A 144,179-nucleotide genomic window follows, 5' to 3' on the forward strand; every position below is an offset into this window, starting at 1 on the left:
GTTTGAGCATTGGCCTGCTAAACCCAGAGCTGTGAGCTCAATCCTTGAGGGGGTTGTCATAACTTAGTCCCAGTTTTGGACCTTAGCGTCCAAAATATGGGGGTTAGCATGAAAACCTCCAAGCTTAGTTACCAGCTTGGACCTGGTACGGCTGCCACCACCCAAAAAATTAGAGTGTTTTGGGGCACTCTGGTCCCCACAACAACCTTCCCTGGGGACCCCAAGACCCAAATCCCTTGAGTCTCACAACAAAGGGAAATAAATCTTTTCCCTTCCCCCCTCCAGGTGTTCCTGGAGAGATACACAGAAGCAACCTCCGTGAATCCAAGCAGAGGGAGTCCACCCTCTGTAATTCCAGTCCTGGAAACAAAAGCACTTTCCTCTTCACTCAGAGGGAATGCAAAATCAGGCTAGCAAATCCAACACACACAGATCTCCCCCTGATTTCTTCCTCCCACCAATTCCCTGGTGAGCTGCAGACCCAATTCCCTGAAGTTCCCCACTAAAGAAAAACTCCAACAGGTCTTAAAAGAAAGCTTTATATAAAAAGAAAGAAAAATACATACAAATGGTCTCTCTGTATTAAGGTGACAAATACAGGGTCAATTGCTTAAAAGAATATTGAATAAACAGCCTTATTCAAAAAGAATACAAATCAAAGCACTCCAGCAACTATAGACATGTAAATACAAAAACAACAAAACCATGTTTGCTACTCACACTTGGAAACAGAAGATTAGAAAACAGAAATCACTTCTCAAAGCTGAGAGAAAAGCAGGCAGACAGACAAAGACTCAGACACAAACTTCCCTCCACCCAGAGTTGACAAAATCCGGTTTCCTGATTGGTCCTCTGGTCAGGTGCTTCAGGTTACTTTTTTTTCAGGTGAAAGAGACATTAACCCTTAGCTGTCTGTTTATGACAGGGGTCATTTAGAGAACTAGGGTAAAAATCTGTCTGGGGATTGGTCCTGCTTTGAGCAGGGGGTTGGACTAGATACCTCCTGAGGTCCCTTCCAGCCCTGAGATTCTATGTGAGCAAACTCAGCCTCTCACCCCAAATGTAGTCAAGGGAATGATTTGGCAAGTCATAGCAGAACAAGTTCCCATGGAGGCAGTCAGCCTAATTTGGCCCCATGTAATGGAGGAAGAGTTAGTCCTCCAGCCCTGGTAGAGACTAGATAATGCTTTGTACAAACGCTCCAGCAAAGCTGGCAGTTATTCCTGATAACTGTGGCAGGCAAAGAAATTAGAGTGTCCCACTAGGTTTACAGATTAATGAGACTCAGTAATGTACTCCAGAGATCCTAACATTTGGGGCTGGCAGAAAGATAATGTGTGGAACACAGTCAATGTAAAGGGTGTAAGAGAAAAGGCGGCTTGGGCTGTATCTGTGAAGACCAAGCATTGGAGGAACATGATGAATGCTTCTTCCCACGACCTGGGGATAAGTCTCTCTGTTCCTTCGATGTTACCCAGGAAGAGGGGTCTGCTATTGTCTATGTTGGTAAAGCAGGTGTGTGTGTGTGTGTGTGTGTGTGTGTGAGGACAGGACCAGTTCAAGTTTCATGGAGTGGTGAGACCCCATCTCTCTCTCTGTGTTTTCTTCTGTACCTCAGCTATATCTTTTTACCCCTGACTTCTTTGATCAGTTTTTGCAATCTTTAATAATGTAGCTCTTATGTCTATTTAGGCTCCTTTTGTGGGTATCACTATAATTCAATAAATAACTTTTATGGTTAAGCTGGTTGCTTCCCTCTCACTCTCTCACTCTGAACTTTACTCTTTTGTATTTTGGCTTCCCTGTTTACTCTGCAGCAACACTCCTCTTACCTAACCTAAAGATCCTTGTAGCACCCCAAAATCCTGTGGGGTTTGCTCATCAGTTGGGTTACTGCCAGAACAACTGCAACGTGACAGTGGTGCTAGGGATCTGCTGAACCTGGGACATAAGAGTGTGGCAGCTTGGAAGTGCTGCTTGGCCCAGCCTGTTGAGTCCAGGGATATATAAGCGGTCAGCTTCAGAGCGCTGATTGACCCGGGCCACTCAGACTTTGTGTGTGTGTTTGTGTCCATTCAGTTCTGGGGCTGGAGGAACCCAGCCCTGGGGAACCCAGGTTCTGCAGGGTAGCTCCATTCGGAGGGGACTTGCAAAAGGGAGAAGCAGAGCTCCATATAGAAACACACCTGACACAAGCAGCACACTGATAGAATTACAGACCCCCCAGAAGAATAACCCTAATAAATGAGTGTACCCCAATGTAATGCACATCTGGAAACACACTGGTAGCTATGAAGCACCTACAAGGGATCAATATTTTTAAATCAGCATTCCCCAACATCTCACATCCAAGGAGTTCTAAAGGAGTTGTTTGAGGAGATCTGTGTCCCACGGAAGTACATTTTAATAACTATTGGAATTAAAGGGTGGGACTACAATTCATGCTTTTTCAGGCAGTAACAAATTTAGACCATTGCAAGCTGGTTCTACAGCCACTTTCCTGCCAAGTTTCCCTGGGTCACTTCCTACCTGACTCTCCACAGTTTGCCAGCTCTGAGTTTCTGTTCTCTATGGCATCTCAGGCATCTATATAGAGCTTTGTCTCTGGCTGGCTGGTCTCCGGGTCCTGGGGTGCAGGCAGTCCTCTCCAGGAGTCAGTGGCTTGCATCCTTCCTCATAGGTAGTCAGCCCAAACTGAGATGCTCTGCTTCCCTCTATAACTCATCTCCAGTAGGAGAATGCCCAGCAAAGCCAAGGGGATATGGCCTCTTTGGCCAAGAAAGGAGTAACTCCTGCTGCACCTCTAAAAGGTTGATACATCCTGTCAAACACCCTTCCCCCTTAAGATGGTGGCTGGTGACTGTCTTCATTGCCTTTCCTCTCTTCCTGCATGGGAGAATAAAGTGCATAGAAAGCTGGCTAGATAGTCGGGATCAATGGGTAGTGATCAAAGGCTCGATGTCTAGAGGGCAGCTGGTATCAAGTGGCGTGCACAAGGGGTCGGTCCTGGGGTCAGTTTTGTTCAACATCTTTATTCTGATCTGAATGATGAGATGGATTGCACCCTCAGCAAGTTTCCAGAGGACACTAAACTGGGAGGAGGAATAGATACGCTAGAGAGTAGGGATAGGATACAGAGGGACCTAGACAAATTGGAGGTTTGGGCCAAAAGAAATCTGATGAGGTTCAACAAGGACAAGTGCAGAGTCCTGCACTTAGGACGGAAGAATCCCATGCACTAACACAGGCTGGGGACCGACTGGCTAAACAGCAGTTCTACAGAAAGGACCTATGAGTCAGCAGTGTGAGCTTGTTGCCAAGAAGGCCATTGGCATATTGGGCTGCATTAGTAGAAGCATTGCTAGCAGATTGATGGAAGTGATCATTCCCCTCTATCCGGCACTAGTGAGGCCTCACCTGGAGTACTGTGTCCAGTTTTGGGTCCCACACTACAAGAAGGATTTGGAAAAATTGGAAAGAATCCAGCAGAGGGCAACAAAAATGATTAGGGGACTGGAGCACATGACTTATGAGGAGAGGCTGAGTGAAGTGGGATTGTTTAGTCTGCAGAAGAGAAGAATGAGGGGAGATTTGATAGCAGCCTTCAACTACCTGAAGGCGGGTTCCAAAGAGGATGGAGCTCGGCTGTTCTAAGTGATGGTAGATGACAGAACAAGAAGCAATGATCAGACCTAGAGCCTGTGTCACACATTGCATAAGTTAACTTAACATCTGAGATGTCTCTTTGTTTTGTAATGAAATAATCAATCATGTGCCAATGCTTAGACTGAGAGTGCAGCCAAGTCGCTTTGTATTTGTTTGCTTGTTGGAAGAAAGGATGCATTTGAGTTCTCACTTCCAGTACCATGATGTCCAAGCACCTTGTGCCATGTGGTGAAGTCTTGACCAACTCTTGCATTACAATTGCCCAGTACATATAGCCTGGAATTAAAAGGTACTGAAGAGATCACTGAATTCAGGCTTTTGTAGAAAACCTCCTTTTCATTGTCTACAGAAGGCAGTATGGGTGCGCATGCACAAACTAGTACACGGCACAGTCCATGCTTCAGTCTAAGCTTTGCAGTCAGGAGGTGAGGACTGAAGGTGTGTGGCTGGAACTCACGCTGGGGGACCAGTGGTTTGAAATCAGAGTTTTCCTTCTCCTGTACTGTCAGTCCGCAGTGCCTCATTCTGTATTATTCGGCACAACCCCTCGGGATCACTCCACAAAGAGCCTCTTCAATCTGCCACCCTGAGGATGCGCCTCAATGCCATATTACCCCAGCTTGAGGAAAGTCTAGGTTGACCATATCTACCACTTCCCCCCGATCCACAAGGCTTGATACCCTGTCAAAGAAAGCTGTCAGGTTGGTTTGACATGATTTGTTCTTGAAAAATCCATGCAGATTTTTCCTTATCACCTTATTATCTTCTAGATGTTCGCAAATTGATTCCTTAATTATTTGCTCCATTATCTTTGTCCTTATTTCCCTTTCTATAGATAGGCACTACATGTGCCTTTTTCCAGTGCTCTTGAATCTCTCCTGGTTTCCAATGCTTTTCAAAGATAATAGCTAATGGCTCAGATATCTCCTCAGGCAGCTCCTTGAGTATTCTAGGATGCATTTCATCAGGCCCTTCTGACTTGAAGACATCCAACTTGTCCAAGTAATTTTTAACTTGTAAGATCAGAGACTAAAATAGCAAAAGAACTTCACTTTCATTGGCATTCACTATGTTAGGCATCCAATAGCGATCAACCTTCTTGGTGAAAACCAAAACAAAGAAGTCATTAAGAACTTCTGCTATTTTCACATTTTCTGTTATTGTTTTTTCCCTCTTCATTTAGTAATGGGCCTGTCATAAACAGATGGTTAAGGGTTAATGCCTCTTTTACCTGTAAAGGGTTAAGAAGTTCACCCAGCCTAGCTGACACCTGACCAGAGGAACCAATGGGGGAACAAGATGTTTCAAAAGGAAGGAGAGAGGTTTCCTTCATTTAGAGTCAGTTTCAGTTTTGGCCAGAGTGGAAAAGATCAAGGAACCAGCCTCTTATCAGAGTAGTGAGTAAGAAGGAAGGAAATAAATAGGTTTATGTTTATTTTCTTTTTTAACTTGTCTTGGCATTAGGGGAATAATCAAATTGGGAATTCTTTTCTGTACTAAGTTTGCCCAGGGGAACATCCTCTGTGTTTTGAATCTGTTGTCTGTGAGATCAGCTTGTATGCTGTCTCCCAGAGGTTTTTCTTTTTCTTTTACCTTTCTTTTCTTTAATTAAAAGCCTTCTTTTTTTTTAAGAACCTGATTGATTTTTTCCTTGTTTTTAGATCCAAGGGGATTGGATCTGAACTCACCAGGGATAGGTGGGGGGAAAAAGGAGGGGAGGGAAAGAGTAATTCTTTCTTGTGTTAAGATACAAGGAGTTTGGATCGGTGTTCACCAGGGACTTGGTGGAGGAGTCTCTCAAGGCTACCCAGGGAGGGGAAGGTTTTGGAGGAGAAGACAGAGTTTTCCAAATGACTCAAATATGTGGATGGTAGCAGCATATTGATCTAAGCTGGTAATTAAGCTTAGGGCTTCTCATGCAGATCTCCATATCTGTACCTTAAAGTTCAGAGTAGGGTGAAACCTATGACAAGGCCTACCCTGTCCTTGGTCTTCCTCTTGCTTCTAATGTATTTGTGGAATGTTTCCTTGTTGCCCTCTATGTCTCTAGCTAATTTGAGCTCGTTTGGTGCCTTGGTCTTTCTAATTTTTCCCCTATAGACTTGTTTGATTTGCTTATATACAACTGTTGTCATTTGACCTAGTTTCCACTTTTCATAGGACTCTTTTTTATTTTTTTTTTAGATCATTCAACATCTCCTGGTTCAGCCAGGGTGGTCTCTTGCCATACGTCCTATCTTTCCTACACAGTGCACTAGTTTGGTCTTCTTCCCTTAATAGTGTATTTTTGAAAAATGCCAACTGTCTTCAATTGTTTTTATTCCTAGACTTGCTTCCCATGGGATCTTATCTACCAACTCCCTGAGTTTGCTAAAGTCTGCTTCTTGGAAATCCATTATCTTTATTTTGCTGTTTTCCCTCCTACTATTCTCTAGAATCGTGAACTGTACCATTTCATGATCACTTTCCCTGAAAACTGCTTTCCGCTTTCAAATTCTCAACCAGTTCCTCCTTATTTGTCAAAATCAAGTCTAGAACAGCCTCTCCCCTAGTAGCTTCCTCCACCTTTTGAATAAAAAATTGTCTCCAATACATTCCAAGAACTTGTTGGATACTCTGTGCCCTAGTGTGTTATTTTCCTGACAGGTGTCTGGGTACTTGGAGTCCCCCATCACCATCAAGTCCTGTGCTTTGGATGATTTTGTTAGTTGTTTAAAAAAAGCCTCATCCACCTCTTCTTCCTGTAGTAGACCCTTACCATGACATCACTCTTGGTTTTTTAACCCCTGTCATCCTTACCCAGAGCTTTCAACAAATCTGTCTCCTATTTCCATCTCAACCTCAGCCCAAGTGTATATATTTTTAATATATAAGGCAACACTTCCTCCCTTTTCCCCCTGCCTGTGCTTTCTGAGCAAGCTGTAGCCTTTTAAGGAAAATAATGGAGGTATCCTGTCTCCCAGAACTGGAAGGGACCCTGAAAAGTCATTGAGTCCAGCCCCCTGCTTTCATTAGTAGGACCAAGTACTGATTTTGCCCCAGCTCCCTAAGTTGTCCCCTCAAGGATTGAACTCATAACTCTGGGTTTAGCAGGCCAAGGCTTAAACCACTGAGCTATTCCTCCCTCTTCTATAGCAATATTCCAGTCATGCCTATTATCCCACCAAGTCTCTGTCATGGCAACTTTGTCATAGTTGTGTTCATTTACTAGCACTACGAGTTCTTCCTGCTTATTCGCCATACTTCTCCTGGTAGCCTGCAGCCATCTAAGATACTGATTTGATTCCCCCAAGTTCTGTCTTCTCTCTCATTGATCCCTGCTATTACAGCCCATGCTCCCTTCAATTTCTGACTTTTCTCCCAGGGCTCCATGAGTTTGACTTACCTGTGGGCTTTAGTCACCTGCCCCCTTCAAACCTAGTTTAAAGCCCTCCTCACTTTGTTAGTCAGTCCATATCCAAATATGCTCTTACCCTTCCTCAATAGGTGGACCCCATCTCTGCTTAGGAGTCCTTCTTCCTGGAACAGGATCAAGCAAGCCAAAACTCTCTTGGTGACACCATCTTTGAGGCCAGGCATTCACCCCCAACATGCATCTGTCTCTGCCTGGGCCGCTGCCTTTGACTGGAAGGACTGAAGAGAACACCATGTGCGCTCTGAACTCCTTCACCCTTATTCCCAGAGCCTTGGGAGTCACTTCTGATCTGCTGAGAGTCATTCCTCGTAGTAGTGCCCACATGGATGAGTAGCAGAGGGTAGTAATCAGAGGACCGGATGATCCTTGACAATCCCTCCATAACATCTCTAATACAGGCCCCTGGCAGGGAACATATATCCCAGGATGCCATGTCAGGGCCACAGATGGGTGCCTTTGTCCCCCTCAGAAGAGTATGTCCAACCACCACTACCCTATGTTTCCTCCTGGGAAATGGTGGCTGAAGACCTCCCAGCCTTGGGGGTACATGGCTTCTCCTCCTGTACCTTAGGGAGTGATTCTTCATTTCTCGTTGCCAGGGCAGCGTAACGGTTCCCCATCACCACAGTGGATGGGTTGGGTGTAGGGGTGCATCACTGTTGCTGCCTGGAGTAACCAGCTGCCAGAGTTCTCCCTCTGACAGAGCCATATCCTCCTCCCCCAGTGATGTTCCAGCAGTTCTCTGTAGCTGGATAGCTTCCCCTGCCTTGGACATCTCCACATCAATACTCTCAAGGAATTCCTCATTGGCATGGATGCTCCTCAGACTCGACACCTCCTGGAGCTCTGCCACCTGCTTCCTGAGAGATTCCACCAGCGGGAACCTCTCACACTGGAGGCCTTCCACCCCCAGCCTGCTTTTCTGAGAGTGGGAAATGCAGGCCACAGTCTCTGGCAAGCCACACCAGGATCTGGGTAGAGGCGTCCATGGTCCTTCCTAACCATAGTGACTATTGCAGGACTCCCTCTTATAAACTCTGCTGTTTGCAGTCCCCTGTTCACTAGCTCTCCTTGGTTGCTTAGCCTCTGGGTTTAAGGCCTTCTCTCCTCAGTCAGCCCTGCCCCCTTGTGATGGATTTGGTCCCAGAGACTCCATTGAGACTGTCACTTGATGTGCTGGGATACCACCTTATACAGGTTAAATTCATATAATGTCCGCCCTCTATATCATTGATAGAGAGATATGCATGGCTGTTTGCCCCTTCCCCCCAAAGGCATTAATCACTTACTCTGGTTTTATTAATAAACAAAAGTGATTTTATTAAGTGTAAAAAGTAGGATTTAAAGGATTTTCAAGTAATAACAGACAGAACAAAGTAAGTCACAATGCACAAAGAAACTGATTATAGGTAATATCTCACCCTCAAAAATGTTCCAATAAGCTTCTTTCACAGACTAGTCTCCTTCCTAGTCTGTGCCCAATCCTTTCCCCTGGTACAGCCTTTGTTAGTTTCAGCAGACATCTCAGGCAGTAAGCAGGGGTTTCCTCATGATTGCCACCCCCTTTATCCTGCTCCATCCCCTTTTATAGCTTTGGCATCAGGTGGGGATATTTTGTCTGTGCCTGGCCCAAATCCCTCTTTCTAAATGGAAAGTACAAGATTTTCAATGGATTTCAGTGTCAGGTGACATGGTCACATGTCCCTGTGAGACCCCATTCTTCATTGCCCACAGGCTGGCCCACAGGTACACAGGAAATATAGGTAAATAAACCCATTCACAGGTCATTGATTTTGAAGCACCCTTAATGGCTTCCACTTAATATGTTTACATCAGGAATACAAGTTTATATCTTATTCTCCTAACTGCAGACATTGAAGTAATACTGCAAACCTACACAGAGTAGATTACAAGCTTTCTAATGACATATTACAAGAGACCTTTGCATAAAGCACACTCCAGTCATGTCATTTTCATGAGCATGTTTCCATAAAGCACATGGAGTGCAACGTCACACCTCTTATTAGTCACACAGGGGGAGGGTGATCACAATCTGATGGCAGCTGATGAAAAATTATCAAGGGAACAAAGGGTCAAACAGTTCTAGACACACAAACCCAGCTGCCCCAGTGACTGAAATAACCTGAAAGAGAGAGAAAAACCCAGACCCACAGTCAAACCAACACACTCACCCCAAGGTTAGTCCAGACGCCTTGTTCGTTCAGCAGGGGAGTCTGTTTGCAATTCCCTGGTTTCTTAGCCTCTGGCTTCCCCTTGATTTATTTTTGTTGTAGTTTGCATTGAACAGAGCTCGCTCCTGTTTTACTTTTCATTTTTTTGTTTTGTTTTTTGGTCTCTGATGCCGCCTGATTGCGTATTTCCCTTTCCTAATGAGGTGTGTGGTTGCCTGGTGAGTTCATAACTCTGGTGTTTGTAATGCTGAGTTCTGCTGTGTCCCTTTCTGAACGATGCCCGACTTTCTGTTTGCTTCTTTGACTGCCGCTGGAGAACTCTCCATAATGATCTAAGATCTCTTTCTGGAGTGGTAACAGCTCATTCAGGGTCCCAGGGATCCCTCTATGCTATGTGGCCGCCCAAGAGTCAATCAAGTGCCGGGCATTTCATTAGTAGAGCCGCAAACTTCTGGAAACGTGTGTTTAGATGCCCCTCCCCCCGCTGAGCCACCCTGCTCCAGCCCTCTACCTTGAAGCCCCTGGCCAGCTGCTCCTGGGACCCTCCTGCTTGCTGTGTGGAGGGAGGGAGGGGGTGCTGATGCCAGGGGGTCTCCCTCCTTCCCCCATCCATGTACCCCATCTCCACAGAGTGGGGGTGAGGGGCAGAGCTCAGGAGGGGGATGGAGGTGCTGGCAGCTGCTGTGGTCTGGAGGAGCCGCCAGACAGGTGGATGCCGCAGTGCTTAAAGGGACAGAGCATGGTCCTCATACCCTCCCCACTGCCAGCATGCACCCACTGCCTCAGTCTCACACACACAGTCTGTGTGTGTGTGTGTGTGTCTCTCTTTCTCTCTCACACACATACACACTGTCTCAGTCTCACATGCACACACATTCTCTCCTTTTCACAGTAATTTCCCAATACATACATGTGTTGTTGTTATTGTTACTTCACACTCCCTGCAGTGCACATCTACGCTCTGTATTTCTATTATTCCCAAGTGCCATTATTTTACAGGTTTGACTGGTCTGTGCATTTCCAACTTTTCTCTCTTATGCTTAAATTTAATTCTTTGAGTAGTGAGTAAGTTTAAAATACCTAACCTGTCCTGGCTGGAATAATTAGCCTGATGGTAATAGATATAGATATAGATATATAGATATTAGTTTTTTGTTTCTACTGGTGGCACACATCTGCACATGTCCTTGATATTGGTGCAAATAACAAAATTCATTCTGCAAATGGATAGGAAAAAAATAAGATGAAACATTGATTTTGTAGTCTTTTGGTTTATTTAAAGTAAATTTTGTAATGTGGTGTTACAGCATCGTGGCTTCAGCTCTGTTAGCTACAGTTTCTGTCTTAACAGAGTGAAAGTCATCTCTGCTGCTTGCTTCAAATTTAGAGTCTCTAGGAACACGTAAAGACCAAAGGTAATGACCACACATACATTCATCCGTACAAAGCCTGGTCTACTTGGTAAGTTTTATTAAAGTTACAATTACCCAAGCCTATAGAAATTCTATACACACCTCTGCACCAGTTACAAATCTAGTTCTAGTCCCATCCTTAACAATAGTGTTAGGGTCTGATGGGTCACTCAGAGCTCGATCATCAGTAGATGGGTGGTTCCTGCTGGAGTCTGAATTTCCCATTCTGGGCATCTCATTTTTATAATGGGATTCTGTCTATACCTACATTCTGCGCATGTCCATAAAAGTGTCCACCCTCTTTTCTCTTATTGGTCTGTGCCCCCTGGAAACTTAAGGGACCCCCAATCTTCTACAGTTTGGATAAGTTCCCGTTATTCTCATTACAATTGAAGCACAACCCGTAGCCTGTGATTAAGACACGTCTGAGACAGGCATGCTTTTTCAGTGTTTTTATGATCTTATATTAAATTTCTGGGTAATTTTGTGCAATATTATCACTTAGTGCCTCTTTTGCCATAATTTTAGGGCATCGGGTTATTTTCCAGTCACTTACCTCATCATTTCTTGTCCCCAAAGCCTACAATAGCTAAACTAAAGTCTCCCAGGCCTCAGCCTATAGGCTCTTGCATTCCAGGTTGTCTTATTCATGTCTAGTACTTGGTTCCTCTAAATACTGATCAGTCTCACACTTCTATAATTCCACAACTTAACCCTAATTAATATACAGTGAAAATATATTAAAACTGTGACGAAGTGGGAATGTTCTTAATGTTTTCTCTAAGCGCTGTGTGGGTGCATCAGTTTCCCCTATGCATTTCGTGAGTGTCTAGGAGTGTGTGATTGTTGCAGAGCCCTAGGGGGCCAGTGTGATGCTGTCTGCACAGAGAATGGTCGACACCCTGTCTGCTGGCAACTGATAGCCAGGGCCCCTCCCCTGCAAAGGTGCCAGCTGAAGGTGCAGGAGAACAAAGGGATCAGGTGACCTCCTGGCCCTGGAAAGAGACAAAGGGAGAAGTGGGGCTCTAGTGTTTCAGTTTGGGGCTGGCTGGGAAAATGGAGGGGAGCCCAGATGGGGCTCTGGCCTCCCTGGGACCCCCAAAGATGGACCTGACTGAGAGGTCCTGTTGTCTGTACCTGCAAGACCTGTCTTGGACTGTGTTCCTTTCATCTAATAAACCTTCTGTTTTACTGGCTGGCTGAGAGTCCTGGTGAATCGCAGGAAGCTGGGGGTGCAGGACCAAGTCTTCCCCAAACTCCATAACAATAACATAGACTCATAGACTCTAGGACTGGAAGGGACCTCGAGAGGTCATCGAGTCCAGTCCCCTGCCCTCATGGCAGGACCAAATACTGTCTAGACCATCCCTAATAGACATTTATCTAACCTACTCTTAAATATCTCCAGAGATGAAGATTCACAACTTCCCGAGGCAATCTATTCCAGTGTTTAACTACCCTGACAGTTAGGAACTTTTTCCTAATGTCCAACCTAAATCTCCCTTGCTGCAGTTTAAGCCCATTGCTTCTTGTTCTATCATTGGAGGCTAAGGTGAACAAGTTTTCTCCCTCCTCCTGATGATACCCTTTTAGATACCTGAAAACTGCTATCATGTCCCCTCTCAGTCTTCTCTTTTCCAAACTAAACAAACCCAATTCCTTCAGCCTTCCTTCATAGGTCATGTTCTCAAGACCTTTAATCATTCTTGTTTCTCTTCTCTAGACCCTCTCCAGTTTCTCCACATCTTTCTTGAAATGCGGTGCCCAGAACTGGACACAATACTCCAGTTGAGACCTTACCAGCGCAGAGTAGAGCGGAAGAATGACTTCTCATGTCTTGTTTACAACATACCTGTTAATCCATCCCAGAATCACGTTTGCTTTTTTTGCAACAGTATCACACTGTTCACTCATATTAAGCTTGTGGTCCACTATGACCCCTAGATCTCTTTCTGCCATACTCCTTCCTAGACAGTCTCTTCCCATTCTGTATGTGTGAAACTGATTGTTCCTTCCTAAGTGGAGCACTTTGCATTTCTCTCTATTGAACTTCATCCTGTTTACCTCAGACCATTTCTCCAATTTGTAGAACATACTTGGTTCCTCTAAATTCTGATCAGTCCCACATTTCTATAATTCTACAAATTAACCCTTATTAACATACAGTGAAAATATAGTATAACATATTGATTAATGATAACATCACAAAATAAATGAATAATGGACTAAAATTATTGGCTACAATTTAGACCCCATCATTTTATATGTCTGGTTGGGATGATGTTTTCCAGTATGTATTACTTTGTCCACATTATCTTGGATCATCTTTGGGATTGGTCAGAGCCTTCCAGTGTGTTCAGGGGCCTGGAACTCCTGGCTTCTCATCCAGCTGGAACCTGTCGCTGCTGCAGCCGAAGCCCTGAAACCAAAGAGTCTCCTCTGATGCCCTGGTGCCTCTCTCCTGCCCCAGCTTCTTTTGGCTCATCCAGTCTCTGTGTTTTTGAAGGGCTGGACCAACACTTCCTCTCTCTGTTCCCTCTTCTGGGGAGGTTCCATTCCTTCCACGCCCACCCCTCTGCAGAGAAGCTGGAGAAAACTGTTTTATCTAGAATTCAGTTACTCCCTCCTTCTACTGTAAAAGCAGCAAAGAATCCTGTAGCACCTTATAGATTAATAGATGTCTGTTAGTCTATAAGGTGCCACAGGATTCTTTGCTGCTTTTACAGATCCAGACTAACACAGCTACCCCTCTGATATGCCTTCTACTGTGCGAGCTCTCACTGGAGCTAAGGGTATGTCTATACTACCCGCCGGATCGGCGGGCAGCGATTGTCTAGCAGGGAGTCGATTTATCGCGTTTAGTCTAGACATGAAAAATAGTCCCCCAAGCGCTCTGCCCTTGACTCCTATACTCCACTGGCACGAGAGGTGCAGGCAGAGTCAACAGGAAGCAGCAACAGTTGACTCACCGCAGTGAAAACACCGCAGTGAGTAGGTCAATGTAAGTCAACTTCAGCTACGTTATTCATGTAGCTGAATTTGCATAACTTAGATTGATTCCCCCCCATTGTAGACCAAGGCTAAGAGTCTTTAATTTTATAGAGAGATGCCTCTGCCTCAGCCTTCTGCCCCTTCATACAAGGTGGGTGAGAGCAGAGTACAGGAAAAGCCCAAAGACATAGGGGATACAGACGGTTTCTATAACAAAAGGTGAGTTAATGGGGTTTCCACCCATCTAGGTTTTACCCAGACACTTCATTTTTTGGCTTCTCTGTCTGGGTGCCATGCAGAGTTCTCAGGTGCCTGGTTTTGAATTAGAAAGTACAGCCAAGAAAGGGATCTGGCTGCGTCTGGTTCCTGCAGGGCAGGGGGGGAGGCATTGGGTCATTAACACACGCCTGCCCCTGCTCAGCCAGGGCCACATCATACCAACAGGCGGGGTCCTTGTTAGGCTTCAGCAGCTCCAACAAGTCCTAGAGATGAGAGAGCCCAGCTGTGGCAGAGATAGAGGTGGAGAAGATCCAGAGAGTGATGGGAGGAGAGGAGTAGAGAAGTCAGGGACAAGGGTAGGGCAATGGTGGAAGAAATGGAGAATGGGTCTGGGTCTCAATGGACTAAGTAGGGCATGGGAAGGGTCCCAGGGGAAATCTGTGGGGCAGAGGTCAGGGTCTTCAGGGAATGGGGGTCAGAGGGTAAAGTCACGGGGTCCAGTTACCAGCAGTTAGAAAGGTGGCAACCCAATGAGTTAATGAGTTCTACACAGTCTGATTCTCCAGTTTCTCACACTGACACAGCACAGTAAGGTGAGGGAAGGGTCTAATGTCTCTCTGGCTGCCCAGTGAGTGATTCAGAGAAGGGGACCTAGCACCATGTCACCAGCCAGCTCTGCACAGAGCTTGGTCTGAGAGTCAGAGCACCAGGAGAAAACGTTAGGTCCCTTTATGTGTAAAGAGCCAGAGAAGCCTGTCCCTGATCTGCCTGGTCATCACCCCATAAATGATGGGGTTCAGCATGTGGGGCAGCAAGAGGAACATGTTGGCAATGAGAACATGGAAATGTACGGCCACATTCTGCCCAAACCGGTACATGACAGAGGAGGAGAGATGTGGGATGTAAAAGGCTAAGATGACACAGAGGTGGGAGCTGCAGGTCCCCAAAGTCTTGAGCCGGGTGTCCTTTGTGGGGAGGCTGAAGATGGCCCTGAGGATCTGGGTATAGGACACGGTGATAAAAATCACATCCAGACCGGTCACACAGAATAGCACAAAGAGGCCATAGTAACTACTGATGCTGGTGTCGGTGCAAGCCAGCTTCAGCACAGCTATATGCATGCAGTGCGGCTTGGGAATGATGTTGGTTCTGCAATATGGCCACCACCTCGCCAGCAAGGGAAAGGGCAATATGACCATGGTGCCACGCAGCACCATGGCCAGGCCAATCTTGGCCACCACAGGGTTTGTCAGGATGGTGGAATGTCTCAGGGGGTCGCAGATGGCCACATAGCGATCCAAAGCCATGGCCGCCAAGGTCCCAGACTCTATCGAAGAGATGCAGTGAATGAAATACATCTGGGTGAGGCAGGCACTGACATTGATCTCCCTAGAACTGAACCAGAAGATGCTCAGCATTTTCGGCACAATGGACGTAGAAACAGCTAGGTCACTGACAGCCAGCATGCAGAGAAAATAGTACATGGGCCCATGGAGGCTCGGCTCCCTTTTCACGATGAAAAGGATGGTGAGGTTCCCCAAGATGGCTATGGCGTACATGGTGCAGAAGGGGATGGAGATCCAGACATGGGCCATCTCCAGGCCAGGAATGCCCAGCAGGATGAAGGTGGAGGGATTGGTGAAGTCGGTTTTGTTGGAATCTGACATGGAGTAGGGGAGAAGGTGTCCAACTCTGAGGCAGAACGGTCTCTCCTGCATGTACCGTATGTTCCCCTGACTTCCTGTATGTGCCCAGGGTCTAGGGTGATTGGTCACAATACAAATGCCTGGATGGAGAGACAATGTTAACATGAGACACTACACTAAAGAACAAATCGTGTCAAACTAATCTGATAACGTTCTTTGATAGGATAACGAGCCTTGTGGATAAGGGAGAAGCAGTGGATGTGATATACCTAGACTTTAGTAAGGCATTTGATACCGTTTCGCATGATATTCTTATAGATAAGCTAGGAAAGTACAATTTAGATGGGGCTACTATAAGGTGGGTGCATAACTGGCTGGATAACCGTACTCAGAGAGTAGTTGTTAATGGCTCCCAATCCTGCTGGAAAGGTATAACAAGTGGGGTTCCGCAGGGGTCTGTTTTGGGACCGGTTCTGTTCAATATCTTCATCAACGATTTAAATGTTGGCATAGAAAGTACGCTTATTAAGTTTGCGGACGATACCAAACTGGGAGGGATTGCAACTGCTCTGGAGGACAGGGTCAAAATTCAAAATGATCTGGACAAATTGGAGAAATGGTCTGAGGTAAACAGGATGAAGTTCAATAAAGAGAAATGCAAAGTGCTCCACTTAGGAAGGAACAATCAGTTTCACACATACAGAATGGGAAGAGACTGTCTAGGAAGGAGTATGGCAGAAAGAGATCTAGGGGTCATAGTGGACCACAAGCTTAATATGAGTGAACAGTGTGATACTGTTGCAAAAAAAGCAAACATGATTCTGGGATGCATTAACAGGTGTGTTGTAAACAAGACACGAGAAGTCATTCCTCCGCTTTACTCTGCGCTGGTTAGGCCTCAACTGGAGTATTGTGTCCAGTTCTGGGCACCACATTTCAAGAAAGATGTGGAGAAATTGGAGAGGGTCCAGAGAAAAGCAACAAGAATGATTAAAGGTCTTGAGAACATGACCTATGAAGGAAGGCTGAAGGAATTGGGTTTGTTTAGTTTGGAAAAGAGAAGACTGAGAGGGGACATGATAGCAGTTTTCAGGTATCTAAAAGGGTGTCATCAGGAGGAGGGAGAAAACTTGTTCACCTTAGCCTCCAATGACAGAACAAGAAGCAATGGGCTTAAACTGCAGCAAGGGAGATTTAGATTGGACATTAGGAAAAAGTTCCTAACTGTCAGGGTAGTTAAACACTGGAATAGATTGCCTAGGGAAGTTGTGGAATCTCCATTGCTGGAGATATTTAAGAGTAGGTTAGATAAATGTCTATCAGGGATGGTCTAGACAGTATTTGGTCCTGCCATGAGGGCAGGGGTCTGGACTCGATGACCTCTCGAGGTCCCTTCCAGTCCTAGAGTCTATGAGTCTATGCACTACTGGACGCTGTTCTCAGGGGTGAAGCAGATCGGTTGCTCTTCACATGCTGAAAAATTTTCGTTATTCAGATAAATGAATAATGAACAGCTGGCCCTACTAATGCCAATTCCATATTTGATGGTGCTCCATAAGTCAATAATTCTACATGTTGTGGTGTGGGAAACCTTACTAGCCACCAGAAGGAAACGCGAGTGTGAATATTGGTTATCCATCATTGTTTCTCAAAGCAATGAAATCCAGGATAGAGAGTCCATGCTGAAGGGAGTTCCCCTTCACCCAATTGCTCAAAATCTGAGAATTTAAAACAAACAAACAAACAAACAAAACTTTGCCAAGACTTGTACCAGGGATAAACATCCCAGCTAGAACACACCTCAGGAAAAAGACCTGGGAGTCATTGATAGCAGGTCAACAAAACACCTGCTCATTCACAGTAGTGGCCAAATCAAAGACAATGTTTGGATGCCTAAGAAATGGGTATGTGCTCAGTTTTGATCATCCAGTCTCTAAAACGGGTATAGCATTATAAAAGGGATTTCTGAGCCAGGATCTGTGAATCGGGAAGGCTCCCATATGCGGAAAAACTGAAAAGTCTGGGACTCTTTCATTTAGAGGAGAGACAAAGAAGAAGCCAGATGATAGAGGAAAGGAATCAGGAAGGCCAAATCACACCTGGAGTTGCAGCTAGCAAGAGATGTTAAGAGTAACAAGAAGGGTTTCTTCAGAGATGTTAGCAACAAGAAGAAAGTCAAGGAAAGTGTGAGCCCCTTATTGAATGAAGGAGGCAACCTAGTGACAGAAGATGTTGAAAAAGTTCAAGTACTCAATGCTTTTTTGCCTCCGTCTTCACGAACGAGGTCAGCAACCAGACTGCTGCACTGGGCAGCACAGCATGGGGAGGAGGTGACCAGCCCTCTGTGGAGAAAGAAGTGGTTCAGGACTATTTAAAAAAGCTGGATGAGCACAAGTCCATGGGGCCGGATGTGCTGCTTCCGAGGCTGCTAAAGGAATTGGCGGATGTGATTGCAGAGCCATTGGCCGTTATCTTTGAAAACTCATGGTGATCAAGGGAGGTCCCAGATGACTGGAAAAAGGCTACTGTATTGCCCATCTTTAAAAAAGGGAAGAAGGAGGATCCGCGGAACTACAGGCCAGTCAGCTTCACCTCAGTCCCTGGATAAATCATGGAGCAGGTGCTCTAGGAATCAATTTTGAAGCACTTAGAGGAGAGGAAAGTGATCAGGAACAGTTAGCATGGATTCACGAAGGGCAAGTCATGCCTGACTAACCTAATTCCTTTCTACGAGGAGATCACTAGCTGTGTGGATGAGGGGAAAGCAGTGGATGTGTTATTCCTTGACTTTAGCAAAGCTTTTGATAAGGTCTCCCACAGTACTCTTGCCAGCAAGTTAAAGTAATATGGGCTGGATGAATGAACTATAAGGTGGATAGAAAGCTGGCTAGATCATCGGGCTTAATGGGTAGTGATCAATGGCTCCATGTCTAGTTGGCAGCTGGTTTCAAGAAGAGTGTCCCAAGGGTCGGTCCTGGGGCCAGTTTTGTTCAATATCTTCATTAATGATCTGGAGGATGGCGTGGACTGCACTCTCGGCAAATTTGCAGATGACACTAAACTGGGAAGAGTGGTAGATACGCTGGAGGGTAGGGATAGGATAAAGAAGGACGTAGACAAATTAGAGAATTGGGCCAAGAGAAACCTGATGAGGTTCAACCAGGGCAAGTTGAAGAGTCCTGCATTTAGGACGAAAGAATCCCATTCACTGTTACAGACTAAGGATCGAATGGCTAGGCAGCAGTTCTGCAGAAAAGGACCTAGGGGTTACAGTGGACGAGAAGCTGGATATGAGTCAACAGTGTGCCCTTGTTGCCAAGAAGGCTAATGGCATTTTGGGCTGTACAAGTAGGGGCATTGCTAGCAGATTGAGGGATGTGATCATTCTCCTCTATTCGACATTAGTGAGGTTTCATCTGGAGTACTGTGTCCAGTTTTGCGCCCCACAGTACAAGAAGGATGTGGAAAAGTTATAAAGAGTCCAGCGAAGGGCAACAAAAATGATTAGGGGGCTGGAGCACATGACTTATGAGGAGAGGCTGAGGGAAGTGGGGTTGTTTAGTCTGCAGAAGAGAAGAATGAGGGGGAATTTGATAGCTGCTTTCAACTACCTGAAAGGGGGTTCCAGAGAGGATGGATCTAGACTGCTGTCAGTGGTAGCAGATGACAGAACAGGGAGTAATGGTCTCAAGTTGCAGTGGGGGAGGTTTAAGTTGGGTATTAGGAAACACTATTTCACTAGGAGGGTGGTAAAGCACTGGAATGGGTTATCTAGGGAGGTGGTAGAATCTCCTTCCTTAGAGGTTTTTAAGGTCAGGCTTGACAAAGCCTTGGCTGGGATGATTTTGTTGGGGATTGGTCCTGCTTTGACCAGGGAGTTGGACTAGATGATCTCCTGAGGTCCCTTCCAAACCAGATATTCTATGATTCTATGACTCTATAAAGAATAGAACTGACCACATTCAATTGGATAAACAGAGAACAGTTCCCAACCAGTAATACCTATAGATACTTCGTGCTTCAAAAGGGCTTATTCTCCAAAGCTGAAGAAAATATTTTCCTCCCAATCAGTTTTCTTGATAAGACAGGAAAATGGGAATGAAAATTGGAAGTTTATTTAAGAATAGTTTATTTCAGGAGTTCTCAAACTGGGGGTTGGGACCCGTCTGGGGGATGCAAGGTTCTTACATGGGGGGTTGCAATTTATCAGCCTCCATCTCAGACCCCGCTTTGCCTCCAGCATTTATAATGGTGTTATATAGATTTAAAAGCATTTTTAATTGATTGGATGGGGGGGTCTCACTCAGATGCTTGTTATCTGAAAGGGGTCAGCAGTAAAAAAGTTTGAGAATCACTGGTTTATTGGCTAGCTAAAAAAAATCACATTTCCATAGTCAAGACAGCAATTATGTGGGGAAAAGCGATATATACAAATTGGAAAACAGGGAAAATACATAGCAAGCAATAGAATTGGAAGTTATGAAAATTGATAAAGGATGTTAAAGACATCTGGGAAAACTCCATGCTTTACTGGGCAAAGGATAAGAAAAAGAAGGTTATTAAATATATTAAGAACAAAAGAAATCCTAAAAAAAGCTTTAGGCCAATTCCTAGAGGAAGAAAGGAAAATTGCTAAGGTTGCAGAAAATATAGATGTATTGACAAAATAGTTTTCTTCTGCATTTGGAAGGAAGCAGTATGAGGTGCTCCTATCACATGAGGTGATGGAATAGTCTCCAGTCCATTAGCTGCCAAGGAGAATGTTAAACAGCATCTACAGTTTGAGAATTTCCAAGTGGAAGGCAGCTTGGGTGAAAGTGATCATGAAATCATAGAGTTTGCAATTCTAAGGAAGGGTAGAAGGGAGTACAGCAAAATAGAGACAATGGATTTCAGGAAGGCGGATTTTGGTAAGCTCAGAGAGCTGATAGGTAAGGTCCCATGGGAATCAAGACTGAGGGGAAAAACAACTGAGGAAAGTTGGCAGTTTTTCAAAGGGACACTCTTAAGGGCCCAAAAGCAAGCTATTCCGCTGGGTAGGAAAGATAGAAACTGTGGCAAAAGACCAACTTGGCTTAACCACGAGATCTTGCGTGACCTACAAAATAAAAAGGCATTATATAAAAAATGGAAACTATGTCAGATTACAAAGGATGAATATAGGCAAACAACACAGGAATGCAGGGGCAAGATTACAAAGGCAAAGACACAAAATGAGCTCAGACTAGCTATGAGAATAAAGGGAAACAAGAAGACTTTTTATCAATACATTAGAAGCAAGAGGAAAACCAAGGAGAGTGTAGGCCCACTGCTCAGTGAGGAGGGAGAAACAGTAACAGGAAACTTGGAAATGGCAGAGATGCTTAATGACTTCTTTGTTTTGGTCTTCACTGAGAAGTCTGAAGGAATGTCTAACATAGTGAAAGCTAATGGGAAAGGGGTAGGTTGAGAAGATAAAATAAAAAAAGAACAAGTAAAAAATCACTTAGAAAAGTTAGATGCCTGAGAGTCACCAGGGCCTGATGAAATGCATCCTAGAATACTCAAGGAGTTAATAGAGGAGGTATCTGAGCCTCTAGCTATTATCTTTGGAAAATCATGGGAGACGAGAGAGATTCCAGAAGACTGGAAAAGGGCAAATATAGTGCCCATCTATAAAAAGGGAAATAAAAACAACCCAGGAAACTACAGACCAGTTAGTTTAACTTCTGTGCCAGGGAAGATAACGGAGAAAGTAATTTAGGAAATCATCTGCAAACACTTGGAAGATGGTAAGGCGATAGGGAATAGCCAGCATGGATTTGTAAAGAATAAATCATGTCAGATCAATCTGATAGCTTTCTTTGATAGGATAACGAGTCTTGAGGATAAGGGAGAAGTGGTGGATGTGGTATACCTAGACTTTAGTAAGGAATTTGATACGGTCTCACATGACATTCTTATCGATAAACTAGGCAAATACAATTTAGATGGGACTACTATAAGGTGGGTGCATAACTGGCTGGATAACTGTACTCAGAGAGTAGTTATTAATGGTTCCCAATCCTGCTGGAAAGGTATAACAAGTGGGGTTCCACAGGGATCTGTTTTGGGACCGGATCTGTTCAATATCTTCATCAACGACTTAGATGTTGGCATAGAAAGTACGCTTATAAAGTTTGCAGATGATACCAAACTGGGAGGGATTGCAACTGCTTTGGAGGACAGGGTCGTAATTCAAAATGATCTGGACAAATTGGAGAAATGGTCTCAGGTAAACTGGATGAAGTTTAATAAAGATAAATGCAAAGTGCTCCACTTAGGAAGGAACAATCAGTTTCATTCTTATATACAGAATGGGAAGAGACTGTCTGAGAAGGAGTACGCAGAAAGGGATCTAGGGATTACAGTGGACCACAAGCTAAATATGAGTCAACAATGTGATGCTGTTGCAAAAAAAGCAAACGTGATTCTGGGAAGCATTAACAGGAGTGTTGTGAGCAAGACACAAGAAGTCATTCTTCCGCTCTACTCTGCACTGATTAGGCCTCAACTGGAGTATTGTGTCCAGTTCTGGGCACCACATTTCAAGAAAGATGTGGAGAAATTGGAAAAGATCCAGAGAAGAGCAACAAGAACGATTAAAAGTCTTGAGAACATGACCTATGAAGGAAGGCTGAAAGAACTGGGTTTGTTTAGTTTGGAAAAGAGAAGACTGAGAGGGGACATGATAGCATTTTTCAGGTATCTAAAAGGGTGTCATCAGGAGGAGGGAGAAAACTTGTTCACCTTAGTCTCTAATGATAGAACAAGAAGCAATGGGGTTAAACTGCAGCAAAGGAGATTTAGGTTGGACATTAGGAAAAATTCCTAACTGTCAGGTGGGTAAACATTGGAATAAATTGCCTATGGAGGTTGTGGAATCTCCACCTCTGGAGATATTTAAGAGTAGGTTAGATAAATGTCTATTAGGGATGGTCTAGACAGTATTTGGTCCTGCCATGAGGGCAGGGGACTGGACTCAATGACCTCTCGAGGTCCCTTCCAGTCCTAGAGTCTATGAATCTACAGTAGAACCTTAGAGTTACAAATACCAGAGTTGCAAACTGACCTATCAACCATGCATCTCATTCAAAAGTAGAAGTACATATCCTGTCAGCAGCGGAGCCAAAAGAAAAAAGCAGGGTAAATACAGGACAACTCTTTGTTAAGTGAAATGTATTTAAAAATAAATGGAAAATAAAAAAAAAAAGATTTGACAGAGTTGCAAAACAATGGAAAAGCTGGTATTGGGTTAGTTAAAAAAAAAAGTCTAGGAATATAATTAATGCCAGTAAACAGCATGGTTTATGGAAAACAGGTCTTGTCAAATAAAATAAAACTGATTTAATCCTTTAATGCGAGTGAACATTTGGTTGATCAAGGGTACTGTGCAGATGCAATAAACGTCAGTTTCTCTGAGACATTTAATTTAGTAGTGGAAAACATTCAGATAATAAATATACAGTCTACAATACTAGTAGAGCACATGTGAAGTGGATTAAAAACTGGCTAACTGACAGATCTCAGAAAGCTGTTGTCAAGAGCCATTGTCAGTGAATGGAGGTGTTACTAGCAGGGTTTTGCAGGGATCAGTTCTAGGCTCGATGCTATTGAATAATTCCATCAATGATCTGGAAGGAAATAGAAAAACACTGCAGATAAAATTTGCAGATGACCCAAAGATTTGCAGAGTGGTTATACTGAGGAGGCCATGGCAGGCATACCAATTGATGGAATACAAGCTGTCAGGAACAGTATTCCTGATGATGCTACAGCACAACTGGCTGCTGAGCTCTGTGCCTTTATCCTCACACACAACTATTTCAAATTTGATGACAATATATATCTCCAGATCAGTGCAACAGCTATGGGCACCCGCATAGCCCCACAGTATGCCAATATTTTTATGGCCGACCTGGAACAACGCTTCCTCAGCTCTCGTCCACTCACACCCCTTCTCTACCTATGCTGCATTGATGACATCTTCATCATCTGGACCCATGGGAAGGAGTCTCTGGAAAAATTCCACCATGATATCAACAGCTTCCACCCCACCAACAACCTCAGCCTGGACCAATCTACACAGGAGGTCCACTTCCTAGACACCACAGTGCAAATAAGTGATGGTCACATTACCGCCACCCTATACCGAAAACCTACCGACTGCTATGCCTACCTTCATGCCTCCAGCTTCCATCCCGGCCACATCACACGATCCATTGTCTACAGCCAAGCACTGAGGTACAACCGCATCTGCTCTAACCCCTCAGACAGAGACCAACACCTACAAAATCTCCACCAAGCATTCTCAAAACTACAAAACCCACATGAGGAAATAAGGAAACAGATCAACAGAGCCAGACGTGTACCCAGAAGCCTCCTACTGCAAGACAAACCCAAGAAAGAAACCAACAGGACTCCACTGGCCATCACATACAGTCCCCAGCTAAAACCTCTCCAATGCATCATCAGAGACCTACAACCCATCCTGGACAATGATCCCACACTTTCACAGGCCTTGGGTGGCAGGCCAGTCCTCGCCCACAGGCAACCTGCCAACCTGAAACACATTCTCACCAGTAACTGCACACCGCACCATAGTAACTCTAGCTCAGGAACCAATCCATGCAACAAACCTCGATGCCAACTCTGCCCACATATCTACACCAACAACACCATCACAGGACCTAACCAGATCAGCCACACCATCACCGGTTCATTCACCTGCACATCCACCAATGTAATATACGCCATCATATGCCAGCAATGCCCCTCTGCTATGTACATCGGCCAAACTAGACAGTCGCTACGGAAAAGGATAAATGGACACAAATCAGACATTAGGAACGGCAATATACAAAAATCTGTAGGAGAACACTTCAACCTCCCTGGCCACACTATAGCAGACCTTAAGGTGGCCATCCTGCATCAAAAAAACTTCAGGACCAGACTTCAAAGAGAAACTGCTGAGCTTCAGTTCATCTGCAAATTTGACACCATCAGCTCAGGATTAAACAAAGACTGTGAATGGCTTGCCAATTACAAAACCAGTTTCTCCTCCCTTGGTTTTCACACCTCAACTGCTAGAACAGGGCCTCATCCTCCCTGATTGAACTACCTCATTATCTCTAGCTTGCCTGCATATATATACCTGCCCCTGGAAATTTCCACTACATGCATCTGATGAAGTGGGTATTCACCCACGAAAACTCATACTCCAAAACATCTGTTAGTCTATAAGGTACTACAGGACTCTTTGCTGCTTTTTGAGTCTGTCTGACACCTTCAGTTAGGAGACCTGATTTTCAATTGCTTATAAGTTTGCCAAATTTTAAGTGTTTGGACTGAAATTTCCCATGCTGAATGTCTGCTTCTGGCTAAACTGTTTTTTGAAAGTTTCAGGCATAACAGTTTAGCCGACTTCTTGAATGAAGCAAGGAGAGAATATATCTTACCCATGTTGAAAAATCTTTATAATTGTTCCAGTGAGGATCTGTCACAGTATGAGTGTGATATAACATCTCATTGAAAGGTGATGGGACCAGAAAGAGTTAATTAACTCACAGACTGACCTGACCCAGGGCCGAACTTTAGAGACTCGTTAGGAAGATCTGTAAATGAACAGAGCTTTGAAATAGATAGAAGGGTAGATGTTTGCCCAGGTCTTGTGATGGAGGTAAACAAGTCTTATCTATTGCTATAGATTTAATTCAAAGATCAAAAAAGGAGTGTTAATATTTATGATAACACTTGAGTGAAATAGTATTATTGTCTATCTGTTTCTTTGAAGGTTGTGATGAACTCTATATAAACTGCTTAATGGATAAATTGCACTATGCTAATTGCCAGGATGTTTGGGAGACAGAAGATGAAGCTTATTCTCTCAGGACAAAAAGCTGCTGGAAAAACGTATAAAGACCCTGGGACACCAGCCTGATTTATCTCCGATCTTCTTTGGGTTTCAAAAGGGGGAAACCTTAAGCCATAAGGATTGAGATCCCCAGTCACTGACTGGAGTCACCCTGAGTATGGACACTGGACTATAACCTCTGGACTATTTCTAAAAGGACGTTTGGCAACTACAAACTCATCTCTAATGTGTATCAGAACCTAAAGAATTGTGTTCAAGTCTGTCTGTATATTGATCTTTTAACCAACTCTCCCTCTCTGTTTTGTTTTCAAATAAATTTTAGTTTAGTTAACAAAAATTGGCTACAGCGTGTATTTTGGGTAAGATCTAAGTTATGGTTGGACCTGGGTGTGTGGCTGATCCTTTGGGATTGGAAGAACCTTTTCTTTTATATGATGAGGCAAGATTTTCGGTAATTATCATCATCTCTGACGTGTGTGTCTGGATGGAGGCCTGAAGCTGGGCACTTTAAGGGAACTGCGTTGTTCGGACTCTAAGGGTATGTCTATACTACGGGATTATTCCGATTTTACATAAACTGGTTTTGTAAAATAGATTGTATAAAGTCGAGTGCACGCGACCACACTAAGCACCTTAATTCAGTGGTATGTGTCCATGGTCCGAGACTAGCATCGATTTCTGGAGCGTTGCACTGTGGGTAGCTATCCCGAAGCTATCCCATCGTTCCCGCAGTCTCCCACGCCTATTGGAAGTCTGGGTTGAGACCCCAATGCATGATGGTGCAAAAACAGTGTCGCGGGTGATTCTGGGTAAATGTCTTCACTCATTCCTTCCTCCGTGAAAGCAATGGCAGACAATCATTTCGAGCCCTTTTTCCCTGGATTGCCCTGGCAGACACCATAGCATGGCAACCATGGAGCCTGTTATGGCTTTTGTCACTGACACCGTGTGTGTCCTGGATGCTGCTGACAGAGGCGGTACTGCAGCTCTACACAGCAGCATTCATTTGCCATTGCAAGGTAGTAGAGATGGTAACCAGTTGTTCTGTACCATCTGCTGTGCCATTGTAAATTGGTGGTGAGATGACGGTTATCAGTCATTCTGTACCGTCTGCTGCTGTCATGGGTGCCCCTGGCTGAGGTCAGCTTGGGGTGCAAAGACAAAAATGGGAATGACTCTATGGGTCATTCCCTCCTTTATGTTCTATCTAAAAATAGAGTCAGTCCTGTCTAGAATATGGGGCAAGCGTGCTAGAGAATCAATGTACCAGAGAGCACAGCCGCTCTGTGTCAGATCCCACAGAAATGATGAGCTACATGCTATTCTAGGGGGTGCCCCTACAACAACTCCACCTGTTGCTTCCCTGCTCCCCCAACCCTCCTGGGCTACTTTGCAGGGTCCCTCCATTTGTGTGATGAAGTAATAAAGAATGCAGGAATAAGAAACACTGACTTGTTAGTGAGATAAAATGAGGGGGAGGCATCCTCCAGCTGCTATGATAGCCCAGGCAGGACATTAAACAGTCGAGGGAGAGAAGCCCAGCATCCCACTGCTATGATAGTCCAGACAGTATAGAATCTTTTCTTTAGACATGAAAAGGGGGATTGGGGCTGATGGAGCTCAGCCGCCAGTTGCTATGATGAAGACGGTTAACAGCCATTCTGTACCATCTGCTGGAAATGACTGGGAGTCATTCCTATTTTTACCCAGGCGCCCTCGGCCAACGTCACCTGAGGCCAGCCAGGAGCACTCACAGGATGATGACAAGGGGAGGAGAGAGGATACTGCTGTTCACTGCCGCAGCACCGTGTCTACCAGCAGCATGCAGTAGGCATAGGGTGACATAAAAAAGTCAATAAATGATTTTTTTCCCTTTTCTTTCACAGGTGGGGGGCATAAATTGACGAGATATACCCTGAACCACTCCGGACAATGTGTTTGACCCTACAGGCATTGGGAGCTCAGCCATGAATGCAAATGATTTTCGGAGACTGCGGGGACTGTGGGATAGCTGGAGTCCTCGGTACCTCTTCCCTCCCTCCATGAGCGTCCATTTGATTTTTTGGTTTTCCATTACGCTTGCCACACAGCACTGTGCTGTGAACTCTGTATCATAGCCTGAAGATTTTTTTCAAATGCTTTGGCATTTCATCTTCTGTAACCGAGCTCTGATAGAACAGATTTGTCTCCCCATACAGCGATCAGATCCAGTATCTCCCGTATGGTCCATGCTGGAGCTTTTTTTGGATTTGGGACTGCATCGCCACCCATACTGATCAGATCTCCACGCTGGGCAAACAGGAAATTAAATTCAAAAGTTCTGGGGGCTTTTCCTGTCTACCTGGCCACTGTATCCGAATTCAGATTGCTGTCCAGAGTGGTCACAGTGGTGCACTGTGGGATACTGCCCGGAGGCCAATACCGTTGATTTGCAGCCACACTAACCCTAATCTGATATGGTAATACCAATTTCAGAGCTATTCCTCTCGTTGGGGAGGAGTACAGAAACTGGTTTAAAGAGCCGTTTATACCGATATAAAGGGCCTCGTTGTGTGGACGGGTGCAGTATTAAATCAGTTTAACACTAATAACATCGGTTTAAAAGCATAGTGTAGACCAGGCCTAAGTAACCAGTGAGGTCCTACAGAAGTTGTTCTGTGCTGGTTTGGTAAATCTAAGTATTGGAATAACCACCAGCTTCTGGGGTTTGTCTGCCCCATTTTGTTTGTGACCTCAGCTGGCTCCCACGGGCAGCACCATCACAGGAGCCCTAGCAGCTCCATGTTTTCCAGCAGACAAAAGTCAGGTAACAGCCCCCTCCCTCCGAGTTAACAGCCTGAAATGCAAGAGCAGGAGGTGACAATGTCTGTGCATTAACACACAGCTGGCTCCTGAGGTCTTTAATCAGTTTTTACTGCAAAGGGAGTTTTGCATCAGTGGGGCCTGAGCAAACTATGGGCCAGGGCATCAAAATTTGGCCTTGTACTGTCCGTCTACTAACAGCTTTCATCCTGAAGGATCCCCTGTGCCATGAAGTCATCAACCGGGGCGGGCGGGGGTGTACAGAAAACAGACATTCATCACCTCTGGCAAGGGCCCTGGGATGTTTACCGACTGTAGAGATCAGAAAGGACCCCAGAACTATTCTCTATCCCAGCATGCCCACGTTGCCCTGGGTTTGTCGAGCAGGTGAGCTCTGCAGCAAGAGATGGTACCTGTGAATCCTGAGATGGAAGCATCTTCCCTGGGAATCCCCCTCAGGTAGCCATGTCCCACACCTCTCTCACTCCAGCATCTGCAGAAGCATCCCATGCTGAGAGCGACGCAGGGGTGTGCACCATTTATAATATAGCTCTGTGCAATCCCAATGGGGTTCGTTCAGCCTCTAGGGAAGAAGGGGCATCTGGATGTAAACATGCTGGAGACAAACTTGTCTGCCCTTCTGTGCTATTTATCCACCTTTATGAGTAAACAGCAATTAAAAGACCTTCGCAAAGAGAGATGAGAACCCTTGGGCTCTGTGCTGAGTCAGAGAGGAGTTGGCTGCTCTGTGCATTTGTGCTCATTTAAAAATTATAGTCGATTAGGAAGAAAACTAGAGATAATGTCTAAGTCTCCATAGGGTCTGAAACACTGTAAATGCCCAGGAGCGATGGGTAGGTAGCAGACAGACAGATCTGGGGATAGATGACTTTGAGGCGATACAAACACTTTTTGCAGCCGTACTGGCCTGTTGCTAAGGGATCAGAGATCAGTAATTCTCATCAGTAACAAACATCAGACTGTGCAGCACCTTACATTCAAAACACCAAGCAAAGGAAAGTCACCATGAACGTATCCCCATTATATAGATAGGAAGGTGAGGCACAAGGAGATTTGCTTTGGCCAAGGTGTCACAGAGATTGAGTGTCAGGATGACAGACAGAACCTGGTGTGAACTCTGGGACCCCACTTCTGCTCCCACTCAGAAACCTGCTGTCATGGAGTCCCCGGGCGATGCTCTGGAACTGCTCCCCACTAAGCCAGTCAGGACTTTGGGGAGCCTCCTCTCCCTTGGAGCAGACTAAGCTCACACATAGCATTTAGCAGATGCCCCTCTGTGCACTTCTCACATCGAGTCTGCCCAGTCGGGGTTCTGGGGAAGCCAGAGGGCCCTGCACCCCCACTTTGCAGTCAGATGTGACTCTCAGCCAGGCAGTAAGACAGAGGTTTATTTAGACAACAGAAACATGGTCCAAAACAGGTCTTGCCAGTACAGACAACAAGACCCCCCCTTAGTTAGGTCCATCTGGGGCCCAGGGAGGCCACAGCCCCACTGGGAGGCCCGAGCCTCCTCAGGGCACCCCTCCATTTCCCAGCCAGCTTCCAAAAACTCCCCAACTTCCTCCAGCCCCTCCTCTCTGGGCTGTGTCTCTTTCCCGGACCAGGAGGTCACCTGAGCTCTTTGTTCCCCCACATCTTTAGCATCCCCTTGCAGGGGGGCAGGGCCTGGCCATTAGTTGCCAGGTGACAGAGGGTCGGCCAGAGCTGAGGCCCCCCCACAGTATTCAGAGGGAACATTAAAACCAGTCCCACTTTGTCACACCTGCCAACACATCACAATCACTGGGGTCGCTTTGGGGGAACAGACTCAGTAAAACCAACATCACAGGTTGTTCCTTTGGAAAGAGGGCAGCCGGGGCCTGTCCTGATAACAGAGGCTTCACCCGCCGCCAAAGCTGCCTTGGAAGAAGGGGGGGCCTATAGGCAAGATAGAGACTGGATCAGTGTTTGCATTGGATTAGTTCTCTCCCTCTCGGGTCATTTCCTCTCAGTCTCTCCCAGGGGGATTTGAAATCGAATGTTCCAGGCTGAGTCAGACTTTCCAGCACTGCCCCGGCTGGAGGGCACTTCGATTCCCACAGCTGAACTCGCTGCCTGCTCCTCTGGCCAATCGGGGTATTTCTCCAGAGGTGTTTGTTCAGGCTGAACCGGGGCGCCGTGTCCATCTGTACTCCGGTTACTGACACTCTGTATCTGGCCAGCCTTGGTTTGAACTTTGTCTGTAGCTAAAGGCAAAGCGGGGAAGGGCTAGGCCCTGATTTGGCTGGATCACTGTGTCTATCATTTATTGTTATTGTCTGAATTGTGGAAGCCTGCACAGGCCCAGTTCCAGTTCAGAGCCCCTTGTGCTGGGCCCTTCGCAACCCAGAAGCAGAAACAGCCGCTGCCCCAAGGAGCTTAGAAATCAAAATCAGACAAGACCCAGCTACTGTGTGTAACACACCAGAGAGGGGGCAGGCGGGAGATGGGGGAGGAGCAGCACTAAGAACGGGTGGTTCCATAGGCTGCTGGGTGGGTGTGAGACAGCGGAAATGCACAGCCCTGCCCTGGCTGTTGGAAGTGTGTCCTGGGCCGTTAAGAGCAGATCACGTCTTTGGGGAATGAGACTGGGGCGAGCGAGAATCGGCCATTGAATGGCAGCTGTAGCAGACACACACCTGGGAGCGCGTGACTCTCCGTTAGCTTCTGAAACCTGCTTTAGTTCTACTCACGCCTCCCTCCGTCCAGTGCAGTCTGAGCCTCCTTCTCATGAATTCCCAGGACGACCCCCGGTACCGGAGGGCAGACCAGAGGAGAGGGCAGAGGTAACAGGGCTGTGGGGAAAGAACGAAGGAGCCACCCTGGAGATGGAAGAACTGGAAGCCCCAAGGACTTAAAACTCTCGGGCAATGCAGCAGAGTCCGGGAAGAAATTCTGGCAGAGTTTTGAGATATTTCTATTCAAACAGCTGAGTTTGGTGAGAGAGACCAGCAGAAAGACCGACAAAGGCACCGGTGAGGACAGCGCTGTCAGCGGGAGCCATTGGCTGGGGGTGGCGTTAATTCTGCCGGCAGAAGAGCGCTCCTCATGGGCGTAGAGTGGCTACACAAGAGAGCGGCGCAGGGGCAGCAATACAGCTGTGCCACTGTAAGGTGTGTGATGTAGACATGGCCTCAGTCGGGCAGAGGGAGCAGGTTATTGTACGGTTTGCAGAGATTTGAAGAGCCTTGCGTGGTGCAAAAGAACAAAATGTTCCATGGGTGAAAGTTTCCCCTTAGAAGACAAAAGTGAGGGAGCTCTGTGAAGAATTCCTAACAGTCATAAGTGGGGGAACGGCCCCGCTCTTGTGGGGAACTGCCCTGGCTGATACACCACCCCAGTGCAATGGGCTAGCAAAAGGATCTGACTCCTCATTCCCACTCCCTTTACCCAGTGACCTGCCTGACTCAGGGGCTCCCCTTCCACTCCCCTGGGTGGCAGAGTCCTTGTAACTCCGACCACGCTGGGCACAGGATTCCTGAGGGCTCAACCCTCAACCTTGTCATGGTCACTTAGGACAGGGACCGGGGTGTTCCCACTCCGGGGTGCTCTCTCTGCTCCGGGCACTTACCTGACCCACAGATCATCGCACATAGTTCTAAGAAACACAGTTTATTAAACAGCAACAGATTAAAAAAAATAAGGATAAAATGGGAAAAGTTAAAGGAAAACCCGGAAGCCCACCCAATGGCACGGGAGACCCCAAACAGCTGTGGCTGGATGTCAGGGCAGTTCATAGTCTGTTCATCACACGGCCCAGGCCATGCCCAGGTCCGGGCTGTGCCAAGGTCGGACACTCCCTCTGGCAGTGGCCACATGCCCTCGGGCTCTATAGGGCAGGACCCTTCTTCGCAATGTCAGCCTCACATTGGGGTTACGATCCCCCTCCCAGTGCGGCCTGCAAGGCCTTTTGCCTGCCTCTGCCCAGGTGCCCCTCACTCGCCCCAGCTGCTCACTGCACACGGCTGCAGACTGCTCCAGCCCCAGATCCCAGCTCCAACTCCAGCTCCCAGCCCCCGTCCCAGCTCCCAGCCCCACCCCCAGCTCCCAGATCCAGGCCCAGCCCCCAACTTTGTCCCACAGCCCCAGCTCCCAGCTCCAACCCCAGCTCCAGCCCTAGTTCCCAGCCCCACCCCCAGCTCCCAGCCCCCTGCCCCATCTCCCAGCTCCAAGAGCCCTGCCCCAGCCCTAGTTCCCAGCCCCACCCCCAGCTCCCAGATCCAGGCCCAGCCCCCAACTCTGTCCCACAGCCCCAGCTCCCAGCTCCAACCGCAGCTCCAGCCCTAGTTCCCAGCCCCAGCTCCCAGATCCAGGCCCAGCTCCAGCACCAGCTCCCTGGGATGCTTCTCTGCCCCTTCTGGCTCTGACTGCAGCTCTGCTCCCAGCTCAGCCTTGGGCCCCTGCTCCCTTCTTAGCTCAGTCCCTCTGGACCAGGCGTCCGCCGTTCACACGGAGGATGGGACCCCCGGCATCGTCACTCCTTCATTGGCCTGCCTGCCCTCTCAATCAGGCTTAGTGGGAGCTTTGGCCTCTCCTCAGTGCCCCGGGGCCTGTCAGTCCCAGGGTCCTGGCTTCCCAGCTAATGAGCCCAACCTGCAGCTGTCTACAGAGCACTGAAGCCTTCGGTGCTCAGGCTGGTGGGGTCGGAGCAGGAGATGGCGCCCATCCCATTCTTCAGTCACACACCAGAGTTCAGTCCAAATTCAGTGCCCCTGGAATGATAGATACAAAGCACCAGACACACAACGGTTTGGTTTGTGCACTGAAGGACACTGGGAGTGTTATGTAGAGAGACGTAGAGGCGCACAAAGAATCACAAGGAGTCGGTTCATTTCCTATCAGCAGCATTGAGCAGCAAGCACCATTGAGCTTTGAATTTCCTGTGTTCCTTTCACCCTGCCCAGACTCGAAGTATGGCACCCAGGGTGTGACAAGGACCCAGACTGAGTCCCCTCACGCAAATATTGTCCTTGCAGGGGACTCTAGAGAGATTTGTAGATTATGTGGCCAGGAAGGACCTTGTTCTGTCCTCCTGCATTGCACAGACCATAGAACTGCCTTGGATGAATTCCTCTTTGAACTAGAGCAGATCTTTGCGAAAAACATCCCATCTCAAATGAAACATGGCCAGTCATGGAGACACTCCATGATCCTTGCTCAGCTATTCCAATGGTCAATTCCTTTCAGTGTTAAAAATTTCCACTTTGTCACTAGTCTCAGTTTCTTCAACCACCAAGCACTGACTCTTGTTTGACTGTTGATTGCTAGCTTTAAGAGCCTCCTATTATCAAATTTCTGTTCCCAATTATTAGTGCTGATAGAATGCAATCACTTCACTCCATAATCTTCTCCTCGTTAAGAGACTGAGCTCATTGAGTTCCTAGGGCAGCCTTGCTCTGGCCCCCAGAGAAAGTTCTGTCTCCTGCACAGACAAGCTTTACCCCTGCTGTCGAGAGCCCCATTGTGCCAGACAAGTGCTGCTGCTGGAACTTTAGGGTCTGTGAGTCCCCAGGCCATTGAGCACCATGAAGATGAGGACCAAGACCTTCAATTTATCTTTGAAAACTCATGGTGATCAAGGGAGGTCCCAGATGACTGGAAAAAGGCTACTGTATTGCCCATCTTTAAAAAAGGGAAGAAGGAGGATCCGCGGAACTACAGGCCAGTCAGCTTCACCTCAGTCCCTGGAAAAATCATGGAGCAGGTCCTCAAGGAATCAATTCTGAAGCACTTAGAGGAGAGGAAAGTGATCAGGAACAGTCAGCATGGATTCACCAAGGGCAAGTCATGCCTGACCAACCTGATTGCCTTCTATGAGGAGATAACTGGCTCTGTGGATGAGGGGAAAGCAGTGGATGTGTTATTCCTTGACTTTAGCAAAGTTTTTGATACGGTCTGCCACAGTGTTCTTGCCGGCAAGTTAAATAAGTATGGGCTGGATGAATGAACTATAAGGTGGATAGAATGCAATCACTTCACTCGGCGGGAGGGATAGCTCAGTGGTTTGATCATTGGCCTGCTAAGGCCAGAGTTGTGAGTTCAATCTGTCAGGGGATTAGTCCTGCTCTGAGAAGCAGGTTGGACTAGATGACCTCCTGAGGTCCCTTCCAACTCTGTGATTCTATGATAGAAAGCTAGCTTGATCGTCGGGCTCAGCAGGTAGTGATCAATGGCTCCATGTCTAGTTGACAGCCGATTTCAGGTGGCCTGCACTCTCAGCAAGTTTGCATATGACATTGAAGTGGGAGGAGTGGTAGTATATGCTGGTGGGTAGGAATAGGATACAGAGGGACCTAGACAAATTAGAGGATTGGGACAAAAGAAACCTGATGAGGTTCGACAAGTGCAGACTCCTGCATTTAGGATGGAAGAATCTCATGCACTGCTACAGATTAGGTACTGAATAGCTAGGCAGCAGTTCTGCAGAAAAGGACCTAGGGGTTACAGTGAACAAGAAGCTAGATATGAGTCAACAGTGTGCCCTTGTTGCCAAGAAAGCTAATGGTATTTTGGGCTGTATAAGTAGGGGCATTGCCAGCAGATCAAGGAACATGATAATTCCCCTATATTAGACATTGGTGAGGCTTCATCTGGAGTACTATGCCCAGTTTTGGGCCCCACACTACAAGAAGGATGTGGAAAAACTGGAAAGAGTCCAGCGGAGGGCAACAAAAATGATTAGGGGGCTGGAGCACATGACTTATGAGGAGAAGCTGAGGGAACTGGGATTGTTTAGTCTGCAGAAGAGAAGAATGAGGGGGTATTTGACAGCTGCTTTCAACTACCCGAAAGGGAGTTCCAAAGAGGATAGAGCTCGGCTGTTCTCAGTGGTGGCAGATGACAGAACAAGTAGCAATGGTCTCAAGTTGCAGTGGGGGAGGTCTAGGTTGGATATTAGGAAAAACATTTTCACTAGGAGGGTGAAGCACTGGAATGGGTTCCCTAGGGAGGTGGTGGAATCTCCTTCCTTAGAGGTTTTTAAGATCCAGCTTGGCAAAGGCCTGGCTGGGATGATTTAGTTGGGGTTGATCCTGCTTTGAGCAGGGGATTGAACTAGAAGATCTCCTGAAGTCCCTTTTAACCCTGATATTCTATGATTTCAGCAAAACTTATTCTATGTATAAATCACATAGTGAATTACAAAGGAAAGGGAGAGATGAACAGTTTTGCATGACCCGGGGGAGAGAAAGAGAGAGATGGGATGAAACCAACTAGAACAGGGTGTGACTGGTTCCCTCATTAGGACCCCTGTGGGACAGTCACTTAATGCGCTGAGATACCACTGAGCCTGATCCTTCTGCCAGCCTGGGCACCCCTTGCTTCTGTCTTACTGAGCCAGAAACTCCAGGCCTCCTCCAGGCCAGACACACAGACTGGGCCGCACCCCTTTGCAGAACACAGACACTGAGCTTAGCTCAGCTCTGGAAAGGCTCCCAACTGCACAGCCCCAGTGGGACCTGAACCCCAGACAAATCAGCCTTACACCCTAAAATTTTACACAGTATAAGTTCATATTGTTCGCCCTCTTCCTTGAAGTAAAGAGAGAGAGAGATACAATTTGCCCTCCACCTCTAGATAACAATTACTTACACTGGGTTTATTAATAAACAAAAGTGATTTTATGAAGTACAAACGGTCGGATTTAAATGATCAGAAGAGGTAACAGACAGAACAAAGGAAGTTACTAAGCAAAATAAAACAAACATGCAAAGCTAAGCTTAATACACTATGAAACTTATTGAGTGTTATATCTCACTCTCAAAGATGTTCCAATACGCTTCTTTTACAGATTAGACTCATTTCTAGTCCAAGCCAAATCCTTCCTCCCGCTCAGTGTCTGTTAGATCCAGCAGACATCTTGGGTGGTAAAATGGGGTATCGTCCCTTCTTGTCTTGCTTCACACACTTATATAGATTTGACAAAAGCCTGGAATCGTGTGTCTCTTTGTTCAAACTTCCCCCCCCGCCTTGTGAAAAAATACAATGAAACTGTGCTCTAATGTAATGTTTGAGGTCCAAAAAATTGCATTGCAATAAATGAGGGGTTGCGGTATAGCAGGGTTTCAAGCCGGTCAGTTTAAGTCAGTGGTTCCCAATGCAGTGCATTGATGTGCGCCATGTAGTGCCTACACCTCTAGTGCTTCGTGCTCAGCAGGGGAGAGGAGTCACGGCCCTGCGCCTGCTGGGGACAGAGAACTCCAGGGCTGCGGGCACCGGTGCTCTCTGTCCCCATCAAACACAGGACTGGAGCTTCTCTCCCCTGCTGGGCACTAGGAAGGGGCACATCAATGTCCCGGTGCATGCCATGACATTGGGGAACCAACTTATGATCACGTTATAAGCGATTTTCTGTTATGGCGGGGCGTGTTATTGCGAGGTTTGACTGTATCAACTCCAAGATGGATTCCAGTATCAGGTGACACAGACACAGGCCTTCACAGCACCCCTCCTCTTGCACAGGCATCCCACAGACCTACAGGAAAACAAATCCATTCACAGCAATTGTTTCTTGCTTAAGAGTCATCAAGTTCTGAATTACCGTGAATGGTCCTCATATGCTTCATATTCATGATACATGCACATAAATAGGATGAACACATTCAGTAGATTAGAACTTTTCCAATGATATCTTACAAGAGGTATTTTGCACAAAGCATATTCCAGTTATGTCTTATTCATATTTAAAAGCATATTTTCATAAAGCATCAGGGGTGTCTCGCAATACAGTGACTCACTGCCTCTTCTGTTAGGGAGAGCACTTTCCAAGAGAGAGTCAAACCTTCTCCCTGACCCCAAACCAGAGATGCTTGTTCAGGAAACATTTCCTTCAGGGAAGCCTGACTGGGTCACTCCTGGAACAAGTGCACTCAGGGAAACACAGAGGGCAGAAAAGCCAGATTTGGGTGAAGAGAACATCTTGTGGACACCTCCATGCCCAGCTGCACTTACCTTCCACTCATAGTCCCCTAGCTACCTTGCAGCATCCATGTAGCAACTCCAGGTTTCCTGTCATAGTTGGACACTCACTGGGCAGCTGTGTTTGAGTTTCACACACAGGTCCCACGTTCTTTTGAGTCTCAGCACCATTCAGCACCTTTGAAGTTGGGTTTCTAGGCCCACTCTCAGGGTGTAGCTTCTGTTCTAGCACCTCCCTCTGGGAACGGAGAGCTGTGTGCCAAGGCCCAGAGACTAGTTTTGGCCTGGCTCCCCAGATTCTCCCATTGCTTCAGCCGCCCTTCCCAGAACTCCCCTTTGGATGCACTCTCTTTCCAATTTCTCACTATTGGGTCACAAGATTGTTAAAGCAAACAGACCCAGGCCTTGCAAAGGGGTTGTTAAAACAATTCATCTACTTTAGACAGCACAAGAGATACCCAGATCCAGGTAAACACAATATGACACCTGCACACCATTCCCTGCCTCTGTGGCATGTGAATGAAGAGTACGGGAAAATCCCAAAGACATAAAGATAGAGATGTTTCGTACAAGCAAACATGAGTTTATAGAGTTTCCACTCATCTGGGTTTTACCCAGACTGTTCAGTTTTTGGCTTATGTGTCTATGTGTCATTTAGGGTTCCCAGGTAACCAGTTTTCAACCAGAAAGTCAGGTCAAAAATGGAAACTGGCAGTGTCCAGTTACTGCAGGGAGGGGGGAAGTGGCAGATCATTAACTTGTGCCACCTCTACTCATTGGGGGCTGCTTCCTACCAGCAGCCAGACTGTTTGTCAGGGTGCAGCAGCTCTTTTGCCAGCCCCGAAGCAGAGGTGGCACAGCTGGGGTGGAGAGGAAGCTGGAGATGATCTAGAAAGTGACGAGGGAAGGCAGGAGAGGAGTGATCAACAGGAGTATGACCTTGGGGGAAAGGACGCAGAAGTGGGTGGAGTCTAAAGGTGAGATGTGCAGCAAGGGTGGGGATTGGAGGAAGGAGTCAGGCGGCATCTCAGGAGTCCAGTTAACAGAAATTGGAAATGTGGCATCCCTTTGAGTTAATGAATTGTACATAGATCGATTTCCCAGTTTGGCACACAGACACAGCACAATAAAGTCAGGAATGGGCTTAATGTCACTTTCACTCTCCAGATAGTGATTCAGGGAAGAGGGATCAGCCCAGTGTCACCAACCAGCTCTGCATGGAACTCAGTCTGAGAGCCAGGGCACCAGGAGAAAACTTTCATTCCTTTCTGAGTAAATAGCTGGAGCAGCCTGTTCTGGATCTGTCTGGTCCTCACACCGTAGATGATGGGGTTCAGCATGGGGGGCACCAGAAGGTATATGTTGGCTATGAGAATGTGGAAATGCAGGGGCACATTGTGGCCAAACCAGTGTGTGAGGAAGGAGAAGAAAGCTGGGATATAAAAGGCTAAGATAACACAGAGGTGGGAGCTGCAGGTCCCAAAGGTCTTGAGCCTGGCGTCCTTTGTGGGGAGTCTGAAGATGGCCCTGAGGATCTGGATATAGGACAAAGTGATAAAAAGCACATCCAGACCAGTGACCAAGAAGGCCAGAAAAAGGCCGCAGTAACTACTGACACAGATGTCAGCATAGGCCATCTTCAACCCAGTCATGTGCTCACAGTACGACTGGGAGATGATGGCCAATGCCTCGCCAGGAAGGGATAGGGCAGTATGAACATGCCACTGCACAGCACCATGGCAAGGCTGATCTTGGTCACCAAAGGGTTAGTCAGGGTAGTGGAATATCTCAGGGGGTCACAGATGGCCACATAGTGATCAAAAGCCATGGCCACCAAGGTCCCAGACTCCATCGCTGAGAGGGAGTGAACAAAGTAAACCTGGGTGAGGCAGGCACTGAAACTGATCTCCCTGGAATTGAACCAGAAGATGCTCAGCATTTTGGGTAGGGTGGATGTAGACAGGACCAGGTCAGTGACAGCCAGCTTCAAAGGAAATAGTACATGGGCACTTGGAGGTTTGGCTCCATCTTTACGATGAACAGGATAGTAAAGTTCCCCAAGATGTCTATGATGTATATGGCACAGAAGGGAAAGGAGATTCAGACATGGGCCACCTCCAGGCCAGGAATACCCAGCAGGATGAAGGTGGAGGGGTTGGTGAAGTCAGTTGTGTTGGAATCTGACATGGAGTGGGGGAGAAGGTGTCCATCTCTGAGGCAGAACGGTGTCTAGTGCGTGGACTGTATGTTCTGCTGACTTCCTGTATGTGCCCAGGCTCTAGGGTGATGGTTGCAGTACAAGTACCTGGATGGAGAGACAATGTTAATATGAGACACTACATACACAACCGGAGGCTGTTCTCGTGGGTGAAGCAGATTGGTTGCTCTTCACGCACCAAAAAAATGCCATTTTCATTATTCAGATAAATTAATTATGAACAACTGACCCTACTAATGCCAATTCCGTATTGCATGGTGTTCCCCATAACAATAATTCCTACATGTCTTGTTTGGGAAACCTTAACAGGCACCAACAGGAAACACAAGTGTGGATACTGGTTATCCCTCATTGTTACGCAGGTTAGAGAATTCATGCTTTAGGGAGCTCCCCATTAACCCAGTTGTTCAGCATCTGAGTGGAAAAAATCTAAACCTTTCCCAGACATGTGCCAGTGAGAAACATCTCAAGTAGAACAGGCCCCAGGGAAAAGACCTGGGTGTCATTGTTGGCAACTCCATGGAAACACCCGCTCTTTCACAGCAGTCGAAAAACAGTGAGAATGTTAGAATGCCTTAGGAATGGGATGGAGAAGAACCTGCTCTGGACATGCTCTTAGCTTTCGCCACACTGTCTTTATCAATGATATCACCAATAGAAATGGAGTTTCTGAAGCAGTCTGTGAAAATGGAGGAGGCTGCCATATGTGGACAGACTGGAAAGTCTGGGACTGTTTAGTTTAAAGAAAAGAAAAATAGGATGGCATATAAAAGAGGAGATCAAACTAAAGACTGGAAGTGATTCCAATCAAATTAAATAGACAGAGAACAGTACCCAACCAGAGGCATCTGTAGTTCCTTAGTGCTTCAGACGAACTAATTCCCCAAAGCTGAGGCAAACTACCAGAAAAAGTGATTGGGAGGAAAAATTTGGAGAGAAAAATGAAATGGAAAACTGGGAGTTCTTTAAGAAGAATGTATTAGATAGCCAAAAAGCCATAGTTCCACAGTCAAGAAAGTGGACAGTTTTTGCTTAAAACATGATTCAGTGTCAAAGGAAAGACAGCAATTGGGGGAGTGGGGGACGAGGAGGCAATATATAACAAATGGGGAAAAGGTAAAGTTTATACCCAGCATACAAATTAGAAGTTATGAAAATTGATAAGGGATGTTAAAGACATATATTAAGAAGAAAATCGTAGAATAAGTGTAAGCCAATTCCTAGAGGGAGAAAGGAAACTGCTAATGTCACAGAAAAGGTAGATGTGTTCTAGAAACATTTTTTTACTGCATTTGGAAAGAAAAGGTTCACAAAATAGTTTTGTTCTGCATTCCGAAAGAAGCAATATCAGGTACTCATATCACATGTGATGATGAAATACTTTCTGGCCCATTAGCAGTCAAGGAGGACATTAAACAGCACCAACAGGAGAACCTTAGAGTTACGAACACCAATGACAAACTGACCATATCTCACTGGAACCAGAAGCAGGGGCGGCTCCAGGCAGCAGTGCTCCAAGTGCATGCCTGGGGCGGCAAGCCAAGGGGGGCGCTCTGCCGGTCTCTGCTAGGGCAGCAGGCAGGGTGCCTTCGGCGGCATGCCTGCAGAGGGTCCACTGGTCCCAAAGCCATGGGACCAGTGGACCCTCCGTGCTTGGGGTGGCAAAATGTCTAGAGCTGCCCCTGACCAGAAGTACACAATCAGGCAGTAGCCGAACCAAAAAAAACCCAGTATTTATAAAAAAGGGAAAATTTAAAAATAGATTTTACAAACTAGGAAACAATGGAAAAGCTGGAATGGGATTAGTTTAAAAAAAATCTAGGAATATAATTAATGGCAGTCAATAATATGGTTTAGGGAAAACAGATCTTGTCAAATAAAATTGATTTCAGCCTTTAATGAGAATAAACATTTGTCTGAACAAGGGAACCATGGAGATGCAATAGTTTTTGATTTCTTGGAGACATTTGATTTAGTAGGAGAAAACATTCAGATAAAAATATAAACACTCTACAATATCAGTATAGCACACGTAAAATGGACTAAAAACTGACTAACTGACATATCTAAGAAACAAGTATCAGGGTGCTAGCCGTGTTAGTCTGGATCTGTAAAAGCAGCAGAGAGTCCTGTGGCACCTTATAGACTAACAGACGTATTGGAGCATGAGCTTTTGGAGATGATCACTCACTTCGTCGGATGCATGTCATCTGATGAAGTGGGTATTCTCCCACAAAATCTCATGCTCCAATACGTCTGTTATTCTATAAGGTGCCACAGGACTCTTAGCTGCTATATCTAAGAAAGCAGTTGTCAATGGGCCATTGTCAGTGAATGGGGCTGTTCCTAGTTGGGATCTGCAGGGATCAGTTCTAGGTTTGATGCTATTCAATATTTTCATCAGTGATTATAGAATCATAGAGTATCAGGGTTGGAAGGGACCTCAGGATGTCATCTAGTCCAACCTCCTGCTCAAAGCAGGACCAGTCCCCAAGTAAATCATCCCAGCCAGGGCTTTGTCAAGCCTGACTTTAAAAACCTCTAAGGAAGGAGATTCCATCACCTCCCTAGGGAACCCATTCCAGTGCTTCACCAGCCTCCTACTGGAAAAGTTTTTCCTAATATGCAACCTAAACCTCCCCCACTGCAACTTGAGACCATTGTTCCTTGTTCTGTCATCTGGTACCACTGAGAACAGTCTAGATCCATCCTCTTTGGAACCCCCTTTCAGGTAGTTGAAAGCAGCTATCAAATCCCGCCCTCCTTCTTCTCTTCTGAAGACTAAACAATCCCAGTTCCCTCAGCCTCTCCTAATAAGTCATGTGCTCCAGCCCCCTAATCATTTTTGTTGCCCTTCGCTGGACTCTTTCCAGTTTTTCCACATCCTTCTTGTAATGTGGGGCCCAAAACTGGACACACTACTCCAGATGAGGCCTCACCAATGTCTAATATAGGGGAATTATCATGTTCCTTGATCTGCTGGCAATGCCCCTACTTATACAGCCCAAAATGCTATTAGCATTCTTTGCAACAAGCACACACTGTTGACTCACATCTAGCTTCTTGTCCACTGTAACCCCTAGGTCCTTTCTGCAAAACTGCTTCCTAGCCATTCGGTCTCTAGTCTGTAACAGTGCATGGGATTCTTCCATTCTAAGTGCAGTAGTCTGCACTTGTCTTTGTTGAACCTCATCAGGTTTCTTTTGTCCCAATCCTCTAATTTGTCTAGGTCCCTCTGTATCCTATCCCTACCTGCCAGCATATCTACCACTCCTCCCAGTTTAGTGTCCTCTGCAAACTTGCTGAGAGTGCAGTCCACCCATCCTCAAGATCATTAATGAAGATATTGAACAAAACCGGCCCCAGGACCAACCCTTGGAGCACTCCACTTGAAACTGGCTGCCAACTAGGCATGGAGCCATTGATCACTACCCATTGAGCCTGACAATCTAGACAGCTTTCTATCCACCTTATAGTCCATTCATCCAGCCCATACTTCTTTAACTTGCTGGCAAGAACACTGTGGGAGACCGTATCAAAAGCTTTGCTAAAGTCAAGGAACACATCCACTGCTTTCCCCTCATCCACAGAGCCAGTTATCTCCTCATAGAAGGCAATTAGGTTAGTCAGGCATGACTTGCCCTTGGTGAATCCATGCTGACTGTTCCCGATCACTTTCCTGTCCTCCAAGTGGCTCGTAATTGGCCTGTAGTTCCCCGGATTCTCCTCCTTCCCTTTTTAAAATATGAGCACTGCAGTAGCCTTTTTCCAGTCATCCAGATATGGAAGGAAATATAAAATCAGTGCAGATCAAATTTGTGGATGGCCCAAAGACTGGCAAAATGGTTACAATGTAGAGGTCAGGGCACGCATATCGATTGGTCTTGAGCATTTGATGAGCTGGACCCAGGAAAACAAAATGCATCACCTCTGGCAAGGGCCTTGGGTTGTTTAACTGCTGTGCAGATCTGAAAGGACCCCAGACCTATTCTCTGTCCCATCACACCCACGTTGTACAGGGTTTGTAGACCAGGAGAGCTCCTGAGCAAGAGATGGGTACCTGTGAATCCTGAGATGGAAGTGTCTTCCCTGAGAATCCCTCTCAGGTGTCCCACCCCTCTCTCACCCCAGCATCTGCAGCAGCATCCCACACCGAGAGCTGACACAGAGGTGTGCAGCATATATATTATAGTTCTGTGCTGTGCTCTTTATCCAGCTTTAGGAGTAAACAACAATTAAGAGACCTTCCCTAAGGGAGATGAGAACTCTGGGGCTCTGTGCTGAGGCCAAGAGGAATTGGCTGCTCTGTGTATTTGTGTATATTTAAAAATTCTAGTCAATTAGGAAGAAAATTAGGGATAGCGTCTCAGTCTCCATAGGGTCTGAAACCCTATAAATGCCCAGGAGGGATGGGTAGGTAGTAGACAGACAGATCTGGAGACAGATGACTTAGGGAAGATACAAACACTTTCTCCATACTGGACTGTTGCTAAGGGATCAGAGATCAATAATTCTCATCAGTAATGATCATCAAACTGTGCAGCACCATTCTCTGAAGGATCTTCAAAATAACTAACACAGGAAAGTCACTATGAACATATCTCCATTATACAGATACGAAAGTGAGGCACAGCAAGAGGTGACTTGGCCAAGGTATCAGAGAGATTGAGTGGCAGGATGACAGACAGAACCCAGGAGTCCTGACTTCCCTGCCATAACCACGATCTCTCTGTCACACCAAGAAGGAAACGGCTTCCTGCTCTGGCAGGGGCTGTTCATTGCGTGGGACACAGACGAAAGTCTGGCAGGGGGATCCTGAGCCTTCGCCATCCTCTGAAGGTGAATCTGAGGTTTTCAGAACTAGCTGGAATTTGTAAGTTCCCTGCTCCTGTGAGGTGTGAACTCTGGGACTGCACTTCCGCTGCCCCTCAGAAACCTGCCAGCGCATCATAGTCAATGGGGTCACTTCAGGGGAACAGACATAAAACCAACACCAACAGAATGTTCCCATGGATGGAGGGCAGCCGAGGGCCTGTCCTGGGCACAGATGCCTCCCTCTCCACCCCCAAAAATGCTGCTGTGGAACAAAGGGGGGCTCTATGGGAAGGATAGAGACTGGATCAGTGTTTGCACTGGGTTTGTTCTCTCCCTCTTGGTTCATTTCCTCCCAGTCTCTCCCAGGGGAAATTGAAATCGAATGTTCCATGCAGAATAAGACTTTGCAAACCAATCAGGCAAAGTGGGGGAAGGGGCTAGGCCTTGATTTGGCTGGATCACTGTATCTATAATTTATTATTATTGTCTGAATTGTGGAAGCCTGCAGAGGCCCAGTTCCAGTTCAGGGCCCCTTGTGCTGGGCCCTTCACAAACCCGGAAGCAGAAACTGTCCGTGCCCCAATAAGCTAGAAATCAAATTCAGACAAGACCCAGCTACTGTGTGTAACACACCAGAGAGGGGGCAGGTGGGAGATGGGGGAGGAGCAGCACTAAGAACGGGTGGTTCCATAGGCTGCTGGGTGGGTGTGAGACAGCGGAAATGCACAGCCCTGCCCTGGCTGTTGGAAGTGTGTCCTGGGCCATTAAGAGCAGATCACATGATCAGGGAACTAGACTGGGGCGATCGAGAACAGGCCATTGAATGGCAGCTGCAGCAGACACACAACTGGGAGCGCGTGACTCTCCGTTAGTTTTTTAATCTACTTAAGTTCCAATCACACCTCCCTCTGTCGAGTGCAGATTGAGCCTCCTTCTCGTGAATTCCCAGGACAACCCCTGGTACCAGAGGGGAGACCAGAGGAGAGGGCAAAGTTAACAGGGCTGTGGGGAAGGAGTCACCCTGGAGATGGAAGAACTGGAAGCCCCCAGGGAGCTGAAACTCTCAGGCAATGCAGCAGACTCCAGGAAGAGATTGAGGCAGAGTTTTGAGATATATCTATTGAAGAAGCTGGGTTTGCTGAGAAAGGAGACCAGCAGAAAATTGCAATTTTCTTAAACAGTGCAGGGCTTGAGGGAATGGACGTCTTTACTATAATTCAACTCAGGCTTTGTCTTCCTTGTTTTCTTGCCAGCAAGTTAAAAAGGTTTGGGTTGGAGGAATGGACTATAAGGTGGCTAGATTGTCAGGCTCAATGGCTATTAATCAATGGTTAGATGGCTAGTTGGCATCCAGTATCTAGTGGAGTGCCCCAGGGGTCGTTCCTGGAGCTAGCTTTATTCAATATCTTCATTAATGATCTGGATGATGGGATTAATTGCACCCTCAGCAAGTTTGCAGATGACACTAAAATGGGGGGATAGGTCGGTATGCTGGAGGGTAGGGATAGGGTCCAGAGTGACATAGACAAATTGGAGGATTGGGCCAAAAGAAATCTGATGAGGTTCAACAAGGACAAGTGCAGAGTCCTGCACTTTGGACAGAAGAATCACATGCACTGCTACAGGCTAGAGACCAAATGAGTAAACAGCAGTTCTGCAAAAAAGGACCTGGGGATTACAATGGATGAGAAGCTAGATATGAATCAGCAGTGTGCCCTTGTTGCCAAGAAGGCCAATGGCATATTTAGCTGTGTTAGTAGGAGCATTGCCAGCAGATTGAGGGAAGTGATTATTCCCCTCTATTAGACACTAGTGAGAGCATACCTGGAGTATTGCATCCAGTTTTGGTCCCCCGACTACAGAGGGGATGTGGACAAATTGGAGGGAGTCCAGCAGAGGGTAATGAAAATGACCAGGGGGCTGGGACACATGACTTACGAGGAGAGGCTGAGGGAACTGGGGTTATTTAGTCTGCAGAAGAGAAGAGTGAGTTTGGATCTGATAGAAGCCTTCAGCTACCTGAAGAGGATTCCCAAGACGATGGAGCTAGGCTGTTCCGAGTGCTGGCAGATGACAGAACAAGGAGCAATGGTCTCAGGTTGCAGTGGGGGAGGTTTAGGTTGGATATTAGGAAACACTATTTCAGTAGTGGGATGGTGAAGCACTGGAATGGGTTCCCTAGGGGGGTGGTGGAATCTCCTTCCTTAGAGGTTTTTAAGGTCAGGCTTGACAAAACCCTGGCTGGGATGATTTAGTTGGGGATTGGTCCTGCCTTGAGCAGGAGGTTGAACTGGATGACCTCCTAAGGTTTCTTCTAACCCTAATAGTCTATAGTTCTATGATTCTATGTCTGGAGGATAGCTAATGTGACTCTGCTTCTTCCATGAGAACAGCCTCCACTACTGCATTCAATGTCTCATATTAACGTTGTCTCTCCATGCAGGCATTTCTACTGTGACATCACCTGTGATCCTGGGAACACACAGAAAGTCAGGGGAGCATATGCTAAATGCAGAAGGCACCCTTATGCCTCAGAGTTGGACACTTTCTCACCTACTCCATGTCAGATTCCAACACAACCAACTTCACCAACCCCTCCACTTTCATTCTACTTGGCATTCCTGGCCTGGAGGATGCCCATGTCTGGACCTCCATTCCCTTCTGTGCTATGTACACCTTAGCCGTGTTGGGGAACTTCACCATCCTGTTCATTGTGAAGATGGAGCCGAGCCTCCATGGCCCTATGTACTATTTCCTCTGCATGCTGGCTGTCAGCGACCTGGTCCTGTCCACATTCACCCTGTCCAAAACGCTGAGCATCTTCTGCTTCAATTCCAGGGAGATCGATTTCAGTGCCTGCCTCACCCAGATGTACTTCGTTCACTGCTTCTCAGGGAAGGAGTCTGGAATACTCGTGGCCATGGCTTTTGATCGCTACATGGCCATCTGCCATCCCCTGAGACATTCCACCATCCTGACAGACTCTGTTGTGGCCACAATAGGCCTGCCCATGGTGCTGCGCAGTGGCATAATCACAGTACCCTATCCCTTCCTGACGACGTGGTGGCCATATCGCAGAACCAATATCATCCCCCACTTTTGTTGTGGGCACATAGCTGTGATGAAGCTGGCCTGTGCTGACTTCAGCATCAGTAGTTACTATGGCCTGTTTGATCTTCTCTCTGTGATCAGAATGGATATGTTTTTTATCACTGTGTCTTATACTCTGATCCTCCACGTCATCTTCTGCCTTCCCACAAAAGATGCCCAACTCAAGACTTTTGGGACTTACATCTCTCATTTTTGTGCCATCTTAGCTTTGTACATACCAGATTTCTTCTCCTCTCTCACGCACCGGTTTGGCCACAATGTGCCCCGGCACTTCCTCGTTCTCATTGCCAGTGTGTACCTGCTGGTGCCCCCCATGCTACACCCCATCATCTATGGGGTGAGGACCAAACAGATCCAGGACAGGCTGCTTAAACTCTTTACTCATAAAGAGACCTAAATGTTTCCTCCTTGTGCTCTGGCTCTCAGATTGAGCTCCATGCAGAGTTGGCTGGTGCATGATGCTGGGGCCTCTTCCCTGAATCACGTACTGGACAGACAGAGAGATTAAATCCTGTCCTGTCCTAACTGTCCTGTGTCAATGTGATGAACTGGGGAGTCAGATTATGTACATTACACTGGGTTGTGACCTTTCTAATTGCTGTTAGCTGAATGCCTGAAATTACATTCTTGCCCCATCTCTTCTTTCAAGCCTCGACCCTGCTGTGTGTCTTCTCCCCAATGCCCTGCTCTTGTCATTAACTCTGTATAGAAAGAAAGACCCCATCAGGACTCCTGGGATCTATCTCAGCTCTGGGAGGGGGGTGGGGTATAGTGGATCGCAGCAGGAGACAAATACATCTGGGGTCTAATTAAGAAGATCAGAATGGCCACACTGGGTAAAACCAATGGTCCAAGAAGCCCAGTAGCCTTTCTTCTGACAGTGCTCAGTGCCAGGTGCTTCAGAGTGTTAGGCCTAAATAAAAATATAGCAAACAAAACCAGGTATGCCAACCTGACCAAAGTTAGGCTAACAAAGGTTTGTGGGTAATTTTTAAGTGAATAACACTAAAAAGCAGCAGCATGTTTTACAAGCGCTAAAAAAAAGTAAAATAAAAAAAAGCTGCATTTTTTACATAGTACCAAATGTGCTGTGTTCGGGCAGCTCCTTCAAAAAACTAATAAAAGTCCTAGTTTCCCTGCCTCCTTGTTTTTACTCCCTGGTTTTGTTCTTTGTTTGTTTTTAACTCCCCTACATTTCTAACTTTAGGCATGCATGTATAAAAAAGGGGGTGGGTTGCTCCAGTAAATAATTTATAACAAAACAAAACTGTCTATATAGGCTTGTACTAAAATGTAAAGAGCAGGCTGGTTCTCTCGGGAGACGAGCTGCTCTCTATTGATGCGTGCACTTGTCAATAAAGAGCTTTCGATCGGACCTTGCTGGTGTTGCCTGTCTCTCTCGCGGTCAGACAACAAACTTTGCCGTTTGGGTTAAAGGCCCTAACAAGAGGGAATGAACAGAATGTGGGAATCAGCCTGTGATTCGTGTGGAGCAGCTCAGTAGAAGGGGCAGAAGCCCTGAGCCTGGGCTATCTCAGATTTATCTGACAGGAGTTCAAGTTTCCAGCCCCAGTAGGCACTGCTGGGGGAGGGGAAGAGCCCTGGCTTCCTGGGTGGAACGGCAGAAGAAGCCCTCAGTTCAGGCTGCCTTGAGCCCTTGCCGCAGCCACAGAGCAGAGACAGGTGCTGTGGAGGGAAGAAGTCCCTCTCATTTGTGTCCCATATACCTTCCATACTGCTCCCACCCAGGGGTTGTCTCCTTTCCCCTGTCCTTAGATGAACCTTATGTGGTGGGAGTTTTGCCTCCCCTCCTTCACCATTTAGGGGCTGATCTCTTCCTTCCATCTCCCTTTCCGTTTCTAGAGATAGAGATGTGTTGCTCAGCTCCACTAGTATTGTCACTGCAATGCTGGTCTTCTCCCTCTTTGCCCAGGGGATCATCTTAGGTACAGGACACCGCCCCCCACTGTGCTGTGGGATGAGCTTCAGTGTTTTCTGGTGGACACCTGCGATTTCAAGGGTAAAGTGAAGCTCTCTCTCCTGCGTTGGGGAGACTTCTACCTTGTCCTCTTGGTCATGAGGGCTGTTTTGGAGGAGTGGAGAGGAACCAGGAGGTAGGACATCCTGGTCTACCAGCGGTCTCGCAACTTCTGTGACAAGCCTTTCAGGTTGGTCAGTGATTGTTGCAAGGCCGAATGGGGATTCCATGTTCACGAGGATCTTCCTCAGCCCTCAAAGTTATGAAGGTTGAAGAAGCCGAAACCCTTTCCCGTACCATAGCTAAGAGGAATTCTGTTGCCCAGCTGAACGTATGTGATCTCTCACACCAAACCAGCAGGCACCCAATATGAGTCAAAATGCTACCTTGTAGCAAAAGCACATGTGCTATGTAATGTGAATCACTTGATTCAGTGTGAAATTAGTCTTCCCTTTGTTCTCTAAAATGTATCTTTTTAAATACTACTCTTCCTTTTTTTCCTCTGGCAGCTGCAAATGTTTCTACGCTTCCCCTATCCTCTCCGTCCCAGAGGCTAGTGCAGATTAGAAGGCAAAAAAAATGCACGTGTAACGAGGTGTTCTCAGTGCTCACGAAGTGCTCCCACACTGAACGAGCTCTGCAGAATGCGGGGAGGCACACAATGGCCGGCTCCAGGAAAGCGTTAAATGAACGTGATGAGAGGAGGGAGGAGCACGCTGAGAGGAGGCAGGATGCAGCGCTGAGGCTAATGGGGGAGAAAACTGACATGTTTAGGCATCTGGTGGAGCTGCAGGAAAGGCAGCAGGAGCACAGACTGCCACTGCACCCCCTGTGTAACCATCTGACCTCCTCCCCAAGTTCCATAGCCTCCTCACCCAGATGCCCAAGAGCAGGGACGGGGCTGGGGGAGGACGGCTACAGGCACTTAGACACTCTATCCCAGAGGACTCCCAAGCAACAGAGAGCTGGCATTCAGTAAGTTTTAAACTGTAGTGTGGCCTTGTCCTTCTCTCCTCCCCTCATGCACCGCCCCACTCAGTGCTTCCCTGCTCACCCACCCGTCCCTGGCTACCTTGTGAGTTTTCCCCCAATTTGTGTGATGAATTAATAAAAAATGCATAATTTGGAAACAACAATGACTTTATTGCCTCTGAAAGTAGTGATCAAAGGTGGGAGGTCAGTTGGCTTACACAGAAGTATAGTCAACCAAGAGGGCAAGTTTCCATAGACTCATAGACTTTAAGGTCAGAAGGGATCATTATGATCATCTAGTCTGACCTCCTGCACAAAGCAGGCCACAGAATCTCACCCATCCACTCCTGTAACAAACCCCTAATCTATGTCTGAGTTATTGAAGTCCTCAAATTGTGGTTTGAAGACCTCAAGCTGCAGAGAATCCTCCAGCAAGTGTCCCGTGCCCCGCGCTGCAGAGGAAGGCGAAAAACCTCCAGGGCCTCCTCCAATCTTCCCTGGAGGAAAATTCCTTCCCAACCCCAAACATGGCAATCAGTTAAACCTTGAGCATGTGGGCAAGACTCACCAGTCAGCACCCAGGAAAGAATTACCTGTAGTAACTCAGATCCCACCCCATCTAACATCCCATCATAGACCACTGGGCAAACTTACCTGCTAATAATCAAAGATTAGTTGCCAATCATACCATCCCTTCCATAAACTTATCAAGCTTAGTCTTAAAGCCAGATATGTCTTTTGCCCCCACTACTCCCCTTGGAAGGCTGTTCCAGAACTTCACTCCTCTAATCGTTAGAAACCTTTGTCTAATTTCAAGTCTAAACTTCATAGCGTCCAGTTTATATCCATTTGTTCTTGTGTCCATATTGGTACAGAGCTTAAATAATTCCTTTCCCTCCCTGGTATTTATCCCTCTGATATATTTATAAAGAGCAATCATATCCCCCCTCAGCCTTCTTTTGGTTAGGCTAAACAAGCCAAGCTCTTTGACTCTCCTTTCATAAGAAGGTTTTCCATTCCTCGGATCATCCTAGTAGCCCTTCTCTGTACCTGTTCCAGTTTGAATTCATCCTTCTTAAACATGGGAGACCAGAACTGCACACAGTATTCCAGATGAGCTCTCCCCAGTTCCTTGTATAACGGTACTAACACATCTTTATCTTTGCTGGAAATACCTCGCCTGATGCATCTTAAAACAGCATTAGCTTTTTTCACAGTCATATCACATTGGTGGCTCACAGTCATCTTGTGATCAACCAATACTCCGAGGTCCTTCTCCTCCTCTGTTACTTCCAACTGATGTGTCCCCAATTTATAACCAAAATTCTTGTTATTAATCCCTAAACGCATGACCGTGCACTTTTCACAATTAAATTTCATCCTATAACTATTACTCCAGTTTACAAGATCATCCAGATCTTCCTATATGATATCCCGGTCCTTCTCTGTGTTAGCAATACCTCCCAGCTTTGTGTCATTTGCAAACATTCCCACTTTTTGTGCCAAGGTCAGTAATAAAAAGATTAAATAAGATTGGTCCAAAAACCGATCCCTGAGGAACTCCACTAGTAACCTCCTTCCAGCCTGACAGTTCACCTTTCAGTATGACCCGTTGTAGTCTCCCATTTAACCAGTTCCTTATCCACCTTTCAGTTTTCATACTGATCCCCATCTTTTCCAATTTAACTAATAATTCCCTATGTGGAACCGTGTCAAATGCCTTATTGAAATCGAGGTCAATTAGATTCACTGTGTTTCCTTTGTCTAAAAAATCTGTTATCTTCTCAAAGAAGGCGATCAGGTTGGTTTGGCACCACCTGATCTACCTTTTGTAAAACCATGTTGTATTTTGTCCCAATTACCATTGACCTCAATGTCCTTAACTACTTTCTCTTTCAAATTTTTTGTTGTATTTTGTCCCAATTACCATTGACCTCAATGTCCTTAACTACTTTCTCTTTCAAATTTTTTTTTCAAGACCTTACATACTACAGATGTCAAACTAACAGGCTTATAATTACTCGGATCACATTTTTTCTCTTTCTTAAAACTAGGAGCTATGTTAGCAATTCTTCAGTCGTACAGTACAACCCCTGAGTTTACTGATTCATTAAAAATTCTTGCTAATGGGCTTGCAATTTCACGTGCCAGTTCCTTTAATATTCTTGGATGAAGATTATCTGGGCCCTCCGATTTCGTCCCATTAAGTTGTTAGAGTTTGGCTTCTACCTCGGATGTGGTAATATTTACCTCCATATCCTCATTCCCATTTGTCATCCTACCATTATCCCTAAGCTCCTCATTAGCCTCATTAAAGACTGAGGCAAAGTATTTGTTTAGATATTGGGCTATGCCTAGATTATCCTTAAACTCCATCAAGGAGAAACAAAGAGAACTGTCACACCGTAGCCTGGCCAGTCATGAAACTCGTTTTCAAAGCTTCTCTGATGCGCAACATGCTCTGCTGTGCTCTTCAAATTACCCTGGCGTCAGGCTGTGCATAATCAGCCACCAGGCGATTTACTCAACCTCCCACCCTACCATAAACGTCTCTCCCTTACTCTCACAGATATTGTGGCGCACACAGCAAGCAGCAATAACAATGGGAATATTAAAGGAGCAAAGAATCCTGTGGCACCTTATAGACTAACAGACGTTTTGGAGCATGAGCTTTCGTGGGTAAATACCCACTTCGTCAGATAGGAATATTGGTTTCACTGAGGTTTAAACTAGTCAGTTAACTGTGCCAGCGAGATTTTAAACGTCCAAATGCACATTCTACCATCATTTTTCACTTGCTCAGCCTATAGCTGAACTGCTCCTTACAGCTGTCCAGGGTGCCTGTGTACGGCTTCATGAGCCAGGGCATTAAGGGGTAGGCTGAGTCCCCAGGGATAGGCATTTCAACATCCCAACATTAATTTTCTGGTCTGGGAAGTTAGTTCCTTCCTGCAGCTGTTAAAACAGACCAGAGTTCCCGAAGATGCGAGCGTCATGCACCTTTCCTGGCCATCCCACGTTGATGTTGGTGAAACGTCCCTTGTGATCCACCGGTGCTTGCAGCACCATTGAAAAGTACCTCTTGGAGTTTACTTACTGGCTGCCATTGGGACTGCATCTGGCTCCCAGCTGACCCAGTGGTGGAATTCTACACCACCGTTAAGGCTGGGACGCAATGGATTCAGGAAGACCTGCATCCCCCTACCCCTGCCACTGCACCCCTGGAGTGGAAGTCCCCCCTCTCTAGGCTATTGAGCCTGCAATTGTTGACCCTCCAACAGAGATAGAAAGGCCAACCCTCTTTCTGCTCTGCCCAGAGTACAGGCCTGAGCCATAGATTTTTTGCTGTCCACCCTGTCTGAGGACTTGGGGATAATAACTATTTCTTTGCTGCTCAGCCATCCAACCCCTCCCCTCCCGCTCCCTGTCCCCTGATCATCCCTCCCGGAACCCCTGCCCCTAACTGCCCCCCAGGACCCCATCCCCTATATAAGCCTCCCTTCTCCTTGTCCCCAACTGCCCCCTCCTGAGAACCCCCCCAAACTTCCCCCCTAGGATCCTACTACCTACCTGTCCCCTGACAACCCCCTGGGACTCCCATGTCTATCCAACTGCTGCCTGTCCCTTGACTGCCCCCCTGAACCCCTGATCCATCCAACCCCCCCTTCTCCCTGCCCCTGACTGCCCCCCTGAACCCCAAGATCCATCCAACCCCCCCTGCTCCTTGTCCCTTGACTGCCCCCCCCGAACCCGCTACCCCTTCTCCAATCCCCAGCCCCCTTACTGTGCCACTCAGACCAGCGTGTCTGGCTCTGCACAGCTCCAGACACGCTGCTGCATACATGCTGCCATGTTCCCCCACGGAGCCCGCAACCCTCTCCCCCCACCCCCACACCCAGCACCTGCCTTCCAGATTTGAACACCTCAACATTCAGGAGCGCTCAAGCTCCATTTGGGCAGCTGGTTCTTCATTTCTCCCCAATCAAATATACTGATCCAGGGTGCCTGTGTATGGCGAAGGGAAAATTTGAGAGTGGGCAGAAAGAAGGTTACTGCGTGGAGAGACACGGGGCCACAAGTGTCAGCTATCCACCAGTCCTTCGTCGACCCCAAATTCATCAACCCAAAGGCCCAAGTGACAATTTACCCCTTCATGTCTCAAGCTGTAGACTTGCCTACTGCTCAACTGCCTGTCCAGTACAAAGGCTGGTCAGGAATGTGGACTTTTGCAGTCTATGACAATTATTCCATCCCCATGCTACTGGGGGAAGACTTGGCCAACCAGGTGAAGCGCGCCAAGAGAGTGGGAATGGTTACACGCAGCCAAACCAGGCAAGCTTCCAGACCCATTCCTGTCCCTGAGTTGTCCACAGACGCCCGGTCTGTGTTACCAGAGACCCAGACAGAGGTAATGGACCCGGATTCCATGCCTACCACTGAAACAGCCACAGTACCTCCAGTCCCAGGCTCGGAACTGGAACAGCAACCAGCACCAGCAAGTGCAACCACATCTTCAAACTCAATGCCAGAGGGCACCAGCGAGCCAGAACTGGCAGAAGCAACAGACAGCCATACCCAAAAGGCTCAGCCAGAGCCTGAAATACCCTCAGGTGCACCAGCGGAGAGCGGTTCATCAGCAACAGAAACAACCCCATCACCTACATCGCTTCCAGAGGGACCAAGCCCAAGTCCACAGTCTGAGGAAGAACTGGTGACCCCAGCCTCAAGGGAACAGTTCCAGGCTGAGCAGGAAGCAGATGACAGCCTTCAGAAAGCGTGGGCGGCGGCATAGAGCACCCTGTTGATGTTTTCTCCTAGTTAAGGTTCAAGGGAATTGGTGGGGAGAAGGGAAGGATAAATTTTCTCTTTGTGTTATATTCACGCAGCTTGTATTGCCTCTGGGTGAGGGGGAGGGTAACACTCTTCTCGGTGTGGTGATTCAATAAGTTGAATCAGGCGATATCCTAGTGTTCCCAGGGCGGGAAGGAGCTGGAAGGAAGAAGGGAGGGGGAAGGGAATGGTTTATTTCCCTTTGTTGTGAGACTCAAGGAATCTGGGTCTTGGGGTCCCCTGGGAAGATTTTGGGGGGACCAGAGGATATCAGGCCCTAAAAATTCCTGATTTGTGGCAGCGCTACAGAATCTAAGTTGGTAATTAAGTTTATGGGAATTCATTCTAGTACCCATATTTTGGACGCTAAGGTCCAGAATTGGGAATTATACTACGACAAGTGCATAAGCCAGGAAAGTTCCACGAAGAAGCGGGACCATTGATCTGCTTGCATCTGTTAGGAATTCTTGAAAGGACTCACCTTACTTTTCTCTTCTAAGGAGAAGTTGGAATAGGGGCTGAAATGTTGCAGATTCTAGACAGGCATGTGCCAGGGCCTGTCCCATGCCACAAAATGGGCAGGCATCTGGAATAGGGGTGAACTCTGCTACATCCATGCCTGTGCTAGGTGGTACTAGGTCCCGCGACTTGGTATCAGGGTATCAGGAAGTGAAGCATGTTGAGTATGAGCATGTAAAGTTGTTCCCTTGGTGGAATTCAGAAACAAACTGGCTGCAGGGTGTGCACCCAGCTCGGCTTATGAAAGGGAGGGGGCCAAAGGGACTCATGGGGCAGGAATCCAATCAAAAAGTCCAGAGGTCTTGGGGTTAAGGCCCGGTGGAGAGCATCCTCTTGTAGGACCCATTCAAGGAAAACCCGACCACTAGGAAATAAGTTAGGCTCAGACTCCTGGAGTATGTGCAGAGGGATCTGAAGGGTAAGAGCCTCAAGTGAGCTGTGAGATAAATAGGCCATGATGGCCACTCCATGGAGGACCGAGAACTGAGCTGGCCGAATGCTGGAGGAATGAGCCCTGGCAAGATGGAAATAAAATGCATACAGGAGTGGCACAATTGATTGATGTCCACCTGGGCAAAAGTAAAGGTGGAATTGTCATCTGGGTGTTGATCAGAAATCCACCAGGGAGTGATGATTGACAATCTCTCTGAGGATGCCTGCAGTGGCCTCGCTGCTTTCGATCCCTGAGTGATTCTGGTCCTCAACAATGGTATTAAAATCCCCACTCAGGACCAGGCATTAGTGAGAATCCAAGGTGCCAAGGAAGGCAGAGGTCTGTTGATAGAAACACTCCCACTCTGGGTCTGCATTGGTAGTGAACAGATTCAATGCTAGCCCCTCCACACAGGCCTGGAGGTGAAGCAGGCAATTTGGTATGACCTCAGCATGTTCCAGCATCTCAGGCTGTAGATTGGGGGAGAACAGGGTGGCCACCCCAGCCGAATGAGTGCTGAGGTGTCTACAATAAACCTGGTCTCCCACTGTAGCCACCAACTAGTCTTGGCGGCTGGATCCATATGGGTTTCTTTCAGGCAAATCACACAGTACCCTATGTCACAAAGGAAGGAGAGCATCTGCAAACTGTGGAGATAACTTTAGAGCCCCTGGTGTTCAATATTGAAAAGATGGTTGGCTTCATTCTGAGGGCTGAAGAGGATCCTTGTGGGCAGGAGGATCCCCAGCCGGCCTTGCAACAATCTCTGACCAACCTGAAAAGCTTGTCACAGAACTTGCAGGCCCAGAGGTAAACCAGGATGTCCTGCCTTCTGGTTCCCCTCTACTTCTCCAAAACAGCCCTTGTGGCCCAGAGGATGAGATGGAAGTCTCCTCAACACTTCTGAAGGAGCTTCACCTTACCCTCGAAATCACAGGTGTCCACCAGAAAATGGTGAAGCTCAACCCGCAGTACAGTGGGGGATGCTGTCATGGACCTATGATGACCCTTTGGTTGGGCTCCCGTTACAACCTGTGGCCCACAGAGTTGGGCAAAGAGAGCAGACCACTGATGCGTTGACTATATCGGTGGCGCCACACAATCCATCTCTATCTCTAGAAAGTATCAGAGGGTAGCCGTGTTAGTCTGGATCTGTAAAAGCAGCAAAGAATCCTGTGGCACCTTATAGACTAACAGACGTTTTAGAGCATGAGCTTTCGTGGGTGAATACCCACTTCCTCAGATGCATGTAATGGAAATATCCAGGGGCAGGTATATATATGTGTGCTAGCAAGCAAGCTAGAGATAACGAGGTCAGTTCAATCAGGAGGGATGAGGCCCTGTTCTAGCAGTTGAGGTGTGAAAACCAAGAGAGGAGAAACTGGTTCTGTAATTGGCAAGCCATTCACAGTCTTTGTTCAATCCTGAGCTGATGGTGATTTGCAAATTTGACACCATCAGCTCAGGATTGAACAAAGACTGTGAATGGCTTGCCAATTACAGAACCAGTTTCTCCTCTCTTGGTTTTCACACCTCAACTGCTAGAACAGGGCCTCATCCCTCCTGATTGAACTGACCTCGTTATCTCTAGCTTGCTTGCTAGCACACATATATATACCTGCCCCTGGATATTTCCATTACATGCATCTGAGGAAGTGGGTATTCACCCACGAAAGCTCATGCTCTAAAACGTCTGTTAGTCTATAAGGTGCCACAGGATTCTTTGCTGCTTTTATCTCTAGAAAGGGAAAGGGAGATGGAGGGAAGAGAGAAGCCCCTAAAAAATCAAGGAAGGGAGCCAAGAAACCTCCTCCTGAGGTTTGTCCAAGGTCAGGTGAAATAGACAACACAGGAGTGGCAGCGGTATGGAAGATGGAGGGGACAGAAATGAGTAGGGCCCTACCAATTTCACGGCCGTGAAAAACATGGCATGGACCAAGAAATCAGCTGTCCTTCGTGAAATCTGATGTCCTGTACTGCTGAGATCCTGAGGCTCCTAGCCGCTAATCTGTTGGTTATGGGGAGGAATGGTAGTAGTTCTTCCCCTGTACAGCGGCTCTTGGTAGGGAGATCAGACCCACCTTCAGTGGCAGCGCATAAATAGGGGTGGTACATGCTTAATTGTGTTCTGCAGCAGCCCAGAAGCTAAGCTCAAATCTTCTGTCCCTTCCTCTCCCCTATGTCCCCACAACTCCTGCCACAGCACCAAGCTCTGGGCTTCCTCCTGCAGTGGCTCCTGTTGGGTTGGGGGCTTTTTCTCCTCTGGTCTTCTCTCCCCTGCTCCCCTCGCAACTCCTGCCTCTGCTCTGTGGCTGCGGCTAGGGCTTGGGGGAGCCTGAATGGAGGGCTTCTTCTACCGCTCCAACCGTGGCGCTCTGGTCTCTCCTCCTCCCCCAGTGGCTCCTACTGGGGTTGGAGGCTTGAACTCCGTCCAGCTGAAGCTGAGGCAGCCCGGGCTCAGGACGTCTTCCCTCTTCTGCTGAGTTGCTCCACAGGAATCACAGGCCGATTGCCATATTCTATTCATTCCCTATAAAGCATCTGGCACTGGGCACTGTCAGAAAACAGGATAATGGGCTATGTGGACCATTGGTTTTACCCAGTATGGCCATTCTGATCTTCTTATTTAGACCCCAGATATATCTGCCTCCTGCTATATCACAATATACCCCACCTCCCTCCCAGAGCTGAGATAGATCCTAGGAGTCTTGATGGGGTTTCTCTCTCCACAGAGTTAGTAACAAATTAAGAATAAACATTAAAATGTTAACACTAACCAGTGTCCTTAAATGATTTGCCACAAGATATGAGAACATATTGGTTTTAGAGATGACTGGGTCGCAGCTTACAAGGGGAGGGAAAGACAGGAGCAAGTGACAGAGGCAGGACCTTCCGGAGAAGACACACAGCGGGGTTGAGGCTTGACAGAAGAGATGGGGCAAGACTGTAATTTCAGGGATCCAGCTACCAGCGATTAGAAAGGTGGCAACTCAGTGTAGTGCACATAGACTGACTCCCCAGTTCATCACATTGCAATGGGGCTACTATAAGGTGGGTGCATAACTGGCTGGATAACCATATTCAGAGAGTAGTTACTAATGGTTCCCAATCCAGCTGGAAAGGTATAACAAGCGAGTTTCTGACAGGGTCTGTTTTGGGGCCGGTTCTGTTCAATATCTTCATCAATGACTTAGATATTGGCATAGAAGGTATGCTTATTAAGTTTGCTGATGATACCAAACTGGGAGGGATCGCACCTGCTTTGCAGGATAGGGTCATAATTCAAAATGATCTGCACAAATTGGAGAAATGGTCTGAGGTAAACAGGATGAAGTTTAACAACGACAAATGCAAAGTGCTCCACTTAGGAAGGAACAATCAGTTTCACACATGGGAAGAGACTGTCTAGGAAGGAGTATGGCAGAAAGAGATCTAGGGGTCATAGTGGACCACAAGCTTAATATGAGTCAACAGCGTGATGCTGTTGCAAAAAAAAGCAAACGTGATTCTGGGATGTATTAACAGGTGTGTTGTAAACAAGACACGAGAAGTCATTCTTCCGCTTTACTCTGCGCTGGTTAGGCCTCAACTGGAGTATTGTGTCCAGTTCTGGGCACCGCATTTCAAGAAAGATGTGGAGAAATTGGAGAGGGTCCAGAGAAGAGCAACAAGAATGATTAAAGGTCTTGAGAACATGACCTATGAAGGAAGGCTGAAGGAATTGGGTTTGTTTAGTTCAGAAAAGACAAGACTGAGAAGGGACATGATAGCAATTTTCTGGTATCTAAAAGGGTGTCATAAAGAGGAAGGACAAAACTTGTTCACCTTAGCCTCCAATGATAGAACAAGAAGCAATGGGCTTAAACTGCAGCAAGGGAGATTTAGGTTGGACATTAGGAAAAAGTTCCTAACTGTCAGGGTAGTTAAACACTGGAATAGATTGCCTAGGGAAGTTGTGGAATCTCCATCTCTGGAGATATTTAAGAGCAGGTTAGATAAATGATTATCAGGAATGGTCTAGATAGTATTTGGACTTGCCACGAGGGCAGGGGACTGGACTCCATGACCTTTCGAGGTCCCTTCCAGTCCTAGAATCTATGTATCTATGAAAAGTCTGAGATTCTTTAGTTTACACAAGAGACAAAGAAGGGAGCATATGACATAAGGGAGGAAAATAAAAAATGAAACTGATTTTTATTCAAATGGTCAGTTCCCAACCAGTGCTATCTATAGACTTAGTGCTCCAAGAGGACTAATTCCCCAAAGGTGAAGAAAATTGTCATAAAAACTGATTGGTAGGAAAAATTTAGACAGAAAAATATGAATGGAAATTGGTAATTCTTTGATAAGTTTATTAGATAGCAGAAAAACATTATTCCACAGTCAACAAAGTGAACAACTTTGGACGTAAACCCAGTTCAGTGGCCAAGTGAAAGCATCAGTTAGTAGGGGGAAGCGATATGTAACAAAGAGAAAAAGGGAAAATAGATAGCCAAGAATAGAGTTAGGATGTCATGAAAATTGATAAGGGACGTTAAGACATCAGGAAACACTCCATGTTTGGCAGGGCTATGGATCAAAAAAAGGAGGTTATTAAGTGTATTAACAACAAGAGAAATCCTAGAAAAGTTTTATGTCAGTTCTTGTGTTCAATGTACAGCATTAAAAATAAAGGGAATTTTTTTTTTTATAAAATAATTGACAAGGTTAAGAAAAAATGGAAAAGCTGGTATGAGGTTAGTTAAAAAAATTTCCAGAAATATAATTAATGCCAGTCACCAACAAGGTTTATGCAAAACAGAGCTGATCAAATAAACCTGATTTCATCCTTTTATGAGAGTACACATTGATTGATCCAGGGAACGGCGCAGATGTAACAAACCTTGATTTCTCAAAGGCATTTGATTTAGCAGGGGAAAACATTGAGGTAAAAAAAAATCATGTAATATCAGTAGAGATCATTTAAAATGGACTGAAACTGGCTAACAGATGGATCTCAGAAAGTGTTAGTCAATAGGCCTTCGTCAGTAAATAGGGATGTTTGTAGTGAGGTTCTGCAGGAATCAGTTCTAGGCCTGATGCTATTCAGTATTTTCATCAATGATCTGGAAGGAAACAGAAAATCACTGCAGAAAAATTGGTGGATGACCCAAAGATTTTCAGAGTGGTTGCAATAATGAGACTAGGGCAGGTGCACCGATTGATATGGAGCATTTGGAAAATGGGGCCCATGCAAAGAAAATATTTTAATATAGTCAAATGCAAAATGTTCCTCATGGAACAGATAATGCAGGCCCGACCCACACACTACAGCACTGTTTTATGGAATGCAAGGATCCTGAAAAGGATTTAGGGGACATTGTGGAAAAACAACTCATTGTGAGCTCCCAGTGTGATGCTGTACCATAAAGGGATGATGTGGTTCTCGGATGCATAAACAGGGGAATGGTGAGTTGGAGCAGGGGAAGGATTTTACCTCTGTACATGGTACTGGTGAAACAAACTGCATCCACTTCTGTTCCACGTTTGAAAAAAGATGCTGAAAACTTGGAGAGGAGGCAGAAAAGAGACACAAAAATGATTGGAGGATAGAGAAAAAGTAGGACTGTTAGACTTGAAGGTGTATATCTCTTTAAAATATGAAAAAGATGATCAAGCAGAGACTTTCATGGGGAAAAAATCATGGATATTAATGGACTCTGTATTCTACCAGAGGAAGGCTGAGCAAGACCGAAAGGCTGGAAGCCGAAGCCAGGTAAATTCCAGCTAGAAATTATGGTCAAATATTTAACACTGAGGGTGGTTAACCACTTGGACACAGTGAGAAGGGACATGTTGGATTCTCCAGTTCCCCATGTTGGCAGATCCAGACTGGATGTTTTTTCTGAAAGATCTGCTTGAAAGGTTGTTTACACTTAAAATGCTACAGCGGTGCTGCCATAGTGCTTCAGTATAGACACTACTTACACAGGTAGAAGGGTTCTCCCCTCCACACAGGTAATTCCATAGAGGTGGTAGCTAGGTTGATGGAAGAATTCATCTCATGCTACCCACACCAGGGCATAGATTATCCAATAAGTTCTTGGAATGCATTGGGAACTTTTTTTTTGTTCCAGGAGCAGGAGAAAACTTCTAGGAGAGAGGCTGTTCTAGACCTGATTTTGACAAAGAAGGAGGAACTGGTTGAGAATTTGAAAGTGGAAGACAGTTTGGGGGAAAGTGATCTTGAAATGATGGAGTTAATGATTCTATGGAATAGTAGGAAGGAAAACAGCAAAATAAAGACAATGGGTTTCAAGAAGCAGATTTTAGCAAACTCAGGGAGTTGGTAGGTAAGATTTCTTGGGAAGCAAGTCTAAGGGGAAAAACATTTGAAGATAGCGGGCAGTTTTCAAAGAGACATTATTAAAGGGACAAGAGCAAACTACCCAACTATGTAGGAATGATAGGAAGTATGGCAAGAGACCACAATAGCTTAACCAGGAGATCTACAATGTTCTAAAAAGCAAAAAAGGATCCTATAATAAGTGGAAACAAATTACAACGGAGGGAAAACAGGAAAATAAAGGCAAAGGATTTCAAGAAGGCAGACTTTAACAAACTCAAGGAGTTGGTAGGCAAGATTCATGGGTAGCAAGGCTAAGGGGAAAAAAACAATGGAAGACAGCTGGCAGTATGTACCTAGGGGCAAAAATAGAAAGACCAAGGCACAAAACGAGATCAGACTAGCTCGGGACATAAAGGGTAACAGGACAACTTTCTTTAGAAGCAAGTGGAAGACCAAGGGCAAGGTAGGCCTGTTACTAAATGAAGAGGGGAAATAATCACAGAAAATGTGGAAATGCAGAGGTTCTTAATGACTTCTTTGTTTCAGTTTTCACCAAAAAATTTGGTGGTGTTTGGACAACTAAGATAGAGAACGCCAGTGAACATGGAGTAGGTTCAGATGCCAAGAAAGGGAAAGAAGAAGTTAAAAGTTACTTGGAAAAGATAGATGCCTTCAAGTCACCAGGGCCTAAACAATGCATCCTAGAATACTCTGAAGGAACTGATTGAGCAGATATCTGAGCCATTAGCAATTCTCTTTGAAAAGTCATGGAAGACAGGGTAGATTCCGGAAGACTGGAAAAGAGCACATATAGTGTCTGTCTATAAAAAGGGAAATAAGGGCGCTCCAGGCAATTACAGAGCAGTCAGCTTAACTTATCTACCAGATAAGATAATGTAGCAAATAATTAAGGAATCAATTTGCAAACGTCTAGAAAATAATAAGGGAATAAGTGACAGTCAGCATGAATTTGTCAAGAACAAATCATGTCAAACAATCTGGATAGCTTTCTTTGACAGGCTAATAAGCCTTGTGGATAGGGGGAAGCAGTAGATATATATTTTGATATTAGAAAGGCCTTTGATAGAGTCTCACATGACCTTCACATTAAGAATCTAGAGAAATACAACCTAGATGGAGCTTCTATAAGGTGGGTGCATAACTGATTGGAAAACTGGTCCCAGAAAATAGTTATATATGGTTTACAGTGATGCTGGAAGGGCACAATAAGTGGGAATCTACAGGGATCAGTTATCGGTCCGGTTCTTTTCAATGTCTTCATGAACAATTTAGATTATGGCATAGAGAGTAAACTTATTAAGTTTGCAGATGGTACCAACTTGGGACGGGTTTCAAGTCCTTTGGAGAATATGAGAAAAATTCAAAATGATCTTGTAAAACTGGAGAAAAGGATGATTAGGGGTCTTGAAAACATGGCATATGAAGGAAGACTAAAAGAACTGTGTTTGTTTACTCTGAAAAACAGAAAACTGAGAGGGGACATGATAACAATTTTCAAATATCTAAAAGGTTGTTACAAGGAGGGAGAAAAATATTCTTCTTAACCTCTGATGATAGGTCAAGAAGATATGTAATTAAATTGCAGGAGCGTAGTTTAAGTTTGACATTAGGAGAAACTTCCTAATTATCAGAATTTTTAAGCACTGGAATAATTTGTGTATGGTGGTTGTGGAATCTCCATCATTGGAGATTTTTAAAAGCAGGGTAGACAAACACCTGTCAGGAATGTTACAGATGGTGCTCGTCCTATCAGTTCTATGATTCTATGATATAGTTACATCTCTCTGGGGTGTGGAACTTTTTCCTGTTTAAAAATTGGCAAGTGCAATGTAAGTTTATATTAGCAGAAATATAAAATGCAAATCATGGTGTGTGATAGTATGCCTCTAAACAGTGCTTTCTAAATTGGAGTAATGTGTCCAATTTTGCTCACCAATGTATAGAAAGGATGTAGAGAAACTGGAAAGGATCCATAGGCAAGTGACAAATGTTATCCAAGGGATGGAATGCAAGCCGAATGAGCAAGCTGAAGGCACCAGTATGTTTATTTGTAAAAGAGGAAATTAATAGGGGACATGATGGTGGTCTTCAAATACCTGAAAGGCTGCCATAGAAAGGTGGAGGAAAGTTATTCTGTCTTACTGGAGAGGGGCAGGACAAGAGGCAATGGGTTCAAATTCCAGCCTAGCAGATTTCAATTAAATTTCAGGAAAATCTTCCTAACTTTAAGTACAGGAGGCCAATGGAACAGACTCCCAGGGAAGTCTTGGAAACTCCTTCGGTGGAGGTTTTCCAAAGATGTGTGAATGGCCAACAGTCTTAGAGGACAAAGACAAAAAAAAAGACTTTGCCTTCCCTTATATCTCTTTGACACTATCATTCTATGATGTAAAATCCTAGTGTAGACCCGGCCTTAGTCACACAAAAGTCTTTCAGTTCAATCCAGAGGTAACAGTGAAATTTAATGGGTCTGTGCTTTACTGCAGTTTAGACTGGATGATCAGATTGTCCCTTCTGATCTTAAACCCTATGGATCTATTGATAAAAAAAGTAGGTAAGGCATTTATATTTAATGTGTCTCATAACATGAACAAGGGAACATTTAGTTAAATTGAAAGTCTGAACATATAACATTGAGAAAAGATAATTGCTACCATAATTCCTATTTGGCCTGTAGAAATCCTTGCTACCAACGGTAGTGGAGAAAAGAGCATAGAAGAATGGGATTCACAAATGGATTGGCCATTGTAGGTGGTGCTGGTGGCATCTCCTGTAGTTAAGGCTGTCTGACACCTTCCATTAGAAGACGTCATTTTCAATTTCTTATAAATTGCCAAATTTTACGTGTTTGGACTGACATTTATCATGCTGGGTGTCTGCTTCGAGAAGAATTATTTTTTGAAAGTTTCAGGCATAACAGTTCAGCCAATTTCTCGAATGAAGCTAGGAGAAAATATGTGTTACCCATGTTGAAAAATTTTCATTATTATTCTAGTGAAGAACAGTAGCACCTACATGCTTTGCAGCAAATAAAGTCAGGTAGAAGCCCCTGTCCCCATTCCCCATTAACAGATAGAGCCCTGAAATGCAAGAGGAGGGGGTTACAGTGTCTGTGCGTTAATGCACAGTTGACTCCTGACATCTGTACTTAGTTCTTGCTCTAAGGGGAGTTTTGCCTCACTGGGGCCTGACCAAAGTACAGGACATGGTCTCTGAAGGATTCACTGTGCCACTGAAATGCACCACCTTGGGGCTGGAGGCCATCAGGCAGGATGCGCAGGGGTGCACAGATAATAGTGACATTTTGCCCAGTGATTCTATAGCAAACTCATCACTTATGGCAAGGCCTCTGGGATGTGTCATGGTTGTGCAGAGCAGAAAGGACACAGACTTACTCTCTATCTCTCCACACCCATGTTGCACAGGGTTTGCCGATCAGGTGAGCTCCTCAGCGAGAGACGGGTACCTGTGAATTCTGAGACAGAAGTGTCCTCCCATGGAATCCACCTCAGGTATCCGTGACCCACACCTCTCTCAACTGAGCATCTTCAGCAACATCCCATGCCAAGAGCTGACCCAAGGGTGTGCACAGTTTCTAATATAGCTCTGTGAATTCCTAGTGGGGTTCATTCAACCTTTAAAGGAGAAAAGAGCATCTGAATGTAAACAGGCTGTAGACAAGCCTGTCTCAACTTCTGTGCTAATTATCCAGCTTTAGAAGTAAACAGTATTTATGGAACCTTCCCAAAGGGAGATGAGAACTCCTGGGCTCTGTCCCGAGTCAGAGAGGAATTGAGTGTTTTGTGTATATGTGTATATTTATAAAACATAGCTGATTAAAAGAAAATAAGGAATAATGCCTAGATGTCCGTAGGCTCTGGGACCCTGTAAATGCCCAGGATGGACAGGTAGATGGGAGGCAGGCCGATCCGGATAAAGATGACTGAAGGGAGACATATGCACTTTGTACAGACATATGGGGCTGTCTTTATGGCATCAGAGATCAATAAATCTCCTCAGTATCATCATACTGTGCAGCACCCATCACTGAAGGATCTTCAAAATCGTTAGTCATTATGAAAATATCCCCAGTATACAGATAGGTAAACTGAGGCACTTGGAGATAGGGCTGGCCAAGGTCACACAGAGAATGATGGACAGGATTACAGACAGAACCCAGGAGTCCTGACGTCCCTCCTGTAACCATGGTCTCTTTGTTACACCAAGAGGGAAATGGACTCCCGCTCTTTCAGGGACTGTTCACTGGGTGGGATGCAGAGGACAGGCTGGTGGAGGCAACTTTTAGCCATTGCCATCCTGTCAAGGTGAATCTGAGTTTTTCACAACTAGCTGCTGTTTATGAGCTCCTTGCTCCTGTGAGGTGTGAACTCTGGGACTCCACTTCCGCTCCCACTCAGAAACCTGCCAACGCATCACAGTCACTGGGGGCGCTTCAGGGGAACAGACTTAGGCTGCGTCCACACTGGCAGATGTAATGATCCGGGAGTGAACCCCACTCAGAGAACGCTGCAGGGATCGCGCTGCTGTGTGTTCACACTGTCAGCTGCCAGCGCAATGGCACCACCATGCTGGTGGCCCTTGCAGCACTTGCAGCGGCATTCGGAGTGGTGCACTCTGGGTGGGTATCCCACCGAGCACCTCTTCCCCTTCAGCTGCCAAGGTTTGTGGGAAGGGGACGGGGGGACATGGGGCAACCTGGGTCCTGTCTCAATATCCCGTCGTGCATCGGTTCTCATCCCAGCACTCCTTACCCTTCCCTCCACATTTGGTGCCATCTTTCAACAGTATTGGCACTGCACACTCTGTCCAACATTACGGTCTGCGGGAATGGATCCCAAACTGTTGATGAATATGCTGAAGGATCTCAGTGACATTGCATTAATGGCAGTCCAGCTACTCCTAAAGCGACAAAATGAGGATGAGGAGTCCGACCAAAATGTTGTCATGTGTAGTGGAGACAGCACGAGCTGGCTTGTGGCATGCCCGGACGTGCTGACCCCAGTGGAATGCCATTTTGGGGTCAGGAAACAAGCACTGAGTGGTGGGATCATGTCATCATGCAAGTCTGGGATGACGAGAAGTGACTGCAGAACTTTTGCATGAGAAAAGGCCCTTGCATGGGAGCGTGTGGTGAGCTGGCCCCCACCCTGTGGCTCAGGGACATGAGAATGAGATCTGCTCTGATGATGGAGAATCGCATGGTGATTGCACTCTGCAAGCTGGCCACTCCAGACAGCTACTGATCGGTCGCTAACCAATTTGGAGTGGGCAAGTCAACCCTCATTGGAGTTTGCAGGGTTATTAATCCCATCCTGCTCAGAAAAAAAATGTGACTCTGTGTAATGTGTGTGACATTGTGGATGGCTTTGCACAGATGGGTTCCTTAACTGTGAAGGGTTGATAGATGGCACGTGTATTCCAATTATGAACCACACCACCTAGCCTCTGAATACGTTAATAGGATGGGGTGTTTCTCAATGGTTCTCCAGGCGCTTGTGGATTACAGTGGGCATTTCATGGACATTAACCCAGGCTATTCCAGAAAGGGGGAATGACACACAAATCTTTCGCAACACAGGCCTATTCAGGAAGCTGCAAGCCGAGCCTTTTTCCCCGGACAATGAGATCACTGTAGGGGAGGGCAAAATGCCCATTGTGATCCTAGGAGACTCTGCCTACCCCTTGATGCCATGGCTCATGAAGCCATACATGGGGAGCCTTGATAGCAGCCAGGAGCAGCTCAACAAAAGGTTGCACCAGTGCAGAATGACTGTCGCGTGTGCTTTCGGTTTTTCTAAAGGCCCACTGGTTAAGTCTGTATGGGAAGCTGGATCTGACCAATGACAACATCCCTATGTTTATAGCAGCATGCTGTACCCTGCATAACATTTGTGAAGGGAAGGGTGAAAGTATCACTCAAGTGTCAGTGCCTGGATGCTGAATTTCAACAGCCAGAGACCAGCGCTGTGAGAGGGGGCAGCGCAGGGCCGTGAGGATCAGAGATGCCTTGAGGCAGCAATTCATTGCCAAAAGCAGTAATGTTTCATGTCTTGCACGGGAGTCCAGTGGTCCCAGTGCTATTCGGAGTCTGTGATTGCTCCATATGATGCACTGACTAGCAGTGCCTCTTGCTTCTCTGGGCTATGCTTCCTTTCACTTAATGCAATAAAGACTGCTTTCAAACAAAAAAAATGCATTGATTAATATTAAAAAAAAGGTTGGAGAGGCACAAATGGGATGACACATTTGTGCAGTGTGAGGGAAGGGTGGAGGGAGGTGTGGCGGGGTTCAAAATCATTACAGATTTGTGTATATACAGGTGTCATATGCAGCCTTGCTGTCTGGAGTGCGGTATAACTGGTGCTGCACCTCATCTGAGCTGAGCTGCCTGTAGATGGGGTTTGAGTGCTGCGGGTAATGGTTGGAGTCTGGAGGGCTGGACAGTGGAGGTGTCGGTGTTGGAAGCAGCTTGTGGCGATACGAAACAGCACAGTGGCCAAACTGTGTTGGAGGTGACATAGGGGCGCAAGGGAAAGAGTTTTGATCCAAGGACTGCAGCGGGGTGGGCGAGCATGAAGCTGCTCTGTATGCAGTGTTAGGAGCACCTGAATCGAGTCTGCTTGGCGTTCTCTAATGTCTAAGAGCCGCTTCGTCGTTTTGCATTCAAGCTGCACTCTCCTGGCACGTACCCTCGTTTCGCTGTCCCATCACTTTTGCATTTTTTGATTTTCAGCAAAGGACTGCTTCGTAACATAATGCAGAAGGTCCTCCTTGCTTTTCTGAAGCCACTTCCACTCGGCCAGCGAATATGAGGAGGACTGTGATCCTGAGGTAGCATTTATGAAGCCAAAATGCAACATTTTACAGAGGCACCACTGTTAACACTAGACAGAGCAATGACACAGATGATCACAAAGACAATCACAATTCACTTACCTAGCACAAACACAAACTGCCTCTCCCAAGGTGAGGCCGGCTAAAACTTTGGACTTTTAGTCTGATCAGGGTTCATGGAGGCATAGAGCAATATTTCCTGAGGAGACTGAAACCAATGGGACAAACTCAAACCCTGAAAAAAATGGCCACTTCGCTCAAATTGACCTGGAGTTACCCTGGGCCAGGGGAATAGAAAATAGGGATAACAAACCACCACTCTTAAGAAGTCCCAGAGAACGACTAAGGGTGTACTCTTAAACTTGAGATGAATGTTATTCACTCTAAGTTGTGTTTTAATTAATATCATCATGTTTAGAATAAAGAAGTTGACATGGGATGTTAAACATGTTAAATATATTTAATTATTAATGGTTTTTATATAATATTATGCTGTAAAGTCTATTATGTACCGTTGTCTCTATTCTTTACTGAACCTAAACGAAATGGACCCAAATAAGGTGCTTTGCATGTTCTGATCCTTTTTGTAAGGCCTCAGATCCTTTCACTAGCCCATTCCACAGGGGTGGTGCATAAGCCAGAAAAGTTCCACAAAAGAGCGGGACCACTGACCTGCTTACATCTGTTAGGGATTCTTGAAAGGACTCAACTTACTTTTTTTTTATAAGGTGAAACTTTTCCCCTTTGAATGTTTTGCTCTTTTGCAGTACTCAAGGCTCTTCAAATTTCTGCAAAAGTGTGTAATAACCAGCTCCCTCTGCCTGCCTGAGGCCACGTCTTCCCCACAGACCTTACAGTAGCACTACTGTAGCGCTGAAGATGCACTGCTGTAAGGTCTCTCGAATGGCCGCTCTAGCCTATTCAAGAGAACACTCCTACCAACATCACCAAACCACCCCACAACGAGCATTTCCTACTCAGGTAGCCCTCACCACACTGGTTCTTTTGTTATTTTTTTTAAAGTGCTAGTATAGACAAAGCCTGAGTTGCATGCTAGCGAAGACACTCACTGCCTCAAGTCCTGCATTGTTTAAGAAAATTTCCGCTGCAGAGGTCCCTGTCCAGTTCAGGGCCCCTTGTGCTGGGCTTTTTACAAATGCAGAAGGAGAAACCACCACTGTCCCAAGGAGCTTATAAATCAACTGAAGATAAGACACAGCTACTGTGTGTAACAAACCTGAAAGAGGGAGACAGGAGAAGTGGAGGAGTAACAGCACTAAGAAAGGGGACTCCAGACTGCTGGGTGTGCCTGAAGTGTCCAGCCCTCACCTGGCTGTTAGAAGTATGTCCTGGGCCTGTAAAAACAGGGCGCACATAAAGGGGAACTAGATCAGGTCTAAAGAGAATGGGCCATTGAGTGGCGGCTGCAGCAGACACACAGTTGGGAGTGCATGGCACTCCATTAGTTTTGTAACTATTCTTTAGTTCTAATCACGCCTCCCTTCTTAAAGTGGAGACCGGGCCTCCTTCTTGTGAATGCCCAACCCAGGCTACCAGAGGGGAGATGGGAGGAGAGGGCTGAGATAACAGGGTTGTGGTGAAGGGACAAAGAAGCCATCAAAGAGATGGAACAACTGGAAACACCCAAGGAGTTGAAACTCTCAGGCAGTGCACTGGACTCCGAGAAGAGATTCCGACAGAGTTTTGAGATCGATCGATTCAAGATCTGGGCTTTTTGAGGAAGAAACCAGCAGACATTGAAATCTTTTTAAAGATGTCAGGACTTGAGGTAGTAGGCGTCTTTACTAGCATGCAAGTCAGGCTTTGTCTAGACTAGCAAGTTTTTCAATAAAACGTTTGTCGGTCACGAGTGTGAAATTACCAAAAGTGCTGATGTGGTCAGCGCTGCCTGAGCGGGAAACACTCACTGGGGGTGGTTTGGTGATGTCGGAAGGAGAGCTCTCTCCCATAGGCATAGAACGGCCATTCAGAAGACATTATAGTGCTGCATCTTCAGCGCTGCAGCTGTGCCACTGTAAGGTCTGTGATGTAGACATAGCCACAGTCAGGCAGAGGGAGCAGGTCATTACACAAGCAGCAAAGAATCCTGTGGCACCTTATAGACTAATAGACGTTTTGGAGCATGAGCTTTCGTGGGTGAATACCCACTTCGTCAGAATACCCACATGTATCTGAGGAAGTGGGTATTCACCCACGAAAGCTCCTGCTCCAAAACGTCTGTTAGTCTATAAGGTGCCACAGGATTCTTTGCTGCTTTTACAGATCCACACTAACACGGCTACCCCTCTGATACTTGACACCATGCAAGGCAGGTTATTACACACTTGTTCAGAATTTTGAAGAGCCTTGCGTACTGCAAAAGAGGAAAACATTCAAAGGCTAGAATTTTCTCCTTAGAAGAGAAAAGTAAGGTGAGTCCTTTCAAGAATTCCTAACAGATGCAAGCAGATCAATGGTCATGCTTCTTCGTGGAACTTTCCTGGCTTATGCACCTGTCGTAGTATAATTCCCAATTCTGGACCTTAGCGTCCAGGATATGGGTACTAGCATGAATTCCCCTAAGCTTAATTACCAACTTAGATTCTGTAGCACTGCCACCAATCAGGAATTTTTAGGGCCTGATACCCTCTGGTCCCCCCAAAATCTTCCCAGGGGACCCCAAGACCCAGATTCCTTGAGTCTCACAACAAAGGGAAATAAACCATTCCCTTCCCCCTCCCTTCTTCCTCCCAGCTCCTTCCCGCCCTAGGAACACTAGGAGATCGCCTGATTCAACTTCTTGAATCACCACACTGAGAGGAGTGTTACCCTCCCCCTCACCCAGAGGCAATACAAGCTGCGTGAATCTAACACAAAGAGAAAATTTATCCTTCCCTTCTCCCCACCAATTCCCTTGAACCTTAACTAGGAGAAAACATCAACAGGCCTTAAAAGCAAAACTTTTAATAAAAAAAGAAAGAAAAAAAGTAAAAGGTTTATCTCTGCACTTTAGATGGTAAACATTTACAGGATCTTTCAACTTATAAACAATAGAAAGAAACTTTCTCCAGCAGAAACACAATTTAAGCTACTTCCAGCAAGTACACATATGTAAATGAAAAAAAACAAATTAAAAGACTATGACCGCCTTTTCTTACTCACAATTCTGAATAGATAAGAGACTGTAGCAGGGAGATTGGCAGTAACCTGGTTACACCTCTAGCCCCATCCAGGACCCAGAGAGAACAAAGCCAAACCCAAAACCCACAAACAAAGGGCTTCCCTCCACGAGATTTGAAAGTATCTTGTCTCCTGATTGGTCCTCTAGTCAGGTGTTTGCAGGTCACTGTTTGTTAACCATTTATAGGTGAAAGAGACATTAACCCTTAGCTATCTGTTTATGACAGCACTGCCCCGGTGGAATAGGCTAGCAAAAGGATATGAGTCTTTGCTCAGAGTCCCTTCAACCAGAGGCCTGCCTCACCTCAAGAAATCTAGTTCTTTTGTTATCCCTGTTCTTATCTTAGCCTTTACAACATCCTCTGGTAAGGAGTCCACAAGTTGACTGTGTGTCATGTGAAGAAATACTTCCTTTTATTTGTTGTAAACTTCCTGAGAACTCTCACACACACACACACACACACACACACACACACACACACACACACACACACACACACACACACACACATCATAATATGCAAATAATTTAAACAGAAAAGAAACACAAATAAAGTGAAACCCTGTTGCCCTAAGATTCCAGTAACATTGTGACATAAATTTGCAACACCAATGAAATGAACAGCATGTGCCTTAATCATAAAATGGAGGTGAAACATCAATTTGTTTAGCCTATAGGATTTGGGATCCCTCTGTCTCCAACGGAAGAAAACCAATATGAAAGAGAGAAACAATGACAGCATGTACATGCACAGATTCTAGTTGTAGACAAAACCATTGTATAAAAAGCTGTGTCCACGAATAGGCAAATTGAGCTCCCTCTGGGAGACTGCAGCAGGAACCATCCCTCTACTGCTAATCAAGCCATGAGAGATCCATCAGCCTCTTACACTGTTGTCAAGGATGTGAGTATAACTATCTTTGTAACTTGTGCATAGCTCTGTATTGAATTGCTATTTAGTTGGGTAATCATGACTTTAATTGTAACTGTAATAAAACTACTACAAGATAGATGACTTTGTGATTGCATGTGTTATCTGCCTGTGATTTCTTGTGTTCCTATGGGCTCCAGATCTAGAAACAACAGAAATAACCCTGCTCAACTTGTAATTAATCTCAAATTGAATAAAAGACTACACAGTACACACCTATTATTTCTCTGGGACCTTCTTAAGAGTGGTAGTTCATTGCCAATATTTTGTATCACAGTCCTTCTTGTTACCGCTGGTTGAACGGCTGTGCAGACTCAGGAAGTGGTCTCAAAAAACCAAGAAGGGCCTTCTTCATGAAGTTATGCAGCAGTCTCTTGCTAAAAATAAAAAAAAATGCATGAGTAACGGGACAGTGAAAGGAGGGTATGCACCAGGAGAGTGTGGACTGCTGGCAAGAAACCTCTGAGAGGCTCCTAAATATTAGGGAGCGCCAAGCAGACTTGATGCAGGTGCTCCTAGTACTGCATACAGAGCAGCTTCATGCCTGCCCCACCCCCCACAGCAGTCCTTGTCCCAAACCTCTTTCCTTTGCACCCCATGTCACCACCAACACCGTTTGCCCATCATCCTGCTTCATATCACCTGCAGCTGCCTCCAACACGTACACCTTCACCGTTCAGCCCTGCAGACTCCAACCATTACCCGCAGCACTCAAAGCCCATCCACAGGCAGTTCAGCTCAGATGAGGTGCAGCACCCGTTACACGGCACTCCAGACAGCAAGATTGCATATGACACCTGTAGGTACACAAATCTGTAATGATTCTGCACCCCCAAACACCACTTCCCTTCACCTTTCCCACACCCTGGGTAGATGTGTCACCTCATGTGAAACATTCTTTATTGCATTAAGTGAAAGAAAGCATAGACCAGAAAAGCAACAGGCACTGCTAGTCAGTGTATCATATGGAGCAATCAGAGATGCCTACGAGCATTGGGAGCACTGCACTCCCATGCATGGCACCAAACATGACTGCCTTTCAGCAAGGAATTGCTTCCTCAAAGCATCTCTGATCCTCACAGCCCTGCGCTTTGCCCTTCTAACAGCCGTGGTCTCTGGCTGTTCAAACTCAGCCTCCAGGTGCTGAGACCCAGCGGTCCATGCCTGAGTGAAGCTTTCACCCTTCCCTTCACAAATATTATGCAGGGTACAGCACACAGCTATAAACACAGGGATGTTGTCATCGGCCATGTCCAGCTTCCTATACAGACCTCACCACCGGGCCTTTAAAACAGCCAAAAGCACACACAACAGTCATTCTGCAGCAGCTCAAGCCATTGTTGAATGGCTCCTGGCTGCTGTCAAGGCTTCCCATGTAGGACTTCATAAGCCACGGCATGAAGGGGTAGGAAGGGTCTCCCAGGATCACACTGGGCATTTTGACGATGGTGATCTTGTTGTCTGAAAAGAAAGTCCTGGCTTGCAGCTTCCTGAACAGGCCTGTGTCCTGAAAGATGCATGTGTTGTCCATCTTTCTGGACCAGTCTGTGTTAACTTCCATGAATCAGTGCACAGTGATCCACAAGTGCCTGGAGAACCATGGAGAAATACCCCTTCCTATTAATGTACTCAGAGGCTAGGTGGTCTGGTGTCAGAATTGGAATATGTGTCTCAACTATCACCGCTCCATAGTTAGGGAACCCATCTGTGCAAAGCCAGTCACAATGTCACATACATTGCCCAGAGTCACGGTTTTTCTGACCAGGATGCGATTCATGGCCCTGCAAACGTGCATTAACATGAATCCAATGGTCAACTTGGCCACTCTGGATTGGTTAGCGACAGATTGGCAGCTGTCTTGAGTAGCCAGCATCCACAGTGCACTCACCATGCACTCACACTTCATCAGCAGGGCAGCTCTCATTCTCATGTCCTTGAGCCACAATATGGCAGAGAGCTCATCACACAGTCCTGTGCCAGTGCCTTTTCTCATACAAAAGTTCAGCTGCCACTGCTTGGCATCCCAGACTTGCATGATGATGTGATCCCACCACCCAGTGCTTGTTTTCCGAGCCCCAAAACTGGCGGCCCACTGTGGTCATCATGTCCATGAATGTCACAAGCAATCTCGTTTTGTCTCTATTACAGGTGTCAACATCTTCATAGGACTCCTCATCCACACTTCCCATTTAAGGAGTAGTTGGACTGCTGTTTGTGACGTGTTAATGAGACCCATCAGGATATTCATCAACAGTCTGGGATCCGTTCCCACAGACTGAAAAGTTGGACAGAGTGTGCGGTATAAAAATTGTTGAAAGATGGCATCAGATTCAGATGGAAAGGATCAGACTGCTGGGATGAGAACCAATGCATGACAGGGTATTGAGACAGGACCCAGGTTGCCCCAAGAGCCCCTGCCCCCTTCCCACAAACCTTGGCTGCTGAAGGGGAAGAGGTGCTCTGTGGGTTAGCTGCCTTGTAGCAGGGTGGTCACCCGCTCCTGCCATGAGGGGTTTAAAGACAGTCCTGGGACAGGGCTGTGGCAGGGGAAAAGCTACTAGGCTGATTGGAGAAGCAACCACAGCTGGGCCACGCCCCAATCAGGCCTCAGCTCACCCTATATAAGAGGCTGGGAGCCAGGAACTCAACAGTCCCTCTGTCTCTCTCTCTTGGGAGAAGGGCCTGGCTGCAGGGAGCTAGAGACAGGCTACCTGATGGAGCAGGGCTGGGAAAAGGCAGAGGAGCTGGGGAGCTCCAGCCTGGAAAGCCCCAAACTGCCGCCTAGCATAAGGCCAACATGTACTGGGGGTTGCAGAGGGCAGCCCAGGGGTAGGGGTAGGCCAAGGCAGCAGGTCCAAACCCAACCTTGCCAGTGAAGAGTAGGCTGATACTGCAGTCTGCCCCAGGGTGCGGGGGCTAGACGATGACTGGCAGTAGCCTGATACTGAGGGGAGGAGAGGATAGTTTGTGAGGCTCCCCAGAGAAAGGAGACCCTGAGAGAAAGGGGTTACTGCCAGGGGGCAGCACCCCAGATAACAGAGCACCAGGTCCGGGAGGGACACGGTGGCCAAGCGGCAGCAGGACACCGGCCTGCAAATGGCACTCCGGAGCCTGGACGAGCTAATTCCCAGAAGTGACCAGCAGGAGGCACTGCAGGGGTGAGCCCCCCACACACTTACAAGTGGTGGAGAATGTGGGCAGAATTGGTCTGGCCAGAGTAAGGACAGCGGAACTATTGCCCAGAGACACTGGAGTGACACAGGGGATGATGGATCCCAGGTGCACCCGGGTTTTCTATGTGGAGTTCCCAGGTGTAGTCCCTGGGTTGGCCCCAGTGTCAGCACACCAGAAGAAGGGGGCTGATGACCTGCAGGGGGGCTGGGAGACCCATAGTGGACTGTGGGAGATGCAATTGGCCCCCAATGGACAGATGGCCCAGCTGACGGAGGAGCAGAGGGCCCTGATAAGGCTCCTCCAGAAGGAGTTCAGGAGGAACTACCGAGGGCCGAAGGAGGAGCCCAGGCCCAGGAGGCCTGGCATGGAACGGAAGGCATGTGATGCCTGTGCCAGGTGTGGACACAAAAGGTGGAACTGTCCCTACTGGGCTGGGGGCAGGGTGCCTCACCCATAATAGGGACAGCGGCAGGTCCCTCTGGCAGTCTGCCGGGTGAGGGAAGCCAGGAGACTGTTGTTGTGTTGGACCTGTGGGCGGAAGGGCCATATATGGTGACAGTGCCCTGCCCCAAGGGCCATGGCCCAAGGCAACCCAGGGAGGCCTGGCCTGGCGAGGGACCAACAGAAGAACAGAAAGTCCCGGGCAACCCAGAAGCAGGAAGCCTGCTGGGGCTGCCAGGAACTGGGGCCATCTAAAGAGGCACTGCCACCTCAGAGGGACTGAGCAGTGGTAGGAGGAGGTGCCTGTCTGCCCGATGGGAATAAACATGTTGAAGGTGGTGGCTGGGATGGAGAGGACCCCTCAAGATGCTAGGACCCAGACCGTCGCCACGCCAGTTATGAACAGAGAGACCCAGACGGACTGGGCCCCGCAGAAGGCCAGGACCCAGGTGGTTGTTGAGAGAGTCGCAATAGGCACCCAGACCCTCAGGGAAGAGGGCCTGGCGAAGTCTGGCCTGTGCGCACATAGCTGGAAGCCTCAGAGCAGGTCCACCACAATGCTGAAGCAAGGGCTTTGTACCTCGCGAATGAGTATGCGGCTGTCACCATGCAGGAGACCTGCTTTTGGAAGCAGCTGGAGGACTCCGAGAAGAAACAGACAGCACTGGAGGCACATGGGCAACTGGTCCAGGCCAGGAGACTCTCCAACCCCGAGGGGTGCTGATCTTGAAGGGGGGGTGTGTGTAGTGGGGTGGTCACCCGCTCCTGCCTTGAGGCGTTTAAAGACAGCCCTGGGAGAGGGTTGTGGCAGGGGAAAAGCTACTAGGCTGATTGGGGAAGCATCCGCAGCTGGGCCACAGCCCAGTCAGGCCTCAGCTGGGCCTATATAAGAGGTGGTTAGCCAGGAGCAAGCAGAGTCTCTCTCTGCCTGTAGAGGGAGAAGGGCCTGGCTGCAGTCTCCCCAAACTGGCCCTCTGTAGAATTTTTGAAACCTAATGTGGCCCTCAGGCCAAAAAGTTTGCCCACCCTTGTTCTATTTCCTAAACATCACTGGTAATTAACTACCTGGATTAACATAAGATTATTATATATTAAGCAGGTAAAGAGAGATCACCAGAAACTTTACAGAGACATATAGAAAATGATATTATTGCTCCCAAATTCAATCTAATAATATTTCCTTTTCATTTCTGAATTAATCGAATAATTCCCTAGACAGGAAACCATTGGTTACACTGGTCACCTCTAACAAGCTGACAGTAAACGTAGACTACTAGAGTCATGAACTTCGTCCAGTTCTTTGATAATAAAAGTCTACATATAAAAGTTCCAGCCTACTTAAGGTGGAATGGCCCTAATTACCATTTACATACTTTTCTAACCTGACTCCAAAGGGTGAATCTGGGTCAATAGGCTGCAAGTTGCTTAACTCTTTCTGGCTATTTGCACACAACCCCTTTTACAAGGCCTGGGACTGTTTGGTTTAGCAATCACGGGACTCAAAATGGAGAAACTGGAACCAGAGTGCGCCCAAGGGGGAGCTCTGGGAAGGGTGGGCTGAAGCAATTGGAGAGTGTGGAGAAGCTGAGCCAAAGCTAGTCTCAGGGCCTTGGTGCTTGGTGGGCAGGTTTCTGCTCCCAGAGGGAGGCACTAGAATGGAAGCTGCACCGCTAGAGTGAGCCTGGAAACCCAGAGGCAGAGGCAGGGCCTGAACAGTGCTGTGACTCAAAATCACAATGGTCTTATTTGTGGGCTCCAAACACACTCAGCTGGTGAGCGTCCAGCTGCACAAGCTTCAGTGGAACTGTGACAGAAAACCTGGAGCAGCTACTCAGATGTGGAAGGGGAGTGGGCCTGGCCAGGGAGGTGCCACAAGGCATTTTCTTCATCCAAATGTGTCTCCTTTGCCTTCTGTGTTTCCCCAAGTGCTCTTGTTCCAGTATTAATCTATCTGGTCTTCCCTGAGGGAAATGTTCCTGGAACACACGATGCCTGTTTGGGGCCAGGGAGAGAGTTTGTGTCTCCCTTGGAAAGTGCTCCCCAGAACGGCAGAGACAGGGAGTCCCTGTTCCAGTGGGTTTTCTCTCATCTCGCTCTCTCTCTCCCTCACCCTCCTACTCTCTATCTTTCCTCATGTATTCAGGTCCAGATCTCTCTTTCCTTTTTATCTCACCCAAACACAAACGTGTCTTCCTCCATCTATCACTTCTAAGTCCCTGGTCATTACCAACTAGGATCCTGCAGCTGTGGTACCCTATAGACTAACCTGCTTGTTTGCCTATATATATTTTCTTATAAGTTTCTTATTTTCTAATGGATTTGATTATTTGTTTTATTAATAAGTTTACAGATTAATATTGGAGTATATTTCCCCTGTAACACAAGGGACCTGCAGGCCACATCCTGTATGTTGAGCTAAAGCAGGTAGCAGAGATAAAAAGGTTTGGGGAAAAGTGCAGCCAGAACCTCCTGTGGAAGTTGTGGAAGTGTAGGTATAGGGGCTGCAACCTTGCACATTCTCCATAGGCATGCGCCAGGGTCTGCCTCATGCCACAAAATGGACAGGCATCTGGAATGGGGGTGAACTGGGCCATGTACCTGCCTGTGCTCACTGCTCCATGAAGGACCCACCAACCAATCACCCTGGTGGGCAATGGGATCGGGGTGGAGTACTTTCTGGCCCACCGGGTTTCCTTGCACTCTGAAGGTGGTACTATATCCCGCCACTTGGTATCAGGGCATCTGAGGAAGTGAAGTGCTTGGAGCATGAGCATGTAATGTTGTTCCCTTGAAGGAACTCAGAAATGAACTGGCTTCAGGACATGCAACCCGCTTGGATCATAAAAGGGAGGGGATAGAGGTAGTTATGGGACAGGAACATAATAAAAAATTCCAGCGGTCCTGGGGTGTGTCATAGCATTCTTTCTCAGATCTGAACCGTAGAGTTCAGAAAATGAGATACTAGCATGAATTTTCCTAAGCTTAATTACCAGCTTAGATTTGATAGGCTGCCACCACCCAAAAATATAGTGTTTTGGGGCACTCTGACCTCCCCAACCTTCGCTGGGGCCCCAAGAACCCAGACCACTTGGGTTCTTAAAACAAGGAGAAATAAACCATTCCCCCACTTTCTCCCTCTCAGAACTTCCCTCCCTGGGCTATCCTGAGATACTGATTTAACCTCTTAAATCACCATACAGAGAAGCATCTCCCTTCCCTTCCACAAAGAGGCAAACAGATTCAAGGAAAACAGAGCGAGATTTTATCTCTCCCTCCTTCTGTCTCCCCCACCCGTCCTGGTGAGTTATCCCAATCCCCTGGAATAACACAAAGGAAACAGAAAAAAAAATCAATCAGGTTATCTAAAAAGAATTTTTTTAATAAAAGAAAGGAAAAAGTAAAGAATTATCTCTGTAACTTCAAAATGTCAATATACAGGGTCCTATAGTTTACAGATACCAGAAAGAGACTTTCCCCACAGTACCAATACAAATCAAAATATTACCAGCAACTACCGCCTGTTTTACTTACTATATGAAAAGAAACTTAGAGAGCCTGTAGTAATGTCTGGTCTCTCTCAGACCCTCCAAGAGAAGAACAAAGAACAAAGAACTCACACCCAAACTTCCCTCCACCCGAATTTAAAAGTATCTTGTCTTCTGATTGGTCTTCTGGTCAGGTTTCCAGTTTCCTGCTTGTAACACTTTACAGGTATAAGAGACATTAACCCTTAACACTCTGTTTATGACAGGGTGAGGTTTGGATGGGGAGCATCCCTGTGGCCCACGGAGATGGGCACAGAGGAAGAAGACCACTAGTGCTGCGTCTGTACTGATGGTGATGCACAGCCTGTCTCTATCTCCGGAAAGGGTAAGGGGGCTGCACGGAAGAGACCAGCTCCTAATGCATCAGGGAGCAGAGACTAAAACAACACCCACTGAGGTTTGCCCAAAGACAGGGGAAATGAGACAACCCTTAGGCAGCAGTGGTATGGAATATGGAGAGGACAAATATAAACAGGGCTTCTCTCATCCCTCCCCTCCCACCTCCAGTCTGTGCCTGTGGCCAAGGCTCAGGCCAACCTGAACTAAGGTCTTCTGCTGCTCCAGCCGGGGTGGTCTGGGCTCTTCCCCTCCCTTGGTGATTCCTATAGTGGCTGGAGGTTTGAACTTCTCCCAGCTGAAGCAGAGGCAGGCTGGGCTTGGGGCTCCTGCCCCCTTCCGCCAAGCTGCTTCACATCAATCAGATGAGGATTGGCATGTTCTGTTCATTCCCTCTGAAGCACCTGGCACTGGGCACTGTCAGAAGACAGGCTACTGGGCTACATGGACCATTGGTTTTACCCGGAACAGCCATTCTGATCTTCTTATTTAGACCTCAGCTTCCTATTGGAACCCACTATACCCCACCCCCCTCCCAGAGCTGAGATAGACCCCAGGAGTCCTAACAGGGTCTCTCTCTCCAAAGATCAGAGGGGTAGCCATGTTAGTCTGGATCTGTAAAAGCAGCAAAGAGTCCTGTGGCACGTTATAGACTAACAGACATAGTGGAGCATGAGCTTTCATGGGTGAATACCCACTTCGTCAGATGCTCCAATACATCTATCTCTCCAAAAAGTTAGTAACAAAGTAAGAATAAAAATTAAAATTTTAACACTAACCAGTGACCTTAACTAACTTGCCATAAGATCTGAGAACATATTGGTTTTAGACATGACAGAGTTGCAGCTGACAAGGGGAGGGGAAGAAAGGAGCAAGGGACAGGGGCAGGGCCTTGGGCAGATGACACACAGTAGAGTCAAGACTTGACAGAAGAGCTGAGGCAAGATTGCAATTTCAGGGATCCAACTGCCAGTAATTAGAAAGGTGGCAACTCAGTGTAGTGTGCATAGACTGACTCCCCAGTTCATCACAGTGACACAGCACAGTAAGGACAGGGAAGTGTTTAATGTCTCTCTGTCTGTCCCGTAAGTGATTCAGGGAAGAGGCCCCATCACCATGCATGAAACAGCTCTGCACGGATCTCAGTCTGAGAGCCAGAGCACAAGGAGAAAACATTTAGGTCTCTTTATGAGTAAAGAGCTGGAGCAGCCTGACCCGGATCTGTTTGGTCCTCACCCCATAGATGATGGGGTGGAGCACGGGGGGCACCACCAGATACATACTGGTAATGACAACACGTAAATGCAGTGGCACTTTGTGGCCAAATCGCTGTGTGAGGGAGGAGAATAAATCTGGGATGTACAAAGCTACGATGGCACAAATATGAGAGATGCAGGTCCCAAAAGTTTTGAGCCGGGCATCCTTTGTGTGGAGACGGAAGATGGCCCGGAAGATCAGAGTATAGGACACAGCGATAAAAAATAAATCCATTCCTATCTCAGAGAAAAGATTAAACAGGCCGTAGTAACTACTGATGCGAATGTCAGTGCAGGCCAGCTTCACCACGGCTATATGCCCACAATAGAAGTGGGGAATGATGTTGGTTCTGCAATATGACCACTGCTTCGCCAGGAAGGGATAGGGTAATGTGAGTATGCCACTACGGAGCATCACGGCCAGGCCTACCTTGGCCACAACAGAGTTTGTCAGGGTCATGGAATATCTCAGAGGATTGCAGATGGCCACATAGCGATCAAAAGCCATGGCCACGAGGATTCCAGACTCCATCGTTGAGAAGGCGTGGATAAAGTACATCTGAGTGAGGCAGGCACTGAAACTGATCTCCCTGGAATTGAACCAGAAGATGCTCAGCATTTTGGGTACAGAGGATGTGGACATGACCAGGTCAGTGACAGCCAGCATGCAGAGGAAATAGAACATGGGCCCCTGAAGGCTCGGCTCCATCTTCACGATGAACAGGATAGTGAAGTTCCCCAACATGGCTAAGGTGTACATAGCACAGAAGGGAATGGAGATCCAGACATGGGCTCTTTCCAGGCCAGGAATGCCCAGCAGGATGAAGGTGGATGGGTTGGTGAAGTTGGTTGTGTTGGAATCTGACATGGAGTAGGGGAGAAGGTGTCCAACTCTGATGCATAAGAGTATCTCCTGCAGGTACCGTATTTTGTCCTGACTTTCTGTGTGTTCCCAGGATCTCGGGTGATGGTTGCAGTAGAAATATCTGAATGGAGAGACAACATTAGTATGAGACACTACATGCACTAGTGGAGGCTGTTCTCATGGGAGAAGCAGACTGATCACTCTTCACACACTGAAAAATTACTCAGAGAAAATAACTATGAACAATGTCCCTACTAAATCCAATTCCATATTTTGTAGTGCTCCCTGGATTAATAATTCCTACACTTTGTAATGGGGGAATCTTAAGAGATACTAGCAGGAAACAGAAGTGCGGATAGTGGTTATCCATCATTGTTCCTTAATGCAATGAGAGCCAGGCTAGGGAGCCCATACTGTGGGGAGTTCCCAATTCATCCATTTCTTTGAAATCTGAGTGGAAAAAAACCCAAACTTTTGGGAATACATGTGCTGGGAGAAACATCCCAACTAGAATATACTTCTGGGAAAAGACCTGGGACCCATTAATAGCAGCTCGAGAGAAACACCTTATCATTTGCAGTAGTGGAGAAATCAAAACAATGTTCCCATGACTAAGATATGAGATGGAGAGTAACATCTTCGGGAATGTGTTCAGTTTTGGTCTCCCAGTCTCTATCAAGGGTATAGCACATATAAAAGGGATTTCCAAGACAGGCTCTGAGAATGGAGAAGGCTGCCAATATATAAAAGTCTGGGACTCTTCAGGTTACACAAGAGACAAAGAAGAAAGCATATGATATAGGAGAGGAAAATAAAAAATGAAACTGATTTACATGCAAATGGACAGTTCCCAATCAGTACTATCTATAGACACTTAGTGCTCCAAGGTGACAAATTCCCCAAAGCTGAGGAAATTTGTCAGCAAAACTGATTGAGAGGAAAAATTCAGACAGAAAAATATGAATGAAAATTGGTATTTTTTTAGAACAGTTTCTTAGCAGAAAAATCATATTTCCACCATCAACAAAGTGAACAACTTTGGGTAAAAACCCAGTTCAGTGGTAAAGTGAGGGAAACAATTGGGGGTGGGTGGGAGGGAGCAATGAGTAATACAGAGGAAAAAGGGAAAATAGCCAAGAATAAAAATGTTAAGTTAAGAAAATTGATAAGGGATGTGAAGACATCAGGGAAAACTCCATGTTTGGCAGGGCTTATGTCAATTCCTGTGTTAAAATATTAAAAATAAAAGGAAAGGTTTTGTTTTGTTTTTTTACAAAATAATTGACAGGTTAAAAACAATGGAACAGTTCATATGGGATTAGTTCAAAACAAGTCTAGAAATGTTATTAATGACTGTCACCAACAGGGTTTATGCAAAACAGGTCTTGTCAAATAAACATGATTTTATCCTTTTATGAGAGTACCTACTGGTTGATCAAGGGCATACATTTTGTTAATCAAGGGAACCACACAGAACATATAGCACTGAGAAATGGTAATTGCTATCATAATTTATATTTGGCCCCTAGAACTCCTTGCTACCAACATTATTGGAGCAAAGAGCATAGAAGAATGGGATTCACAAATGGATTGTCCATTCTGGGGATGCTGGTGGCATCCCCTGTAGTTAAGGCTGGCTGACACCTTCCATTAGAAGACATAATTTTCAGTTTCTTATAAGTTTGTCAAATTTTAGGTGTTTGGACTGAAATTTCCCATTCTGGGTGTCTCTTTCGAGCAGAATTCCTTTTTGAAAGTTTCAGGCATAACAATTCAGCCGACTTCTCAAATGAAGCTAGGAGTAAGTATGTGTTACCCATGTTGAAAAATTCTCATTATTTTTCTACTGAGGAGCCCTAACACCTCCAACCTTTCCAGCAGACAAAAGTCAGGTAACAGCCCCTGTTTCCCTGGCGCTTTAATAGCCAGAGCCCTGACATGCAAGAGGAAGGGGAGACAGCATCTGTGCATTAGCACGCAGCGGGCTCCCAAAGTCTGTCCTCGGTTCTTGCTCCAAAAGGAGTTTTGCCTCACTGGGGCCTGAGGAAAGCATGGGCCGTAGTCTCAGAATTTGGCCTTGTATTGCACATCTACTAACAGTCCATCAGGCGGGATGCGCAGGGGTGCACAGAAAGGAGTGACATTTTGACCAGTGATTCTTTAGCAAACTCATCACTTATGGCAAGAGCCCTGGGATGTGTCATGTTTGTGCAGAGGGAAAAGGACCACAAACTTACGCCACAGGGTTTGTCGATCAGGTGAGCTCCTCAACAAGAGATGGGTACCTGTGAATTCTGAGACGGAAGTGTCCTCCATAGGAATCTTCCTCAGGAATCTGTGACCAACACCTGAGAATTTTCAGCAACATCCCATGCCAAGAGCCGACACAGGGTTGTGCACAGTTTATAATGTAGCTCTGTGTAATCCCTGTGGGGTTCTCTCAGCCTCTAGAGGACAGAGCATCTGAATGTAAACAGGCTGCAGAAAAGCATCTCTCCACTTCTGTGCTAATTATCCCACTTTAGGAGTGAACCGTAATTAAGGGACCTTCCCAAAGGGAGATGAGAACTCCTGGTCTCTGTGCTGAGTCACAGAGGAATTGGATGCTCTGTGCATTTGTGTATCTTTATAAATTATAGCTGATTAGTAAAAAAAAGCATTAATGCCTAGATTTCCACAGGCTCTGGTGCCCTGTAAATGCCCAGGATTAGTAGATAGATAGGAGAAAAGGAGAACTGGAGAAAGATGACTAAGGGAAACATGAGCACTAAATCTTCTCACTATTGTCATACTGTTCAGCACCCTTTAGTGAAGGACCTTCAAAAGGGCTAGCAAAGGAAAGGCATTATGAAAATATCCCCAGTATACAGATAGGTAAACTGAGGCACGGGGCGATATGGGCTGGCCAAGGTCACACAGAGAATGAGACACACGATGACAGATAGAACCCAGGAGTCTTTATTTCCCTGCTGTAATCACGGTCTCTCCATCACACCAAGAGGGAAATGGACTCCTGCTCTTTCAGGGACTGTTCACTGGGTGGGATGCAGAGGAAAGGCTGGAAGAAGGAGTCTTTAGCCATTGCCATCCTGTCAAGGTGAATCTGAGTTTTTCACAACTAGCTGCTGTTTATGAGCTCCCGCTCCTGTGAGTTGTGAACTCTGGGACTGCACTTCCGCTCCCACTCAGAAACCTGCCAACGCATCACAGTCACTGGGGGCGCTTCAGGGGAACAGACTTAAGCTGCATCCACACTGGCAGATGTAACGATCCGGGAGTGAACCCCGCCCAGAGAGCGCTGCAAGGATCGCGCTGCTGTGTGTTCACACTGTCAGCTGCCAGCGCAATGGCACCACCATGCTGACGGCCCTTGCAGCACTTGCAGCGGCATTCGGAGTGGTGCATTCTGGGTGGGTATCCCACCGAGCACCTCTTCCCCTTCAGCTGCCGAGGTTTGTGGGAAGGGGACGGGGGGACATGGGGCAACCTGGGTCCTGTCTCAATACCCCGTCGTGCATTGGTTCTCATCCCAGCATTCCTTACCCTTCCCTCCACATTTGGTGCCCTCTTTCAACAGTTTTTGTATGGCACACCCCGTCCACCTTTTCGGTCTGCAGGAACAGATCCCAGACTGTTGGTGAACGTGCTGATGGATCTCACTAACACGTCATGAATGGCAGTCCAGCTACTCCTTAAACAACAGAGGATGAGGAGTCCGAGGAATATGTTGACATGAGTAATAGAGACAACAAGAGATTGCTTGTGGCATTCACGGATGTGCTGGCCACAGTGGAAAGCTGTTTTATGGCTCAGGAAACAAGCACTGAGTGGTGGGATCATGTCATCATGCAAATCTGGGATGACGAGAAGTGGCTGCAGAACTTTTGCTTGAGAAAATGCACTTGCACGGGAGTCAAGTATCAGAGGGGTAGCCGTGTTAGTCTGGATCTGTAAAAGCAGCAAAGAATCCTGTGGCACCTTATAGACTAACAGACGTTTTGGAGCATGAGCTTTCATGGGTGAATACCCACTTCTTCAGATGCATGAAGAGTGTGTGGTGAGCTGGCCCCCACCCTATGACAGAAGAGCATGAGAATGAGATCTGCTCTGATGATGGAGAAGCGCATGGTGATTGCTCTGTGCAAGCTGGTTATTACAGACAGCTACCGATCGGTCACTAACCAATTCATAGTGGGCAAGTTGACCATTGGTGTTTGCAGGGCAATTAATCACATACTGCTAAGAAAAAAATGTGACTCTGTGTAATGTGTGTGACACTGTGGATGGCTTTGCACAGATGGTTTCCCTAACTGTGAAGGGTTGATAGATGGCACGTATATTCCAGTTCTGACACCAGACCACCTAGCCTCTGAATATATTAATAGGAAAGGTTATTTCTCAATGGTTCTCCAGGCGCTTGTGGATCACCATGGGTGTTTCACGGACATTAACACAGCTGGTCCAGAATAATGCATGACACACAAATCTTTCGGAACACAGGCCTGTTTAGGAAGCTGCAAGCCGAGCCTTTTTCCCCGGATAAGAAGATCACCATAGGGGAAGACAAAATGCCCATTGTGACCCTGGGAAAACCCACCTACCTCTTGTACCGTGGCTCATGAAGCCATACATGGGGAGTCTTTACAGCAGCCAGGAGCAATTCAATAATGATTTGAGCCAGTGCAGAATGACTGCTGCGTGTGCTTTTGGCAGTTTTAAAGGCCCGGTGGTGAAGTCTGTATGGGAAGCTGGATCTGACCAATGATAACATCCCTATGTTTATAGCCACATGCTGTACCCTGCATAATATTTGTGAAGGGAAGGGTGAAAGCTTCATTCAGGCATGGACCGCTGGGTCTCAGCGCCTGGAGGCTGAATTTGAACAGCCAGAGACCACGGCTGTTAGAGTGGGCAGCACAGGGCCATGAGTATCAGAGATGCCTTGAGGCAGCAATTTGTTGCTGAAAGCAAGTAATGTTTGGTGCTGTGCTTGGGAGTGCAGTGGCCTCAGTGCTATTAGGTGTCTGTGATTACTCCATATGACACACTGACTAGCAGGGCCTCTTGCTTTTCTGGGCTAGTCTTGCTTTTATGTAATGCAATAAAAATGCTTTCAAACAAAAACGCATTTGTTAATATTAAAAAAAGGTAGAGAGACACACATGGAGGGAGGTGGTGATGGGGGTCTGGAATCATTACAGATTTGTGTATATACAGGTGTCATATGCAGCCTTGCTGTCTGGAGTGCCGTGAAACGGATGCCGTACCTCATCTGAGCTGAACTGTCTGTGGATGAGATTTGAGTGCTGTGGGTAATGGTTGGAGTCTGCAGGGCTGGACGGTGAAGGTGTAGATGCTGGAGGCTGCTGGGGGTGATATGAAGCAGGATGGTGGGTGACATAGGGGCACAAGGGAAAGACTTTTGGAACAAGAACTGCAGGGTGGGTCGGCTGAGGAGCTGCTCCATATACAGAGTTAGGAGTGCCTGAATCGAGTCTGCTTGGCGCTCCCTAATGATTAGGAGTCACTCCACAGCTTGTTGCCAGCAATCTGCACTCTCCTGGCTTGTAGCCTCATTTTGCTGTCCCATCACTCGTGCATTTTTTGATTTTCAGCAAGTGAATGCTGCATAACTTTATGCAGAAGGCCCTCCTTGCTTTTCCGAGGGCACTTCCATTAGGCCAGGGAAAATGAGGAGGACTGTGATCCTGAGGCTGCATTTGTGAAGCCAAAACATGTTACAGAGGCACCATTGTTAACACTACACAGAGCAATGATATAGCTGATCGCAAAACAAGCACAATTCACTTACCTAGCAAAAACACAAATGGCCTGCCCCAAGGCGAGACCCACTAAAACATTGGACTTTTAGTTTGATCAGGGTTCATGGAGGCATAGAGCAACATGTCATGAGGAGACTGAAACCAAGGAGATAAACTCAAACCCTGACAAATAGCCAGATCCCTCAAACTGACCTAGTGTTACCCAGGGACAGGGGAATAGAAAATATGGGTAATGAATCACCACTCTTAAGAAGGTCCCAGAGGACTACTAGGGGTGTACTCTTTAACTTGAGATGAATCTGTTCTAAGTGGCGTTTTAATGAATATCATCATGTTTAGTATAAATAATTAGTCACGGGATGTTAAGATCTGTTAATGTTTTTATATAATATAATGCTGGTAAATCTCTCTATTATGCACAGTTGTCTCTTTTCTTTACTGAACCTAAAGAGAATAGAGACACAAATAAGGTTCTGATCCTTTTTCCTCACACAACACACAGTCAGCCTGTGGAACTCCTTCCCAGAGGATGTTTTGAAGACCAATACTATAAAAGGTTCAAAAAAGTATTAGATTTCTCGAGGTGAGGCAGACCTCTGGGTAAACAGAGTGGGAGCTAGGACTCTGATTCTTTTGCTAGCCAGTTCCACAAGGATGGTGCATAAGCCAGGAAAATTCCACACAAAAGTGGTGTGACAGGGGCCTGGATTTGAACCCCGACCAGCTGTGAAAACAGAGCAGTAAACTGAACAAAACTGATTGGGATTGCAAAAACTAGTGAGACAGTGAAGGGGGAAACAAGTTTTGTGTCCTTAAAGCCAATGTGTTCTGGGGAAAGCTGAGGAGGCCACAGAAAGCCAGTTTGGACTGGTACAAAGAGCATGGGGGACAGAGGTCCCTGAATGAAATGCAGACAAAAGACCCCAGGACTTAAATCCCACTTGAGAGCTAAAGTAAATCGGAGATCAACAGCTGACCCTGGATGGCCTGTGCATAGGACAGAACTCTCATCCACCCTTCCCCCCTTCTTCTTATGCCACACTCAGGCTTGGCCAGCCCTGGGTTGTACATGTCTGAGTAAGAAGTGGGTTATGGCATGGGTATTAATGCTTATTTCCTTCCTTTGAGTTGTGTGGGGAACACCCTGCACTCACCGCTGTTATGTTATTTTATATATTATTATTAATGGAGATACCAACTGTGTGTGTGGTTCAACCATCGCTCAATGGCCCATTCTCTTTAGCTACAATCTAATTTCCCTGAATATGTGCTTTGCTCTTAAAGGCCCAGGACATACTTCTAACAGCCAGGGCAGGGCTGTACATTTCAGACCCACCCAGCAGTCTATGTAACCACCCTTTCTTAGAGCTGTTACTCTCCCATCTCCCCATCTGCCCCCTATCTGGTTTGTTGCACACAGTAGCTGTATCTTGTCTTAATTTAATTTATAGGCTCCTTGGGGCAGGGGTTGTTTCTCCTTCTGCGTTTGCAAAAAGGTCAGCACAAGAGGCCCTTGCTGCACATGCTTCAAAACCTCATCCTCATGTCCTGGCCCAGTATGAAGTGGTAGGACCTCTTACCACCTCTGGAGGATAAGGAACTCCGCTGCGTAAGCCTATATTCCACCCTGGTCCCAAAGCCCACCTGGGATGTCAGTTGGTGGCCCCTTCATGGAGCCATGACCACAGGTATGTTCTTCAAAAGGTTTACCCTTGTTCTGGACACCTGCCCCTTTTGCGGCATTAGGGAGACCCTGGCACAAGTGTATCTGGAGGGTGCCAAGTTGCAGCCCCTTTTCCGGCTACTCTTAGATAACCTCTTCCATTTTTTGCTGATTTTTTCTCCTCAATTTCTTATCTATGCACTCCCTATCCGTGGCCCCACAAAGTCACAGGACTGCCTCATCAACCTCCTCCTAGAACTGGCAAAAATGGCCATCTATAAGACCAGAGAAAGGAGGTTGGCTGAGGGGGGTTTCCTGCGACTATAGGGTATATTTCCAATACTCCATCTGCTCAAACATCCGAGTAGAATTCCTCTGGGCAGCATCCACAGGCTCCCTTGACACCTTTGAGGAGCAGTGGGCTTTGTCTGGGGTTCTCTGCTCAGCGTCCTTACCCAGTTCCTTTCATTAGCTCCTCAGACCTCACACCTGTTCCTGTAATATCTTTAGTTGTCCCTCGACTTAACTGAGATCCCAGATCTTGTGGATCCTCCCCTTAGGCAGAGGGTGGTCCTTTAGCAGTGGGTGGACCTATGCCCAGCCACTTCCTGGATCTCAACAGGACCAGACTCCTGCATCCAACTGGTCTGGGTCTGTCACAATAAGGACATGAAAAGAGTTCTTAAGTCAGGTTACTGGTAGAGATGGTGAGCTTTATGGAATCTGGAGGCATAAGCTTCCCCTGATGATGCTTAAGCACACTTGAGATGACAGGATCAGGCCCAAGCATTTTTTAAAGACCACTGGCAGGCTAGGATAGTGATTAGAATTACCTGTTTCCCATGTATACACAGGGAACTAGTTCAATTCCTCAGCATAAGATCATTACTCCTTGAGTGCCTCATAGGCAGTTTACTACAAGCTTCAAAAACACGTAGAGGCAATGAGATTATTACACTCAAGTTTCATTACAAAGTTAGTATTTCATTTTGATCTTTGAATCAAAAGATACAGCAGCAGACAGGATCCATCTGTTTACATAGTTAAGATCTAACAAGATAAAAGTAAACACATACAAAAATAGCTCTTCCAATTCTCTAATAATACAGGTTTCCATTTCAAAACTCTAGTCCCTTAAGCATGGCTATGTCACATATGTGTAAGGAATGGCCCCAATTACCCTTTATGTATTTCTCTAATATGTTTTTAAAGGCTGAATTTGGATAAATTACCCTGCTAGTTGCATAACTGTCTAACCCTGTGTCACATCTATTAGCTTACGACTGATTACATGAACAATCTGACTGGATCCTTATGTCTTTGCGCTATTCCAGTACTCTTTGCTCATGTGCGTTGTACTCAGAGGCAGGAGGCTGGAGCTATAAGAGGAGGCTGATGAAGGCTGAGGTGCTCTTGGCTGACATTTTCGATGCTTGTGGTCTCCAGCATCTGCTCAGTATCATGGGGCAGCACAAGATAAGAAGTGAGGATATTCAAAGCAGAGGCCAGCAACCACCCCCATTAGCTGTATCAGTTTTTGCAGCTTTCTTGCTAGGGGCACATGACAAGAGTGAAAGACCAGCAAATTCTGAAGTGAACATCTCACTGAATGCTATTATACAGTCAGTGATCACGTGGACACCAAAAATTTTGGTGCCACGGCAAGACTGCCAGGGGTGGACATAAACCGACTAACTTCAGCAATATTCCTGAGATTGATCCAAACAATGCTCAGTTTGCTAGGAGGCTACAGTCCTTTAGGGTTTGCCATGGCGATGATGGTGACTAACAGGATGACTAGCTCCCCAGATACTGAGGAAAAAGTTCTGTTGACCCATAATATGTGTGCGCCTGAGGTCTGACAAACAGAAAGTGCAGGTGACATTTGCTGAACAAGAAAAGTGAAAGGGACATTTTCAGGGGGTTATGATTTACATATTTGATGGGTAGCTGGGAAAACACTCTCTCATTTTCCTTTGCTCTCCCTAGACTTGTTTTTTTCCTGTGGTACAGAAGAGAATGTAGTCATTTGGAGATATGGATGTATATCTTATACAAAATTAGATCTCACAGAGCTCTATTTCTATAGATATATTACTGTGATATTCTTTATCACAAACCAATACCCTGGAACCCCCCGTATACAGTTATATACTTTCAACACATCTTGTACAAAGTAAGTAATGTGAGGTGCAAAGTAAAACTTATGATTTGCTTCATATGACTATCCTATTTGTATGCATGTACAATTTTTTCTTATCTAAACCTATGAATATTGACTGTGTACCTATATTTCAAATGTGTTTGCTCCTGTGGTAGTTCCCACAAGGTACTTTACATTCACTCTAACCAGCGCATTATGAATGGACTATTCAAGCTGATGGCCCATCAATGAACACAATGGGTCATGGAAGAAGCTCATCTCCACTTGATGGACCTTCCTGTGGACTTTCTAGCCAGAACAGCTTATGTGACCCTTGACTCCATGTTGTGCCTGAACTTTTACACTAGCTCTGTTGTTCTCCATATGAGGAGAGATTAATAAGACTTGAACTTTTCAGCTTGGAAAAGAGACAGCTAAGGGGAGATAGGATTGAAGTCTATAAAATCATGACTGGTGTAGAGAAAGTAGAAAAAGAAGTGCTAGAAGTGCTATTTACTCCTTCTCATAACACAAGAACTAGGGGTCCCCAAATGAAATTAATAGGCAGTAGGTTTAAAACAAATACAAGGAAATCTTTCTTCACACAATGGACAGTCAACCTGTGGAACTCCTTGCCAGCGGATGTTGTGAAGGCCAAGACTATAACAGGAGTCAAAAAAGAACAAGAGAAATGTTTGGATTCACTAGCCTGGCTTTCACTGAATGAAGGAACAATGATGGAGAACCAGTATCCACACACATAGTTCCTCCTGATGCCTATTAAGGTTTGCCACTCCATGACATGTAGGAATTATTGACCCATGGCGCAGCATCAAGTATGAAATGACATTATCAGGGTCAGTTACTCAGAATTAATTTATCTGAATAAAGAAAATGCCATTTTCCAGTGTGTGAAGAGTGACCAATTGATTAACCCATGAGAAGAGCCTCTATTAGTACATATATAGTCTGATACTGGCATTGTCTCTCCATCCAGGCATTTGTACTGTGACCAGCACGCTATACACTGGCCACATACAGGAAGTCGAGAGAATTTACAGTGCACACAGCAGACACCGTTCTCTCGCAAAGTTGGACACCTTCCCTCCTACTCCATGTCACATTACAACACAACCAATGTAAACAATCCCTCCACCTTCATGTTGCTGGGCATTTCTGGCCTGGAGGCAGCCCATGTCTGGATCTCCATCCCCTTCTGTGTCATGTACACCATCGCCCTCTTGGGAAACTTCACCATCCTGTTCATTGTGAAGACAGAGCCAGGGCTCCATGAGCCCATGTACTATTTCCTCTGCATGCTGGCCATCACCAACCTGGTTCTGTCTACGTCCACCCTGCCTAAAATGCTGAGCATCTTCTGGTTCAATTCCAGGGAGATTGATTTCAGTGCCTGCCTCACCTCAATGTACTTCATTCACTGCTTCTCAGCGATGGAGTCTGGAATCTTCGTGGCCATGGCTTTGGATAGCTATCTGTGACCCTGTGAGACATTCCACCACTCTGACCAATAGCTTTGTGGCCAGGATTGGCCTGGCTGTGGTGCTGCGTGGCAGCATTCTTGCACTGCCCTACCCTTTCCTGGCGATGTGGTGGCCATATTGCAGAACGAACATCCTCTCCCACATACACTGTGAACACATAGCTGTGGTAAAGCTGGCCTGCGCCGACATATACATAAGTAGTTACTATGGCCTGCTAGTGGCATTCTTGGCGATGGTGTGGCTGTGTTTTTTATTGCAGTGTCCTATACACAGATACTAAGGGCCATCTTCAGCCTCCCCACGAAGGATGCCCGGCTCAAAACTTTTGGGACCTGTGGCTCCCATCTCTGTGTCATTTTAGCATTTTATATCCCAGCTATCTTCTCCTTTCTTGCACACCGGTCTGGCCACAATGTGCCCCCACATTTCCACATTCTCCTTGTCAACATGTACATTCTACTGCCCTCCATGCTAAACCCCATCATCTATGGGGTGAGGATCAAACAGATCCGGGACAGGCTGCTCTGGCATGTTACTCACGTGGAATAAAGATTTCTTCTGGTGCTCTGGCTATCAGATCAATCTCTGTGGAGATCTGGCTGGTGACATGGTGTTAGGCTCTCTTCCCTGAATCACTGACTAGAGACATTGAATCCTGGCTTTAGCTGACAGTGCTATATGAACCTGACAATCTGGGAAATCCATCTATGTACAACTCACAGGGGTGCTACACTTCTTATTCCTCGTAACCGGACACCTGAGGCCCCGCATGCTACCCCCCCATGTCCCCATGTCCATGCCCCTGTCACTCACTCCTCTCCTCACTATCCCTATTACTCACTGGATCATCTCTACCCTCTCCCTATCCCAACAGCATCCTATATGTTCTAGGGCTGAAATAGGCATTTCAGTAGCCTGAGGAGGACTCTGCCTGCTAGTAGGAGGCAGCCTCAATTGAGTAAGGGCTGATGTGGGTTTATGACACGGTGTCTCCACTCTACTCTGCTGCAACTGGACCTAGCCAGATACCCTTTTCAACCGGACATTTTAGCTCAAAAATCAGGGTGGGGGAGGGTTAGTGGCATGGGACCCTAGCATTCTGGGGTCAAAGTGATGAGAGTAGGGGGTAAAGGGCTTAGAATGGATATTAGCATGAGGCTGATGGGGGAGGGGAATCGATATTTGCATACAGGTGATGCGGGACAGGACCTGTCTGGGAATAGATATTAGTGTGGGGTTGATGGGGGTCTGGGAATGCATATTAGTGGGAGAGTGACGGGGTGCAAGTGGCCTGTGAATAGATAATAATGTGGGACTGATGGGGGAGGATCTGGGACTGTCTAGTGACATAAAGGACACATGTCTTTCTCCCAGAGGCCCCTGGGGAGTTGTGTGGAGGAAGCTTTTTTAGCCCAAATTGAGAAAAGCTTATTAATCACTTCACAGCATTTCATATTATTTTCTTTTACAGGGGGGCTGTAGCCTGTTCAGTTAAAACTGACAGCCCCTTTATATCATTTTGCCTCCATTTTATACTTTGGTTTTTTTCCTGCATTTGTGCATTCATATCACATTCCAATTCCTGAGAAGTTTGGGTTAAAGCAACCATATGCTGGGCATTGGCTATATTTTGCAAGTCTCTTTTCATCCCCTCATTCTGCAATCTCAACTTCTCCAACTCCTGTTACAAATTTTCCTTCTCACGTTTCCAGATCTCACACTCCTCTGCAAACTTATTCACAGCCTGATACATCATCCAAACAGCAGCATCTGTCATTTGTTCCTTGTTAGGAGTGGGAGTGCTACAAGTCTGACATTTTAATAATATTGCATTCAAACACCCTTCCCTGAACACAACAGGAACAGAGTTCAGCAGCCAGGTATCAGAGCCAAGATCTTCACAGTAAACACCCATCAAAGATAACTGGGAGTTTCAGGGCAACCCCTTCATTCCCGATACAGTGAACCTCAGTGACTACGTTCGTGAACCCTGAGCTATAAATAATATGCCAGAAATGATTCAGAACAATGTTTAAATTAGTTGATCAACACCAGCGATCTAGGATACCAAGCTCTTACTGGGCAACAAGTCCAGAAAGAGTATTCATTCAGTTTAAAGACTTATTTACTTAGACATGACAGTAAACTATCCTCTGCTCTCAAATATTAACACCAGGGAGTGACACTACTCCTGAAATGGATCTTTAATGGCTCACAATGGAGATGATGACGGTCCTACCAATGGAAAAGTCCACAAGAATTATCTGCAATACACAGCATGTTATTGAGAAGGAATTACACAAGCCGTTATCAAGCACATAACTCCTACGTTAGACAAAGCTATACATTTAGAGCTATACACTTCCGGCAACGAGCCTCTCTTTCACAAGTAGTTCCTGTGCTCGCCCCACGCAGTCCTGCTTGGCAAACAGAGAAGGTCGTTACCAATTTTATATATGGCTTCTTTTCTCTTCAGCTGTTCTTCTCAGCCCTCCGCTCTGTCTCAGATTCCCTCAAAGCAAGGCTTTGTCTGCATTGAAATTCCTTTGGTTCACAGTCCTACTCAACCACAGAATCATGTTTAGCAGCATTGGAAACTTCTTCAAGTGTCAAAGTTAAGGAATCCCAATCAACCAGTGATTTAATTTTCTTGATACTTCTACTCTTTTTCCTCAGAGGAGCAGCATGTCTTAAAAGCATGCCCAGTGGGTGTCTCGTTACTAATTTTTATCTAATTATTATTTTAGAAGGGGCTAGAGGGCATCAGAATGTAAACAGATGGAGAGAGAGCTGTGCTGAAGCAGAGAGGAATTGGCTGTGTGACGTTGCATTCCATATGCTTTATGGAAATATGCTTATGAATATGAATATGACATAACTACAATATTCTTTATGTGAAATGCCTCTTGCAATGTCACATTGGAAAAGTTATAATATACTGAATATGTTCATCCTATTTGTATTGACAGACTCAGACCAGAAGGATACAAGAGAGGAGTCCTGTTGAGCGCCGGGATGTGGGAGAGTGCTAGCTCACCTATTGCTAAAAGTTCCTCCTCTGGCCTAGGGAGGGACTACTAAACCCAGAACCCAACTAAGTTTGGGGGATAACAAATGCAATAACGAGGACAGGGGGTTAAATGACCAAAACTAGGGAACCAGAAGGGGACACTGAGCAGAGAACCCTGAACAGAGCTCGTTGCTCCTCAAAGACATCGAGAGAGCTGGCGGACGCTCCCCAGAGGAACTCTGCCTGGATACATGAATGGATAGAGGAACGAAAAACAGCCTATAAAGAACCGAGGAAGGCAGAGCAACTTTTGGAACAAACACACTCTCTCCAGGTAGGATGTAGGGGCATAGATGTTAATAAGAGGGAATGTCAGCCCATCCACCCGAGCCTGGCGACACAGCATGACCTCGGTAATCCCCAACAGCTTGGGCTGAAGGTGTAGGGAGAACAGGGCAGCCATCCCGGCCTGACGAGCCTGACAAGCTGAGAGCTGGCTAAGGTAGACCTGTCCTCCCACTCCAGCCGCCAGCTAGCTTTGGTGGCTGGGTCCGTGTTGGTCTCCTGCAGAAAAATAACTGATTACCCTCCCTCCCGAAGGAAGGAGGGCACCTGACATCTGAAGAGACCCACCCTACAGTGTTCAAAGTGCCAAAGTCACTGGGACATGGTGCCTCTCAACCCAGCGGTGGCAGCTGGATTACCAATCGGGGCGAGGCAGATGGTCAGGTCCCGGGGTGTTGCAGAGGCCAAAACATGAGTAACCACCTGAGGAAGGGGAAAAGGGGGAGGAGGGGGGCACAGATTGCAAGCACCCTGACTGGGAACCTCTAACAGGGGGCGGCAACCTCTTCAGTGGTTGGGGCCAAGCCCAGGGCCTTGATCTCATCAAAAATAGAGGCAAAATCCCCACCTGCCTCTATGGGGTCCCCCTGAACAGCAGCCGTGGCAGTAGCCACTTCGGCGCCTACAGGGGGCACAGATGGCAAGTGAGGGGCACCTTCCGTAACCCCCTCAGGGAGGGACTCCATGAGAGAGGTGGTGCTACCTGCCTCTGCGGCTGCAGCGACCTCCACCAACTCCAATTGGTGAACATGAGCAGGGGAGGCAGCAGAAAACCCGGCGCCAGCAACCTCTTTCCTAGTTTTACAGGGGGTCCCTTCCCCCTTGCCAGCAAGGGGGGGTGATGGGCCCACAGTCCCCACTTATGGCACCTCCCTTGCATGAACTCTCTGCTTCCTGAAGAGAGGGGCTGGCCAGCTGGGTCAAAGCCAGGGAGTGAGGGCGATGACAGAAGAGAAAAGGAAGATGAGGGCAGGACAGCAGGGAAAGGGACAGACTCCCCCTGAGGCAAGCCCAACTCGATTCCAGCTATCGGCCCTTCCACCCTCTCCTCCACAGGCCCTGGTCTACTACCTACCACAGCAGCGGGGCCCGCACGCTCATCTGGGTATGTCTCAGAGGCCTCCCCTGAGACCCAGGCAGTGTTGACAATGGTCACAGATGAAGGAGGGGCGATCCCAGGGACCGGGTCATCAGGGCCGCCAGTGATTGTAGAGCCGATGCCCTTCCCAGCGTCAGGAATTCCAGATGCCCTTCCAAGCTGGGCCATGGAGCAGTCCCTCTGGAAGTGCCCCACGACCTGGCAGACAAAGCACCAGGCCTCCCCCAAAGAATAGTAAACCCTGTACTTGGCCCCTCGATGGGGCACCAGAAAGGACCCCTCCAGAGCCCTCCATCACACGCCGCCAGCAGCACTTGATCCTCCACCTGTGGGAGGAACGATAAAACGTAGCGGAGGGCAGGGTCCTTACAGCCCAATGGAAGAGGGTGAGGACAGAGAGGGGCTTCCCCCGGAGGGAGAGGAATGGCAGAAGGGTTGAATTGGGGCAGAAGGGAGGAACAGAGGAGAACATCATCCACACACCCAGGTCCTCCAAAGGCTCAAGCCGGACATGAACATTCCCCACCCCCAAGCCTCTCTCCACCATCTCCTGGGCAGCGACCTCCAGTGCCAGGAAGAACACCACCTTCTCAAACATCTTAGAGGCTGCCACCACGACCACGGGTCCCACCACCTATGCCAACTCCAGCACATAGGTGTGACGGTACTTTCCATAAGGATTTGGAAATATGCTTCTGAATGTGTGTGTACATATATATATAACATAATTAGAATGTGTTTTATGCTACATATGCCATGTAATATATCTCTTTAAAGGTCATGATCTACTGAATGTATTAATCCTATTTGTATGTATGTTTCATTTCTGTATTCAAAGTTATGAATACTGGCTGTGTACTGGCTTGATTACTAAAAAACTTTAGTAGAGCATTTGGTCAGCTCCTGGAGAAAGGAAAGTTGAAATTAATCAAGAAACACTTAAAGGACAATGAATCCTGGAATGCTCCAATCCACATAAGAAGTCTACCTGAGGACGTTCAACGGAACATGTGACCCATGGCTGCTACTTGGTAAGAAACTGTGAGTCATGCATGGACATGTGACTGGCCCAAGTGATTCCAAAACTCCATCTTGGAGCTGGACTTTGCATAGGAGTGAGGAAGGGGTTTCCACCCACAAGAGAAAGTCGATTTAAGCCCATGGGAAACCCCTGCATTTGGTCTTCAGCTGGCTAAAGAGGGAACCTCTCCACCCCAAAAGATACCTGAAAGAAACTGGAACAAAGGACAGTAACTACAAGAGGTGTGAGTGATTGCTGGACCCAGGCTAAAAGGAGATTAATCTGTAAAAGGGAGCATTGTGGAACTGGTGAGGGTCTTATCTGTATTCAGTTTGATTAGACATAGATTTGCGCATTTTACTTTATTTTGCTTGGTGACTTGCTTTGTTCTGTCTGTCACTACTTGGAATCACTTAAATCCTACTCTCTGTATTTAATAAAATCTCTTTTTACTTATTAATTAAATCAGAGTATGTGTTAATACCTGGGGGAGCAAACAACTGTGCATTTCTCTCTGTCAGTGTTACAGAGGGCGAACAATTTATGAGTTCACCCTCTATAAGCTTTATACAGGGTAAAACGGATTTATTTGGGTTTAGACCCCATTGGGAATTGGGCATCTGAGTGTTAAAGACAGGGACACTTCTGTGAGCTGCTTTCAGGTAAACCTGCAGCTGTTAGGGGACATGGTTCAGACCTGGGTCTAGGTTTGCAGCAGGCTAGGGGGTCTGGCTCAAAATAGACAGGATACTGACATCACAGGCTAACAAGGCAGGAAAGCAAGGGCAGAAGTGGTCTGGGCACATCAGGTGGCAGCTCCCAGGGGGTTTCTGTGATCCAACCCATCACAGTAGGTTTCTATGTGGGGCGAGGCTGACACCAGGAGGCAACACACCCCAGGCTCCCTGGTGAGGGTGGGAAAGGGACCCCGGCCACTGGGAATGGTACTCTGGGAGGTGACTGGAGCAGATGACCAGCAAAGAGGTCGCAGCTACCTGGGCGTATGCTCTGGGGGCCAAGGGAGCAGCACCGCCAGGGAAGGTGGAGGGTACATGGTCAAGGAAAGAAGGGGGCTGTGGTCATTGATGGGGCTGCAGCAGTAAAGGGAATGACTGCCATAGGGGCTTTCACCTTCTGGGCAGGGCCCTGCCCTTCTTCATCCCCTGGCCCTTGCCACTGGCCAAGGGAGCAGTCTCAAAGGTGGAGGCAGCAGACAGCAGCAATGGAGCCTTGGGAGTCCCTATCCGCTCCTGCTGCCATCAGTGCCTCAGAAGCAGGGCTGAGAGGCAACCTGGTGGTGGTAGTCGAGGGGGCCATCGCAGGGGAGGGAGACTGAAAGGGAACAGCAGAGGCGTCCAGGGACATCTCACCCCCCGGATCACCCACTACAGGAAGGGAGGGATAGGGACAGACACTAGGGCAGGAAAAAGGGAACGGGGAATGGAGGGAAGGAAGGAGCAAAGGGGTGGAAGGGAGGGTAGAGGAGGGGGGGAAGCAGCTACCACACCCACCCGCTAGGCTGAAAGCAGGGTGGACGGGTGCCAACACAAAGGGACACCGGAAAACAAGGAAGATAACTCCCGGCACAGGATGAAGAAACCGGCTCCCCGGCTGCCCAAAGGAAAGCAGGGGGCGGGGGCGGGGGGGAACTAAACTATCATGAAGGCATCAGTGACTGAAGAAGGGAGGGGAATCTCCAGCGCTGGAAATAGAACGTGGGCTCCCAGGCGAAGAGGGTAAACCGGGAGGGGGACGAACAGCAGGGGACTGGAATGAAGGGTGGGGGAGGACGAGTGTGTCACAGGCAAGGGACAGAAAACAGCGCAGGCTCAGAAGCAACCAGACTGGCAGCAACGCCTGCACCATGAGACAAGGGTGGAGCAAGCAAACTAACCTGGGGCTTACAACGAACGAAGCCTCTCAAAAAACAGGGCAGGGGAAAATGCCGTGGACAGGGGGTGGGCGGGGCAGGAAGCAAAGGAAAGGGGGGAAACAGCTGCTAGCACAGGGCAGAGGGCGACGCAGGGAAAAGGGAGCCCACCAGCCAAATGCAGCAGGGGAGAGAGGGCAAGTCCAACAGAGGGAAGTGGAAATGCACACCCATGGGCACCCGAAAAACAAGTGCCCCGTCAAGGTTTTTTCCCCACTTTGAACTTTAGAGTACAAGAAGTGGGGACCTGCATGAACACTTCTAAGCTTAATTACTAGCTTAGGTCTGGTACGCTGCCAGCAGCCAGAATTTAGTGTCTGGCACACTTTCTGTTCCCCCAAAACCTTCCCTGGAGAACCCAGATCCAAACCCCTTGGGTCTTAAAACAAGGAGAAATTAACCATCCCCCCTCCTTTCCCTCCACCAATCCCTGGTGAGTTCAGACTCAATCCCTTGGATTTCAAAACAAGGAAAAATCAATCAGGTTCTTAAAAAGAAAGCTTTTAATTAAAGAAAGAAAAAAAGTAAAAATTATCTCTGTAAAATCAGGATGGAAAATGATTTACAGGGTACTCAGATTCATATAGACTAGAGGGACCCCCCCGGCCCCAGCCTTAGATTCAAAGTTACAGCAAACAAAGATAAAAATCCTTCCAGCAAAGGGACACAATTACAGGTTAAGAAAACAAATATAAGACTAATTCGCGCTGCCTGTGTGGCTATTACTTACAATTTTGAAACACGAAAGACTGATTCAGAAAGATTGAGAAAGCCTGGAATCATGTCCCGTCCCTCTCAGTTTCGAGAGTGAACAACAAACCAAACAAAAAGCACAAACAAAGACTTCCCTCCACCAAGATATGAAAGTATCTTGTCCCTCTATTGGTCCTCTGGTCAGGTGTCAGCCAGGTTTACTGAGCTTCTGTCATAAACAGATTGTTTAGGGTTAATGTCTCTTGTACCTGCAAAGGGTTACAAGCAGGGAACTGGACACCTGACCAGAAGACCGATCAGAAGACAAGATACTTTTAAATTTGGGTGGAGGGAAGCTTTTGTGTGTGTTCTTTGTCCGTTGTGTGTTCTTCTCTCGGAGGGTCTGAGAGAGACCAGACATTACTAAAGGCTCTCTAAGTTTCTTTTCAAATAGTAAGTAGAAACAGGCGATTTAGGCTTTTTTATTGTTTTACTCTATTTGCAATTGTGGATCTGGCTGGTTAACTTTTATATGTGTAGTTGCTGGGAATATTTTGATTTGTATTGGTACTGGGGGGAAAGTCTCTTTCTGGTGTCTGTAAGCTATAGGACCCTATAATATTTACATCTTGAAGTTACAGAGGTAATTCTTTACTTTTTCCTTTCTTTTACTAAAAGATTTCTTTTTAGAGAACCTGATTGATTTTTTTTTCTTGTTTCCCTTGCTTTATTCCAGGGGATTGGGATAACTCACCAGCACGGGTGGGGGAGATGGGAGGGGGGAGAGATAGAATCTCTCTCTGTTTTCCTTGAATCTGTTTGCCTCTTTGTGGAAGGGAAGGGAGATGCTTCTCTATACGGTGATTTAAGAGGTTGGATCAGTATCTCTCAGGATAGCCCAGGGAGGAAAAGGTGGGGGAATGGTTTATTTCTCCTTCTTTTAAGAACCCAAGGGATTTGGGTTCTTGGGGTCCCCAGGGAAGGTTGGGGAGGTCAGAGTGCCCCAAAACACTATATTTTTGGGTGGTGGCAGTGCTATCAGATCTAAGCTGGTAATTAAGCTTAGAGGATTCAGGTGCTAGTATCTCATTTTCTGAACTCTAAGGTTCAGATCTGAGAGGGAATGGTATGACAGCTTCTTAACCCTTTACAGGTAAAAGAGACATTAACTCTTAACCATCTGTTTATGACAGCTCCCTTGCTGCTGCTCCTGTCCCAAGATAGGGGAAAGGACAGTGCAAACTGCTGGGCTGGGGAGTGGAGAGCAGAGCCAGGTGGTAATAGGGAAGATGGAGGGGATGATGGTGGTGGCAGTAGGGGAGCGGAAAGGCCACGGGGAGGGCTCCACACCACTGCCTCAGCTCCCCGCTACAACGGCACCTACCACCAAAGAAGCAAGGATGTTACAAACCCCCTCCACAAAGCAGGGCCTCCTCCTCTCCCAGCTCAGCCCCAGCAGCAGCAACAGGCTCTTCAGCAGCACCACCAGCAGCAGCAAAGACAACAGCAACCCAGCCAGAGAAGGCCCCACAAATGATGGGAAAAATGGGGCCTTGCTCTCCCCTCTGAGGGTCACACCAGCAGGGTCCTCCCCACAGCAGTAGCAGCAGCCAGGAGGGCAACCCCCACCCAGGAAGGAAGATGGCTGCCCCACATCAGTGAGGGATACCCCTGGTAACTCAGGTCCCAGCCGCATGGCACTGAGCGTTGCCTCAATTGGCTCAGCGTCCAGTAGCGGGGTGCCATCCATGGACGGGTTGGTGGAAGAGTCCAGGGGTTCCTCGGAGGCAGGAGCGGAAGCAGCGGGTAGAGGAAGGGAGATGGGGAAAGTGGGGGCTGGGATGAGGTTGCCCAGATTGAGGCCCGCTGGCAGAGGGTCGTCCTCCCCCTGGGTTACTGGGGTCAAACTCAGGGCCTCTATCTCGTCAAAAATGGAAGGAAGATCACCCCCCACCACCCGGGGAACCTCTTCACTGGTGCCCGAAGCGACGTTCACCTCAGGGCTCGCAAGGGCCTTGGGTGACAAGGGGTCAGGAGAGGCTCTATCAGAGGCCTCCTCAAGGAAGGACTCGGGGGGACGGGCGGTGCTACCCTCCATTGCTGCCCCGTGATCCCCAGCTGGCTCCAGAGGATGGGATTCCCCTGGGGGTAAGGCAGAAGGCTCGATGTTAGTGGCCCCCTCCCTGGTTCTGCATCAGATGGGCGGAGCGGAGCCTGAGCCTTCCGCTTGCCCTGCTTTCCCTGAACTAGAACCCAGCCTTCCATGGTATCCTCGGTGTCGAGCCAGGGGACGGGGCCATGGCACGGGAACTTTGGGAAGTAGTGGTGGGGCAGCATGAGGGAGGTGAAACTCTCCCCAAGGTGGGACCTTTCCCATGCCTTCCAATAATCCTGCTGCACTCTCCTCCATAGACCCCGCCAGACTGCACACAGCGGAGTTGGGGCTCTCCCACTTGTCTGGGCGCTCTGGGGGATTGCCCCTAGGGCCTGACTGGGAGCAGTTGTGGGCTGGGGAGGAGGAGGGGCAGGTCCAGGTGCCAGGAAGGCAGGGGGGCAGGCAATGATGGGGCTGGTACCTTGCCAGGGCTCATGGATTCCCGATGCTCCTCCATGCCAGGCCAAAGGGCAGTCCCTCTGGACATGCCCCATCACCCGGCAGAGGTAGCACCGGGCCTTCGCCACAGAGTAATGCATCTGGTAACAGGCCCCTTGGTAGGGGACCAGAAAGGACACCTCGAGCACCTCACCATCATGTGCAGCCGGCTGGAGTCTCTTTATTATTAGTTCACCAGTGTCAAGTGAAAGTTTTCATGTAACTGGGTGCCTCTCTGTCTGAGTTTTACAATATCTAGGGAGGATAGTGGCTTCCCACATCCTCACAATGTGAGACGGGGGTACAGACTGGCATGCAAGAGGGCTCAGTGGTTGCACCCAAGAGAAGTCTGTCACACCCACCAATGAACAAGTCCTTCTAGACTATTTACCTCTTCTCATGCGCTCAGTTACTGACAGAGACCGTGCTTATGGCAGAGAAGTCAGGACTCTCCGGTTCTGTCGGTCATTCTCTCTGTGACTTTGGCCAAAGTCCCTTTGCCTCTGTTTACCTATCTGTATATTGGGGATGTGTTCATAGTGACATGCCTTTGCTAAGAGTTTTGAAGATTCTTAAATGTAAGGTGCTGCACAGTATGATAACAGGTACTGACAAGAATTACATATCTCTGATACCTTAACAAAAGCTCTGTGTAGCTGCAGAAACTGTTAATGTCTCCCCTTGGTCATCTTTTCCATACTGTCTATCTACTGTCTATTCATCCAAACCTGGGCATTTACAGGATATCAAACCCTTTGGAGACAGAGACATCCCTCATTTTCTTACTAATCAACTATAATTGTTCAATATACACAAATACACAGAGCAGCTAGTTTCTCTCTGAGTCAGCACAGAGCCCCAGAGTTCTCATCTCCCTTTGGGAAGGGCCCTTACTTACTGTTTACACAGAAGTGCAGACATGGAAAGAGAGAGATTGGCTAGAGTATCTCCAGTCTCTGACCTGTTTACAGTCAGATGCCGTTTCTCCCTAAGAGACTGAGCGAATTCTCCTGGGATTGCACACAGCCATATTATAAAGAGTGCAGATATCTGTGTCTTCTTTTGTTGTCTGATGTTGCTGCAGATGCTGGGGTGAGAAAGGTGTGGGACACGGATATATGAGAGGCATTCCCAGGATTCCATCTCAGGATTCACAGGTACTGCATCTCTTGCCAAGGAGCTCAGCAGCTCAACAAACCTAATATAATGGGTGTGGGGTGGGATAGAGTGTAAGTCTGTGGTCCTTTCTGCTCTGCACCCCCAGTAAACATCTCAAAGACCTTGCTAAGGGGGATGAGCTTTCTCCAGTATCACATGCCAAAATATCACCTTTTGCTGTGGCTCCCCAGCTGGTTGATGGCCTTTGGTCCAAGGTGGCTGCATTTCAGTGAAGAGGGGATCCTCCAGGATGAGAGCTATTAGTAGATGTATAACATGAGGTCAAATTCTTAGGCTGTGGCCCTTAGTTTACTCAGACCTCACAGAGGCAATTCTGCCCTTGGAGTAAGAACTGAGAAAAGACCTCAGGAGTCCTCTCTGTGTTAATGCACAGACACTATCACCACCTTCTCTTTCATCTCAGGACTCTGGCTATTAATAAGGGATGGGGGCTGTTATCTGGTTTTTATCTGCTGGAAAGAATGGAGGTGCTAGGGCTCCTCACTGGAACAATTATAAGAATTTTTCAGCATGAGCAAGACGTCTTCTCTGCTAGTTTCATTCTAAAAGTCAGCAGAAATGTTATCACTGAAACTTTAAAAAAAATATCAGCTTGAAACAGACACATCACATGGGAAATTTCAGTCCAAATGCTTAACATTTGACAAACCTATGAGCAACTGAGAATGAGGTCTCATAATTGAAGGTGTCAGACAGCCTTAACTAAAGTTAGTGCCACCAGCACCTCCCTCAATGGCAATTCATTTGTGAGTCCTATTCGCTTAAGCTCTTTGTTCCAATAAATGTCTGTGTCAAAGAGTTCACCAGGTCAAATATATATTATGTAAATAATTTTATTTGGTCAGTGTTATAGGTTCAGACTGTCAATGTAATTGAAAGTTCCCTTATGCACCAATGTTAAAAGTCTAAAAAATACAATGGGTGAACTAAGTGCCTCATATTAAATGAAGATATTGATATAATAGGCACAACAGAAACTTGGTGGAATGACAATAATCACGGTGATACAGTAATACCAGAGTACAAAATATATTGGAAAGATAGAAGAGCTTGTGCTGGTGGTGAAGTGACATTATATGTGAAAAAAAGTATGGAATCAAATGAAGTAAAAATCATGAATGAATCAAACTACATCATAGAATCCCTATGGATGGAAATTCCATGCTCTAATAGTAACAGTATAGTGGCAGGGATATATTACTGACCACCTGACCAGGACAGTGATAGTGAATGTGAAATTCTCAGGCTATTAAAATAAAAAAAAACCTCAATAATAAGGAGGATTCCAATTATCCCCATATTGATCAGGTACATGTAACCTCAGGACAGTATGCAGTTGACACCACTTGGAACAGCTGGTCCTGGAACCCACCAGAGAAGGGACAATTCTTGATTTAGTCCTAAGTGGAGCACAGGATCAGGTCCATAAGGTGAATATAGCTAGACAGCTTGGTGATAGTGACCATAAAATAATTAAATTAAATATCCTTGTGCCAAGAAAAACTCCACAGCAGCCCAACACTGTGGCATTTAATTTCAGAACAGGAAACTATACAAAAATTAGGAGGTTAGTTAAACAGGAATGAAAAGGTACAGTGCTAAAAGTGCAATCTCTGGAAGCTGAATGGAAACTTTTTAAAGACACCATAATAGAGGCTCAACTTGAAGGTATACCCCAAATTAAAAAAACAACAAAAACATTGTAAGACAACCAAAAAAGAGCCACAGCGGCTGAACAAAAAAGAGAAAGAAGCAGTGAGAGGCAAAAGAGCATCCTTTAAAAAGTGGAAGTTAAATCCTAGTGAGGAAATAGAAAGGAGCATAAACAGTGGCAAATGTTGTATAAAAAATACAATTAAGAAGGACAAAAAAAAATTCATGAAAAGTCAAAGAATCAAAAAGTAATAGCAAAAAATATGTAATTACATGAGAAGTAGGAAACCTGTTAAACAACCAGGTTGACCATCCAGGTACTAAAGGAGCACTCAAGGATGATAAGGCCATTGCGGAGAAACTAAATTAATTCTTTGCTTCGATCTTCACAACTGAGGATGTGAGAGAGATTCCCAAACCTGAGCCATTCTTTTTGGGTGACAGATCTGAGGAGCTGTCCCAGATTAAAGTGTCATTAGAGGAGGTTTTGGAACAAATAGATAAATTAAATAGCAATAAGTCACCAGGACCAGATGGGATTCACCCAAGAGTTCTGAAGGAACTCAAATGTGAACTTGCAGAAGAATTAACTGTAGTCTGCAACCGATCATTTGAATCAGCTTCTGTTGCAAATGATTAGAGCTGGAGGATAGATAATTTGACACCAATTTTTAAAAAGGGCTCCAGAGGCGATACCAGCAATTACAGACTGTAGGCCTGACTTCAGTACCAGGCAAACTGGTTGAAACTATAATAAAGAACAATATTGTCAGACATATAGATGAACATAATTTTTGAGGAAGAGTCAACATGGTTTCAGTAAAGGGAAATCATGCCTCTCTAATCTAGTAGAATTCTTTGAGGGGGTCAACAAGCAATTGGACAAAGGGTATCTAGTGGACATAGTGTACTTAGGTTTTCAGTAAGCCTCTAACAAGGTCCCTCACCAAAGGCTCTTCAGCAAAGTAAGTTGTCACGGGATAAAAGGGAAGGTGCTCTCATTGATTGGTAACTGTTAAAAGATGGGAAACAAAGGGTAGGTATAAATGGTCAGTTTTCAGAATGGAGAGAGATAAATAGTGGTGTCCCCCAGGGATCTGTTCTGAGACCAGTCCTATTAAGCATGTTCATAAATGATCTGGAAACAGGGGTAAACAGTGAGGTGGCAAAATTTTCAAATGATACAAAATTACTAAAGATAGTTAAGACCCAGGCAGACTGTGAAGAGCTAATAAATGATCTCTCAGAACTGGGTGACTGGGCAACAAAATGGCAGATGAAATTTAATGTTGATAAAAGCAAAGTAATGCTCAGTGGAAAGCAGATTCCCAACTCTACATATAAAATGATGGGGTCTAAATTAGCTGTTATCACTTAAGAAGGAGAGCTCAGAGTCATTGTGGATAGTTCTCCACTCAATGCGCAGTGACAAGCAAAAAAGCAAACAGAATGCTTGGAATAATTAAGAAAAGGATAGATAAAGGGGAGAAAATATCATATTGCCTCTATATAAATCCATGGTACGCCCACATATTGAATACTGTGTGCAAATGTGATCACCCCATCTCAAAAAAGTTATATTGGAATTGGAAGAGATTCAGAAAAAGGCAACAGAAATGATTGGGGTACAGAATGGTTCCCTTATGAAGAGCGATTAGTAAGACTGGGACTTTTCAGCTTGGAAAAGTGACGGTTAGGAGCAGATATGATTGAGGTCCATCAAACCATGACTGGTATAGAGGAAGTAGAAAAGGAAGAGTTGTTTATTCCTTCTCATAACAAAAGAACTAGGGATAGGGTGACCAGATGTCCCAATTTTATAGAGATAGTCCTGGTTTTTGGGTCTTTTTTCTTATATAGGGTCCTATTACCTCCCATCCAATCCCAATTTTTCATATTTGCAGTCTAGTTGCTCTAACTAGGGATTACCAAATGAAATTAATAAACATCAGGTTTAAAACAAATAAACGTAAGTATTTCTTCATACAATGCACAGTCAACCTGTGGAACTCCTTGCCAGAGAATGTTGTGAAGGCCAAGAGTATAACATGGTTACTCCACATCAAGCAAACAGGAAGAGGAATTTCAAAATTCCTGGGCATTTAAAAGGGGAAGGGTGGAAGGTGTTTACCTGGATACACAGAAGCAGAGTTCAAACTGTTGACCAGAGTGGTGATGATGTGCATTGTGGAACATCTTCCTAAGGCCTATTGCTGTGATAAAATCAATTGCAAGCCTCTACACTGGCACTTCAGTGACAAAACTTTTGTGTAAAAAGCCTTACAACTCTCGTCAAGATAGTTTTATTGTGTGACTGAAACTGATGAATTCCATTATCAAAAGTGGCTTTGCAGAGTGTAGACCTCCACTGTTTTTTTTTCACCAAAAGCTGCCTTTGGGCGAAAAAAACTTGGCAGTGTAGAATAGGTCTAAGGAACAATGACAAATAACCAGTATCCACACTGATGTTTCCAGCAGTTGTCTGTTGTGGTTTCCCACACCATGACATCTAGGAATTATTGAAGCACAGAGCACCATAAAATATGCAATTGACATTAGTAGGGTCAGTTCTCCATAATTCTTATCTCTGAATAATGAAAATGTCATTTTTCAATGTGTGAAGATCAACCAATTTGCTTCACCCATGAGAATATCCCCCAGTAGTGCATACAGTGTTTCATATTAACAATGTCTCTCCATCTTGGCATTTGTACTGTGACCATCACCCTAGGCCTGGACAAAAACGAGAAGTTGTGGGAACATACAGTATATCCAGGAGACACAGTTCTGTCTCAGAGTTGGACACCTTCTACCCTACTCCATGTCAGATTCCAACATAATCAACTTCACCAACCCCTCCACCTTCATCCTGCTGGGCATTCCTGGCCTGGAGGCGGCCCATGTCTGGATCTCCATCCCCTTCTGCACCATGTACACCATAGCTGTCTTGGGAAACTTCATCATCCTGTTCATTGTGAAGAGGGAACCAAGTCTCCATGGGCCAATGAACTATTTCCTCTGCATGCTGGCTGTCACTGACCTCGTCCTGTCCACATCCATCCTGCCTAAAATGCTGGCAATCTTCTGGTTCAATTCCAGAGAGATCGATTTCAGTGCTTGCCTCACCCAGCTGTACTTCATTTACTGCTTCTCAGCGATGGAATCTGGGATCTTTGTGGCCATGGCTTTTGATCGCTATGTGGCCATCTGCCATCCCCTGAGACATTCCATCACCCTGACAAACCCCGTGGTGGCCAAGATTGGCCTGTCCGTGGTGCTGCGCGGCATCATACTCATACTGCCCTATCCCTTACTGGCAAGGCAGTGGCTATATTGCAGAACCAACATCATCTCCCACTCATACTGCGAGCACATTGCAGTGGTGAAACTGGCCTGCACCGACATCCGCATCAGCAGTTACTACAGCCTCTCTGTGGCATTCTTTGTGATTGGTCTGGATGTGTTTTTTATCACTATGTCCTATACCCAGATCCTCAGGGCCATCTTCAGTCTCCCCACAAAGGATGCCCGGCTCAAGACTTTTGGGACCTGCGGCTCTCACCTCTGTGCTATCTTAACATTTTACATTCCAACTCTTTTCTCCTCCCTCCTGCACCGTTTTGGCCACAATGTGCCCCTGCATTTACACATTCTCATTGCCAACATGTACTTCCTTGTGCCTCCTATGCTAAACCCCATCATCTATGGGATGAGGACCAAACAGATCCGTGACAGGCTGCTCTGGCTCATTACTCATAAAGGCACCTAATATTTTCTCCTGGGGCTCTGGCTCTCACATCGAGCAGAGCTTGCTAGTGATGTGGTGCTGGGCTCTCTTCCCTGAATCACCTACTGGACAGTCAAAGTGACGTTAATCCTTTCCTGGCCTTGCTGTGCTGTGTCAGTGTGACAGACTGGGGAATCGGTCTATATAGAACTCATTAACTTATAGGGTTGCCTCCTTTCTAATTTCTGTTAACTGGATCCCTGAGGTCCTGCCCACTTCTTTCACCAAGGTCTCACCCCTGTTGCTCAATCCTTTCCTCCTCTCCTCCTATCATTTACTGGACCATTATGACCTCCCACCCACCTTGATGCATTTGCACTTCTCAGGGCCAATTAGGCTCTTGAAATCTTATGTTTTTAAAAGAAAATGTAGCAATTAGCTTACAGGAATAATGTATCCCATTCTTATATTCAAGTAATAAAATTATATTAATAATCCACTTACTCTGCTCTAATACTAACATGTTCTGACATTTTTTGGGCTAATCACTTAAGGGCAGTGGTTAGGTTTAAAGTTTTAATGTATATTCTTACTTTGTTACTAACTCTGCAGAAATAGAGAGACCCCATCAGGCCTCTTGGGTTCTTTCTCAGCTCTGGAAGGGGAGGGAAGGGAAGGGAAGGGAAGATACATCTCGGGTCTATATAACATCAGATACTGGGTAAGACAAGTGGTCTATCTAGCCTCGTATCCTATCTCACAAGAGTGCCCAATACCAGATCCTTCAAAGGGAATGAACAGAGCTGGAATATTCTGAATGATCCATCCCCCATTGCACGGTCTCAGCTTCTGGCAAACAGAGGCAAGGGACACACAGAACATGGCATTGGCTCCCTGCTAGTAACTATTTATGGACCTACCTTTCATTAACTTACCTCGTTCTTATTGGAGCCCTGATATAGCTTTGGCCTTCACAACATCACCTGGCAAAGTGTTCCACATGTCAACTGTGAAGAAATCTTTCCTTTGGTTTGTTTTAAATCTGCTGCCTACTAATTTCATTGGCTGACCCCTAGTTTCTGTGTTATTTGAAGGAGTAAATATCATTTTCTTATTGAATTTTTCCAAACCACTCACGATTTTATTTACACTCTCATATCCCCCCTTAGTCATCTCTTTTCAAAACCGAAAAGCCCCAGTCATTTTAATCTCTCCTCATATGGAATATCAGTTTGGGTCAATTAACCTATTAGTTGCATAAACCTTTCTGATCCTGTGTCATAACTAATAACTCATATTTGATTATATGAACCGTCTGTACCCTTATGTCTTTTGGCTTTTACTGTACTCTTTGCTCACACTCCTTGTGCTAAGGGGCAGGAAGCTGGGGTGGAGGCATCTGTCAATAAATAGGTTAGTCATTAAAGACACTCAGAGCATATAGAGAATTGCCTGAACAAAACAAAGCAGTAACTGCATTCCAAATACAACCAGCTTTCTTCTGCTTCTCTGTGGACTGGTGGAGATATATCTATCTCATAGAACTGGAAGGGACCTTGACAGTTCATCAAATCCAGTCTCTTGCCTTCACTAGTAAGACCAACTACTGAAGTTGCCCCAGATCCCTAAATGGCCCCTTCAAGGGCTGAACTCACAACCTTGGGTTTAGCAGGCCTATGCTCAAAACACTGAGTTATCCCACCCCTACATGGGTGGGCATGGAACCTCCCCAGAAGAGGGAATAGAGAGAAGAACAGTTGGTCCAGTCTTTCAAAAATACAGAGACTGGATGATTCAGAAGAAGCTGGGGCAGGAGAGAGGCACAAGGGCAGCAGGGGAGACTCTTTTGTACAGGGCTCTGGCTGCAGCAGAGACTGACTCCAGCTAGAGTTGAAATCATGACTTGAAGGAGTTTGATCCTGGACATTCAAGAGGGCTGTGACCAAATCCCAAAGAATGTTCCAGGGTGGTGGGAACACTGAGGCAGGTGTTGCATTGTCTTTTCCTAGATCTCATATCTCTTGTGCTGTCCAAATTAGAAGAATAGTTTTAGCAACCCCTTTTGCAAGCCCCGTTTGCAAGTCTGTTTGCTTTAAGGACCATGTGCCCCAAAGGACAGAAACTGGACACAGTATGTGCCGAAGGGGGAGTTTTGGGAAGGGTGCGCTGAACCAACTGTAGAGTTTATGGGAGATGGGCCAAAGCTAGTCTCATGTCCTTGGTGTTTGGTGCACAGATCTCAACTCCCAGAAGGAGGCACTAGAATGGAAGCTGCACCCTGAGAGTGGGCCTGGAAACCCAGAGCCAGAGGCAGGGCCTCAACATGGCTCGGACTCAGGAAATCTTAAAACACAGGGATCCAGCATGTGGAACGCAGACAAAGTCATCCATTGGGGGTCCAGCAGCTGGAGCTTGAGCAGAGCCATGACAGCAAACCTGGAGCTGCTACACGGATGCTAGGGGACTGTGTGTGGAAGGGGAGTGGGGCTGGGTGCAGAGGTGTCCACAAGATGTTCTCTTCACTCAGATGTGGCTCCCCTGCCCTCAGTGTTTACCTGAGTGTTCTCATTCCCGGACAGATCCAGTCAGGCTCCCTGAGGAAATGTTTCCTGATCCAGACAGTGCCATCTTGGGGCGAGGGAGGGTTTTTTTCTCTCCATTGGAAAGTCCTCCCCAGAATGGAAGGGGCAGGAAATCCCTGTTCTAGTGGATTCCATCTCAACGGTCTCTCTCTGCATTTCCTTCATCTCTCCCTTTCCTTGGTAACTCCTCCCCCCTCACACCTCCCTCTCTCTCTGCCACTTCTGATGTGCATCCCACGCTAGGTGCCAGATACAAACGCTGAAGGCGCCGTTATTCCCTCAACTTCAGTGGAATTGCAGGTGTAGCGCTCTGAATCGCTGCATCTGAGAGCTGATCTGGCTGAGCACGACGCAGTGCGCATTAGTCTTTGTATAAATCCAGGTAAAACTAATTCCCTGCCCGTTACCATTAAGCAACATGCTGAGTGCAAACTGCCACCAGCTCTGTATTAACCTGTCTGGAAGGATTGCTGGGCAGGTGGCAGCTGCATAGACAGGGCTGGGGGCTGCTCGAAAGATGTGGGCTCTCGTACAGCAGCAGCTGCTGCCCTGTTCCCTTCCGCAGCCTTTGTGGGGATGTCGTGGCAGCAGGCTTGCTGCACAGCAGTAGATCTATGGAACAATGGGTACCCCAGCTCCCGTGGATGAGAGAGAATAGGGGAGGGGGCTGAGGAAGGCTGAGGAACTCCAGGCTGATATTTTCAAGGCTCGTGGTCCCTAGTAGTTGCTCCATACAAAGGGGTAGCACAAGATCATGATTGAGGATATTTGAAGCTGAAGCCAGCAACTGCCCCCCTCAGGGCTGTGTAGGTTTTGGCAGCTTTCATACTGGGGACACATTATTAGGGGGAAAGACCAGCAAATTCTGAATTGGGCCTACCAAGGAAGTCCACTACATGGCTCGTGATCACGTGGGCAAGGGAAGTTTTGGTGGCATGACAAGACTGCCACTGCACAAATATACAACCAGACCCCCTTAATCACCTTCCCAGAGACCAACCCGGGCAGCGCTCGGTTTGCAAGGAGGCTACGTTCTTTTGGGATTTGCCATGAAGTTGTTGATGGTGACTGACGGGACAAATGGCTCTCTAGATACTCTGGCAAATGGTCTGTTGATCCAGTAATGTGTATGAGGCTGAGGTCTGGCAAACAGAAAGTGCATGTGACATTCGCTGAACAAGGGAAATGGGAAGGACATTTTCAGAGAGTAATGTATTGCTTGTGTGCTATGTAGTGGGGAAAACACTCTTTCATTTTCCTTTCCTCTGCTTTCCTCCATTGATACAGACAGAATGTACAGTAGTCTTTTCAGGACATGGATGTATCACTTATATTAAAACACAAATGTAGATTTTAGAAAGCTCTAGTTTAAGAGCTATATTACTGTGACACTGTACCCTAAAGCAACACCCTGGCACTCCCATGTTCACCCGTTATATAATTGCAATGAATCTTCTACCAAATATATCATGTGAGGTGTCTGTAGAAAAATCCTGGTTTGCTGAGTAAGATTATCCTATTTGTATGCATGTGTCATTTCTGTATCTAAAGTATGAATATTGGCTGTGTACCTGTATTTCAAATGTGTTTGCTCCTGTGACAACCAGAAGAAGGTAGTTTACATCCAGTCTAGCCAGCAAACTGTGAATGGGCTTTTCAAGTTCATTGCTCATCAATGAGCACAGTGGGCCATGGAAGAAATTTATCCTCCCCTGATGGACTTTCCTGGGGATGTTCTCACCAGAATGAGCGTTATAGTCCCTGCTATGACTCATAGTATCATGTAGGGTCATGTGGCCAACTCATGTGACACTGGACTCCATCTTCTGCCTGTACTTTTACACTAACCATGCTGGGGGCTTTTGCTTGGAAAAATGAAGTTTTCCCTCATATTGTAGAAACTAAAAAAGAGAGAAGTATCATCATCATTTGGTCTCGCTCCCCCCACAACAGAATATCTGAAAACATGACTGCAGGAAAAAAAGAGTTTTACTGGGGAGGTGGTCCTAGGCTGGAAAGGAGAAATGAACTTGGTGAACTGTTTATACCGTCAGAGTGAGACACTGCTTGACTCAAATCCTATCTAACTTATAGAACTCAGATTGTGATTTTGTTTTATTTTGTAGGTAATCTACTTTGATCTGTACACTTATTACTTATGATCACTTAAATTTATCTTTCTGTTTCTAATCCGTTTTATATTTGTTTATCTAAAACAATGTGCTTTGTTCATGCATGGCTGGCAAAAGCATTTATGTAACTCAGATGGGTGTGTCCCTGACTTTGAGTGTTTGTGTGAGTGCAGGACCTGAAGGGGGTTGCAGCTTGTCACAGGCTCACAGTGTGAGGGGGTGCCTAGATTGGTATGCCAGAGGGATCAGTTCCCCAGTTCCAGGTTGCACCTGGGGCAGACCATCACAGTAGTACTGCAAGCAGAGTGAAATGCACAGCTTGTCCTGCTTGAGATTTGCACTTCATACGCTGGTGTGGAGAATTTAAGTGAGAGGTTAAGTGTGGCGGCTGGAGATCAGTCAAAGTGGTTACCAGGTGTTATTTTCTGTTTGCTTATTTTAGGAAAGGGAAGTACAGCAGCAAAGCAGCACAATGAGAGAAAACAGTGAAACAATTATGAAATTGGAGCTGTTCACATTGCAGACTGTAGAAAAATAAAACAAGAACATAGAAGAATTTTGGAGCTAAATCAGGCAGAGGTTTCCAGAATGCAGGCAGAGCACTGAATAGTTATGGAACAAAACCAAGAAGACATTGAGGAGAAGGACGGAGAGCAGTAATACCGATTGGACTTGCTTGAAAAGCAGAACCAGAACCCTGTGACTCCACTGATTCCCACCTCCCCCAAAGTCTATAGATGGGAATAGTTGTGTCCTGCATCTGGAAGCAAGAAGGAGCGCTCTGCAGGGATCTCAGAGTGAAAGGGGAAAGTCCTAGGAACTGCTGAGGGAATGGGAGAAAGTCTCCTTGATTCATCTGCAGGAGGGGGAAGCGTTGATGCTTCCAGGGCTGGGGATGGTTGAGACCTAGAGGTGAAGACAGAGTCTCCTCAGTGAGGAAGGAGTTTGTGAGGAAGGAGTTTGTATTGTCTGTCAGGGATAAAAATATCCAGATTGCAGCTTAGCAAGGGGCAAACCCAATGCTAGGGAGCATGGGAAGCTGTGTCCTAGAGTGGAACCCAGTGAAGGGCAATGGAATTGTAGGGACCACTGAGAAAGTGGGTGAGGTTACTAAAGCACCCCAGCAGAAGGGAACACTACTGAGGAAAGGCGGGAGTTGTAGCATATGCAAGTGAGACAACTATCCATGTTGTTCTATGTCAGTCTTTCACAGCTGAGCAGGGGAGAGCTCCCAGGCTGGAGAGCACAGAGGTATGTGTCCCAGAGGGGGGCCCCAAGAAGGAAACTGGGGAAGGACTAGATGGGGTACAAGAATGTATCCTCACTGGTCACATGGGGGAGAATGTCCAGGATAGAATGGCTGGTTCGGCATATTTGCACTCAGCCACCCAACCTATTGTTCAGGTTTTCAAAGCCAAAGGTGTAACTGGCATCCTGGCAGGGGGCAGTCACACAACTGACCTCTCTGGGATATAGAGAGGGGTGACAGAGGGCACATCAATCCAGGTCCCGATTTTTCAGGACTTTGTTTCTGACGTGTTTGTGAAAACTAACTCTGTCTCTTCGAGATCCTGCAGAAGAAATGGTTGTTTGTGAAAATGTTAATGACCCACCTGAAAGAGGGAAGGAGGAAATTCCCTGGGTTGGGAATACACACATAGCAGCCCTGAAAAGGCTGCTGAGAAAAGACACAGCTCTTAGCCCGGAGAGCACAGATCACAACCCTTGAGGAAAGGGGGATGGGAAAAGTCCCAGTGCTGGGAATGGGGATCACAGGGAAACCACTGAAGAGGGATGGGGAGTAAATTTTTGGAGGGGCATAATCCTGGGATTTGAAAGCAGCTCCACAGAGGGCTAGCTAAAGTGCAAACTCCCCTTACATCCTTACCTCACCAGACCCTGGCACACCAAGACACCAAAGATGACTTTACACTGAGATTTCATACCGAAGGAGATACTAGGGGAGAAGGAAAAACAGTAAATCAATGCATGTTAAGGTTTGGGGAGGAGCTGAAAGACATAATTGATATTGAACAAACTAGACTATCCAAGCAGAAGGTGTGATATTCATAGACTCATAGACTCAAGGACTGGAAGGGACCTCGAGAAGTCATCGAGCTCAGTCCCCTGCCCTCATGGCAGGACCAAATACTGTCTAGACAATCCCTAATAGACATTTATCTAACCTACTCTTAAATATCTCCAGCGATGGAGATTCCACAACTTCCCTAGGCAATCTATTCCAGTGTTTAACTACCCTATCAGTTAGGAATTTTTTCCTAATGTCCAAACTAAATCTCCCTTGCTGCATTTAAGCCCATTGCTTCTTGTTCTATCCTTAGAAGCTAAGGTGAACAAGTTTTCTCCCTCCTCCTGATGACACCCTTTTAGATACCTGAAAACTGCTATCATGTCCCCTCTCAGTCTTCTCTTTTGCAAACTAAACAAACCCAATTCCTTCAGCCTTCCTTCATAGGTCATGTTCTCAAGACCTTTAATCATTCTTGTTGCTCTTCTCTGGACCCTCTCCAATTTCTCCACATCTTTCTTGAAATGCGGTGCCCAGAACTGGACACAATACTCCAGTTGAGGCCTAACCAGCGCAGAGTAAAGCGGAAGAATGACTTCTCATGCCTTGTTTACAACACATCTGTTAATGCATCCCAGAATCATGTTTGCTTTTTTTTGCAACAGTATCACGCTGTTGACTCATATTAAGCTTGTGGTCTACTATGACCCCTAGATCTCTTTCTGCCATACTCCTTCCTAGACAGTCTCTTCCCATTCTTTATGTGTGAAACTGATTGTTCCTTCCTAAGTGGAGCACTTTGCATTTATCTTTATTGAACTTCATCCTGTTTACCTCAGACCATTTCTCCAATTTGTCCAGATCATTTGAATTTTGACCCTGTCCTCCAAAGTAGTTGCAAACCCTCCCAGTTTGGTATCGTCCGCAAACTTAATAAGCGTACTTTCTATGCCAACATCTGAATCATTGATGAAGATATTGAACAGAGCCGGTTCCAAAACAGACCCCTGAGGAACCCCACTTGTTATACCTTTCCAGCAGGATTGGGAGCCATTAATAACTACTCTCTGAGTATGGTTATCCAGCCAGTTATGCACCCACCTTATAATAGCCCCATCTAAATTGTACTTTCCTAGTTTATCTATAAGAAAATCACGCGAGACCTTATCAAATGCCTTACTAAAGTCTAGGTATATCACATCCACCGCTTCTCCCTTATCCACAAGGCTCGTTATCCTATCAAAGAACGCTATCAGATTAGTTTGACACGATTTGTTCTTTACAAATCCATGCTGGATATTCCCTATCACCTTACCACCTTCCAAGTGTTTGCAGATGATTTCTTTAATTACCTGCTCCATTATCTTCCCTGGCACAGAAGTTAAACTAACTGGTCTGTAGTTTCCTGGGTTGTTTTTATTTCTCTTTTTATAGATGGGCACTGTATTTGCCCCCTTCCAGTCTTCTGGAATCTCCCCCGTCTCCCATGATTTCCCAAAGATAATAGCTAGAGGCTCAGATACCTCCTTTATTAACTCCTTCAGTATTCTAGGATGCATTTCATCAGGCCCTGGTGACTTGCAGGCATCTAACTTTTCTAAGTGATTTTTTACTTGCTCTTTTTTTATTTTATCTTCTAAACCTACCCTCTTCCCGTAAGCATTCACTATACTAGACATTCCTTCAGACTTCTCAGTGAAGATCGAAACAAAGAAGTCATTAAGTATCTCTGCCATTTCCAAGTCTCCCGTTACTGTTTCCCCCTCTTCACTGAGCAGTGGGCCTACCCTGTCCTTGGTCTTCCTCTTGCTTCTAATGTATTGATAAAAAGTCTTCTTGTTTCCCTTTATTCCCATAGCTAGTTTGAGTTCATTTTGTGCCTTTGCCTTTCTAATCTTGCCTCTGCATTCCTGTGTTATTTGCCTATATTCGTCCTTTGTAATCTGACCTAGTTTCCATTTTTTATATGACGCCTTTTTATTTTGTAGGTCACGCAAGATCTCGTGGTTAAGCCAAGGTGGTCTTTTGCCATATTTTCTATCTTTCCTAACCATCGGAATAGCTTGCTTTTGGGCCCTTAATAGCGTCCCTTTGAAAAACTGCCAACTCTCCTCAGTTGTTTTTCCCCTCAGTCTTGATTCCCATGGGACCTTACCTATCAGCTCTCTGAGTTTACCAAAATCCACCTTCCTGCAATCCATTGTCTCTATTTTGCTGTACTCCCTTCTACCCTTCCTTAGAATTGCAAAGTCTATGATTTCATGATCACTTTCACCCAAGCTTCCTTCTACTTTCAAATTCTCAACAAGTTCCTCCCTATTTGTTAAAATCAAGTCTAGAACAGCTTCCCCCCTAGTAGCTTTTTCAACTTTCTGAAATAGAAAGTTGTCTGCAATGCAGTCCAGGAACTTATTGGATAGTCTGTGCCCCACGGTGTTATTTTCCCAACATATATCTGGATAGTTGAAGTCCCCCATCACCACCAAAGGCCTTTGCTGGAGCTGCTCCGGTTTCCTGCTTTCTGGGGTTTTCACTTGAGCTGCTTTTCTTGAACTTCACTGCATCAGAACGTGCTTCCTTCAAGCTGGGTCCTTCCATGGTCCTCATCCAAGTCGAAGCAGAGCCTTGCCCAAGGACCGTACTCCTGGGACAGAGGGAAGTATTATCTCCATTTTACAGATGGGGAATGGCAGGGTAGATTAATGAACTTGTCCAAGGACACACCTGGAGTCTGTGGCAGAGCTGAAATCATTAACTATTATTATAAAGCATTTGTATTGCGGCAGCACTTAAAGGCTACAGCCAAGGTGGGTGTTAAACAAGACCATGTCTGGCGTCCTGGGTCTGTCTGACATTCCCGACTGCCTGTGACCCAGTGGCATTTGCTCAGCATGAAGCAAGAAGGTGATCCCACTGTCCTGCTGGGACAGGCCTGGATTGAGATAGACCATGGCTCCTTGCACTGCAGCAAAAGAGCAAATCGCGCTGAGAAGCTGAAATACCCAAAGCAGCACAGAGCTGGGCTCTCTGTACCAAGGACTCCTTGGCTGACTGGGGGCAAGTTACTCCAGCCAAGATTTTCAGATGTGACTAATCATGTGGGATGCCTCTGGCTTTGACTACAGAACATGACACACACACATACCCGCCCCCAGGACTCCTCATCAGAAGGTGGCTGCTCAGCCATCTCTGAAAAGATCACCATTTAAGATATCTCAAGTAATGTCCCCCAAAATGGAAACCCCCCCAAAATCACTCGTCCCCTGTCTGTGCCTCGGTTTCCTCTGCCATGAAAAAGGAGATTCTACTGCTTTTCTGCATCGCAGTGGGAGTGTAGCTCCATAAAGGTGCATAGAGCATTTCAGAACTGGGTGGAAGGTGCTATCTGTGAGCAAAGCAAATGTAACCCCCACAGAGCTACCGAGGTCCCTGGGACTCCCTGTGCTGGTAGTTCAGAGAGGTGCATGTGGTTGTGGGGGGTAAGCCACTGCAGGCTCAGAGTCTGCTCAGCAACCAATAGGGAGTGAGATGCCCTCTAGGGTGACCAGACGTCCCGATAAAATCGGGACCATCCCGATATTTGGGTGGTTGTCCCAATACTTGTCCCGATATTTCACTCTGCTGGCAGCATCTGGCTTTTTTTTTTCTTTGCTCTGCCAGTGGACTCCCCACTCCCCCATGTGTCCTGATATTTTCTTCATCTCATCTGGCCACCCTAATGCCCGCCCCTTGGGAGCTCAGGAGTAGGGGGATGCCATTTTGGGAGCCGTCTGGAGCCAGCCAAGGAAAGGGCAGGACTGGCTGGGGGCTGGTGAGCCCCAGGCCTGCATGCAGGGTTCCTCCTGAGAACTAGTCTCTGGGGAACCTGACAGCAAATGCCCCAGTTTGAGCCTTTGCCGCTCCAAGGTGACTCCCAGTTTGTAGAACTTTGTTGGTGAAACTTCCCCCAGCCAGGCAGAATGAGCCCCCAGATCCCTAGGTGAGACTTGCCACCTTATCCCACATGTGAGTCCTCTGGGCTGTGCGGAGCCCAGTCAGACACATTGCTAACTGTGGCCTGCACAGAAGGTAGCATGGCCGCAGGTCATCCAGGGCCCCTCCAAGGTACGTCTACCCATGAACACTAATATGACTTTTGCTGTATCAGGTCACGTGACTGGGGGAATTCACGGGTATTATCAGTGTGGGCACCAGTGGCCCTGAGGATAGTGTTTTACCCTCTTCTATTCCATTCACCTGCTGTTTGATGTAATGACTGTGTTAAAGACATTGCATGTGTCTGTGTTATTTCCTGGGAGTCTCCAGCTATCTGGCAAGTAACTGGGGGTTACCCTGTGGTTAGAATTTTCTTCCCATGCTGCCCCGGTGACCCTGCCAGGAAGGAGCGAGAGGGGTGGAGGCACCACCAAATAAACCCAGATGGGGAGAAAGACGTGTTCTTTTTCTTTACTGGAGCTGGAGTTTTACATCATGTTCTTCCATCCAGTCTGGCACAAACACAGTCACTAGGTTCCCATCAGGCAATTCTCTGAGTGGCATCAGTAAGAAAAGTGTCCATAAGCTCTTTTTGCCAGTTGATCTGATCTGACCACTCTTCTGAGATCCAGCCGCTTTGAGGCTCAATTCTTTTCCAAGGTTGCAACTATCCTGAGCTGCCTTTGCATCAGGAGCTGAGATGGCTGATAGCTGATCACCAGGGCCAGCTTTAGCAAGTGCAGGGCCCAATTCATGGAGCTTGTACTCACTTGGCAGCGCTCTGAGTCTTCGGCGGTACTTCGGGTTGCCGCACTCCGGCCAGGGGAGCGGGGCCGAGGGCTTGCAGCTATCCGACTGGGGGAGCGGAGCTATGGGGCTGCAGTGCTCCAGCTGGGGGAGCGGAGCTGCGGGGCTTGCCGCGCTCTGGCTGGGTGCGGGGCCCTCTTAGGCGTGGGGCCTGATTTGGGGGAATCAGCCTAAAGCCGGCCCTGCTGATCACTACTAAGAGTGTTGATCTGTAGCTCAGAAGAGCAAGGAATGGATCTTCCTGCTTCAGTATTTCCTTGGCCCTCTGTACAGCTCTCTCTGCCTCTACAGTTGCTTGTGGGTAATGCAGGCTGCTAGTGATGTGTTCAAAATCATATGTTGTTTGGAAAGATTTAACTTCAGCTGCAGTGAATTGTGGTCCATTGTCCTCCAATAGTTGTGCTGCAATACCAACCTGGGTGAATGCGCTCTTTGATTTTTTGATCACACTGCAACATGTTGTATCATTCAAATATGCAAATTCAATGTATATCTAGAAAAATAATCCACTGCAAATAGATAATGGTGTCCTCTGAATTCGCAGCAATCTGCTACTAGCCTATTTCAGGGTCTGTCTAGTAGACGTGCTATTATTCGAGGCTTTTGGTTGTGTTGGTCTGTTAGTTCTGCAGTGTTCACATGTGTGACAGACCGGGCATTTTCTGTAATATTTTTGTAGGACTATAGTGTGTGTCTCAGTTTCCCCTCCAGGCTGTATCGTTAACTCAGAGGTGGGAAAAGGTTTGCACTCTGCAGAGATACAGGTGTGATGAGAAGACAAGGGCCACTCTGATTGTCTAGTCATTTGATATCTAGCAACTAACGACCATGGATGCCCCTCCCCTTTGCCTCGCAGGCAGTCAATCATGCTTAATCAGCTGGAGAACAAAGAACTGCGCAGGGGCCAGGTGCGGGTAATGTTTCCCCAGCAAGAAAGCTGCCAAAAGTGACAGAGCTTATGAGGGCGGGTTCTAGGTTCCATATATCCTCACTCCTGATCTTGTGCAGCCCCTTGGTACGGAGCAGCTACTGGAGACTCTGATGGATTGGTCCCCCCTTCTGGGATGTCTCCAGATGTACTGGGGTTTCACTGAGCCCCTTCTGCTCCACCAGCCTGGATTCCCTCTCCCTGTTTTGCTAAATTATGCTCTCCGGCCTCTTGCAGCACACACACACAGGTAGGGCCACACCCAGCTACAGACACAAACTGAAGTCATCTCTGTGTGAGAGAATTCACTCAGCACTCACGTGAATACTCCCTTTGGGGAATAAACCTAAAATAATACTGTCTTGCACTGTATAGAAAGATCTACACAGCACGAGCTCATAAAAAATCAGCCTCTCATAGAAGATGGTTAGGGTTGGAAAAGGCATCAGGAGGTCATCTACTCCAACCCCTTGCTCAAAGCAGGACCTAAACTCCAACTAAATCACTGTAAAATGGGGATATGTTCATAGTGACTTTCCTTTGCTAGGTTTTTTGATGATCCTTCAGTGAAAGGTGCTGCACAGTATAATGATAGCTACTGGTGAGAATTATTGATCTGTGATCCCTTAACAACAGACCTGTGTGTCTGCAGAGTGTTTGTGTCTCCCCTCAGGCATCTATCTCCAGATTTCTCTGTCTACTCTCTACTCATCCCTCTTGGGCATTTACAGGGTATCAGACCCTATGGAGATCTCGGCATTATCCTAGTTTTTTTTACTAATCAACTATAATTTTTAAATATGCACAAAGCAGCCAATTCATATCTGACTCAGCACAGAACCCAAGGGTTCTCATCTCCCTTTGGGGAAGTCCCTTAATTACTATTTACTCCTAAAGTGGATAAAGAGCACAGAAACACAGACAGGCTGGTCTCCAGCCAGTTTGCATTCAGATGCCGCTTCTCCAGTAGATGCTGAGCGAACCCTCCTGGGACTGCACACAATTATATTATAAATACTGCACACCCTCAGCTTTTGGTGAGGGATTTTGCTGCAGATGCTGGAGTGAGAGAGATGTGGGGATTCTCAGGGAAGACACTTCCATATCGGGATTCACAGGTACTCATCTCTAGCTGAGGAGCTCACGTCCTCGACAAACTCAGTGAAAAGTGGAGTGATGAGATAGAGAGTAAGTTTGTGGTACTTTCCTCTCTGTGCAGCCATTAAAAACCTTAGAGCTCTTGCCACAGGGGATGAATTTGCTCTAATATCATTGACCTAAATGTCCCTCTTTGCTATGCCCACCCCGGCTCAGGGCCTCCAGCCCCAAACTGGCTGCATTTCAGTGGAGGAAAGGTGTTAGTAGATGTAGAAAACAAAAGTCAATTTCTGATGCCATAGTCTGTAGTTTGCTTAGGCCCCACTGAGGGGGGTGGGTGGGCGTATGCTGTTACTTTACCTTTATCTGCTGGAATAATTATAAAAAATTGTCAACATGGGCAAGACATGTTTTCTCCTAGCTTCATTTCAGAAGTCGACTGAACTGTTATGCCTGAAATTTTAAAAAAAGCAATTCAGCCAGAAGCAGACACACTGCATGGGGAATTTAAGTCCAAATGGTTAAAGATTGGCAAACTTATAAGCAACTGAAAATCAGGTCTCCTAATTGAAGGTGTCAGACAGCCAACAGCACCACCTACAATGGCCAATTCATTCGTGAATTCCATTCAGCTAAGCTCTTTGCTCTAACAATGTCTGTGCCAAGGAGTTCCACAGGCCAAAAGTGATTTAAGCAAACAATTTTATTTTATCAGTGTTATATGTTCAGACTTTCAATGTCATTGAATGTTCCCTTGTTCATGTGTTATGAAACACAGTGAATATAAATGCCTGATCTACTTTCTTTATCAATTGATTCATATAGTTTCAGACTTGAAGGGACCATTAGATCACCCAGTCTGACCTACGGCATAGCACAAGCCATTAAATTTGACCCAGTTACCCCGGGGTTGAGCCCAATGGCTTGTACGTGACTGAGGTCTACATAGGGTTAGAAGGGACCACAAGGGTCAATTGCTCTAACCACTTGCCAAGGGCTGAACCATCCCAGACAGGTGACTATCCAGCCTACTTATGAAACTCTCCTTTGAACGAGCTCCCATGACGTGTCGTGGCATCTGTTCCATTGTCCTACTGCTCTTACAGTTAGGAAGTTTTCCCTGAGGTTTAATCAAAATCTGCTTTCCGGTACTTTGAACCCTTTGCCTCTTGTCCTGCCGTTTGTGACAAGAGACAACATTTCTCCATCTTTTTTCTGGCAGCCTTTCAAATATTTGAAGACCGCTGCCATGTCCCCCCTCAATCTCCTCTTTTCCAAACTAAACATTTCCAGTTCTTCGGCCTTTGATCGTGTATAGCTGGACCGCTTGTCATAATATCGTTAAATTTAACATGGGAGGAAAAACACCACATCTGCCCAACGCTTAGCATTTAATTTCAGAAACAAACGGAAGTTAAAAGGTACAGAGCGAAAAGTGAAACCCTTGCAAGCTGCATGGAAACTTTTTAAAGATACCATAACTTAAATGTATCCCCCAACCTAAAACAAACAAACAAACAAAAAACAGTGACAGAACCAAACAAGTGCCACTGTGGATAAACAAGAACCTAAAAGAAAAACAATGAGAGGCAAAAAGGAAACCTTCAAAATGTGTAAGTTAAATCCTAGTGAGGAAATAGAAAGGAGCATAAACTCTGGCAAACAAAGTAAAAAAATATATAATTAGGAAGCCAAAAAAGAATTTGAAGAACAGCTAGCGAAAGATTCAAAAAGTAATAGCAAAAAAATGGTTAAGTACATCAGAAGCAGGAAGCCTGCTAAATAACCACTGGTGCTCCTAGATGATCGAGATGCTAAAGGAGCAGTGAAGGATGATAAGGCCATTGCAGAGACACTAAATGAATTCTTTGCATCGGTCTTCACAGCTGAGGATGTTTGGGAAATTCACAAATCTGAGCCATTCTTTTTAGGTGTGAAGAACTGTCCCAGACTGAGGAGTCATTAGAAGAGGTTTTGGAACAAATTGATAAATTAAATCGCAATAAGTCATCAGGCCCAGATGGGATTCACCCAAGAGTTCTGAAGGAACTCGAATGTGAAATTGTAGAACTACTAACTGTACTCTGTAACCTATTATTTAAATCAGCTTCTGTACCACATGACTGGAGGACAGCTAATGTGACGTCATTGTTTAAAAAGGGCTCCAGAGGTGATCCTGGCGATTACACACCAGGAAGCCTGACTTCAGTACCAAGCAAAGTAAGGGGAGGGAAAGCTCAGTGGTTTAAGCATTGGCCTATGAAATCCAGGCTTGTGAGTTCAATTCTTTAAGGAACTCATTTGGGGAACTGGGGTAAAAATCTGGAGACTGGTCCTGCTTCAAGCAGAGTTGTTTTGTTTCTTTTGTGCAGGGCTGGAAGGGATAGCTCATTGGTTTGAGCATCAGCCTGTTAAACCCAGGGTTGTGAATTCAATATTTGAGAGGGCAAGTTGGGGATTGGTCTTGCTTTGAGCAGGGGCTTGGACTAGATGATCATTTGAGGTCCCTTAACGATTCTATGAAACTGGTTGAAATGATGGTAAGGAAAAAAATTGTCAGACACATAGAAAAACATAATTTTTTGAGGAAGAGTCAACAAAGTTTTTGTAAAGGGAAATCATGCCTCAGCTGGAGGTCAATGCAGTTTGTCCTAATGGTTAATTACGCTCAGTGCTAAATATTGGGTCCTTAATTCCAGCTGGAATTTGTATGAGTTCAGCTTCCAGCCTTGCTCTGCCTTTCTTGGCCAGATTAAAGAGACCGTTATTACTATTTAAGATAAATAAATGAAGGTCTCTGAGTGTCTCACCATCAGACATTTTTTCCAGGCTCAATTCGTTTTTGTGGCTCTTTTCTGCACCCTTTCCAATGTTTCAACATCCTTTTTGAAATGTGGGTCCCAGGACTTTACGCAGTCGGTTTCACCAGTGCCATGTGCAGAGGTAAAATCCTTCCCCTGCTCCAACTCACCACTCCCCTGTTTATGCAGCCAATGACCGCATCACCTTTTTGGCCATAGCATTGCACTGGGAGCTCACAATGATTTGGTTGTCCACAATGACCCTTAAATCCTTTTCAGTGTCCCTGCGCTCCATAATACAGGCCCTAGTCTGAGGGTCAGCCCTGCATTACCTGTACCGAGAGGATAACTTTTCATTTGTCTGTATTAAAACATTTTGTTTGCATTAACCCAGCTCACCAAACACCCCAGATCCATCAAAGTACCTGCTTTGGCCTCCTCATTGTTCCCACTTTGCCATTCTTTAGGTCATCTGCTAATTTTGTCTGCAGTGATTTTCTATTTGATTCCAGATCGTTGCTGAAAATATTGAACAGCGTCAGGCCTAGAATTGATCGCTGCAGAAACCCACCAGAAACAGCCTGATTCACTGACAATGGCCCATTGACAACTGCTTTCTGAGACTGCTTATCAGTTAGCCAGTTTTTAGTCCATTTAACATGTGTTTTACTGATATTGAATAGTGTTGATTTTTTTATCTGAATGTTTTCCCCTACTAAATCAAATGACTCAGAGAAATCAAAGTGTATTGTTTCTATGTGGTTCCCTTGTTCAAACAAATGGGTTCTCTCATTAAATGATGAAATCAGGTTTATTTGACGAGATCTGTTTTAAATAAACCCGGTCGTTGACTGGCATTAATTATATTCCTAGACTTTTTTTTTTAACTAATCCCATACCAGCTTCCACTGTTTTCTAATCTTGTCAAATCTTTTTTTAAAGCTTTCCCTTTATTTTTGATAGTTTAAATTTAGCACAGTACTGTTCTATATATGCTTTTTCATATATATATATATATATATATATATATATATCACATGAGGTGATGAAATATATATATTTCATCACCTCATGTGATATAAATACCTCATACTGCTTCTTTCCAAATGCAGAACAAAAATATTTCTTGAACACCTCTGCCTTTCCTGCAACATTAACAATTTTCTTTTCTCCCTCTAGGAATTGGCCAAAACCTTTTCTAGGCTTTCTTTCTTTCTTAATAACCTCCTTTTTTGGATCCTTAGCCATGCCACTCACAGATTTCTCCCTGACATCTTTCACATTACTTATCAATTTTCATTAATTCCAATTTGTATTGTTTGTTAGCTATTTTCCCTTTTTTCTAATTTGTTATGTGTTACTCATTTCCCCTCCCCCGGGCCCAATTACTGCCTTTACTTCGCTTTGCCACTGAACTAGGTTTTTAGCCAAAGTTTTCCACTTTCTTGGCTGTGTTATTGTGGAGTTTTAGCTATCTAATAAATTTAAAGAACTCCCAAGTTTCATTCCCATTTTTCTGTCTAAATTTAACCTTCCAATTAGTTTTATTGATATGTTGCCTCAACTTTGGGGAATTAGCCCCTTTGAAGCACTGTCTATACATATTACTGGTTGGGAACTGTTCTGCATTTTTCCATTTGAATGTAATCAGTTCATTTGTTTATTTTGTTCTCCTTATCATATGCCCCCTTCTTTGTCTCTTCTCTAAACTGAACAGTCCCCGACTTTTCAGTCTGTCCGCATATGGCACCATCCCCATTCTCATAACCAGTCTCAGAAGTCCCCTTTCTGTGTGCTATATCCTTTAAGAGACTGAGTGACAACAACCAAGAACATGTGCAGAGCAGGTTATTCTCCATCCCATTCCTTCGGCATACGAACATTGTCTTTGTTTGGCCACTGCTAGGAATGCGCAAGTGTTTCTGTAAAGTTTCTATCAGTGATGCCCGGGTCTTTTCCCTGAACTGTGCTCTAGCTGGGATCTATCCCCTGGCACATGTCTTTGCAAAAAAACTCATTTTTTTCCCCACTCTCAGATGTTGAGCATCTGGGTGAATGAGGAACTTTCTACAACCTGGACAGTCTAGCCTGGCTTTCATTGCATTAAGGAACAGTGATGGATAACCAGTATCCACGCTTGTGTTTCCTGCTGGTGCCTATTAATATTTCCTGCACCGTGATGTGCAGGATTGATTGCTGCATGGAGCACCATGCAGTATGGAATTGGCATTAGTAGGGCCAGTTGTTCAGAATTAATTCCTCTGAAGAATGAAAATACCAGTTTTCAGTGTTTGAGGAGCGACCAATCAGCCCTTTACCCATGAGAACAGCCCCCAGTAATGCATGTAGTGTCTCATATTAACACTGTCTCTCCATCCAGGTGTTTGTCCTGCGATCATCACGCTAGACCCTGGGCACTTAGGGGAGTTGGGGGAACGTATGGTACATGGAGGAGACACCATTCTGCCTCAGATTTGGAAACCTTCTCCCCTATCCCATGTCAGATTCCAACACAACCAACTTCATCAACCCCTCCAACTTTATCCTGCTGGGCATTCCTGGCCTGGAGGCGGCTCATATCTGGATCTCCATCCCCTTCTGCACCATGTACGCCATAGCCATCTTGGGGAACTTCATTATCCTGCTCATCGTGAAGAGGGATCCAAGCCTGCATGGGCCCATGTACTATTTCCTCTGCATGCTGGCCATCACCGACCTGGTCCTGTCCACGTCCATCCTGCCCAAAACATTGAGCATCTTCTGGTTCAATTCCAGGGAGATCTATTTCAGTTTCTGCCTCACCCAGATGTACTTCATTCACTGCTTCACAGCGATGGAGTCTGGGATCTTCGTGGCCATGGCTTTTGATCGCTATGTGGCCATTTGTGATCCCCTGAGACATTCCACCATCCTGACAAACTCTGTGGTGGCCAAGATTGTCCTGGCTGTGGTGCTGCGCGGTAGCATGCTTATACTGCCCTATCCCTTCTTGGCGAGGCAGTGGCCATATTGCAGAACCAACATCATCCCCCACACATACTGTGAGCACATAGCCGTCGTGAAGCAAGCCTGCGCTGACATTCGCGTCGATATTTACTACAGCCTCTTTTTGGTAGTCTCTGGGATGAGTCTGGATATGTTTTTTATCGCCATGTCCTATATCCAGATACTCAGGGCTGTATTCAGCCTCCCCACAAAGGATGCCCAGCTCAAGACTTTTGGGACATGTATCTCCCACCTCTGTTCCATTTTATCCTTTTATGTCCCAGCTCTCTTCTCCTACCTCACACACAGGTTTGGCCACAATGTGCCCCTGCATTTTCACATTCTCATGGCCAACATATACCTCCTGGTTCCCCCCATGCTAAACCCCATCATTTACGGGGTGAGAACCAAACAGATCCGGGACAGGCTGCTCTGGCTCTTTTCTCATAAAGGGACTGTGACGACGCAGTTCTGGTGGGACCCAACTGAGAGTGCCAATTCAGGACCAATTGCTTAAACAGAGCACTCACAGCCCTAGGCTGGGGTTTTTCCACCTCTAAGGTAAACCAAACCAGCCAGACAAAGAAGACTTCAGTTTTACCCCACTGGTTAACCGCAAGTCACACAAGCAATTTCCTTAGACACTAAAGTCTCCCAGTATCACCACCAGTGCCGCTCGTCCGGGGAATGAATAGTTATGAAAACCAACACCCCAATAAAAGAATACGGTTCTCTCAATTCCAAAGAATCAAGCCCCAGACCCAGGTCAATATACACATCAGATCTGACCCACAAATCATGCTGTTACCAATCCTTTAGAATCTAAAATCCAAACATTCATTCATAAATGGAAAGAAATATAGATGAATGTTAGAATGAGTTAAATGCAATCAATTACACACATATTGGCAAAGTTCTTCTAGCAATGATGGAATAAACTACAGGTTCAAATCAAGTATCTAGAGTACAACCACCATTTGGATGGGGCATTCAGTCCTTTGTTCAGAGCTTCAGTTTGCAGCAAGGTTCCTCCAGTAGTAAGAAGCAGGATTGAAGACAAGATGGAGGGTTATCCAAGGCCTTTTATATTCTCTGCCCATGGAAGGACCTCCCTTTGGTCTTAGTATCGAAAATGACAGCAGCAACGGGGAGTCTGGAGTCACATGGGCAAGTCACATGTCGATTAATAACTCAGTTTGCAGGCTGATGCCATTGTTTACATGTTAGTTTGAACATTCCCAGGAAAGCTCACATGTGGATTGGCGTTTCACAAAGTCCATTGTCAGTTGTTTCTTGGTTGGGCACTTACTGAGAATAGTCCTTTCTCAAGAAGCTGAGCAAATGCTTCACTGGTGCAACTTAGAATCAAATCCATTTGAGATACAAGTACATAGCCAGTATTCATAACTTAGACTACAAAATGATACACACATACAGACAGCATAATCATAACTGGCAAATCATAATGTTTTATTGACACCTCACATGACAAACTTTGTACAATATTTGCTGCAAATATATAACAGTGGTTGCAACAATGATCGATACAGTCACAGTTTATGTCAATAACATCACGCTAAACATAAGCAATACAAACCAATTCCTTTTGACACTCCAGTTTCCCAGTATCACCACAAGGGCAGCTCGTTATGGGAATGACCATTTCTGAAAACCAATCCCCTAGGAAAAGAAAAAGATTTTCCCCTCATCTAAAGAACTAATCCTCAGACCCAGGTCAGTATACAAATCAGATCTTACCCACAAATCACACTGTTGTCAATCCTTTAGAATCTAAAGGCTTATTCATAAAAGAAAGAAATATAGATGAGAGTTAAAATGGGTTAAATGGAATCGATTACATACAGTAATGGCAACATTCTTGGTTCAGGCTTGTAACAGTGATGAAATAAACTGCAGGTTCAAATCAAGTCTCTGGAACATCCACAGCTGGGATTCAGTCCTTTGGTCAGAGCTTCAATTTGTAGCAAAGTCCCTCCAGAGGTCAGAAGCAGGATTGAAGACAAAATGGAGATGATACAGCTGCCTTTTATAATCCTTTTGCCATATGCTGCCTTTGTTCCAATCACAAACCACCCAGCACATGGCATGGGAAAACCTTAGCGTTCTGACCACAGACTTATTCTCTATCCCATCATACATATGTTATTGCACTGGGCTTGTCGAGCAGGTGAGCTCCTCAGCAAGAGATGGGTACCTGTGAATGGTGAGATGGAAGTGTCTTCCCTGGGAATCCCCCTCAGGTAGCCGTGTCCCACACCTCTCTCACCCCAGGATCTGCAGCAACAGCTCATGCCAAAAGCTGACATAGGGGTGTGCACTGTTTATAATATAGCTCTGTGTAATCCCAGGGCAGTTCACTCAGTCTTTTGAAGAGAAGCGACGTATGAATGGAAACAGGCTGGACACTGGAGACACTCTAGCCAATCTCTCTTTTTCTATGTCTGCACTTCTGTGCTCTTTATCCAGGTGTAGGAGTAAACAGTAATTAAGGGACCTTCCCAAAGGGAGATGAGAACTCTGGGGCTCTGTGTTGAGTCAGAGAGGAATTGGCTGCTCTGTGCATTTATGTATATTTAAAAATCATAGTTGATTAGTAAAAAAAAACTAAGGATAGTGCCTAGCTCTCCACAGGGTCTGAGACCCTGTAAATACCTCAGATGGCTGGATAGATAGTAGACAGAGAGTTCTGGAGAAAGATGACTAAGGGGAGACACAATCAATTTCTGTAGGTACCCAGGGCTGTCACTAAGTGATCAGAGATCAGTAATTCTCATCAGTAACTATCAACATACTAGCAACAAAGAGTCCAGTGGCACTTTATAGACTAACAGACGTATTGGAGCATGAGCTTTCGTGGGTGAATACCCACTTCGCTGGATGCATGTAGTGGAAATTTCCAGAGGCAGGCATAAATATGCAAGCAAGAATCAGGCTAGAGATAAGGAGGTTAGTTCAGTCAGGGAGGATGAGGCCTTTTTCTAGCAGTTGTGTGAACACCAAGGGAGGAGAAACTGCTTTTGTAGTTGATAGCCATTCACAGTCTTTCTTTAATCCTGAGCTGATGGTGTCAAAGTTGCTGAGGAACTGAAGCTCAACAGTTTCTCTTTGAAATCTGGTCCTGAAGGCTTGTGAGTTTAATCCTTGAGGGGGCCACTTAGGGAACTGGGGCAAAATCAGTACTTGGTCCTGCTAGTGAAGGCAGGGGGCTGGACTTGATGACCTTATGGGGTCCCTTCCAGTTCTAGGAGATAGGTATATCTCCATATTATGGTACAAACAGTACCCCAGTTTTCCATACACAGGCTAGAAATCCCTGAAGCCTAGCACCACAGCCCCAGTTCCGTCCTTATTCCTAAAATATTCCAAGGTGATTAGTTGTGGGAGAGTGACACCAAGTGATGATGTCACTTCCCCCTTTTAGAGCTTCTGCCATGAGGAAGGAAATTCAATCTTCCAAGCAAAAGCCCCCAGCGCAGTTAGGGGAAAATTACAGACGTAAGACAGAGTCCAGTGTCACATCAGCTGGTCAGATGCCCTTGCAGGGGCCATTGCCCATATCCTGGCTGGTACCTTCAGAGAATCGTCCATCAGGTGGGGATAAGATTCTTCTAAGGCCCTTTGTGTTTCTTAATGGGCCCTAACCTTGAATGGTTCATCCACAATATGCTGGCTAGACTGGATGTAAACTACCTTGTGGGTGTTACCCAGGGGCAAACACAGTTAAAATACTTGTACATAGTGTCAGGAAGGAGTTAAAATTCAGACAGCAGAAAAGACATAAACTGTTGAGAAGCAAGTTTCTGTCAATACCTGATAACTTAGCTCAGCTTATATGGTCAATGCCCACCCAGTAACTCAGCTCTTAGAACAACGCTAACCCTCACTTCACAACTCACCGGATGTCTGTAAGCACTCATCCCTCCCCTCCCCACCCTGTCTCCTTCTCCCACAAGGTAGCCATAAATGTATGATGCAAGCAGGATGACCTCTAAACGTACAACCCCCTTCAGTATTGTCTTTGCTTGCCTGATTCTTGGGAAAAATAATTTTTTTGCCTAACAGTTTTGATGCAGTGAGCAGGGTAGGATCGGGAATCCTCGAAGAGTTTCTCACAACCAGGGATAAAGGTGAGTACCTTTTTACTTACCACCTCTAGCACACGCCTTGTTTTGGAACTCCCCGAGGCATCCCTCCACACCCCTTTTTTAATATGAACCACATATAGGGAGCACAGGTAAGTGGGCTGAATGGAACTGTGTTTGTGGCCAAGGTTGTTGGGGTGCAGGGATCGCTGGAGGGGAAGTCTGCGCTGCCAGGTACTGAGCACCAGGGTGTGTGCTGCAGTGATTGTTAGGGTGCAGGGATCGCTGGAGGTGAAGGCTTCACTGCCAGGTACTCAGCACCCCGAGTGTGTGCTGCAGTGATTGTTAGGGTGCAGGAATTGCTGGAGGCGAAGGCTGCACTGCCAGGTACTCAGCACCCCAAGTGTGTGCTGCAGTAAACTGAGAACAAGGGTGTGCTCAGTCAGTGTCCCCTGAAGCGTCGCGTAAGTGGGTTTCAGAGAGCTGGGATACAATGTCTTATGAATTGCCCCAGAAAGCATCAACAATACCCTCCATGGGGCGGGGGAGGTATCCGTTGGCGTGCCCCAGGGTGCACCAGTGACACCCTCTACAGAAGGCAGAGGCATTGACTGGCCCTGGGGAACGTCAGTCATGTCCTCCATGGGAGGGAAACTCATTGATTTTATGAAAGGGAAAGATGGGAAGATTGAAAAGATAATGGCAAAAGAAGGCTGGAATGAGGGTACGAGTATGATAGATAGTGTGCTGTGGTGGTCTGGACTCTGGTCAGGCAAAAGAAAGCTTAGGGAAAGGCATCGTCATGTACTGCAAGATGAAAGGAATGACAAGACTTGGAAACACTCCGAAAGGCTCTTACATCAGAACTGAATCAAAAGGCAGATTGCAACCGTGAGCTGAGAGAGCTTGAAGCAGAAAACATTACTCTAAAAGCAAAACTTAAAAAAACAAACAAAAGAACCCACCTTTTCTGCATGTCGTATTGTTGCTAGCATACAACAAAAGGGTCATTTTACTAACCCTGAGTCAAGCGGTGATTCTGATAAAAACCAAAATGAAATTAATTGGAAACACCTTGAGAAACCAATTCAAAATTGGAACCTGGCACGCTTGGGGGAAGATCAAGATAATTGGCCCCCTCCTCCTCCTCCTGCCCCCCTTTAAACCCAAAATTAAGTGGCAGTGCTCCCTTGGCCTCACTTGGTGGTCAGGGACAGGTGAAATGGAGTGGATAATAATACCTAAAAGTACACTCCTCTCAGCACAGAGGAAATGAGAGCTTTACTAAAAGATCTCCCTGATCTAAAGCACAAAAATCCAAATTTGATATTCTGGAAAAGAATAAGCCAGATGGTTACCACCTGTATGTTACATCCCAGGGATCTTTATATCTTAACAGAAGCTAAATGCTCCAATCTAAATGCTCCAATGGGCCAACATCCCTACAGAAGGGCAGCAAAACGGCGTTTGGACCTCTGTTAAATTTGAATCTGACAATGATACGACCTGTGCCTGCACTCAGTTTAAGGAAGCCGTCCAAGAAGCCTTGGAGAACAGAGCCAGTAATTGGGAACTGATCATGGGCTGCGTACAAAGCAAGGACGAGCCGGCCTCTCAATACTGGGAAAGAAAGTGGGAGATGTATTCCAGCCATGCAGGCATTGTAGACCCCACCCCCCAAAAAAACTGACCAGGCATATTTAAAGATGTTAAAGGAAGGTTTTAACTCCCACCTGCAAACAGCCCTTAATTTGAGAGTGAACCCAGGCTCTGATTATGAATCCATATTTATGTAGGCCTCTGAATGCAAAGTCAGACAGGCCAAAGAGATAACGAGCAAAGCTGCTCGTGTTGCTGTGGTAACAGCAAAAGATAACGTAGGCGGCTATAATTGTGGGTGTCTCAGGTGTAGTAAGAGGAGGCCCTGAGATCGAAACCTTGGTATCAAAGGCCCAGTATGAGGCCTAAGGCCTGAACTAAAGTAATGGCCAAGACTTTGCTCACATAAAGCAAAGTTAATTGTGAGCCAGAGGCAGGCCCTGCTCACAGAAGCTGGCAAGGATAGGGCTGATGCTGCAAACAGACATATCTATCAGGTACTGGTCACCAGAGATCAGAACATTTGTATGCTCGTACACTCCACACGGATAACAAGGAACAGGCTGACCCATCCCAATGACAGGGCCAAAGGGTAATATGATGGATAGAGTTGTTTTGTTTGAACCGAAATGTACGAGGTGAGAGGCAGCATCTTGCTACGTAGAGTGGTTGCATCCCAATACATCGGGATTGATTTGTACCTGTGTGTAAGAATTCACCCCGGGGTGGTGTCTTTGTCTGGTCTAAGGGCAATGGAAAGTCCTGCCATTGACTGAGCCGGTCCATTGCCAGGGAGCACAGATGTACTAGCTAGCAGCACCTTAGCAGTACCTTGGATCTCTGATTCGGGGAGCTGGAGACTGTGTTTCTCTTCAAAAATAAACCTGGCCGGGTACCTTCGTACCTTACAAGAGTCTGTGGTCATTGGGGGTTCTCTCAGGGTCTGTTGGGTCAGTTCTCTGCGCAGAGCTGAGACAGCACACAGAGGGAGCACACGCATGCAGCTGACTGATCTCAACATTGAATAGAGCAGAGCACCACACCGGTAGCATCTGGCAACATACTCAAAAAACTGCAGGCGCAAAACCCTAAAGCCAGGTCAGGACAGAATCATGACCAGTTGAATCCCTGCAATACTTCACTGACTTTTCAACCTGATCCTGGTCCTGTCCTCACTGCCCCCCGCCATCTCCCAATGTTTTGTGTGAGGAAAGACCAGACACTGGGCAGCCGAGTGTCCAAGCCAAATAACCCTGAGTAACCAACAACAGCCCCAATCAGTGTCTCAACTGACTGACAACTGTTCCTCACACCTGAGTAAAGCGGAAATGGCCAGGCTTTTAAATCGCATAACCCGCTAGGACCCAGTGCTCCCCCTTGCCTGTCAGTGCTGCTGATGCAGATATAAATCCCTTGAGGCCACACTTATAGGCATGGATAAGGGGCCGGCCATGCACAATTCTCCTGGACTGGTAAGCGTCTGTTTCCATTACTGACCTCCCCCTCCCCACTACTAAACAGTATATTACTATTTCAAGGGTAGGAGGAGCACAGCTCACAACTTATAAAAGCTCCCCTGTTCTTGTAAAATCAAATCTATTCTTCTGGACTCAGTCTTTTTTTATGTAGCTCCAAATGCAGAGGGGACTTGGGATACGTCTAACCCTTTTCAAGAATTATGTTCCAAGTTCCCCTCTGTTTGGGCAGAAAATAAGCTGTCTTTCAGTTTGATGCCTGCTCATCTTTGCCCACCCATCCAGGTTACCAGTCAATTTCCTCCACTTACCAAGCAATCTCCCTCAAATCTGAGGCCTTGGATGCGGTAGGTGACATTATTCACTCTTTACTTCAGCAAAGCATACTGGTTCCTCGTAGAAGTGCACCTCTTAAGTCCTGGACCCTCCAGAGACCCCCTCTTGGGCGGACGTACGGGAGAAAAATTAGGTCATGGTATTGCCCATACAAATTCCTCTGTGAAAGTGCAAGAAATTCCAACATGGGTTCATAAAACCAGAATTAAAATGCATAAATTAATTCATTTTGTTTATATTGTATCATTGTATGTAACAAATAAAATAATAATAATAATAATAAAAATTGAGGGGAGGGATAGCTCAGTGGTTTGAGCATTGGCCTGCTAAACCCAGGGTTGTGAGTTAAGTCCTTGAGGGGGCCATTTGGTGATTGGTCCTGCTTTGAGCAAGGGGGTGGACTAGATGATCTCCTGAGGCAAACCTAATAATCTTTCCTTGCCAACCCTAATAATCTATGATTCTATGAAATGTGACTCCCAACATTAATCCTCCTGTCAAACATACCTGATGCAGCTTCCTGGGATCTGCCCTTGGTATATGTTACACAAGATAGCTGTTTCAAATCTGGCCAGTATGTGCAACTCCCTTCAGAAGGCAGCAGTGAATGGGCAAAGAAACCAGACATTTGGCTTGCCCCCGGACTGGACCACCTGGGACCTATTGTGGTTACAGCTCACCTCCAAAAACATCCAGGCCTGGACATGCTACAAGTACTAAACAAGAAGCCTGGTACCTTAAGAATATACCTAATGTCTAAGGTGTATATATGAGCTGGTTCATGAATAGAAAGTGATAATACACCAGCCTCTATAAACCTGAGCAGATTTACCAAACACTTCAGACAAACTCACTGGCAAAAATAAACAGTAAAACAAGTTTATTTATGACAAAAGTGATTATTGAGAGAAAAGAAAATATAGGCAAGCAGTCTAAACTCTCAACCCTATTATACTGGGCAACATCTAGATTAACCAGTTTTTCTCACCCCACTGGATATACACAGGTTTCTCCCTTGAAACCTGGGCCAGTTTCCTCTGTTGGAGTCTTCAGTCTTCAGAGTGTCATTGTTGCTTGCAGCGTAGGTGGGAGAAGGAGAAAGGCCAAGAATGTGGCCATTGTGTTCTGTTTTATAGCATTCATTATTTTCCTTGCTGTTGCCTCTGGGGAGCTAATATCTGGCCAATTCCCCAATTAACAGCATGTTTTACTGACAACTATACATCACAATCGTATAATTTCATATGCACTAATGATATAGATGTCTAGATAGAACAGTGACTTTTACTAGGTCACAACCTTTCACCTGATACCTTACATGGCATGCTTTATATGCAATATCACAATTGAATGTAAATGAAAAATATGGGGTTTACAGGGGAATCCCCGAGGTGTAGCGTGTCACAGGAGGCACATTCGAAGTGTCAGAGAGAAGGAGGTGTCTGTGTTTGTGGTGGTGGGGGTGAGTTACAAAGGAAAGTGAGAGATGGACCAAAATGCATGGGGAGAGAGAGAGTTTCCAAGGGAGAGACAAACCACCTCCCTGAACCCAAACTGTCACTGCCTGGTTCAGGGAACATTTCCTACAGGACAACCTGGCTGGATCAGTCCAGGAATCAGAGCACCGAGGGCAGAGGAAAATGGGCCACATTTGGGTAAAGAGAACATCTTGTGGACACCTCCCCTGAGGTTTGGGATCGCCTAGGTCTTCTCCACTTCCATGCATAGTCGCCTAGCATCCGAGAAGCAGCTCCAGGTTTTCTGTCACAGCCCTGCACAAGCTCCCACAGCTTGACACCCGCCCAATGGCAGTGTTTGGGCCCCCACAATGGCTCCATGTGATTTGGAGTCCAAGCACTGTCCAGGCCTGCCTCTGGCTCTGGGCTTCTAGGCCCACTTTTGGGATGCAGCTTCCATTCTAGCGCCTCTCTCTGGGAACTGAGATCTGCACACCAAGGCCCTGAGACTAGGCTGCTTCCCCAGACTCTCCAATTGCTTCAGCACCCCCTGCCCAAAGCTCCCCCTTGGGCGCACTCTGTTTCCAGTTTCTCTGTTTCAGGGCACAGGATTGTTAAAGCAAACAGACCCAGGCCTTCCAAAGAGGGCTGCTAAAACAATTCCACAAGAGATACCCCGATCCAGTTAAACAGAATACAACACCTACATGCCATTCCCTGCCTCTGTCTCTTCACCACCCTGGAGCATTCTTTGAGATTTAGTCAGACCCATTCTGGGGTTCCCAGGGGTCACCTCGTGGAACTCCTGGCTCCTCCTCCAGCTGGAGTCTGTCTCTGTGCTGCAGCCAGAGCCCTGCAACCAGAGTCCCCTCCTCTGCCCTTGTCCTTCTCTCCTACCCCAGCTTCTTCTGGCTCATCCAGTCTCTCTGTTTATAAAGGGATGAACCAAACCCTCTCCTCTCTGTTCACTCTTCAGGGGAGGTGCCATTCCTTCCACGTCCACCCCTCTGCAGAGACATTGGAGAAAACTGGCTTTTATCTAGAATACAGTTACTTCTTTCTTCTGTCTGGGCAATATCTCATTAAGTGCTGATAGTCTTTGATGACCAACCGATTTATAGACAGATGCCTCCATCTCAGCATCCTGCCCCTTTGCATAAGCTACGTGAGTGAAGAGCACAGGAAAAGCCCAAAGACATAAGGATACAGAGGGTTAACTCAATCAGACATGAGCTAACATAGTTTCCACCCATCTGGGTTTTACCCAGACAGTCAGGGTTTTGGCTTCTGCTTCTGGGTGCCACTTAGGGTTGTCAGCTACCCAGTTTTGAACCAGAAAGTATGGTCAAAAAGGGGATCTGGTGGTGTCCAGTTGCTGCAGTGTGGGGGAGGCTTTGGGTTATTAATTCATGTCACCCCTGATCATCCTGAGCTGCAAGAGCGCATGTCTCAGACCCGGAGCAGAGGGAGCACAGTCTGGGCAGGGAGGGAGGTGGAGACAATCTAGAGAGTTATGAGGGAGGGGAAGAGAGGAGAAAACGACGAGGTGAGTCCCTCGGCCTTGATGGACTAGGCTACTCAGATGGAGGGGAATTGGGGAAGGAGATGGGGCAGAGGGGAGGCCTTGGTGGAAGAAACAGGGTAGGAAGCAAAGTCTCAATATTTCATTTACTAGCACTTGTAAAGTGGAAACCATATGAGCTGTACAAGACAAATTCCCCAGTTTATCATGCTGACAAAGCACAGTACGGTCAGGAAAGGATTTAATGTCTCTTTGACTGTCCAGTAACTGATTCAGAAAGAGGGTCTGGCACCATGTCACCAGCCAGTGGACCTCAGTCTGAGAGTCAAAGCACAAGGAGAAAAATCTTTAGGTCCCTGTATGAGTAAAGAGTTGGAGCAGCCTGTTCCAGATCTGTTTGGTCCTCACCCCATAGATGATGGGATTTAGCATGGGGGGCACCAGGAGGTACACATTGGCAATGAGAATGTGTAAATGCAGGGCCAAATTGTGCCCAAACCGGTGCATGAGGAAGGAGAAGAGAGATGGAATGTAAAAGATTAAGATGACACAGATGTGGGAGCTGCAGGTCCCAAAAGTCTTCAGCCGAGCATCCTTTGTGGGGAGGCTGAAGATGGCCCTGAGGATCTGGATATAGGACACAGCGATAAAAAATACATCCAGACCGGTCACCAAATATGCCACAAAGAGGCCATAGTAACTACTAATGCGGATGTTTGTGCAGGCCAGCTTCACCACGGCTATGTGCTCACAGTAGGTGTGGGAGATGATGTTGGTTCTGCAATATGGCCACTGCCTAACCAGGAAGGGATAGGGCAGTACGAGCATGCTACCGCGCAACACCACAACCAGGATGATCTTGGCCACCATGGGGTTTGTCAGGATAATGGAATGTCTCAGGGGATCACAGATGGCCACGTAGCGATCCCAAGCCATGGCCACGAAAATCCCAGACTCCATCACTGAGAAGCAGTGAATGAAGTACATCTGGGTGAGGCAGGCACTGAAATTGATCTCCCTAGAATTGAACCAGAAGATGCTCAGCATTTTGGGTAGAGTGGAAGTGGACAGGACCAGGTCGGTGATGGCCAGCATGCAGAGGAAATAGTACATGGGCTCATGGGGGCTCGTCTCCCTCTTCACAATGAACAGGATGGTGAAGTTCCCCAAGATGGCTATGGCATACATGGTGCAGAAGGGGATGGAGATCCAGACTTGGGCCACCTCCAGGCCAGGAATGCCCAGCAGGATGAAGGTGGAGGGGTTGGTGAAGTTGGTTGTGTTGGAATCTAACATGTAGCAGGGGAGAAATTCCTGCATGTACTGTATGTCCTCTTGACTTTCTTTATGTGCCCAGGGTCTAGGATGATGGTCGCAGGACAAATGCCTGGATGGATACATAATGTTAATATGATACACTACATGCACCACATCTACAGTAGAACCTTAGAGTTACAAACTGACCCATTATTCACAAATCTCATTGAAGCCATTATGCAATCAAAGAGCAGCGGAGCCAAAACAAAAACAAGAAAAAAAGGCAAATACAGGACACTTATTAAATGTAAATAATTAAATGTATTAAATGTAAATAATTAAAACATGAAAGGAACATTTAAAAAATATTTGAGTAGGTAAGGAAGTAATGGAAAAGCTGGTATTGGAGTAGTTAAAAAAATAGTCTAGGAATATAATTCATTCAAGTCAGAAACATGGTTTATGGAAACAGGTCTTGTCAAATACAGCTGATTTCATCCTTTTATGAGATTTCATGTTTGGCTGATCAAGGGAACGGCACAGATGCAATAACATTTGATTTCTCTGAGATATTTGATTTATTAGGGGAAACTATTCAGATTAAAATATGAACACTATTCAATATCAGCAGTGCACATGTAAAAGGAACTAAAAACTGGCTAATTGAGAGATCTCAGAAAGCAGTTGTCAATAGGCTATTGTCAGTGAATAGGGTCGTTTTTAGTGGGGTTCTGCAGAAATAAATTCTAGGCCTAATGCTATTCAAAGTTTTCATAAATGACGTGGAAGGAAATGGAAAATCACTGCAGATAAAATCTGCAGATGATCCAAAGACTGACAGAGTGTTTACAACGAGAAGGCCAGGGCAGGCATACTGATTGATGTGGAGTGTTTGGTCGGCTGGGCCCATGAGGAAAAAAATGTTTTAATACACTCAAATGCAAAGTTATCCTTTTGGAACAGAGAATGCAGGCCTGATCGACAGACTAGGGCACTGTATTATGGAGTACAGAGACCCTGAAAAGGATTCAGGAGTCGTTGTGGACACCCAGCTCATCGTGAGCTCCCATCGCGATGCTATGGCCAAAAGGGCTGATGCGATCCTTGGATGCATGCAGAGGGTGGGGTGAGTTGGAAAGCAGGGGAAGGACTTTACCTCTGCATGTGGCATTGGTTAAAATGACTGCATCCAATTCTGGGGTCCACATTTCAAAAAGAAGGTTGAAAACTTGGAGAGGATTGAGAAAAGAGCCACAGAAATGATTGGAGACTGGAGAAAATGTCTCACAGAGTGGGAGTTATTTAAAGAGCTTCATCCACTTATGAAAAATATGATCAAACGGAGACTTTCATGGGGACTAATTGGCTTTGTAATCTAGAGAAGAAAGGCAGAGCAAGGTCCAATGGCTGGAAGCTGAAACCAGACAAATTCCAGCTGGAAAAAAAGGCCAAATGTTTAGCACTGATGGTGATTAACCTTTGGAACAAACTGCGATAGGAAGTGGTGGATTCTACAGTTCCCTGTGTCTGCAGACCCAGAGTGGATGCTTTCCTGGAAGATCTGCTTGAGGGCTCATCTACACTTAAAACGCTACAGTGGCACTGTGTCATAAACAGATAGCTAAGGGTTAACGTCTCTTTCACCTGGAAAGAAGTAATCTGAAACAACTGACCAGAGGACCAATCAGGAAACCAGACTTTTTCAGGTCTGGGTGGAGGGAAGGTTGTGTTTGAGTCCTTTGTTTTTGGGTCT

General features: G+C 46.3%; 5 protein-coding genes and 2 pseudogenes across 5 annotated transcripts; 3 read left to right on the plus strand and 4 right to left on the minus strand.

The window, feature by feature from the left end:
• Positions 1–14,614: 14,614 nt before the first annotated feature.
• On the minus strand, positions 14,615–15,562 carry LOC115645476 (olfactory receptor 52R1-like). The gene has a single exon (XM_030550157.1). It carries the CDS (start codon positions 15,560–15,562, stop codon positions 14,615–14,617), a length of 948 nt encoding a protein of 315 aa, XP_030406017.1.
• Positions 15,563–38,365: 22,803 nt separating this feature from the next.
• LOC115647952 lies at positions 38,366–75,312 on the minus strand (annotated as a pseudogene).
• A 6,742-nt stretch (positions 75,313–82,054) lies between these two features.
• LOC115645478 (olfactory receptor 52E4-like) lies at positions 82,055–83,002 on the minus strand. The gene has a single exon (XM_030550171.1). The coding sequence runs from the start codon at positions 83,000–83,002 to the stop codon at positions 82,055–82,057; it is 948 nt and encodes a 315-aa protein (XP_030406031.1).
• A 10,701-nt stretch (positions 83,003–93,703) lies between these two features.
• LOC115647959 lies at positions 93,704–94,693 on the plus strand (annotated as a pseudogene).
• A 15,741-nt stretch (positions 94,694–110,434) lies between these two features.
• Positions 110,435–111,382, plus strand: LOC115648303 (olfactory receptor 52M1-like). The gene has a single exon (XM_030555688.1). It carries the CDS (start codon positions 110,435–110,437, stop codon positions 111,380–111,382), a length of 948 nt encoding a protein of 315 aa, XP_030411548.1.
• A 12,990-nt stretch (positions 111,383–124,372) lies between these two features.
• LOC115647965 (olfactory receptor 52E4-like) lies at positions 124,373–133,006 on the plus strand. The gene is made up of 3 exons (XM_030554941.1): positions 124,373–124,394; positions 130,197–131,151; positions 132,970–133,006. Exons 1-3 carry the CDS (start codon positions 124,382–124,384, stop codon positions 133,004–133,006), a joined length of 1,005 nt encoding a protein of 334 aa, XP_030410801.1. The 5' UTR covers positions 124,373–124,381.
• Positions 133,007–141,517: 8,511 nt separating this feature from the next.
• On the minus strand, positions 141,518–142,509 carry LOC115648314 (olfactory receptor 52R1-like). Its single transcript, XM_030555699.1, has one exon. It carries the CDS (start codon positions 142,487–142,489, stop codon positions 141,518–141,520), a length of 972 nt encoding a protein of 323 aa, XP_030411559.1. The 5' UTR covers positions 142,490–142,509.
• Positions 142,510–144,179: the final 1,670 nt, after the last annotated feature.

Source organism: Gopherus evgoodei, chromosome 1, assembly GCF_007399415.2.
Source record: "Gopherus evgoodei ecotype Sinaloan lineage chromosome 1, rGopEvg1_v1.p, whole genome shotgun sequence".
Lineage (NCBI taxonomy): Eukaryota > Metazoa > Chordata > Testudines > Testudinidae > Gopherus > Gopherus evgoodei.

What these genes read in the sequence shown, in the direction of transcription:
- LOC115648303 (XM_030555688.1), top strand. Translation starts at nt 110,435, where the DNA reads ATGTCAGATTCCAACATAATCAACTTCACCAACCCCTCCACCTTCATC.
- LOC115647965 (XM_030554941.1), top strand. An exon ending in ACTGTGACGACGCAGTTCTG is followed by an intron (nt 131,152 to 132,969) that starts GTGGGACCCAAC and finishes CTCTCACCCCAG; the next exon opens with GATCTGCAGCAACAGCTCAT.
- LOC115648314 (XM_030555699.1), bottom strand. Translation starts at nt 142,489, where the DNA reads ATGCAGGAATTTCTCCCCTGCTACATGTTAGATTCCAACACAACCAAC.
- LOC115645478 (XM_030550171.1), bottom strand. Translation starts at nt 83,002, where the DNA reads ATGTCAGATTCCAACACAACCAACTTCACCAACCCATCCACCTTCATC.
- LOC115645476 (XM_030550157.1), bottom strand. Translation starts at nt 15,562, where the DNA reads ATGTCAGATTCCAACAAAACCGACTTCACCAATCCCTCCACCTTCATC.